A 144,179-nucleotide genomic window follows, 5' to 3' on the forward strand; every position below is an offset into this window, starting at 1 on the left:
ATATGAAAATATTTAGAAAAATAATTTTAAATATATAAAAATTGTTTATCAAATATAAAAGTTATTTGCTATTTATAAATTTGTTTTGTTATTTTTATTACATTTTTTTTGTTTTTAAAATTCATTTATTGTTTGTAATTTTTAAATTATTTTTATGAGTAATATAAAATTTTTAAGTAACAATTTGATATTTTTGTTTGAATATACTTATCTCTGAGAATTTAATGATCCTAAGAAAATACAAAATAATTTTTATATGAAAAAAACTAATGGCCTCTAATAATGGTTGTGTGTGTGTGAAATGATCAAATAACTCTAAATCTTTTAGCAAAGTATGAGCTGAATCTTCTTATTCTTTGTTAGCATATGTGTTGTCATCATATCTTTATTTTTCTTATCCACACTCTTATTGTGGATGGTGCTTGCATTGTTTTTGCTATAGTTCCTTTCTTAGTTTCTTTTTCCCCTTTATATAAAAATTTCATTGATCTTCAAGAATGGTAATTGGTAAATGATGAACTTCCGTTTGCGACATTATGAATATTATTTGAGAAACTATAAAAAAATTATTATATAATAACTAAGTAGATAGCTACTTACTAGTCGTTCAATAATGTACATATTAGGCTAAATAATAGTAGTCATTAATTATTATTGTTAAAAATTTTGTTGATGAGCTATATTTTGTTGGCCAACCGTAAAAAGCTCTCGACTACCGAAGAGATTTCGGAGAGGAATCAAGTAAGAGAACATAAGATGAGAAAACACCACATCCAACTCAAAACTTTAAGGTGTCAAGTTAATAGGTCTCTCATCTTATAAACTCCCCACTCTTCCTTACTTTCTTTAATGTAGGACTAACTTTAACACTCCTCACACTTACAACACTAATATATCTGTCCTTCTAATATTATATTGATCTTAGACGGTTATAAGATATATATATATATATATATATATATATATATATATATATATATATATATAGTATTAGAACTATTATAATTATTAATAGGTTTAGTATTATTTAATTAAAGATGAATAAGTAGTTTTTACACAAAACGCATATTGATATGAAATTATTCTTATGTCTTTATTTAATAATTGAAAAGTTTAGAATAGATGTGACCTTTCAATTAATTAAATTACTTTTTCTATTAAAATTCAGAATACAAATAATAAATTTATCTATAAATAAACAAAATTAATTTTGTATTTATAAAAAAATAATGAAATTAGTATTTCCACCAATAATATACTTTGTAATGTTATCAAATAATCTACTTATAAATAAAATTAATATTTGGATATTATTTTCTTACACAAAAATCATCTATCATGAATACATGCAAAACTATTCTTATTCGTTTTTCTCATATATATTTGTCAATACTTTAAATTTGTATAGGTAACAATGATAATTTATTCTAATCACATGATTATTATATAATTCATATATATATAGTTCAATAATAACTAATTACAGTTGAGAGATGTTATTACCATGAAAGCACATGCAAATGCAACCATTGAAGATTGAATTAGCACAGAGGAGGAGTCAGGGTAGTTGTTCCCCTAGGCATGGCCAACTACTTAAATATTTGTGTTTAAAAACATTATTATACCACAGTGAGACACGGCTTAACATAAGCTAGCTAATTCTATTTTTAAACATAATTATATTAATAATGATGCATGCTATATATATTATTGTTCATTGTCTTATAGTGTCTATATATATTTTTTATTTCTTTATTACATGTGGTACATTGTTTGCAAACTATCAGTTTTAGAAAATTTTATAGAACTACAAGACCTTAATAAAATGGTAGAGACTTTTTCATTTAAAAGGTAGACCATTATATTATTGTATGTGAATTACCTTTATAAAGAAAAGAGAAAATTAAAAACCTTAAATAGTTCTCACAATTATTTTAAAAAATAATGAGTTATGTGATAAATTTTTTTTTTATTTTTTATTTTTATTTTTGTGAGACTAATTAGCACTTCTATTAATATTTTTTGTGTGTATATATTAGTGGAATTAATTTATATAACATGTTAAATTATTGATTTATCCGTTAAGAGTTAATTAGGATTTACAATTTTTTGTTGTAAAGAGTCTTGTCTTTCAAGAATAATTGTCAAGGTCATTTAGTTATTTATTTTTATCTTTTGTTATTTTTTTAAATACATTGACTAATTTTATTATATAAAATTAAGAAATATTAGTGATTTTTAAATTATTTTTACTTATAAAAATTAAATAGAGAATATATTAATAATTAATGTGTCACGTAAGTATATACTGAAAAAAGATCATTGATAAAAAAGACTAACTAGTCTCACGAAATTAAATATTAAAGACTGAAATGAGTATTTTTTTTATTAGAAACCTTGTAATTCTTTGAAAAATTATTAAAGGTCGGAATGAGTATTTACTTTAAAGAACAACAATAATTATACTATATGCACATTGAAAATTAACTATTTATATAAAAAATGCATGTTAAAATATAAAATATATATTAAAAATATGTAAAATTACATACAAACATACATACACAAATATATTAAAACTAATTTTTAGTATACGCATTTTAAAAAAATTGAATAAAAAAAAGCAGTTAATCAATTTTGATGCCCTTTTAATATATAATTAAATATTTTAAATTATATCATCCAATTAAAAAGGTATTATCTTGGTATGAATTTATTATTGTAAATTATAAGTGTTAAATATTTTATTATATGTGCAAGGAGATTGATTGAATATGCATGTGATTATGTGAACTTTTTTATGATATTTATTATATTAAAACTAAATTCTTCTTTTAATGAATAACAATAATCTCACATATGTATATATTAGGCAATCAAACAAGAAACTGACTAACTGAAAGGGAAGGGCATAATTGAAAAAAAAAAATTGCTTCAAGAAAGAAGGCTGACTTAATTACCAAGCCATATCACTACAACAAAAATTATTTTTAACGATAAATTTTTAACTACAATAACATAATAATTAATATATATCTTGTTTAATTTATATTTTTGTGACAGTTATATATTTATTGTTATTACTACGTGTTATAATGATAATTATATCATATTTTTGGTTATTAATTTTTTTTTACTAAAAATTATATAATTGCTGCTAAAACATTTTAACGACAAAATATAAAACAACTAATATCCAATTATTAGTAAATATATTAACGACTATTTTTATTATTAACTAAAAACAAAATATCCAATTACTAGTAGTGTGCATAACCATATAACCACAAATAGTATCCTTTACAAAAAGTGATTTTGCTTGAGTAATGAGAATATCCATATTATGTGATAGGGTAAAATTCCTTAGTAAGATTTTTTTTTTAAAAAAAACATATGAAAAGTTTAATTGAAAGAGAAAATTAAAAGAGTAAGTACCACTCAAACTAATTACTTGAAAGAAACAGCATGTATTAGTTAGAGTACGTTAAGACATGAAAATAAAATAAAATATTGGAAAAATAGAAAATATAAGCCCTTAGAAGGGAGACATGCTTTCTTAAACTTTTTCTTTGTTCAGTTGTTTTTACACACTTTTTGCCACAACCATGCTTCAAGACACCTACTCTTACAGCCTTATTTGACGTGTTCTCTTATCCAACTTGCTCTCTCTATGCTATATATTGCCATAATCATTTTCACTACAATCCCCATTTGGGAGCTCTAAGGGATTTTGTCACAAACTGCAAACTGCCAAAACCAAAACACCAAACACAGTCAATGTCCATCACTTTCCCACCCTCCACCAAAAAAAAAAAAATGTACTTCCCCTATGAAATAATTGAACATAATGAACATGTTGTTTTATGATGATGGGTGCAACAATAATGGAAATTGGAAGAGAAAAAAAAAAGTAAAAAACCATATATATATGATGATGATTACAGTGGCCATACAAATTTAGTAATACTTTTATAGTAGCTATATACAATTTCAACAATACTTAAAAAGTAGGTTTAATTACTATGTTGGTATTTATAGTTTCGTAAAATTTTTAATTAGGTTTCTATATTTTTTTTTAATTGAGTTCTTGTACTAATTTTTTTTAAATTGAGTCCTTACACTTTTTTTTCCTTTTATTTGAGTTCATGCACCAATTTTTTTTTTAGTTTGGTCCCTATACAAGTAAGCCAATTACTACCAAGAGAAACCTAATTGAAAAAAATTTGGTGCAGAGACCCAATTAAGAAAAAAGTATAGGGACTTAATTGAAAATTTTGCAAAACTATAACGACTAACAGAATAATTAAACCTAAAAAGTATTTTTAAATTAAAGTAATAATTTTTTAATGTTTAAAAAGTTTTTAATTTAAAAATAAAAATAAAAATATTATAAAATTATAAAAAAATTGATTTAATTTTAATAATATTTTTAAAATATTGTAAAAAATTATGTAACTATTATAATTATTGTAATAATAGCTACTATAAATTCCAGTTATATATGTGGTTATGATGACATTAACATTAGAAAGAGATAAAAAGAAAAAATAATGAGTGCTTTAATTTATTTTGTCTAAGTCTAAGGCATGCCTTAGACTTAGACAAAATTAAAATGCTTAATTAGATATATGAATATGGCATGAAAGAAGGGGGACATGCTTAGGTTTGCTACTAATTCTTTATGGAAACTATGATTTGGACATGTCAGAGACAAGGCTTAATTTATTTTCCTTCTCCCATGTGAAAACCTAACAACAACTCTTCTTCTTCAAATCCTAGTCCCATATGAAGTGTAAAGTTACTACCTAAACTTCAAAACTTTAATTTTGCTTCCTTTTTCTTTGAGTTTTCTAATTCATATTTAATAACCTTCAAATTTCTCTCTCTATCTCTCTATCTCTCATTTTCTTTTTCTTTTTTTCCCTCTTTATTTGTTGGCTAAAGGGTTCATGTTTCTCATGATATGTTCTTTTCTCACTTCCTAAGACACCTCATACCTCAAGCAACACATATAAAAGCCTACTCTAGACCCCCCATTATAATAGTAAATTATTTAAACCCTTAAATATAATAATTTTTTCCCTTTTTTCTTTTGCATGAAATGATATTATTATATAATATATATAATAATAACAATAATCTTCTCCCTTGTTGTTGAAGTGCAACATGCAAGTTAACGATATATTATTATTACAAAATCAATCTCTACCTTCCACAGCCGACCTCATTAAAATTTAATATAAGTATATATTTTTTTATACAAAGATATATAGCCCTTTCAAGATAATTAGTGCCTATCTCTATACATATATATATATATATATATATATATATATATATATATATATATATATTGATATGTAACGTGTGTTCATAACTTTGAGATTTTTTAATTCTTTTGGTTGGACAACAAAATTATTAATTTCAAATTCTTTTTTGTATTTCTCTTGGATTTTTCTTTTAAAAAAAATATATGGAAAGTATGTGATGATTAAAATACAAAAGAAAACAAGTTCAGTTGCATTGGACCACATGGGAAGGTGAAAGATGGATTTAGATTAGATTGTAATAAAATGGACTAATCGGTGGCTCCGTGACACAGTCATAGCCACTTTTTAGATCACGGGATGATTTGATTTTATTTCTAATAACCACCTCCAAGCAAAGAGAATGAACCAAAATCAACTAATGGAATAGGACCTATAAATTCAATTTTTTGGTTAACGTTTAAGAAAAATTATATTCTCGTTGTTTTTTAATTTGTATATGTTGAACATACAACATGATCTATAGAAATCATGACTTGATGATAAAATTTAATAAGAAAAGGTCTAATTATATATGTGTAAGTCCTTATGGTTTGCTCTAATTTTTATTACTTCTTATCATTTCAAAATGGTTTAATTATTCCGTCGATTCTTATAATTTCATTAAATTTTTAATTAAATTTTTATATTTTTTTTAATTAAATATTTATACCATATTAAATATTATAATTAAATTATTCTTATTGTGACAAAAAAGGTTGGAATTGATAGAATATTATGTTAAAATTCATAAAATATTCTGTTAATTCTTATGTTTTTATCACGATAGAAATTTAATTATAAAATTTGATATGATATTAGGGACTCAATTAAAAAAATATAAAATTTAATTAAAAATTCGATAAAATTATAAAAACAGATAGAATTTTTTAAAAATTCATGTATTATATAATTTTCTGAATAGGTCTCTATAACAATTTGTATTTACAAAACTTTTAGTTAAACGAATAGTTTTGGGTGTTTGGCCATATATAAAATTATACAAGTATTTGTCAAATTGTACAATTTTTTTTAGAAAATAATATTTTTCTTCTATATATAAGATATCTAAATAATATTTTTCTCTTTGCTATTTATATAATTTATAATATTCTCTGATCTCTAATAAGATTAAAATAACATATATTTTAGTCTATTTTGCCAAAATTAAAAATCTTTCAGTAATCATTATATTTATATATAAATTACTGATAATTATTTGGTTGGTTCAATAATAATAGTAGTAATATAAGCTATGTATATTTATTATTTATTGTAATAAATTTTATTTATGTTAATATTATATCACATAATATAAAAATTTAATTGTTAAAAAATATTTAATTTAATTTTGTTTATATATTTTGTGATCAATAATAAAAATTAAAAATAAATAAAATTTATTACGTTATATTAATGTATTTTCTCAATATTTGTTTATTTTGAAAAAAAAAATTATAACATTGAGTTGTTCCAGGGACTTAATTGTAAAACGTTATTCAATATATGAACTTTTTAATTAAAAGTTCTAAAATTTTATAGACCTAATAATTAAATATTGACTCAAACTGTACAAACCTGTAGTATAATTGAATACAATTGTAATAATAAAACAATCCTCATTTGGTATTCGTGTGTCAACATAAATGACTACAATTTTAAGTATTAGTAAACTTGGATAGATATTTTAATATTGGAATTTGTTTATGTTTTGTCTGGTAAATTGTCTTTGACATTATTGCATACCTTTTAATTTTTTAATCGGGTTTCCTTTGGCGTTTTGATAAATTTTTTTATTGGTTTTTCTTATGTTACAATAATATATTATAAGATTAGAACAAAGGTTTCAAGTTCAACGCGCAAACCTACATGCAAGTAATGGCGGGTGGGATGTATATAACTATAATATAGGTTATTGTAAAGAACTAATTAAATACCAAAATAAATTTTCTATTATATGTATGTATAAAATAAAGGGTTATAGAAGACACATAGGTTGATATGGAAGTAAAATAAATTTTGGATAAAAGAATAATTATATAACAAAGAAGATGCATGCATCCCAAAAGTGAATGTTTATATCTTTAGGCACAAGTTGGGCTCATGATAGATTTCAATAATGTGATGAAAAACTAAGCAATTTAAAATATTGTCTTACGTAAACCATACAATGGACCACGAATAAGACGCTAGATTTCTTGTTAAATTAAATTATAATCATAAAAATTATGTTGGATTGGTCTTGAATTAGCTTATTAGTTCGTATAAATAAATATTAAATTCAAATTTCGTTTTGTATAAGTAGTAATTTATTGGCTAACAACAAATTCTTAAATAGAATTTTGATTCATGATGAATTAATTCTTTGCCAACCGAATTAAAAAATACTCCGAAAAAAAATAATAAAAACATGAATTTACTAATAAGTGGAAGTAGTTTGTATCGTTTAAGAGTTATGTTCGGCTTTTACATTTTAGAAGTGATATGTATGTAGTAGGATTTATGGCAAACTAGTTAGAATTAGAAAGTACCTTTTTATCCATGTAAAAGTAAATTTCACTAGAATTAGAAATTGATCGTTGACTCTTGGCCGATGAAATATACGATTGAAAAAGTTTACAATCATAATAGAGTATACTTCTAATTTAATTTTTTTTTTTTGGAAACTTTTTATCGTTGTGTCGGAAATTTTACTTGGTGTTTGTTCGGTGCCACTAAATCAATAAAAAAAGTTTTTTTTAATAAAAAATATTTTTTATTTTTTAGTGTGTTTGGCAAATTTTTAATAATAAAAGTAAAAATGCTAAAAAAATAAAAAATATATTTTTTGAGAAATTGTAATTTATATTTTTTTTAAAAAAATATTTTTTACATAATAAAAAAATAAAAATTACTTTTATTTTATTTTACCCAAATATAATTAATAGATAAAAAAATCTTTTTACATGAGATATCTAAACATAAAATTATTTTTATTTTTATAAATTTTTTTTTAAAAAATGTCATTTTAAATTTTTTTTTAAATACGTTCAAACAAACTCTTAAAACCAAAAGTAAAAGTGAAATCTCTCTCTCCATTTTTACTATAGTGATTAACCTAAATTCTGTTCTTAAAAGGCACATTTGTTTTTCACCAAGTTTTATATGTTGTAGTAGTGATTTATCGAGAGTAAATTAAACTGTTATTTTGATAGCTTAAAGTAATGTGTGTTTTACTTTAATTTTTAAAAGAGTTAAGTATGACTTTAATTCTTAAGATTTAGAGTAAAAATTTTATTGGTTTTAAATTTTTTTTATATTTAAAATTATTCTTAAACTTCAACTTGGTTTTAAAATCATCTTTCAAACCAAAATATCCTTCATCTATATACTTCTTTCTCTTTATCAATACGTTCTTATCCACTCAATTTCTTTCTTCCAATTTCTTCCTTTCTTTCTTATAGTCCACCTTCGTTCTCAGCCTCCCCATCTCCCTCTGCGCCGTCATCGCTTCCACCCGTTTTTGCCGGACCTTCGTCATCTCTTCTTACACGTTCCCTCACCCACTACTACACTCACCACTTTCACCAAAATCTGCTCTTTCTGTCCTTTTTTCTCCGAGATCTTCTTCAACCGTCCCATTGAAGACTCCCCCGCCGTCGTCGAGATTGACGATTGCCCTTGCCTCGCCGTTGAAGGATATCCTCTTCATCGTTGTCACCCTCACCATTGTCACCATATATCTTGTCGGTTGTCGATGACCTTTTCTAGTGACAGCAGTAGTGGAGCAGGTTGGTGATCTTGATGTCTCTATTTCATTATATATTTTGTTTGTCTTTCTTTATAATTGATGAAGTTTTTCATTCTATTTAAAAAAATATGAATACTTTGTTGTTGTTGTTGGATTTGAAAGATTTGATATTGTTGTATTTGAAAGATTTGTTGTCGTTATTAGTGGTGGTGGTGGTGGTGAATATTGAGGCCGAGCATTTTCACTTCTTTCTGTTTTTTGTTTTTTTTTTTATTTTATAATTTTTTATTAAAGTGATTTGGTTCAAAATTTTAAAATTTAGATAAAAAAAATAATTTTAAAATAAGGTGAAAATTTAAGGATAAATTTAAATATAAAAATAGACTGAAAATAAATAAAATTTTCAATCTAAACTTTGAAAACCAAAATCGCACTTAACCCTTCTTAAAACAAAAAGTTATTAATTTAATGTTTTAATATCTTTGTTACATTTTATTAATTACAATTAAATTAAATATAATATATAACACATACATATTTTTAATCAAGCCCTCGATACTATATCACTTTCAGTATCTTAATTAATAATTGTCTACACAGCGTTAGAATTTAGAAATTAAAAATGTTGTTTGTATTTGACGGAAGAATGAACATTAATTCTAATAACTTTTTTTTTAATATTTCTTCTATTTGTTTTTTCATGGTATGTTCAGTCTTACAAATTAATAATTAATCTATCATAAATTTGAGCTCCATCAAAAGTTGTTGGTCAATAAATTAATACACACATAAGATAAAATTTAAATTTTTGCTACTTATTAAATAAATGAGTGAGTTAACTACTCCACCAATTCAAATTAGTTAAATATTTTTTCTATTTAATTTTTATATTTTGTCTTCACCTGTGCTTTTCTAAGTTAGTCAATATCTATATGTTCTTGAGTTGAAGAACTAAAAAAATGTATTGAAAGGGCACCGAGTTCTTAAAATGAAACTAGTCAAATGGAAGATACTAAATGGTATGTTTATTCAAAAAATACTAAATAGTAAAATGATTTTTTTTTATTGTATCTTTTAGCTTGACATACCAAGATTAATTTGCAATAAATTATTTGATTGAACGAATGAGTTGACTATTCAGTCAATTTAAGTTGGTTTAAAATGATTTTTTTTAAAAAAGGTAAATACCAAATCGGTACTTGAAAGATTTTGGTACTAACAAAATAGTACTTGACTTTTGTTATTAACAAAATAGTCCCTGAAAGATTTTAAAATTTGACAAGTGTGCTTCCGAACTCGCTGGAGCGCATCTCCAATAAGCACGATGCTGATGTAGTCACCGTGTTTTGATGACCTGGCAAACCCCCCAACCTTAATCCCTCCCCCTCCCCTCTTCTCTCTTCTCTCTTCTCTCTTCACCATTTTCTGCTGCCAAAATCTCTCTTTAACAATGGACTTTGTCGGCAACAAACACTTCGTTAGTGGCAGAGAACTCTTTTTGTACAGAGAAGACGAACACGAACTCCAACACCACAGAAGATAAGATGAAAAAGATGAACACGAACATCATCACAATTCTCAACCTCTTTCTGGAGATAGTGTTGGCCCTGGTAACCTATTTCTCTCCTCTCTCTTTCTTTTCTAAATGTTCAATTATTCCCTTTTTGTATTCTTGTACACACGAAAGATTCAACTTTGATTAATTCAATTCAGTTTACCTTTTTCTTAAAAAATATTAGGTTTTTTGACAATTCCGTGAAAAAGTTTTTGTCTATAATTTCTTAATCACAAGTTCTTAAGATTCCAAATCATTCTCTATGATGTGCACTTCTATAGGTTAGTGTTCTTTTTGCTGCTCATAGGTTTGCTAGCACCCTAAATTATGAGAGAGAAGGTGAAGAGAACAAGGAAGCCAAGAACAAAAGCTAGAACATATCAGTAACGAGGAGAATTTTATCACGTTGATCATTACCGTAGAGAAGATCTTCTTCGTCAATGAAATTGATGTGCCTGTTCCATGCCTTCTTGTTGTGACTTCAGTGGTGGTGGTAGTGACGGTGGTCTTTGATGGTGCTCTTGCCGTTGAGGTTGCTATTGTTGTGAGTAGTGAAAGTTGTTGTTGTTGTTGATATTGAAGTTGCTATTTGTCGGAGAAGCGACTCACCATCTTCGTCATTAGAAACTCCATCACTATTGCTGGAGAAAACAAGAGAGAGAGAGATTGCAAGAGCAAGAGAGTCCGTTGAGGAGGGGGAGGGGGAGGGGTGAGAGAGAAATTAGGGTTAGGGAGGTTTGCCAGGTCATTAAAACACGGTAGCCACGTCAGTATCGTGCTCGTCGAAGATGTGCTCTAGTGAGTTTGGAAACACGTTTGTCAAATTTTAAAATCTTTCAGGGATCATTTTGTCAATAATAAAAATTAAGTACCATTTTATTAGTGTCAGAATCTTTTAAATACCAATTTAGTATTTACCTCTTAAAAAAATAAATATAAAACACCTTCAATGTTCCTTATTTTTGGTGCAGCCAATTATTTTTTTTAAATTTTGGGTCCTAAGTTGGTGTATTGGGTTTTATTTCATGGTTTATAAACGATTGGGTTTCTTCATTGAAGTAACCAAGCTAGCTTTGGATATTTGGGCTCATGAATATTAACCCAATATAAATTCTAAAAGAGGAAGCCTATCAAAAATATAATACTTATGAATTAGGATCCTTCTACCTCCACAAGTCCACATGTATGTCTAACTGTGTAGTGTGTATGACAAAAAAAAAAAAAAAAAAGAGAGAAGAAGAAAGAAATAGGATAACCTTGTGTGAAATGAAACGTAAATTAAATTTCATATTTATGATTTCAATGGTAGAAGGGATTGTACAAAGAGAAATTCTTTTGGGCAAACAACTTTTAGTAATTATTTGACCAATATAAATATTAAATTATTTTTAATAAATAAATTTTATTAATTTATGTATATAAATTTTTAAATAATTTAGATATAAATTATATTAATTTATATATGTTAAATTTTAATAAATATAAATATAAATTATATATTTTTTATGTGTAAATTTTTTATAAATATAAATATAAATAATTACTGATCAAATACTAATAAAAAATAATATTTACTAACGATATAGCATTATTCATGTACAACACTAAATAAATACCAATCTCATATCAAACTCAGACTATATAGACAATCCATAAACTAAGAAATTTTGTCAAGTGGAATCCATAAAATAAACTAAAGAAAGTACATGACTTTTGTCTATTTCTTAAAATATATATCTTTTTTATATTAATGTATTGCACATGGTGCTAATGTTTTTGGGCAAACAAAGTCCATTAGTATGTGATGAAATAAGTACTGTGCTAACCGGAAATAGGCTTCAATTGATTGGCCACCAAACTTGGACTCAAAACTCTCAAATTAATGGTCACTTTCCCCTTTCCAATTTTAGTTCACTTTTATTTTTCTTTCAATATAATGCTTCCTTGTTGGAACATGAAAACCATTAGAATGCTTTTAGTTTATGTTTCTATGTCTAAAATTTTCTAATGAAAAATATAAATAAAAGATAAAAATAAAAACATAATTTTATTATTTTTTATAATAAAAATATAATTTTAAAAAAATTAGTTGATATTAACTAAAAAAAATTCCTAGTCAACCTCGTATATTTGAGCTAGTAAAATCAATATCACATCAATAAATTAATTAATTTAACAAGTTTAATTTTATATTTAGTTTTTAGTATTAATGTTGTAAACAAAGTAATTAAAATAAACAATAAATGAGTCCTAAATAACATGATGAGAATTGAGATGAAAATAGGGGAGAGAAACGCATGATAATTCTCTACTAATAAACATGCATTACAACATAGGTTTAGTTATTTCATTAGGCATGTGTGATCCTAGTGTAATTGAAGTTTGACGCCTTAAAAAACTACAAAATACAGAATCTAAAACATTTTGTTTTTCTTATAATATCCGAATGAGAGGTAGTTGATGTTGATCCTTGGCAACATTACAACCCACAAAGTGTACACGACTCTAACTATTTGTCGGCCACGGAACAAGAACGTTAGTTGCATGCCATAAATTTTCTCAAAACCAAAACAAAAAAGAAAAAAAAAAGACAAAAATCTAGAGCTTCCTTGAAATATCTTTGAAACTCAAACTGACGTAGTGCTTGCAAATATGTTAAAAAAAAGAAGAAGTAGAAATTCAGGTACAATCGACTTTACGTGAAGTTAATAGATGAGAGTCATTAGATGATTTGACTGATTTGACTAAATTTTCATCTTATGACTCTCGATTATCAATTTCACGTGAACTCGACTGCACATGAGTTTTTAAAAAAAAGTTTTTTTTTTTCTTCTATACATTTTTTAATGTTAGTTTAAGCAATTAAACTAAAAGTTCTATTTGAAAAGCAAAGAATGAGATAGAAAAGATAATAAATATTATTTATGTATTTTTAGTGAATTAAATTATTAATTTAATGATACTAAATACTTGTACAAAAGATAATAAATAAGGTTTAAATGTTTACTTACTCATCGTATGTACATGAGGAATAGCTTAGCTTAAGCTGAAAGTAATTAAAATTAGTGCTACAAAGCAGATATTATGTAAATAAATGGTGATTTTATTGAAAAATGAAAATATAGGAGGTTCACATAGACTATAGCACTTAATCATTATTATTGGGATTCAAATATATGGACTTTACTGAAAATATTGTTTGTCATTTTTCTTTCCTTTTAAGGCATATTTACCCCACAACTACAATAAATATATATATATATATATATATATATATATATATATATATATATATATATATATAAATTTGTTATTTGTAAAAGAAAAATTAAGCTTTTATTTGTCTTGAATAATTTAAATAGGTGTCATTGGTAAGACTCATTCTAAATATATGAATATCCTATATTTTGTATATAGAACTAATGAATTTAGAGCTTTTAAATTAACAAAATAATAAAATAAAAAATTAATCACTATTAAATTATAAATATTTTTTTCTGTTTATTAAGTACCAATAATTTAATTTTTGTCTTATCATAAAATAATAACTCATATTTAAATATTTTTTATTAGATAAAAAGTACTGCATTCCTTTTAAATTTAAAATTTATAATGTTTTATTTTTTATTTTTATTTTTAATAGTAAATTAATTAAAAAAATACAGCACTTCTTATTTTTTCTTAAATATATCAGCATTTCGTTTAAAATAAATTTAGACTTGTTTTTATTATCCAAGGCGTTGTGAAAAAAATAATTGTTGGTAAGAGGAATTTGGATTCTCTAAAGTTTGAATTTTACTTTAGAGAGTAAAGTGTAATCTTCTATTCTTGAATAGTTTCTCTTTCATATTTATTATTGGTCTCACCTATGAAATTAATGGTGAGAGATCATATTTTACTCTCTAAAGTAAAATTTAAATTTTAGAGGATCAAAATTCTGATAAGAGTTCTTCTAAAAATCTAGATAAACAATGATTATTTTGAATAACATGAATAACCATCAATCAAATAAAAATACACTACACTCTAATTTAATGCTATTAATTAAATTTACTATTTTAACTCTACTAATTCACATTATTCACGTATTGTTCAAAAAAATTATTAGTTACCTATACTTTTTCGTTATAAAAATATCTTAGAAAAACTCTTAACATGGAAAATCTGACTTGCTATTTTACACGTTGGAGTTCTTATTAGTATTATTTAATATTAATAAGAATAATATAATTTCTGAGTGGTAATTCCCATTTGCTCAAACATTCAATTTGGGTCAATTTGGCTTTTTTCCTGTGTAGGAAACAACCCACTATCCAAGTATCCATGGCTACAGTTTCAGCACCTTTGGTTTCTTCTCCCAAACCCTCTTCTTCTTCTTCTTCTTCTTCTTCTTCTTCTTCTTACCATGCTTCCATTTCCTTCTCAAAATTCACCACAAAAACAAACTCTTTCAGACCCAAAAGAACCATAACCAGAACCAGAAGCTTAACATGGTTGAATCCACAACAACCACGTGCTGCACTCGTGGAAGCAACACCACCACCACCACCACCGACGTCAGCTGCACCACCACCACGGCCACCACAACCATCAGTGAAGGTTCTTGCACTCCCTGCTGACCGTGCTGATGACCTTCAAGCCGAAGCAAGAGCCATGGCACGTGCTTCCAATGCCACTCTATACACCCCTGAACTCATTGCCTCCAGATACAAATCACGACCCTTCAAGGTTCCAAAGTTTGAATCTTTTTGGCAATATAAATTCTGGGTATGGCTTGATTTTGTGAATTGATTGGCAATTTAACCCCCTTTCTTGGTTGTTGGTGTAGGTGGTGGGAAGGACCTTTCAGATTCTGAGTGCTTTGGGTACTTTTGCGGTGAAGCTTTTCATTGACCAAAGGAATGGGACGCTTGATCAGAATAAGAGGATTCGTGCAATTGAGCTTAGGAACATATTCACTAGATTGGGACCTACTTTTGTGAAATTGGGTCAGGGATTGTCTACTAGACCTGATTTGTGTCCACCTGAGTATTTGGAAGAGCTCTCTGAACTTCAAGTATTGTATTACTATTCTCCTCTTTTGAAATTTCATTCTTTTTTTAAATATATATGTTTCAATTGCAAATCTCTTTGAAACTATTCTGTTATGTAAAGAATGTGTCCTGCTATGCTGCAATAATATGAATGTGAGTACAAAAAGTTAGTCACAAATTTAAGTAGTTGCATTTGATGCAGATATGCATACAATATGCATACATCATAGGTTTCTAGGGATTTATGGAGTTAGCAATGTCATTGATGAGAATTTTGATTTGGTTGAGTGTCTGATGTCAAATATGCTGCATATGTATTATAAAGCTCTTTAGCACATAATTTGGATGAATGTGCTCTTATAAGACATTAAAAATATGCAATGAAATTTCTTCACTAATTTTGATTAGTCTATTACGTTTCTATTATGAAAGGAGGAGTGTGTGAAGTGTGAACTGTGAGTTATGAAATAGTGGTACTTAGGTTGTATCGGTCATTTTTGTTATTGATCAGGATGGTTTGCCGACATTTCCTGATGTGGATGCCTTTGCATGCATTGAGGAAGAATTAGGACTATCCCTCGAATCTATCTACTCGACTATATCTCCATCACCCATAGCAGCAGCCAGTTTAGGCCAAGTTTACAAGGCTCGGCTGAAGTACTCTGGGAAACTTGTTGCCGTAAAGGTGCAACGCCCTGGTATAGAGGAAGCTATTGGATTGGATTTCTACCTTATAAGAGGCCTAGGGTTTCTTATAAATAAATATGTGGATGTAATAACCACCAATGTTGTTGCACTTATTGACGAATTTGCACGGAGGGTATTTCAAGAGCTTAACTATGTGCAGGTTAGTTTTTCTGTGAAATATCTAAATTTGTATTCTAGTTGTAGCTAAGCACACATCTATTATCAATTTAAGCATCTTGGTTTTCCTTTTTCGAAGAAAGGCTAAACAAAAGTAAGTGGTGGACTATTTGCCTAATGCACAAGCAGAAGGTAAGAATGTATGACTGAGCCTTCTTTCTTTGTAAGATCTTAATCTGGTGTGTGCCTCAATCATCGATGGATTAAGAAGACATATTTGTAATCCAAATCTTTTTTGTTTAGGATTGAGTGTTAATTTTGACAGGTTCCTGCAGGAGGGACAAAATGCAAGGAGGTTCAAAAAATTGTATGCTGACAAGCAGGATATTTTCGTCCCCGATGTTTTCTGGGACTACACAAGTGCTAAAGTACTAACAATGGAATGGGTTGATGGAGTCAAACTCAACGAGCAAGAAGCAATTGAGAAACAAGGATTAAAGGTCTTGGATTTGGTGAATGCTGGCATTCAGTGCAGCCTTAGACAACTACTTGAGTATGGATATTTCCATGCAGATCCTCATCCTGGGAATCTCTTGGCAACACCCGAGGGAAAGCTTGCTTTTCTAGATTTCGGGATGATGAGTGAGACACCAGAAGAAGCAAGATTTGCCATAATTGGTCATGTTGTTCACTTGGTTAACCGGGACTATGAGGCTATGGCTCGTGATTATTATGCTCTTGATTTCTTGTCAAGTGATGTTGATGTGTCTCCAATTGTACCGGCACTTCGCGACTTTTTCGATGATGCACTTAATTATACCGTGAGCGAGCTTAACTTCAAAACACTAGTGGATGGTCTGGGAAATGTTTTGTATCAATATCCATTTAATGGTAAGATCATTTATGCCTTTCAAGTTTCAATGTCTTATCATTTTAACTACAAATGTTAGACATGAAAAGGTATAATCATTTATTTGGCAACTTCCATTTTCAATCTTGGAGGAGTGATATAGTTGTGGACTTATATGAAAACCAGCTGTTTGTTCCTGTCTTCTTGCAAGTCTAATCAGTTGCTTTTGTTTAATGTTTTCTTGGTCCCTTCCATTGACAGTGCCGGCATACTATGCATTAATATTGAGGTCTCTCACTGTCTTAGAAGGTTTAGCCCTTTATGCTGATCCGAATTTTAAGGTGCTTGCTGCTTCATACCCATATTTTGCTAAGAGGCTCCTAACAGACCCAAATCCCTATCTAAGAGATGCTCTTATTGAGTTGCTGTTCAAGGATGCAAAATTCAGGTTTGTAGTCTCCACTATTTTGATCTATCGTTGGTTGAATATGGTCATATATCCAATCATGTATTGCCACACTCAACAAAAGTAACTATTATTCAATAATAAGATGTTAGAATAATATAGCCATGTATTTTTCTGTGTTTAATTTCTTTGTCTCCTATATTAGTAGAATATTGTTTTATTACGTATGCTGGAATATTCATTGATCTAGTCTAGTGCAGATGGAATAGACTTGAAAACCTGCTAGCTCAAGGGAAGAAGGACCGGGATTTCTCGGCGAAAGAGGCTCTACAACCTGTTTTGAAGGTATTATTAAGTCCAGATGGTGAAGAGCTAAGGACTCTAGTAATCAAAGAGGCCGTTCGCGTATCCGAAGCTTTTACTATTGGCACTATTTCCTCAACATACCAGGCTCTTCCTGACTTTATGAGGAACCTTGTTTTCAATGCTAATGCCAATGGACCCCTTGCAATGTCAGAAACTGAATTGCAAAGTATGATAGAGCTAAGGGATCAAGTGATCAGGGTATGGGGACTTCTGCGAACCTCTAATGATTTCGAACCAACTCTTTTGCTACCAATACTACAGGTAAGATCTCAAGCTTGCCTCATCATTGTATTTCGGATACTATTTTTCTTTTCGTTCTTTTTTATTTTTGGACTTGTGTCTTTTGGTGTCTTTACCATCTTTTATGTCATTATGATTGTTTACAATAAATTTGAAGGAGCAATCCTTTTTTTCTTTTGGTAGAGAATTCTTATTTCATCGTTCTGCGAGACTCGAAGTAAGTTGGAGGAACATTACGAATATAGTCAATGAAATGGATATATAGAAATAGAAAAAATTTGAAATTTACTTAGTACTTGTTCGAGTGATTTGTTCAATTGGATTTTCAATCAGTTTTTGGCTCTCATAGTAACTTTCTACATTAATATTTTACTATGAACAGGTCCTTCAGCAACCTGAGGCTCGCAGACTTGGGGGGCGTGTCGTGGGTGGTATCACTCAACGCCTTGCAGCACGCTTTCTCCAGCAAGTACTCCGAGTGCAAACATCATCGTCGTCGTAGATTTCGCATCACCGGAAAGTCTAGGTGAACGATTATTCATCCTGCTCTAGGCTATTTAAGAGTTTGTACTGATATGATCTTATTAATTAGTATTGATTTGGCTCTTGTCGAATGCAAGTTGCACTTTAGAGAGTAAAGTTTAGTGTCCGAATTAGTTGATGAGAAAATCAATGGTTTTAGATTTGATTAGAAACTACATTAATAACGTGGAAATTTACATATTGTTGTCTTTATGTGAAGTTGATAGTTGAAAACCGTTAAATGATAGGTTAGCCAAACATATCAAATCTTTTAATAATTCTCAACTATCAACTTTTCATGAAGACAACTGTATGCATATGAGCCAGATTATCTCGTGAACGATTCATATCATGCACTTGGGAGCCAGATTGTGAACCGGTCTATGATATTTTGTTGTAGCTTTTGCTAATATTTTTGTTGTCTCTTTATTTGGTCAGGTTATTGTGGACAGGGAACATAGAAGTTCATTCCTAACACTAAGGGGGAAAAAAAACAAAGAAAAGAAGGGGAAAAAAGAAAGAAGAAAGTAAGAAGTTGATTCTTGTCAAAATTGTTTGATTTTGTTGTTTGTTATTTTTATATCCTGGTCCAAAAAGGTGTATATATTACTCATCATTATTGATGTTGCATCATCTTGATCGGCATCAACAAATAATTATAATAATTATATGATAATAGAAATTCGCAAGAAAATTGCTCTTTGGTCCCTTCTTTTTTTAAAGAAAAAATATGTTGTTTTTAAGTTTTATTTTAACTTGGACCCCTTTGCTGTTATAAGAATAAGAATAACTATGATTTAATGCTGCCATTATGTATTCAAATTTCAAAGTATGGAGGCTTTAGCAGTACTGGCACAGTGGCACTTAACTTGGATTCAAATAATTTATGTAATTGTGACCATTTGAAATATCTATTAAATCTAAGATTAGAGATAGAAAGATCAAAATTGTGTGAACACAATTTAATGTCAAAAAAATTATACAACAATTTGCACAGGTAACATATTTTTAGTCAAGTAGCAATAATTTCATTTTCACCCTTTTTTATGTTGGTTATTTGTTGGTTAAAATTGCTGTCATATAGCATGACTCAATTATGCAATAGAACAAGTATTTAAATGAATATGTATTTTTAAGACTAAAAATGTAAGTACTAATATTGTGTTTGGAATGGAGATTAAAACTGAAAGATTGAGACTAAATTAAGTCTTTGTATTGTGTTTGGTGTAAAATATACTAAAATGAGTTATGTTTCAGTATTATGTTAATTTAAGATAAATATGGAGGTTTTTAGGGTAAATTTAGAATTTGAAAAGTTAAATGAAGGTATTTTTGAAAAGAAATGTTATTAAAATTTCAATTCTTTGCGTCTCCAAAAAATCTCAAAGAAATGTTATTAAACACAATACTGAGTCTTAGTTTCTGTTTCAGTTGAGTTTTTAAAAACAAACACTACCTAAGTGTGCAAACTTGAAGCAATGAAGTATGGCTATGTCATTTTCACTAGAGATTATGATGATCACACTCCAATCTTCTATTTCCACTATCCAAATCAATAGATGCATGACAGTAGTATCTAATTGGAGAAAACTTAGATTGTACATAGTTTAATCTTAAAAACTTAAAAAGCATAGTAAAAGTATGTGGGAGAGTTGAGAAGTATCTTTCAATATGATTGTACAAGAACTTCAACAACTACACTACAAGGCACTACAAGGAAGAAGGAGACAATGGATGAATCTCTCTCATATCATAATACATATAAAGAGAAGGTTCTTCCATGGGAAATTGCCAAAACATGTGTCTTCACCCTTCATTATTCTGCATTTCAGCAAGGCAGCAACACATGTATGAGTAGTGCCTTATGACGTATATTTGCATAGTCCTTGTTGTACAACATTGTGACAACTCAAAATGTTGTGTGCTTTATGACTGGGCAATGAGTGAGTTGAAAAAAAAATGTTAGAAACTATCAAAATTTATTATTTTTAGCCACCACTTAGTTATTAATTTAATTTTTTTAAATCTAATAATCTAACAATATATTTTATCTCATATTTTTATACGACTATATTACATGTATACCAAAATCAATTACTAAATTAAACCACATATATATTTGTACATAAATATATTAGTGACTGATTTTAATGGCTGATTTTAGTATACGAATAACATTTTTAATTTTTAATATTGATGGCTAAATAATGACAAAAAATAATAAATTTTAATAATTTTTTAACATTCCTCAAAAAAAAAGGCATCAAATCCACTAAAAAATTCAAAAAAAAAAAACTACTTTCACATGAAAATTCAACTATAAAATTATTCATTATGTATTTATGTATAAATACATTTGTTGTTTAATTTATTTTTAATATATAATTTATTTTTTCAACATGTATTCTATGTAAATAACTAATTTAATAACTAATTTTTTATATATAAATTTAACATAGTTAAAATTTAGATAAAGATCTAAATTTGATGTAACACCTCAAAATGTGGTATGTGAGAGTATGAATTTTAGAAAGCATTATTTATTTATGTATTTTGCAATTTGCGAGAAACTTCTTTTTTTTTTTTTTGACAGTCTGGAAAAAATATTTTTGCTGTTTATAAAAAGCAGATCAACTTAGACATATGAATGATAGCATTAGGCTTTCTCACACCATGCAAGAAGAAGGATCCTGTGTCAGCATAAATCACTCCCTAATATCATTTTAATACATTACACTTTAATCAGTCCCATTTTAAAATTAATTTCTGCATTCAATCACCGAGTCTAGTACTCTAGTTCTCCAACTTCTGTTTTATTTTTATTTTTATTTTTTTAAAAATAAATTAGACAACCTCCAATTTTAAGCATTACATCACAAATTTACTCATATTACACACTCACATAACCAACATTTAACGGTTTCTATCCACTACTTAGCCTTTGCATAATTTCAAATTCAAATACAATATTAAGAGACACAATTTATTACTTGAACTAAAGTCTCAGCTGCCTCTATTTATTTTATTTTTATTGAACGCCTCTAATGGGTTGTACTATTCCCGTTAAAAAACGTAGATCGGGCTTTTCTTCACTGAAACATTGTTTGAGGTCTAGGTCTATGACCAAAAGAAAAAATAATTTTTTGACAAAAAAAAAAACGGAACGATGAAAAAGAGGTCCATAAGATTATGTTTGATTACCGCTTTAAAATAATAAAGACCAATACCAAAAACAAGTAATAAAGATTTATGACCCCAAAAAAAAAAAATAATAATAATAAAGACATAAATATAAAATAGCAAAAAAAAAAAAACTATAAATATAAAGACATACATAATTACATATACATAAATGCAGTCACATAGATACACATAATAATGTAGTCTGTTTGGTTGTTAAAATTATTTAAAAAGAGATGAACGCATTTGTTATTAAAACCAATTTTGTCCTTAATAAAGAAAAAGTTGTTGGTATTGAAGCCAATGAGAGAATTTTAATCATTTTTAAGGGACAAAATTATAATAAAAAATTACGCCTCAGGTCTAATATTTGTATCTCAACTTTTGGATATATATATATATATATATATACTAAAATTAACTATCAAAAATAGTTATTATATATTTATATATAAATATATATTATTTAATTTATTTTTAATATATATTTTATATTTTATATATTTTATATTAATAATTAATTTTAATAACTAATTTTAATATACATATAACATGTTCGTGTATATATATTGTATCGTGTGTTAGTTCATGTCTCACTAACCACATAATAAACATGTGTTATCATATTTATATCTTTGATAAACATGAATAAAAGCCAAACACAACCTAAGTAACCTTGATGAACTATTTACAATACCGATATTACAATTTTGATAGAATTTTAGGGTACGTTAGTAAGCAAGATAATTTTTTTTTTTGAGAAAATATAACAAATCAATTCTTTATTACTTATTAGTCAACTTCAATCAATTTTCTCCTTCTTTTCTAAATTTCTTAAATCCTTGTTTTAGATAAAAGATTCCAAAAGCATTGCTCATTCCATAAGGGAAATACTTCTTTAATTTGGACCATAGCCATCGACGAAGAAACCATAGATAATATTTTTACATTATATAATTGGAATTATAAATTCTAAAACATTGATGGTCGGTGGATCATTTTAACAATGTCATATTCACAAATCATAATCTAACTACTAATATGAAATTCATCTTAGTGTTTATATCTAACTTCTTTTTGTTAGGAAATTTTATGTCGTCTAATCTGTTTTGGGGACTATATACATGTATATAAATTAAGTATAATCATAATAGCTATTTTATATTTTGATTTATATAAGTTGATCTCATCGTTAGTTTAAGTAATAAAAAGAATAAACTAAAATTATTTGTTGATTTGAATCTAATAAAAATAAAATTAATATTTATTTTATTTAAACTTTTAAAATTTGATGAGAACTAATAGTTAAATATAAATAGAATTTTAGCATTTAGTATACCAAAATTATTTTGTAATTTTTATCCTATTAAAGAGTTATTGTTCAGCCTAAAATAAAGAATTATAAGATAGAATCAAATTCTTTTAATTATGTTTATAAATTTAGATACATTTCTATTTTCATATATTTTTTTATCGATTTAATATGGGTGGTTATAGAATTGTAAAGTCTAAAAATTTTAATATTTTTTTATTTAATTATTTTTTTCATCATTAAAATTTAAGATTTATAATCTAATTGCTTATATCTAATAAATAGAATAATTTACCAAAATAAATAATTTGACTTCCAATTTTACTAGAATACATATTTTACAAAATGAATACCAAAATGCATTTTTTATAAATTATATAAATTGACTCATGATTTACGAATGAACGTAAACCGTTTTTCGCAGATTACGTTGAAAGCCAAATTGCACCTTATCTATTTATTCTAAATCGAATTATTCAAACATGAAAATTCTCAATCCAAATATATGCAATCCAAAGATTCAGAAAGAGCACCCCCAAGATTTTGACCAACTACTAATTTGAAGAAGGAATGAACACAAAAGAAGGAATGATGAAGTGAATGTAGCAAAGTATAAGCATCATCACCACGCACCTTCAAATCTTCAGATTCATCTTCAGCATAGGATAGTAGAAGATTTGGCGGCTACACATGTTCCCATGGGGAATGTGCCACGTGTCCTCTGTGGCCGGTAATGACGGTTGGGTCACTCGGTTATGCTCCTTAATTAAGGAACACGGAGGCCATGCTCCATGTATCTTTGTCTCCTGTCCCTAACTTAAATTCTTCGTGGGTCCCATTGCCTCCCTTCAATATCATGCATGTGCCTCTTCCTCCATTCTCATTTAATTTTCCTCTTCTCTTATACATATCATTATCATTTATTCACACACGAAAAAATTAGTAGTTTTGCACCAAAAAATAAACAAAAATAGTACTAAAAATTAGTTATCAAATTAATTATTATATATTATTTAATTTATTTTATATATATTTTATATGTTGGGCCAATCGTGGGGAGCTCTCGACAATCGGAGAGATTTCGGGGAGGAATCAAGTGAGAGAACATAAGATGAGAAGACACCACATCCAACTCAAAACCTTAAGGTGTCAAGTTAATGGGTCTCTCATCTTATAAACTCCTCACTCTTCCATGCTTTCTTTGATGTGGGACTAACTTCAACACTCCTCACACTTGCAATACTAACATTATATAGATAATTAATTTAATAATTAAATTAATTTTTTATATATATTTAATATGATTGAAAATAAAATAAAAGTTGAGTTGCACATTTAATAAAGTTAATCAATAGGTTAATTAATTAATTTATTGCCCTTGAATTCACCACTTATATATCTCATTTTCAACTCTTCTATAAAGGCTTTGACCCACTTTAACTGCTCTGCAAGTTAAATTCCTATTTTAACCTTGCAATTAACATTTTATACCATGCTCTTTATTTATTATATAATGATGTAAAAATAAATTTATAATATTATAACCATATCATTTTTTTCTTACCTTCTCATTTTTTCTTGTGTTAGTCATCCACTTCCACAATTTGTTTCTCATTTTTACGAATAGTTATATATCTTTAATATATTTTTTTGTTGAGTTATTATAAATTTTATATAATTTTTTTATTTGTTTTATATTAATAATTTTGAATAATAAAAATTAAATTTTAGAGTTTTTACTTTATCAGTAACAGAAATTCTAATATTATATCATGAAATTATTTAGTTCAAAAATTTAAACAAATGAAAATAAGTCTATACATAATTATATTTCTAAAAAACATTAATAAAATAAAAGATGACCGCGCCTGGATTACCTAGGTTTCTTTGAAATAAAAGTTTTATAAAATATATTTTGGAAACTAAAAAAAAAGTATATATATATATATATATATATATATATATATATATATATATATATATATATATATATATATATATATATATATATATATATATATATATATATATATAGGCCGGATATAGAAATCTACTTAAGCCTTAGCTTATTAGAGAAACACTTGTATGAAAAATTGGGAAGTATCTAACTGATTACTAATGTTTGTTTCTCTTGGCGGTAATTTGTTTTAGTATTATTCATCTTTGCCAAGATGATTTAAAATTGTTATAGTTGTTAGGCATTTAGTGTACGCGCATGTATCGTCAAAGTCAAATAATAACTCTAATGAAGAAAAAGACAAAGACTACTATACTTATAATAATGAACACTGATTTTGTTAGCTATAAAAGATATTGCTAGTTGTTCTCCTCGAAAATCCTTTCCTTAATTACTTGGAATATGTTTTGCTTGCCAAATTGCATGTGTGTCCCCTTTTCTACTTTTTCGGTAAAATAATGAAAGTTTGAGATATCAAAACATTGTCTCGTTTTAAATTAACTTATGTTGAACAAGTAGTACGTTAATTATTACTTCACTTGTCAAATTGTTATTATTCTCTATCGATTTTTGTGAAAACTCAAGTACAATCAATTTCACGTAAAGTTAATATCTGAGAGTCATTAAATAATTTGACTGATTTAACTAAATTTTTATCTAACGACTTTCAAGTATCAATTTCACGTGCAGTCGACCGCACTTGAGTTTTTACCACCAATTTTTTAGGACATACATATTTTTGTCAATACAAAAATTTTTATTGATAGCCTAAAAAGAATAATGGCAAACAACTCAAATGTTCAAATTTTGTTTGATATATATACAATAATTTATTGATTAATAATAAATTTTTAAATAAAACTTAATCGAATAAATAAATAAATAAATAAATAAAATGTCTCATTCTAAAATCAAATCTGAAATTGATGAACTTTTACTATAATTTTCTTTTTTCTTTGCCCCTAGATATATGCCACAAATGTTATTGACTGCCTAACTAGACGCAATTTATTACAACCAAACGTTCTGGATGATTTGTCTTTGTCAATCTATTTAGTAATAGTTTTAACTTTTCATCCCAATTCCAAAAAACATATATTTAGTGTTGTTTACGTACCATCTGAGGAATATATGGCATTTGTGATATTTGAGAATAAAAATATTATTCATATATTAAAATTAGTTATTAAAATCAGTTACCAATATATTTATATATAAATATATATAATTTAATTTATTTTTAATATATATTTATATTTAAATATATATTTTAACTAATAATTAATTTTAGTGACTAATTTTAGTATACACATAATATTTTAAAAATAGTTATTATACACTACAATAATTTCGACAGATAGCGGCAGAAATTTTGCGACGATTTTATAAAATTGTTGCAAAACGGCAACTTGTGGCACATATAGCGGCGGTTATTGGTTGGAACTTCAATCAATACTACATTTAACGGCAATTTTTCTCGAATCGCCGCTATATTTCAATCAGACTTGTATTTAGCAGCGTCTTTTCGAAAACCACCGCTATATGTACCGTTTGGTGAGTTATTGTTTTATATTTTGCGACGATTTTGTTTAAACCGCTGCAAAATGCGTATTACCACATATTGCAATGTTTTCTTTAATAATAACCATCTGGATATAATCTAGTTAAGTAAATACTACTATCTTAAACTACATATGTTTAAATCATTGTTACTTAAACTCGTAACACTTTTGCTACATTCGTTTTACCTAAAAAAAATTCACAAGTTAAATAAACTATATATGTTAACTCATGTGAACAAATTTACCAATAAGATTTTCTTGTTTACTTTATTGACATTTAAATTTGCATTCAAATATGGATATAAAAGAAGAAAATAAAATCATACTCTAAACTAATTAAAAATCAAACATTTTCTAAAAATAATAATTATAAATATTTTTTGTAAAATATTAAAAATAATAAATAAAAATATTTTATACAAGTCATTAAAAATTCAAAACTTTATAATTTTACCAAAATTATAATTTTAAATTTTAATTTTTTATTTTAATGATTTGTTGAGCATTTATTAAAATAAAAAAATTTAATTTTTTTTAAATAACAATCTTAACTTATATTCTTAGATATAAGAATTCATAATAACTATATTCAAAATTAATTAATGTTTTATCAAAATTAAATACTAAATAGAATAAAAATATTTTTATATGAAAATCAATCAATCATCTGCATATTATCGTGGTTAATAGATTCAATAATGCTAATTGACTAATAAAATATAATGTTTTTGGCAAATATTTCACTAATTTTAAATATTAAAGACTAAATTCTAAATTTTAATAAATATTTTTAAAAAATATTTTATTTTTAATAATTTATAAAAAATATTTATAATTATTTTTTTATTTATGATTAAATGTACTCTTTATTGTACTCTTTATATACGCTTGGATCAAATATAAATAGATGTAAATTAATTCGATCTACTTTGGTAAAAAATTAATTCGAAGCTGACCCATTTAAATTACTAGGGACGTCCTAGCGTGCGTAATTCGAATTACCCTGATTCGAACTACCCTAAGACTACATGCAAGCATAATTCAAATTGGACAAATTTGAATGACAAGCATTACTACTAATTCGAATAGGACTATATTGAATTAGTGTTGGTTTGTCTAATTTGAATGAGACTGATCAAATTACATAAGAATGTGTTTTTGGGAGATCCTGGTAATGTTTTTCAATTTGGTATAATTGTGTAATTTGGTCATCTATTTAATTTAATTGTGCATTTTACCCAATATATAAGGTGTCTATAATAGCTATGATTATATATAAAGTATATAACAAAAAATTGTATGGCAATCAAATGTGTTCATATGATATATATAATTATTAGCATTATATATATCGAAGAGATATTTGGCTTGGTAGTAACATGACATTATTAAAACTTTTTCTTCTTTCGTTTATTTGTTATTAACCGCCACAAAATTTATAGATGTTTAGCGGCGGTTATTCAGCAGTTAGCTAAAATCGCCGCTAATCGTTTACCCGCGACCTATCTTTCAGCCTTTGGTTTAACCGCCGCAATATATTTGGCGGCAGTTAAAATCCACCGCAATATGGCCCCATAACCGCCGCTATTTGCCGAAATTATTGTAGTGATATTATATATAGATCATAGATACTAGATCTTTGAAGAAGGTTAGCATATGGTGTGTATAATAATAGTTAGTTAGCTATTTGTTAGTCTGAGAGTGTGTGTTATGTAGAGAGTCTGTTAGAAGTGTTAGTCACATTAGTGGGTATATAAATCACACACATCATTGTAAACTACACATACAGTTTCTAATTCAGATCATTCTTTCTCTAACGCTCTCTCTCTTCTTCTCCGTCTTTCTCTCTCTATTGAGTTCTGGCCTGATACCTTCATGGTATCAGAGCTTCAGATCCATGTGACCATGACTTCCGCATCACTCACTATTGCACAAATTACTCAAGCTTTCTCAAGTCCGATTGCAATGAAATTGGATGAAGAAAACTTTCTGCCATGGAAAGATCAAGTAGAATCTATTATAAAAGGTTACGAAATGTTGAATCATATCACAGGCGAGTCAATTCCAAAGAAGCATCTTTCAATCGAAGATGAAGCTTCAGGCACGGTGAATCCAGAATATGCAATGTGGAAGAAACATGATGCACTACTCAAGACTTGGCTTCTTGCATCAATGAACAAGAGATTCAATACACGCATGGTTGGATGTATGATTTCTCACCAGATCTGAAAAAGATTGGAGAGTTTCTTTGCATCACAGATCACTGCGAAGATTAGGCAACTCAAGAACAAACTAGTAAACACGAAGAAAGAAGGTTCGATTTGCGATTACTTGCTAGAGATAAAGAAGGTAGTAGATCCTTTAATTTGTGTTGGAGCGACGATAAATGACGCTAATCATGTAGACGCTATTTTAAATGGACTACCAGAGGAGTACACCTCATTCATCACCACTATAATTGTTAGGTCTCCTCCAGTGTCAATTGGAGAGTTAGAAGCTTTGTTAATGGCGCACGAAGAGTTGTTAGACAAGTATAAGAGACCTAAAAATTTGTACAAGCACATGTCGCACACGTTCAAAACCCTAATCACAATTTTAGAGGAGGTTTTCGTGGAGGAAGGTTTCCATTTTGTGGATGAGGCGGTTCAAGATTTGGCAGAGGAAGAAGACACATGCAATTCTAGCATCAAGGATATGGAAGATCAAATTCTATGCATCCTCAGGCTCAAGGATATGGAAGAACAAATTTCAGAATAATACAGTGTCAAGTGTGCAACAAACTTGGACATTCTGCTCTCACTTGCTGGTACAGATACGATTCTAACTCTGGAGGAGGTTCACGCACAGAAAACTCCTTAGTTTCTCAAAGTCCTGGTGCCAATCTTTCTTACTCCAGTGCCTTAATGCAAAATGAAGCTGATTATGCTACACCTTCAACTCTTCAAGACCTAAATTGGTATCCAGACTCTGGCGCCACGCATCATATGACTGCAGATGCAATGAACTTCATTGAAAAGTCTGAATACGCTGGATCAGAACGTGTCACTATTGGAAATGGTACAGGTTTGTCAATTAGCCATGTTAGAAATTCTATTTTTATTTCAGATCTGAATAAGAAACAGTTTTTGCTCACAAAAACTTCTTTTAGTGCCTCAAATTTCGAAAAATATCCTGAGTGTATATCAATTTACTAAAGACAATAAAGTCTTCTTTGAGTTTCATGATGATCATTGTGCTGTTAAATGCAAGGTCTCCAAGGAGGTCATACTCCAAGGAACAGTTGAGAAAGGCCTATATAGATTTACTAACTTTCGAGCAAAAGATAAAGGCAAGTCAGTTGCTGCCTTCCTTGCTTCAGTTCCACGAAACACCAATTTCCTTCTTTGGCATGCTCGCCTTGGGCATCCCTCAACTACTGTAGTAAGTAAAGTTTTGCAATCTTGTAATATTTCACTCAAATCTGAACATTTTGTGTGTCCTTCTTGCTGCTTGGGAAGGTTCACCAGCTCCCATTTTCTTCTTCAAACTCTATGTATAGCAAACCCTTAGAACTCGTGTATACAGACATATGGGGCCATGCCCCTGTGACTTTAATAAATTGTTCAAAGTACTATGTTCATTTTATTAATGCTTTTTCTCATTTCACATGGATTTATCTCATTTCTTCAAAGGCTCAACTCAGATCTGTATTTCTTGATTTCCAAGCTATGGTTGAATTGTAACTTGATACTAAAATTAAGATGATGCAAAGTGATAATGCAAAGGAATATGTGAGTTTGGCCAAGTTCTTGTAGGGAACAGGTTTAGCATGGAGGTTCTCATGTCCGTACGTCCACCAACACAATGGAACTGCTGAACGAAAACACCGGCATATCGTTGAAACAGGTCTCACATTACTAGCTGAAGCTTCAATGCCCAAACGATTTTGGGGTGATGCCTTTATCACTGCAGTGCAACTTATCAATATGCTGCGTAGTCCAGTTCTGGACAATATTTCACCTTATGAGAAGCTGTTCAATGTCAACCCAAACTACCTATCCTTGAAAACTTTTGGTTGCTTATGCTTTCCTTATACTAGGCCATTCAATAACTACAAGATTGATGATCGGTCCCAACCCTGTGTGTTAATTGGTTATGGCATTCAGCACAAAGGCTACAGATGCTTGAATGCTTCAGGGAAAACCATTCTGAGTAGGCATGTTATCTTCGATGAAACCAACTTTCCCTTTAAGTCTGGCTTTCCACAATTCCTAAAGGACACCCTTTTTGATGATCCCCCATAATCACCATCCTCATTATCTCAACCCACGCCATCTCTTACCATTTTGTCACACCAGCCCGTCCCTGCCACATAAAACCCCTCTCTTAGCCTCAACCCTTCCAGTAGTTCCCAGTCCATCAATTCAAACTCCCCAAGCCATTCACATAATGAAACTCCCTCTTCTTCTCCTAGTCTTGCTAACCAATCTGCCCCACAACCTCAAACTCAACCTTCCCAACATGTCCACTCATTTCATCCAATGATAACTCGGTCGAAGAATGGCATTTTCAAACCAAAAATGCTTCAAGCCTCTGTCACAATCAATTCTGAACCTAAGAATTATAAGGAGGCACTGTCAATTTCACATTGGAAGATGGCGATGGATGAAGTATATAGTGCTCTCATGCATACTCACACTTGGGATCTAGTTCCCTTGCCTCCAAATCGAACTCCTATAGGATGCAGGTGAATTTTTCGAGTGAAACACAACTCGAATGGCTCCTTACAGAAGTATAAAGCTAGGCTAGTCGCTCAGGGGTTTAGCCAACGACCTGGAATTGATTTTCAAGAAACCTTCAGTCTGGTTGTGAGGCCTACTTCAATCAGATTAGTGTTGTCTTTGGCTGTCTCAAACAAATAGAGCATTAGACAACTTGATGTCAATAATGCGTTTCTAAATGGTGAGTTAAGTGAAGAGGTGTTTATGATTCAGCCGCCTGGTTACGAGACTGGTTCGCCTAATGAAGTATGTAGATTAACAAAGTCATTATACGGTTTAAAACAAGCTCCCCGTGCGTGGTACATGAAGGTTTCGGGTGTTTTGCACAAGCTTGGTTTTGCTACAACAAGGGCTGATACGTCTCTTTTTACCAGGGTTTGTGATGTTGCTATTACCTATCTTCTCATTTATGTCGATGACATTATAGTTACTGGTAGTTTAGATGCACAAATTAAGCAAGTCATTGTTGATCTCAACTCTCATTTTGCTTTGAAGGATATTGGCAGCCTTTACTACTTTCTAGGCTTAGAAGTGGTTCCTACCAATGATGGTGGCCTTCTCTTGAGCCAAACTAAGTATGTTCATGACATACTAAAGAAAGCCAACATGCTGGGTTGTAATTCCTGTGCTACTCCAATTCCTTCCTCTCTTAAATTATCCAAGACTGGCAGTCCTGTGTTTTCGGATCCAGCTTTCTATCGCTCAATAGTTGGGAGCCTTCAATATCTCACCATCACTAGGCCAGAATTCGCCTATTGCATCAACCGCATTTGTCAATTTATGTAGAACCCTCTCGAGTCACATTGGAAGGTTGTTAAGCGCATTCTTCGCTACATTAGTGGAACGGCTGATCTTGGGCTTCAAATTCAGCCAGTCGTGGAGCACAATCTCACTATCTACACTGACTCTGATTGGGGGTCGGACCCTGATGATCGCAAATCGACTAATGGTTATTGTGTTTTCTTGGGGCCAAATCTGATTTCTTAGGCCTCGCGTAAGCAGCATGCTGTCTCTTGCTCTAGTACTGAAGCCAAGTACAGAGGCATTGCTGATGCTGTGGCTGAAGCTATGTCCATTCGTAACCTCCTCTCAGCTATTCATATGCCAATTATATCACCCCCTGTCGTGCACTTTGACAATCTCAGTGCTGTTATATTGGCCGCCAACCCAGTTCTTCATTCCAAATCTAAACATGTTGAATTGGACATCCATTTTACTCGTGACTTGGTACTGAAGGGATTTGTTAGAGTTGTTCACATTCCTGCTCTTTATCAATTCGCAGACATCTTCACGAAACCCATCTCTTCCACTCTCTTTGTTGATTTCCGGTTCAAACTGAGACTTGCTTCCAAGCCACGCCTCAGTTTAAGGGGGATGAAGGAGGTTAGCATATGGTGTGTATAATAATAGTTAGTTAGCTATTTGTTAGGCTGAGAGTGTGTGTTATGTAGAGAGTCTGTTAGAAGTGTTAGTCACATTAGTGGGTATATAAATCACACACACATCATTGTAAACTACACATACAGTTTCTAATTCAGATCATTCTTTTTCTAATGCTCTCTTCTTCTCTGTCTCTCTCTCTATTGAGTTCTAGCCTGATACCTTCAATTTTAATATTATGCGCATTTACGTTTTATTGTACTCTTAAAAATTAGTCATCTACTTACCGTGTTAAATTTTCTTCTCATTTTCTCAAAACATTATAAATTCCATGTATAACAAGATCATAGACAAATTTTATGAAAAAATCTATTTTCATATGATATAAAATGACTTCTTTAAAAATTATATAAATAGTTATATTTTTAATAACGCTCTCTTTTAAATAAGAGCATATTTTGGGATTATTTAATTTTTGCATAGACATTTTTTTATTTATTTTATGCTATTTTTTTCCTCTTTTAAATTCACCAAAAATGAAACTTTAGATAAAAAATTTTCAAACATAAAATTTTAATACTATATCATGAAATACTTCCTCTAAAAATTTAATAAACTAATAGAAGAAGACAACATAAATTATTATATCTTTAATACCATATATCGTTTTATTTACCGTCTCTTCATCTTCTTCCCCCTCCCCTCCCCTTAGTGCACAAGGTAATAAAAGATAAAAGTGTGATACTAATTTAATTAGAGAACTTGACGTAAAATAAACATTGTTGATATCGGTTTTGTTAAATAGATAACAAAAAATCTAAACAATATGAACAATAGGTTGAAAATTTAGCCTAATAAAATTAAAAAAATACTTGTAACACCCTAACTACCAAAGCTCACGCTTCCGACTGCGCTACTCTGATAGATCGGATATCACGATGACTCTTATATTATTTAATACAAAAATATGAGCCTGTTTAAAACTTTAAACCGCAATATCGCTCCAAAAATACTTTCGTTATGTAACGTACACCCATACATACAATACACATTACAAAATCTCACAAGGAGATACAATGCTTTTCTTAAGAAACAAGACTAAATCACAATTTCCTCTTTAATAATTCATTTCAAAAGCATGAATCATCCTTTTCTTGATAATTCAAATAAAATAGTAGAAGTCTTTAACTCATAATTTTTTCAGACAACATTTCAATAAAGTCCCGGATTCTACCGGAATTTTGGCAGCACCTCCCCTAAAATTTGGACTTTGCCACCTGGTTCGGGCCCCAACTAAACCGTTTCACAGTCCTTTTCAACAGTCCAGATCCAAAAAGTAGTTCCAAAAGCAAGCTAAATCTAATAGTCACCTCATTTTTATATTTCAAGGAAACCGTTTCAAAATTAATTCATTATCAGCCGATAAAACTCATTTTCAAAGCTTTAAAGAAATGGTTCAGCAACAATTTATTTATCAAAACCAAGTTAATTAAAGTAAACCAGGTTGACTCCAAAAGTGTATTCTATTTTTCACATTATCAAGAAAATTAACTCAACTCAAATTAATTCTCAACGGATTAAACTCGATCTCAAATCTTTAAAAGAATCAACTTGAAAACATTCCGTTTTACAAAGCCGCACAACAATCTAACCAAACAAACATTCATAATCATTCGAGACAATCAAACAATACATAAGGCTGATACAATCACCAAATACACATTGTCTCACATCAGTATCCATATGTAATAATTCCAATATATAAAATATAATTTTCAGAAAGCGCCCCTACCTCAAAACGCAAAACTATAACCCAAACGCCTCACAGAGTCCTTTCCGTCTCAACCCGAATTGACGGCAACCAACAACTCGGCTCCACTTGCTTTCTCCACAATCTCAACGACTCTAATTGCAACATACAACAACCGAAACTCAATCTTATAGCAATTAACGTTGCAAAACCTCAGCGTATGACAACAGAACAGTAACTAAAGGTCTTTCAAATCGAAAACGCTTACCGAAATAATAAAATAAAGCAGCTGCAAATTCCGAACCGACCCGGCAACAGCTTCGGTAGCGGCCAGAAGCTCCGGTGGATCAACTATAATAACCACGCACATCAAAACCTTCTTGAAATCCGAAAAGACAGAAACCTCAATTTAAAACCCCTTACCAGCAGAGTTTTTCCGCGACGGCAGAAACAGCCAGAAGTTTCAGCGGTGGTCGGAGTCATGGAGACGCAGCTCCCTTCTCCGGTAGTAACACCTACGGTGGCCTAAACCCTTTTCTAACGGCAGCAGTTCCGACGGAGGCAGCGCCAGCAACGCGAACGGCAGCTCAGTGCGGTGGTCGGACTCCTAGCTCCGCCTCAGATCTCTCTCGTCTGCTCAGCTCCCGAACTCTCTCTCTCTCTGGCTTTGCCATACATGACAGCGGTTGACCCTGTGGCAAGGATGACGGTGGCGTAGTGAGGACGACGGCGGCTTCCAAACACGGTGCCCTCTCCCATCTAGCCATGGCTTGCATATCCTCCCTCTCTGGATCGCGATTCGAACGGCGGCGACAAGGAGGATTCAATGGCGAAACTCTGGCGAAGTCGGCGGCGCTGTGTTTCCCCCCCACTCGCAAGCTCGACGGTGGCTCCAAGGTGGACCAGTAGCGGCACGGGCAGCAGCGCGGCTCATCCCTTCCTTCCCCTGATTGCAGCTCCGTTCTATCTCCCTCAGATCTCCCTTCTCCTCTGTTAGCAACGGCGGCGACGGTGGCAGTGACACCCACCGCGCCGCCTTTCCTCCTCCTCCCTCACTTTACTTCCGTGGAACCCCTCTCCTCTATCCCTTCTTTCTGCGTTTCTTCCATGGGAAAAAGGGAAAAAATCATGTTTGTGTGCTGCGGCTGCTGCTGGGTTTTGGGAGCTGAGTATGGGTGAAAGAGAACCGGATCGGGTAACGGGTCACTGGGTTAGGGTTTCATTATTTTGAAAATTAGGGTTAGGGGTAATTTGATAATTTCAAATAAAATTGAAAATAATATAATAATTGAAACCCAGATTAAATCCAACACTAATTATATATAGAAAAATACTATATGCTCATCAATTTTATAAATTATTTTCAATAAAATGTTCAAATCAAATAATTAGAAATAATATAATTAAATCCTTTATTTTCCCAAAACAGTAGTATCAATATTTTAAAATATTAATTATTTAGTCCAAATCATATAAAAAATCCTTATTATTTCACAACTACCAATTTTATAAATTTGAATATAGAAAATAATTCAATAATTGTAAAATTGGATAATAATCATAACTTATTTCAAATTCAATAAATCAAAACTTACTTTAATTATCTTTAATAAAATAATTTCTGAAATTAAGACTCAAATAATTATATGATTTGAGACTTGCATTGACTATAAATAAGACTTTTCAAAAATTTTGGGTATTACAATACTTCACCCGAATTACCCAACTAAAAAATTTTATTTAATAATTTAAAAATTTTAACAATTAATTATATTCTAATTTACCAAAACACCAGCTTGATCGCCAACTAGCTCCCATCATTGTCGTTGGAATCCTCTTCACCATAGCTGGTTCGTCAACAAAAATCCTCATGAGCACTTAAGAATAACTATCCACTACTCAAGGCTCAAAATAATCATTCACCTAACATATTTTAATTGTGTCTAACAAAACTAATTCCAATCAAATAATCATTTATATAAGAATTTAATTAACTATTCGTGTACCTATTAAAACGACTATTGATTTCTTTTAAAGAAAGAATAAAGGATTGAAATTTTACATGTGAGATCCAAGAGGCATGCGACCCATGAGATCTTGGTATAAGCTACTGGCAGATTATGATGCTCAAGAATAAGCTCCACATTTGGTTCACCCTTAAGCGCCATCAACCCCATCTAATTAAGAGTACGTTGTTGTTGCGTTGACAAAAATGGATGAATCAACATCACAGAAAGTTTTGCTTGCCCAGGGCTAAATCCAGGCATCAGAAGAGGTTGATCAGCAGAGCTGCGAGTCGTGAGGGGAGAGGTGGTACGGTGGTTGGGCGGCGAGAGCTTTTAGGCGACGACAATGACTGTTGCGGGAGAGATCGATCGACACCGGTAAGAGAGTGCAAAACGACGTCACTATCTGAATTAGAAGAGAACTTGCTGCGGTGATAAGGGCAGCAGCGATATCAAGACTTTTGTGACGACGATGATGGCAGTTGTAAGAGAGACCAACGCCATTGGGAAGATGATAAGATACAAAATATATAATATGTGTAACCGTATGTAATGATTTAGATGCTAATTCTAATGGTTTTAAATTTTAAAATTTAATAATAATTATTTAATTAATTAAAAATTTGATTTTTAATTTTAAATTTATCTTTTTTTAAACCATTGTACACTGTATACATTATTCTCCTATACCTTTTTTCCCCTATTGATACCATATATAATACGTTATAACCTATCACTTTTAAATTTCCTAATTTGTGAATGTGAGGTATCAGAAATACAGGGTGAGTTTGAAGAAAAGATCATTAATGTCAATTGTACATTGATACTTTGATTACTTATATTATGATACAAAATATAGATGGGCGTAGATAGAGTATATATAAGAACTATATAACATAAATAGCTAATAATGACAACAACTGGTAGCTTTTTGACTAATTAAGTTATCTCTTCTTCTAATGTGGTGCTATTCCTAACCATGAATCTTAGAAGAGTCAAATATTATATATATATATATATATATATATATATATATATATATATATATATATATATATATATATTTTAAAAGGGAGTCACTCAGATAAAGACGCTGAAAACGTCTTTTTATAAAGATGTTTTTTAATAATTAAAATTTAACATATATAATCGATTAAATTATGTTATTTTTGTCAAAATTAGGTTAGACAAATTGATTTGACCCAAAAATGATGAATCAAATCTTGAATTGGTTTAAATTAATATTATTTTTTATAAAAAATGACTAAAATACTTCTATATATATATATATATATTAATTTTAAAAATCCTAAATTTTAGTCTTTTATTATTTTATCATAGGGTTAAAATTTAGAATTTTTAAAATTAATATATATATATATATAAAATAAGAATATTTTAATTATTCTTTATAATAAAGGTATTGTAGTCATTTTTTATAAAAAATAATATTAATTTAGACTAGTTTAATATTTGATTCACCATTTTTTCAGTTAAATTAATTTGTTTAGCCTAATTTTGATAAAAATAATATGATTTAATCGATTATATATATTAAATTTTAATTACTAAAAAATATTTTAATAAAAAGACGTTTTAGACATCTTTATCTGAGTGGCCATTTTAGCAAATCCCGTCCACATGCATCTTAGCAAATCAATTATTGCATGCACATTTACATGAGAGACCTTGGAAGTATTGTTACTATGTATTGTTACTATGTACCAAATATATAAAGAGTATATAAAGGCCTATTAGCTCAGTTGGTTAGAGCGTCGTGCTAATAACGCGAAGGTCGCAGGTTCGAGACCTGCATGGGCCAAATATGGATATATTTTATTCTTGCTTTTCTATGTGTATACTGGACAGTTTAAACCAAACTTTATAGTCATCTATTCAAACAGCATTTAACTCATTATTCCTACTAACTAAACCAACTTTTAAATTAATTATTACTCAATCAAGAGAAAAGTAAAGGATGTAAAGGATGCTATTGCGTAGTTCAATTTATTATATTATATATGGATATTATACCATTAATTTAGAGATGGTTTAGCCGACTTTAGCTATCCTTCTCAAATAAATTAAAAAAAATTAAACCAAACATTAATTAATCTGTTTAATTTTCCAAATTCTTGTCCTTGCTCACAATTAATTGTGTATACAAATTATTTTGTACAATATTGACTTCCATTAATTAGAAACAAAATGTTTTACCGACTTTTAAGAAGTCAATGTGGAACCGTTTCAACTTCTTATTAAGAGATGACTAATGATCCAAAAAGCTTTCCAACTTTTAAACTGTAAGAATAATATATAGTTATTTTTTTTATTTCCCAAGGAGGAAAAAACGGTAGGCAAAGGCAAGAAACAAGGGGGCACTAGCCATTCAGATATTGATCAAGAACCCTAAAGTGAAAGACAGTGAATGAGAAAATGTTCCTCGGTTGAACCAATTCAGGGGGCAATGTCATTCTTGATTTTTGGTTCATGTTTCACTTTATATATACCTCTCCAATGAATCTAATACCAATTTCCATTTTTTTTAATTTAAATAAATAAAAGCAAAATCTCTATCAACCATGTTAGATCCGTATAAAAAATTAGCCACAGAAAAAAAATTAATTATTTTTATAAAATATATATTAAAAATAATAATATATATTTATATTTAAATATATGATAAATAATTTAATTTATTTTGCATATTTTCTATATATGTCTTTTTTGGCCTTGATTTTGTATATATGTATGAAGAAGGAATTGTGTTGCTTTCCCTTTTATGAGATTATTCAAGTGTTTTTTGAATTGAACAAAAAAAATTAAGTGTGTTTTATATACATGCATGCCTCACAAAAGCTTCATTATAATGCAGAATAATAGTGGTGATGATGAGAAAAAAGTATTAGGTTCCAATCCAAAGCAAGTTAATGAAGAAGGTGGTAATGACAACAAGAGGGTGAAGACTAATCGGTTGGTTTCTTCTGATTCTGATGAGAACCCTAATAATAGAAACCGAAGAAGAAGCACTAAAAACCAAAGGGTGCTCAAAGCAAAGGGAAAAGGTGCCATTAAAACTACTAATTCTCTTGTATCATCATCATCAATTTCATGGCGTGTTCCTCACAAGAAACCTAGTGAGAAAAATAATCCAGGGTTTAACTTGGACTATTCACCACCCAAGACACATCCTCCTTCTCACAACTAATTATTATATATATAATTAATGTTATATATATGAAGTAATTATGTATCATCATCTATCATGCATCCCTTATGTGAAGTCCTAATGAATATTATTGTAAAGAAAAGAAAATCAAAGAAGATCATCATAGGGATCATTCTCATCATTCTGGGGTGCATGATATATATAATATATATGTGTTTAGTTTTTATATATATATATGACTACACAAACTTTAGCTTATGTAGCTAATTAATATATGACTTAATTGATGAGAATTTTTGTTTTTGTTTAAATTATTAGTGTACAACAGCCACGTTTTCTAGCAAGAGTTTGTTTGTTATGTATATTTTCCTTTGTCATTCTAGGTATGTAGTTCTTTCTATATTATTGTGAAATAAATTAAATATTCTATTGTGAAATAAAAGAACTTCTCTTGTCACAATAATGCTTGAATGAATGGATTCTCTTTCTCTTTCATATTTAATTTCTGTGTAAGATATATGCAAATATGGTATGTGGTATCTCTCTCTCTCTCTCTCTCTCTCTCTATATATATATATATATATATATATATATATATATATATATATATATATTAATTTCCTTTTCCTTTGATGATTGGTTATTCATGTTGAATGATTTTTTTTTTTTTGGGAGAAAAAGACTTTATGTGATGATATGGAAATGGAGATAAGGGATGCATGGTGCTATTTGTAGTGCTCTGGATTTTTACGTTGTTTAATTTCTTTGTTAAGAATCTTTGTAATTTGGTATCTTTTCATATATATCTTTAAAATTAAGTCAGGTATATATATTAATCAACCACAATAATAAGAAAATATGGTACTATATTTTGTGGTTTATGAGAAGTTTACCACCAATAAGGCATATTATATGACAAATCATATATTAAAATTAAAATTGAAATATAAATTTATCGATTTCAAATGGATACTTATCATTATAATTATACTCTGGTATGCAGTCTGGCATATATTGCTTTTTTGTATAAAAGATGAAGATAAGGTTGCGTTTATATATATTATTTAACTCATTTTTAATATATATTTTATATTTTAATATATATTTTTATAGTAATAACTGAATTTGATGTATACATAATATATAATAGTATTGCCTAAGTATGTGTATATCACAAGATGGTGAGATAGAAACGTGTTAAACTGTTAATTCACTATGCTATGGAAATAAGAAATTGGAACCTCCGATTTTTTGTTGACTAACGATAATGTGAAAAAAATGTATCCAACGATTTATATTGTTTAATTTAAGTTTTTGAGAATTAAAAAAATTTTAACTTTAAAATTAAACTTTTCTATTTGAATTTTCAAAAATTAAAAAAAATTATTTTCACTAATCGGAGGGTGTATTTTCTAGTTTTACAAATTTTAAAAATCTAACTATAAAATCGGTTGGTCCAAATTGTGAAGAGCTATTTGTGTATAACACAAAATGCAGGAAACATTGGCAATACACTAAATGAACTGCAATATAAAAAAAATAGTTTATTTTTGTAGAGTAAAAGAAAGAAACAAGAAAACAAAGAGAACAGAGAAGAAAACAAAGAGGCAAATTGAAATGGCTTAATCTATTTTAAGAATTTAATTTATGTATCATTATTATTATTTTTCACCGTAGAAAAATCTTTGTAATTACCAAAACCTAGCTAGTAACTAGTAATTAAGTGCGTGTATATATATATATATGCCTAAGTCTAGGTTTAGGTTATTAATGATGGATGAAGTGGTTCTTGAACTGTATAACTTCACGTCAACGCTTTTCTTTGAATGACTTTATAGAAATTGCAGTTGTGGACACAATAGTGGTTGTTGTAATTATAGGTATTGTATGTCTGTTCTGATGAGCATCGTGTTCATTATAATGTGACTCTCAGTTTTTACTTTTTAATTTTTGTTAAGAAGCATAGAAAAAAAGTTAATATTAATTAATTTTTTTTTAAGAATTGGTGTCTCGAATTATAATTTTAAATTTAAAAAGTGTGACTGATGTTACTAAAAATAATTAACTCCCTAATTAATTATTTCATTGAAAAATAAATTATTTTATAATTAAATTTAACTAAGAATTTTTTTTTCTTCTTCTACTTATATGTCTTCTCTTTTTTTATTAATTTTTATTTTACCAATAAGTTATTAGACTAATATAATTAAATTTTATCATTTAAATAACCTGATCATATAGCATCTTTTTTTCCCCTGATTTACAATTTAGTTGGAGCTTATATGCGCTCTATCCAATCTATTACAGCCTTAATATGTGACTGACAATTTTGATGTGGTTTAGATATTGGTCACGTTATATGATTTAATTATAATCACAGTAATTTCTTTTATGAATTTGAGTAAAATTGCTTTAATAAAACATTATAATTGAGAAATGAAAATATGATTTATATAGAGAGATTTGAATGTATATATATGATTAAATTTGTTTTTTCATCATATCGAATATGAGTGAGTCTAATTTTACCGATCAATAAAACTGCTTCACGGATCACATTCTCATTCTTCAATCATATTACTTTGTAAAAGACACGTGTTTGCTCTACTTCATTAAAGCATCTAATCATCATTAACATTGTTATTTAATACAATAATAATCCGCTTCACTTTATTAGAATGTCTATACAAATTAAAATCTTAATTTAACTCTTAAAATATTTTGATATTATAATTTTAAATTAATTAACTTATTCTAAATAATTTTTATTAAAATCAAACAACTTTATAATATAAATCTTGTTACGATTTCTTACTTTTTACGTACTTAATTTATTCTTTTAATTTTTGGTAAAATCTCAATTTTGTATATCTTTATGTTAACATTGCTATTTTGCAATGCAACAATACCATAATATTGTAATAATCACATCAACAATTAACATTGCAATCTTTACATATATATTATTTGTTCATCATGATGTATAGTATATGATTATTAATGCTTTCTCAATACATTTCCAACAAGTTCTTGAATGTTGTAGGAGTAAAATTTTTTCTTTGCTCATAGTTGTAGGAAGAAGCAAAAATTGTGGTACATACATAATTGCATGATTTCATGCATGCATGTGCGTGATAGCAAAGAAAATGACATAGTAAATACATTGCAAGTTGATTTTTTGTGACGGTGGTGGTTGGTTCTTAATAAATGAGAGAAAATGATAGCAATCTATTTAGGTCCCAACATTGATTTTCCATGCTTCATGATCATAATAAAATCTCTCGTTTCGCACATGGTTTTGGTATTATTATTTTTTCTGCTGGTTCATGTAAATACTAGTCATGATTCACCATCCATTGATCCAATGCTATCATAGCTAATAACTCATCAGCCATTCTTTTTTTGGTACCTTAGCTTGGAAAATTAAACGCTACTACTTCCCTGAGGAGGATTCATTTGATTGGTCCACCACAATTTTCATGTAGAGTTTAGAAATAATATAATTTCATGCATGTGAAGTAGACTCGCATTCCATATTTTGTTCATCAATGCCTAGCCAAATTAAAATTCATATGCAACAAAAAAACTACTTTATAGTTTGATTGAACATTAAAATCATTAATTATAAAATTGCTTGCAAATCGGTGAATCGACTGCCCGAATCGAATTAGAATCTGATCGATTCTCATGAAACGATATAATTTAGTGCTTTCTTAAAAAAAAGCTAATTTTTCCTTCCCCATCTTCTCATTTATATCCCCCACCTCCAAAAAACAACCCTATCCTTATAGGAATGGAAAAAGATCAGATAGCTTGTTTGTTTAGTCTGATCTAGCCTGACCAGGCACATAGTCAAACTCTTATAAAAGCCTTATTATATTAATAAGTCAGGTCAAGACTCACTAACTAGTCTTATTGGCGTGTGCTTAGACCTGTTAATACATAATTATTATATAAATAATTTTTTATTATTAGTAAAATTATGAGATATTTTAAATTTATTATATTTAATTATAAATAATTTTGTATATTTTAAATATTTTAAATTTTTTATAAATATTAAATATGACATATTACATATAAATATGTTTATTAAAAAATAATTTTTTAAAAATAATATTTTTTATTTCTGTAAAAAAAATATCAGATCTTCTAACAGGTTTCAGCCAAATCAAGCTGAATAATAGACCAAACTTAATACTTTAAAAAAATCCTGTAGCAAGCTGCAAGACAGATTTAGGCTAATTGACTACATGACAAATCAGGCTTGTTAAGAGCAAAGTCTGACCTGACCTATTTCCACTGGTAATTCCCTATTTCCACTCGTAATTCCCTATCTCCGCAAAGTTCTCACTCAGCTCCGTGCTCCGTTGCGCTCAGAGACTGTCTTCGTCCAGGTCATCCGCGGTTCCACGCTTCTTCCTCATCCAACAATTGATGCGTCTTCTTTGAGTTCGTCGTCAGCGCTGGTCTTTGTCTGCTTACCTGCTCTTCTGCCACCGCCATCGCACTCAGACACAACTGACTTGTCGGTCGTCTTCATCTGCTCAACGGCGCTTCCGCCGCTCTTCTTCCTCGTTTGATGCTCGTGTTTCAAGTCTCCAATCCCTCTTCTCATTCACCAATCGTGTGGTCATCTCTGGTCGTTCTTCTGGTCATTGTGCTGCTATTTTGTGCTTTGTGCTTTTTTTGTGTAATGTTGCGCTGCTAGAATGTTTTTGAATTTTCTATTCTTATTCTTTATTTGTTCTTCACTTTAAGATTTTGCCAGTGTTAGTACTACTCAAATTGGATTGTTGAATGATTATTCTTTGAAAAAGTTTGTTAATCTTTGTTAATAGGGTGATCAGTCTGTAATCTATTGAAAATATTGCTAATTTTTGTTAAAATTATGTGAAAGCATGAGTTTTTATTTGTTCAATATAATCAACCTTTTATCGGAGATAGGACTGGCAATGGATAGGCGCTACTAGAAAATTAGTTATTACAGACGGATATTTTTTACGGATTTTATCTCACGGAAATACAGACAAAATTTCAGAGGGATTTTTTTGTCGAAAAACAAAAAAATGAATTAGCATAAATTACAGACGAAAAACAAAATCCGTCGATAATTCTGTCGGTAAAATTAATTTTTTTTGTGGGAAATAGTTACAGATGGAAAATCCGTTTGTAATTCAATAGACAAAATAGTGCATTTTATTAAATTATTACAGATAAAAAATCCGTCTGTAATTTAAAATTTTTTGTCGGAAATATTGAGTTAACCCTAGTTTTATCCCTACCCTCTCGATCCATTCACACTCCACACAAATCAAATGAGTCTCTCCGTCACCGAGTTGCTTCTTCTCTCCGTCGCACCAGCTTCTTCCGTAGCTGTCGCCGCCGCTCGCGTCGCAGGATCTATCTTTGTCATCCCTTGCGTCGCACGGGCTCCCTCCACCGCCGCTCTTGTCGCGTCTGCAGTGATTCGTGAAACTCATCTCAACTCGGTGGAAACTCGGTGGTTATTGTTGAATGGCGAAGCTTGAAGTGAAGCTCGGAATGATAGTTGACTCCGTTGGTAACTTCTTCTCCGGCAAAGACCAGCTTCTCTACTAACCGAATCAAATCGAATCAAACACTTTATATATCAGGTTGCATAGATCTTCAATCTTTTGATCTATTCGCACTCCACTAACCGGGTTAGCCCTAACTCCATCCCTTGTTTCTCTCGCTAATTTTTCATTCCAAACGCGTTATTGTGCAGTGTCTTGCTCTGGTCTCAAAATTCTGTTTGAAACAGTGCCAATTAGTGGTTAATTGCTATCAATTTTGTATAGTTGAACATATCTCGAGAAAAACCATCTAATTTGCTAAATATGAGAAGTTAAAGAGAGCCAAATATAATTGGAATGCTTAGAAAAAGTAGTTCTTGTTTTTTTAAGACTCTCAGGGTTTTCTGAATTCAGCATTGTGAAATGGTGATCCTTTGATTCTGCCATTACTGTTATGCTGGGCGAGCTAGTTAATTCATATATAAATTCGATTCACAATATTTATATATTTTGATTAGCTTCTGGAAACGAAAGCCTATATAAGGAACCAGCTCCAAATTGCTATAGCATGTTTGTATTCATTCTAGTTTAGCAGTAGTATAGTAGTAACGTGAACTTCTGCTAGTGAAACTGTAAACACTGAATGAAGAATGATTGGACTCTTTAGATTGAACTTATTATATTTAGATGCAATGAATTTGAATTATTATATTCTTTGGTTTGTTTAGAAGGGTTTCCTAACAATTTGAAGAGCCCTAATCCTACTTTCTAGTTGTAATGATGCTTTCTTTCACGCATATTTAAAGAGCTCAAATTTTTTAAAAGATATTTATCCAATTAGTGGGTAGAAGAGAAGACTGGTGGTCGAATACCTACATCCACTATTGCTTCTGTTTCCATTGAACTCTTTGTTCCTTTATTGATACAGAATTTCCCAATTATGCTTCAAATTCGAGTGATCAATTAATCGATCCTTTGTTTTTGTTTTTTTTTTTCACCCTCCAGGTTGAAATTGAAATGCAGAGAAAAGCAGTATTGCCGTTGAGGGATACAAAAAGCGGCAATGCGAACCAGATGAAGGCTCTATGCGGCAAGGGTCTTTGGTGAAGCTTTACATAAGGTATTCCGTGTACAAGTTTATCTGTTCTTAGATGCATCTATATGGAATTCATTAGGTTTTTACAGCATGAGTAAGTTGTTATTATGATCTGAACCCTTAGGGGGTTGTTGATCAGTCTCTAAATATCATATAAGCTGAGGTGTTCCTTTGTGAGTGAAGTATGGACTTTTTTGTTAGTTTAGGAGACCTAGTCTAGACATGGATTTGATAACCAAGCTTAATATAGGTTAAATTGGGTCCTGGCCACAATGGCATTTGTGGTGCTGAAGTTCTTCCTCTTTTGTTTGCTTGCAGGAACTAGATACAAAAATTTCCTTGCTTAGCCTTAGCTAAGTCCTCTTTCACAGTGTTAATAATGTTAACATGCTTTAGCCTATGTAATGCGTTATTTACTAAATCTTTTGTGTTGATTTCTTGGTTATTTAACAAGATATGACATTTGGTCCTCGTAATTGCAAAAGGCTATTAGGTGCTAAGTCACCTTTTTCTCAACAAAACTTACAAAGGGATGTCCTTGATCGTGATGAGGAGACAGCTAGAATTCAGTGTAAGTATTGTCATTGTCATTACTCAAAATTTTTGAAATGGTTACTAATTACTCATTATCCAAGCTATCTTTGTGACTACTTTGTGATTTCAATGTATTGTTTAAATATATCTTTGTGACTACTTTGTGTCAATTTCATGCAGATCAGGAACTCTTTACTTCTACATTTAGTGGTAGTCATTTTTTTATTTGAATATTCAGTAGTTGTTTGCTTGTGACTTGCTGAACCTCATTTTGAACAAATTTATCTTCCTTGCTTCTTCTGGTTGTGTCTTCTTTCAGAATTTTGGTTCTTATAATTTGCAGATTTGACAGAGATTGCTAAGTTTCTGGGTATTACGACTACTGTAGATACAGAAGTCATTTAGGTTAGTCATTTTGATGTTCTGTATTTATATATGTAGCTATAAAAGGCTCAGAACAGTAGCCTGCTACTGGATGCATGCTAATGTGTTGCTTTTAAATTCCTTTATTTTTTTGTTGTTATAAGAAACTTTTGGAGTTTTTGGCAGTATAATGTTCTATTATTTCTATATTTTTTTCCATTGTATTCATTGCTTAAAGATAACTTAATTATTCTGTTCCTTATTTTTTTCTTATCCTTTATTCCTTGTCTCTTCATTTACACATACCTTCTTTTAGTTTTTTTTTTTTGTAGAAAGTTCACTTTTCGATTAGTTTCTGTTATTGTCTTTGTTCTCATCGAATTCTATCTAGTGTTTATGGGATACCTATTGAAGTATTGACTATTCTTTTCTTTTGATACAGTGTAGTATGAATTTTAATTCCTCTGATTATCCTATGATGTCTTAATTGTATTTCAACTAACATCATATTTCTTGTCTTGGTTTTGGGAGTTATTTTGAGATAAGTGCTGAAGGCAGAAAGAGCCACAAACAATCAAGTGACAAGGTACAAATTCAGTTGATGGGAAACAAAAAAATCATTGTTTCTATCATATTATGTGGCTTAAAGTGCCATCAAAGATAGATAGAGTTGTTATTAGCCATCGACTTAGAGAACTATGAGGGATGGCCAATTCAAGGATTAGGGTAAAATCAGTTGATGAGATAAACATAAAAGTTTTTTGGCAGGTTCTGGCTCATTATGTATCTAACCTATAGAAAAATTTCCAGAAAAGCATATCTAATCTTTGCAGTTTTATATAAAGAGATTATTCTAGCACTAGCATGTTAAGATAGAAATCTCGTTTCCAGTTATTTTTATTATGCTTCCCTTAGAGCTTCTTGTCTGCCCACTTTTAATGATATAATCTAGGATGAAGATTTTCTTTTGTCCAAGTTTTATCTGCTATGCTTTGTTGTAATATTCATGCATGTCATGGTTATCATGTCTTTTCGAAACTGGTAAATGTTAGGCATATTTGTAACAGGGACATGAAAGCTATGAAGATCGTACTGAGATGCTTCATCTTATTGTAGATCTCGTGGAGGCAACTATCTATGCTGATAATTCAGAATAGAGATTGTTACTAGTTAAGTGGTATTTTTTTTCTTTTTTCAGTTATTATTGTTTGCACATATTGAATTGACTTACATTTGCTTTACATTCTGTTTCTGGTGGTGTTGATGAGCAGGTAGCCAAGGATACACAGTTGATAGATTCCATTACTGAAAAACAATCCCAGATATTTTCAAAAAAATGTAAATTATTTCCAGCAGATGTGCAGATTCAGTCCATATATCCATTGTAAAGGATTGCTTCCTTTAGTTTTTCTATAAATTACTTATCTTCATATTCAGTTATTACTAATATAGCAACAAATCTTGATTTCAATCATTTTCTAGTGTGCTTTTTATCTAAGGTCACCACTATAGTAACATTCTGTTTCTTTTAATCAAACTTCATTCAGGCCAGAAGTTTTCGAGCTCGAGGCAAAACTTTCTGAAAAGTCAAAAATTTGTTGAATCTTCAACAAAAGGTGGATGAATTAGCATCCAAGGTACAGAACATTTTAATGCACTTCTTGTCTTTGGATAGGTGTAGAAATTAATCAGCATCTTGAAATCTTCTATCCGTTGTTTCTGCTTCCATGCTTATTAATTCACTTAGTAATGTCTTTTATTTTTCATTTATAACTGAATCAAGCCTATGATAATCATGTTTTATTTCTTGAGAGAGAGAGAGAGAGAGAGAGAGAGAGAGAGAGAGAGAGAGAGAGAGAGAGAGAGAGAGAGAGAGAGAGAGAGAGAGAGAGAGAGAGAGAGAGAGAGAGAGAGAGAGAGAGTTAACAATATATCTCGACATATTTCAACACTAATAATCACCCTCAAACATTACTTAGCATTTCTGATTATTTCTGTCAATACTAGCACTGAGTTTTACTTTGGCTTCTTCCTGAATGTGAATCAGCATTGACAATCTTGAATCGTGATCTTGGAATTCTCTCGGCTTCCATCGCCCGTGAACAGGGAGAGAAGATGAGCATTTGATGAATTAATAGTAGGAGAAATATGATCTTCTTGTGCATACTGCATAGTGTTCATATTGCGTTAAAATCAGAATAACTATCTTATCATACTAGAATTTAAAAATGTAAGTTTCTTCTATTGAAGGTACTAAATGAGATGATAAAAAAAGGATGAGCATAAATAAATTTATTATATACATGATACATGATAGGATACAATAGTAGTAAGTAGTATTGTTTGATCCATTTATATGATAGGGTGTAATAGTATTCATGTTGTTAGTTACTTTTGTTGAAAAATATTTAAATGCAAGTGTTTCAGAATTTGAATTTTTCTTACTAAGGGGGCCACCTTCCTTCCCGCACTAAACCTTAAACCCTGTAAAGTTTCTCGGGCAGGCAGCAACAACTTTTCAAACTTGATTTTATTCAAAAAAGGGTGTTGTCAAGAATTGAACAGTATACCACTTACTCATGGAAGCTTCTTGTAGGGATTGCACTCCCGCTCTTTACTATAATTGGGTTGTTGCTGATTCTATGGTGTTGCAAAGCAAAATGCGGTATTGTTCTTTACTCAAATCCAGAACCAGAGAGTTGCAGTGTATACTTTGGGGTCCCTGTTTTCTCCTATAAGGATCTCCTATAATACAAAATAAAAGATAAAATATGTAAGTGCTTATACTTCATAATATATAATAATAGAATTATGGTTTATTAGCCTATGCTTGCTCACAATACTCCTTTTCTTTTCTTTAAATTTTCAGGTTAGCCCACTCAATGATATTGATAAATAGTAAATACATACCTATTGTTTATTAGATTTTAGAATGCTGATACTCAATAATGTACATCAATTAATCAAATAATACTATTATAAATTGCAGTGTCAAAATAACTATTAATAGGTATAAAAAATCATGTTCAAATTCATCTAGGTGCTGGATCTGCTTCTGAGATTAATGCTCAGGTATATGTATAGAACATATTATTTTATATATATTTCATGATAGCCATAATTATCATTACATTAATTAAATTACAATATATTTTGCAGTATTACCAGCAAGAAGTAGAAAAACTGTGTGCCCAAATTAGTAACCTACAGAATAATAAATTTTGAATGCTATTGGAAGTTTGAGACAGATATTTCAGCATTTCAATAAAAAATAGAAAGATTCAATAAATTTCGGTCTAGATCCATCAAACTTGCTTCCATGAAGCAAAGAAGCAGTGTTAAGGATGATGTTGAATTGAAGAATTAGAATATGTAAATTTCGGTCTAGATTCAGCAAACTTGACTCCTACATGTCTCTTTTTATATTTCTTGATTTGGTTACACAATTATAATGTAAACATTAATATTTTAATTTGTTTATGACTTGCTTGTTTATAGTACTTTTCTTTTAGTTTGATAATACGATAAATTTGTTTATTTTTTGAAATATTATAAATATTTGAATACAAATTAGATAAAAATTTATATTAAATTTATATTTATTTTGTATGAAAACAAGTTTATTTTGTAATTAGAAAAATAAAAAAAATCTATTTTATCTTACTGACGGATTTACAGACAGATTTTCTGTCTGTAATTAGAGTGTGAGATGATTTTTCAAAATTCAAATTACAGATGAAAAATCTGTCAGAAAATCCATCTGTAATTACAGATGAAAAATCCGTCTGAAAATATGTTTGTAATTACATTTTTCGTCTGAAATTTCGTCTGTAATTACAGACAAAAAATTCGTCGAAAAATCCGTCTGTAATTACAGACAAAAAATCCGTCGGAAAGGTCGTCGTGTTTGGGAAATGGATGGAGAATTTACAGAGAAAAATCCGTCAGTAATAGGTAAAAATCTGTCGGTAATTTTTTATGGAAAAAAAATTTGTCGGTAAATAATTTCTGACGGGGCTTTTACAAAGGGACAAAATCTGTCGGTAACAAAAAATTCGTCTGTAATAAAGACTAAATCTGTCTGTAAATCCGTCTGTATTAATTCATTTTCTAGTTGTGAAGGTAGGGTAGAGTTTAAGCTCTATCTTAACTTTATTCACGTGTTTGAAATTTTTTTTTAAAATCTATCTTACCCACACTTTAAGATTCTAAACCCTATCCTACCTGCAGAAAATAAAAAATTTTCAAGTAAATATAAAATTCAATCATTTCAAATTTTATACATACTAATAAAAAAACTGAGTGAACATAATTTAAGAAACGGCGTTAGGAGTTTTGAATTTATTTAGCGTAATATGTGATATCTCAATACGAATTTTATTTTTAATTTTTTTTATTTCAAGTTAACTTTATAAAAAAAAACATAAATGTATTACGTTAGTAAATTATTAAACAGCTAATTTAATGGTTATTACAAGTTTTTATAAGGGCTAGTTTGTGAGTTCAACACTTACTTTCTTGATATGCACTAAACTCGTACTCTACCCTACTATAGACAAATTTGCACTGACAATCTTTAATTTACCCTACTCGCATATCTGCAAGTAGGGTATGTTTTGTCACTCCTAATCAAAGAAGAAATAAGTTCAATAGTAGTATAATAAAAAAACTAAATGTTAAATTGTTAAATTAATGTGTTTATTTATATTTTATTTATTATTTTAATATAAAACAATTTTTTGATTGAACCGGTTGAATTAGTGCAATTTTTCAATTGAACCGATTAAATTAGTGAACCAATAACTAAAACAGTCCATGACTAGTCCGATTTTTAGAACCTCGAAAAAAAACTTAAATTTTTTATTGTTATCTACAGTATTCCTCAAATCTATCAGGCCAAAGATTAATTTATTCCAGACGAATTGCATGCATTAAATAAAATTTAAATCCTACACTTACTTAAAAGAACTAATAAACTAACTATTAAACTAACTCAAATTAATTTAATTTTGCCTAAACTATTAATTTCCAAATTAAAGTTCATTATTTCAATGAAAACTAATTCGGCCCAAATCTTCTTTTAATTTTTTGGAAAACCGTTTTTTCAAAGAAAATATTAAGTATGGTTTTAAAAAAATCGATCGTATTATAATTGAAAATTTGTATGTTTAAAAGAAGAAGAAATTGATGACAAACTTAGCCGATAAGTAATTTTTTCTCCTTATCTTTTTTAGATAGTTTTATTTATATATATTTTTGTAATTTATCTATTTAAAAGTAACTTTTTCATACCATCTATTTTAAAATTATTTTTCAACTAAACTATACAAACATAAATTGATTATCAATTAATTGATTATATAAAACATGATTATGTGACTAATTACCATAATATTTCTCAATATACTTAATAATAGAATGGTAAATATACATAATACTTTTTTGTCTTTTTAGTATTACAGAAATATAAACAAAAGTTCAATAATATATTTATTACTGAATTTTTTTTAGTGTATATGAATAAAAATTTAAATTTTTTAATATTAGTATCTTCTGTATCAGTAATGTTTAAGAAACAATAAAAAATCAACTTAAATAATCTAAAGTTATTTTATTTAGTATTTATTAATTATCATTAGAATAATTATATAATTTTAGATATAATAAATACATAATTACAAATGCTATATATATATATATATATATATATATATATATATATATATATATATATATATATATATATATATATATATATATATATATATATATATATATATATATATATATATATATATATATATATATATATATATATATATATATGAATGTTAGCCTCTATTTTGTCAATTTGCGACGATTTACTGCCGTTATCCTCCATTTTTGGAGTAGTGGTTATATAAAGGATAAGGAGTTACAACATTATAAATATATTATTCAACCTTTGTTCATATTTCCGTAATAATAGAATGACAAAAAATAAAAAATAACTAAAATTTATCTTATTTAATATTTATTAATTGTTGTAACAATTAACAAATACAATAATTAATGAATCTTAAATAAAATAAATGTTAGCTAATTCTTTTTTGTTACCAAATATTTTCGAAAAAAGTTTAACGTTGTTAATCCGAAAGTTAACCATATTGAAATAAAAATTTCATTAATTACCCAGGAAATTATTATCAATACTTTTTCATTTGAATTTATTATGTTATTGAAGTAAATTGTTATAAAGAGTGAGCTTTAATTCATTGAACATAATCTTTAATAATTCTTGTAAAAAGTCTTTATGGACATACACAAATATAGGTAGCTAGCTAGGTCAAAGTACTAATTAGTAATCATATTAGATTTTTTTTATATTGTTAATTAAATAATGTCCTAGAGCAACATGAATTGCAAGAGGAAGCCATGGTGTTCCACACCGAAGGCATAAGATGCAACAGTTTCAAGTTTGTCTCCTATGAAGCCAATATAATATGAATTCAACTCGGAAAGAAACATAAAATCCCAATAAAAAAGACAAATAGGGATTGAGAAAAGTGAAACTAAAACTAGGTTATGGGAACTATCACAACAAAGCATTATCACATACATTCATAGTCCTTTATGAAGGTAACAACAAAAAATGCGGCATTTCCAATATTATTATATGGTATAATAATAATAATAATAAGTTCTTGAATATCTTGATCTCTAAACTAAGTATAGAACTGAGTCATGTCATCATTCCTCAAGTGAAGTGTAATACATTATTATTATTATTCAATAGAAGGGGACTGCATGCTTAATTAGGTTCATGGATTCATGCCAAAAATGCTTCGTAAATATAACAATCTATGATAAGGGAGCTAACTAACCTTAATGCATAAAAATTATTAGAAAAGCTAAATAATAAATAATCATATTATTATTAGTTATATATGTAACAACGAATTTATTAGGACCTCAAATGTGAAATACACCAATTTATAAATGGTGGATCTTCCTCAGGAGGCATATAATTTGATGAATGATGTATATATATTGTGAGAGGAGTCTTTCTAATCATTTAGTTGTTAGAGAATTAATAGACATAATTAAGGAAGATCCAACATGTATCAAAGACCAAACAACAAGACACGGGATCATGAAGGGCACAATTTCCAGAAACTCATTATTATAATAATTAAGGTGTTAGACTTGATTTATGTGGCTAATACTATTCAAGAGATCTATTGTATAGCAACTACGACAAACTTTTGTGTGTATATTGATAATGATAACCATGTAGTAATGTACATTGTTTGTGACAGGTTGGATAGTATTCTTGTCTGCCATTAACTAATCTTATTCTACAAACTTGGGAAATTATTAGAAGTTAGATAGCCATGATTATCCTTTATAGTCTTGTTTTTTTTTTAATTTAGAATATATATTTGCAATTATCTAATTGGCAAGTACAATACTTTATAACCCATTTTTTTATATTTTACTTCGTATCTTTGAGAAATGCAAAACTTATAATAATAATAATAATAATAATAATAATAATAATAATAATAATAATAATAATAATAATAATAATAATAATAATAATAATAATAAAGTGTATGGTATTAATAATAAAATTACATTATTTATCCAACTTTTGTGTTATATATACTAAAGCAAACCCATCCTCTCTTTTTTTTTCTTTTTGACGGAAAGTTTTTTTATATTTCTGAATGAAACTTATGAACTCATATTGAAAATGGTTACATCAAATATTTCTAGTTATACACACCATTAAACCACATCATAATGCTTCTAACATTCCCTGGTGCACTCAATGAGGCAACTTGACAAAAAAAAAAAATTCAAAATAATAAATTTATTTAATTGTATATTATCACGTTAATAAAAATATTTAATATTCAAATATATCACTTAAAAATGATCTAAATATATAAATTTATTTGAATAATCATATAAAAAATTTTATATTTCAAAATTAAACTCATAATAGAATTTTATAAATATTATTCCCATTTCTTTATCACTAACCTACTATTTATAGCGTTTTTTGGGTCAAACTATTATTAAATTAAACATTATAACCATATTAGGTTTATATAAAAAATCAATTATCAATATAAAATAAATATTAAATATAAAATATATATTAAAATAAGTTAAATAATATATATTTATATACAAATATATATATAACTGATTTAGTGACTTTTTTTGGTTTGCTCAAAGTATTTTTGTAAATATTAATAGCGGGTTATATTTGTTTAGAAGAAAATTTTACAGGCCTACAAAATATGCCTCTTAATGTTAAAAGTTGGGCCTTTAGAGGAGGCACTAAACCTCTATGATCAATGAGCTTTCTCTTTTTGTCCAAAGCCCAATATACAAATGCAAAAAAAATAAACAATTTTGGCGCGGAAGCGGTGGCAGAGCATTTTGAAACACTCGTCTTTCTCAATTCTCAAATCGGAAAAAAGGTTCCTTTGGATTATTCGATTCAACAGATGATGATGATGATGGATTCAACCACCGAAGCTTCTGGATCATCGCTTGAATCGTTGATGTCTTCCTTCAACGCTCGCATAACTCATCTTCAGGAGCTCGTCATTGCAAGAAACAGTTACTTACTCAAATTCTTCTTCTTTTCTATAATTCTAGAAGATTCCGTTCCACGCAGCCGTTATTTATTTATTTATTTATTTTATTATTCAATTTAATTATTTTGGTGTAGTGTTTCCGGCGAGCAGCATGGCTGACCTGTCGGCGGTGGACGCGGCGGTGAAGGCCATGGAGCTTCAAGTTCAGGCCATCAAGGATCGCCTCCGCGAAGAGACTCAAGCCATTCCCAAAACCAAGGCATTTATTTTACTTTATTACTTGCACATCACATAGCAGATCGTGAAAATTTTCAAATTTATTGAGTAAATTTTCAAGTTAGTCCTAGCTAGTTGGCAATTGAGGTCAATTTCGTCCTTTAAAGTTTTCGATCTCTACCAAAATGTCCAAAGTTCGCAAAATTTAGTTGAGAGTTTGATAAAATTTCATAGCTAGAGAGTTATGCAGAAACATGTGATCGGAGCATTTATAATATTTTGATAGTTCTTTCCATGTCCTCAAGATATGTCACCAAATGTGACAATTGCTTTGACACATTGATATTTGATTGAGCTATTGAAGCAATATATTTGGGCTCTCTAGCACTGCTCTTTAAAATTCTATCTAGTAATGAATTTGAAGTTGGTTGCTGATACTTACATGAGAGGATATGATCCATTATGTTCACCGTGTTTGTTGTGTTTATTTATTTGCTTTCAAATGAATGCTATGGGCAATTGGGTTTTTATATTTTGCTTTGACTCCCCCCCCCCCCCCCTCTCCTCCTCTAATTTGTGGTGAGGTTTGTTGCTGCTGCTTCTGCTCTGTGGTGTGTGTGTGAGAGTTGCTTCGTTTGAGGCCTCATGGAAATAATGATATAGTTTTATTTGGTTCTCATTTGCTGTTCCAGCTACAAAGGTACAATCATTAATCATTAATTATTTACACTAGAGACTATATGAAAACAAAATTGTGTTGGATTATTTGTATTAACTTCTTATAATGGAAACCCCTTTTCAGCTAAAAATATACAATAATAGCTATTAGTAAAAGAAAAATATTATGTGTATATATATGATGTGTAAGATATGTGGTGCGTAGTACATCACAAAGACTCACATCATTTACCATGAATGACCAAAAAGGGTTCTCTAGCGGTGGATGATGTATGAATTGTTATGGTCCTATAAGGTTGTCTTAACAATATCTGGAAGATGAGAGGAAAAGATGAATGATTTGTTGAGAAAACTGTTTATGTTCAAGTGAATGACCATTGAATTTGGTTTAATTTTCTGGCCTGCTTATAGAAATTGATCAGTGCCTCATTGAAGCAGCAAAAGAAACTACAGAATATGTCCCTTCATGCTCCCTCTCAATTGCCCGATAGGGTGACAGTTTCAGATTCAAATACTAGTAGATGGTAATTACACCTTTTTTTTTAACCTTGCTGTTATGTGCAACAATTTATTGTGAATTCGGATATATTTTATATAATATAAACATTCCTGTTGTGCTGAATTCTAGTCTTGTTCCTCAGTTTGTCACCTGAATTTTCTGTACAAGACCCTGGATTGGAGGCTTTGAATTTGAAGGTTAATGAGGAGCCTCCTCCATTACCTAAGGTAAATGAAATATGTTATTGGTGCAGCTGCAGATTTATTTTCTTCGATCCTCCCAACTCTTCCCTATTTAGTATTTAAAACAGCACAAGTAATTAACAGTTTGATACTATTCCATTTCCTTGCATTTCATGTTTCTCATTTTATTTTCTTCTATTGTTTTGTTTTTGTCTGTTTTACAACTTGACCATCAGTGTAACCTGTTCTCAAAGATGTTACATTATTTTTTTCCTTGACTTGCTATGTTTTCAAATTGATGTGGTCTCACATTTTCTTTTGTTTCATCATTTTAAGGAGAAAAAAGGTCGCAGTTCACCACCAATGTGGCATGTTACTGCAAGTGAACTAGATTCCTTGTCATCGTAAGTAATTTGAGTTCAGCTTAGACTATACAACATCTGTGTAAATTGCTTGTTCAGAGAAAGAAAAATAAAAAAATTCAGTTGTCATTGTTATAATCCCTTGTAGCTTCAATCCTTTCAATTTTTCCATTGCTTCTGGTCTTTAAATGAAAATTTGTTGGAGCAATCCAGCAGTTTTCCAGGCACGTATGTCATTTGAAATGTTTACAATAATTTTTGAATTCCTTTCCCTTCTAATTATTTGATTAATTGATGATACCTTTGTGCTTTGGCTTTTGATAATGAAATTCATATCTAACACTTTGTGACTGATATTAGATACATGAGAGGTAGGCTTACTCTAGAGAAGGTGAATGCAGCAATCAATGACATGGCATCCTATGCTGAATCAAATGCTCAACTTATCATAGCCCCGAAAAAGAAGGTTAACAATCAAATTCTTTTTAGATGTAAATTGCAAAGTACATTCTTTAAATTCTTGACAACTTGTTCTATTTGTGCATGAAGTTGGCAGAAAATCTGTGGGAGAAAGCCCTGGTGAGTGAAGCATCAATTTTCATGTTAATGTGTTATTTCTTGTTTCATTTATGGCAAAAGGGAAGGTTCTCGTTCATGTTGCAAAATGCAGGAAATTAGAGATATTGCAACTATGGAAGGGGTTAAGGGAAAACATTTCTTTCTTGAAGCTGACATAAAAGGACCATCACTGAAGCTTGACAATACTGGAAAGGCAATACTAACTGTGAGTATTCTTGTTTATCCATCTCAAATTTGCTTCAGTTCTTCCCAAAAAAATATGAATCCATGATTGCTGATTGTTTTAACTCTTACATTATAAATGTTCTGTTTTGCTATTCAACAGTTCACTTCTGATAATGATTATGTCAAGGATCTGAAAACAAATCAAGTTCTTCTTGATTGTGGCATTGATTCTACTCTCTTTCCCGAAAAATATTGATGTTAACATATTAGTCCTCAAGTTTTTTATTGGTTTATGTCATCTCTTCAAGGAATTCATTTGCCAATTTTCTTCAATAAGATAACTGTTAATTGTTCCACCCCATTGTGTATGGTGTTTTACACTTTCAACTGTTATTTCTTGGGAAAAATTGATTGTGCTATAATTTGTCTTTGCTGTTTCTGCAGGTTCTTCGTCACCTTGGCCGCATCAATGAGACTCGTGTTGGCCATCATCGCATCATTATTCTGCAGAAGCCTAACTGAACGAGTTTGGTCATTTAGAATTAGAAGATTTTAGTATCATGATAAATCCAATACATTTTTTATGTTCAAACTCATAGCAAGTTATATTTCAAGACCTAAATACTTGTATGAAATCAGTTTATGTATGTTACTTTATGTGTCTCTGTTGTATCTTTTTTCAATGGATGGTGCTAAACTTGATTGCCAGATTAAATATTGCATCTGGTGCCAAATATGTGACTAGTTATAAAGCATACTATTCTTTTTGTTATTCAAATCTAATTTGTCGGTCGTTTACTCTCTAGTGTTTAAAATATTTTTTCTTTCTATGATTAGTTTTCTAATAAAATTGCACTAGAAATAGCAAAGTCTAGCATTCAACCCTGAATTCTCTGGCCACTCATTCAATCTCTGCCTAACTTACTGTTACGATCTCACTAAGGAGGACAAACATTAGCATAGTTATCAAACCTTAATCTTTTCCCTTGGCAGCTAAATGTTGATAAAAGTTTTTTTTATTAGTTAATTCCCTTGGTCTTAAACAGTATGATTTCATACTATAAGTTGTGTTAATTTTTTTTTTTTTTGGGACAGCGTGTGTTATCTCAATTTAAATTAGTCTAAGTTGATAATTAGTATTTTGGTGAGTAACAAGAACTCATGAAAATTTTCATCCATTTTTACCTGCAACAAAAAGTACCCAGTTTTTTTCTTGCTAATTTCCCTGGTATGTTACCGCCTTACAGGTTTTGAATAGCAATAATCCTTCACATTGTAATAATCATTTCACAATTTACTAAGCTTTAAACATTTATATCACATGATCATATCTTCTCTCAACTTAAATAATTTTAATAATTTTTCAATATATATGCTATTTTTTTTTTCAAACTCCTTGTAGATGGATGTTGTATGCAAATACTAGGGAAAATAAATTTAGACACTCATAAAAAATATATTTTTTACTTTTTAAATTTATTAACTTTAATTAATGAAAGAGTCATTTTTTTTCAAAAAAAGACATTAGTAATATTTATATTATACATATTTTATCTCTATTCTCCTTTAACCTCTAGGTTTGTTAAAAAAAATGAATATAGTTAACAAAAATTATGTAATTATATTAATTTTCTAATAAATTTAAAAAATAAGAAACAATATTTTGAGAAAAAAGTACTAATATATATCCTGTTTAACAAAATTCTTCTACTAACGGTCTAATGCTACATAAATTTGTCTTAAATTGTTTTTGATTGCTTTAAAATCTAACCAAATGGCTACCCTTGACATTCTCGTTTTTTCGATTCTTGATAATATATATATAGGACCATAGGAGTGTGTTCAAATGTTCAATGCTCTTGAGTCTTGACTTTCTTGAAACAATAGATTATGTGAATTTAAAATTGTCTAAAACAAACACAAACTCTAAGATTAGACACATTAGTGTGATTACAAAAATATTTTGTGGACGCATAACAATTTGCATTAGCATTGGGGATAGGGACAAAGTGCATTAAATTAAAGGCAGCTGGGTTTGAATTTTGTCACCATGCTAGCAGAGGTGGGGTCCTATAAGGTTTAGACAGAAAAACAGAGAAAAGAGAAAAGACATGACATAGTGAACAGTAGTAGGGTACTAACTGGCTCTATTTTTTGCTGCAGTTGCTCCTTTTCTCATCAATTCTCGAGTCTATTCTTAGGATTATAATAATATTTCTGGGCCCATATAGCCGCACCATCTTAATGATGCTACTTTCATTTCCCATATGCTACAACTTGGATTATTTTCCTATTATCAATGCCAATGTTTTGTTAAAAGTAGATTTTGTTATAATTGTCCTACCTAAAAAAAGTTTTGCTAATTTGTGCAGTAAAAATAAGTATATTATAAAAAATTATATATTTTATAAAAATTAAATTTTTTACGTTTTTAATACATTAAATATATTAAAAATGTTCTATTATTATATTTTAAAAATGTTTTTAGGACAAAAAAATAAAATATTTATATAAAAAAAGTGTCTTCATATAGAAAGATTTAAGTTTAATTAATACAGTTGATATTATAATTATTTTTTAAAAAAATTACATCGACATTAGAATTTTTTTAAAAATTTATATTATCTAAATATTATGTATAAAAAGAATTATTTTAAAATATTTTGAACTAGAATCAATCATGATATTTGTTAGATATGGCCATACTTTAGGTCAAACCACTACAAAATCATTTACTGATGTATGTCTTATAGATATATAGTAGCATTCTTTAGTTCCTTTCAGCAAAATTTTCTACCTACTCTTTACTTTTATATTAATAAGGGCATGTATTCTAAAGAATTATTATTAATAGATATTTTTTATTTTAATAAATATTAAAAATTAAAATTTTCTTTTTTATAAAAAATCTTAATTAATAATTTTAACATATAAAATAAATATTAGCTACACCTTAATATTACTATCATGTTAAGAAGATCAGTTTTGCTGTTATTTCATTAACACTCAATGAAATGGTATTCGTTTTGGACGAAGCCTACTAGTTCATCAAATCTTCTCGATGAATAAAAAATTTGACTAATCAACTTTGATCAATAAATATTCAGAAGGAAGTTTTGTTTTTGTCTTTTCTTTTTCTATATAAAAAAAAGAATTGATTTTTGGTGATACTAAAAAAAGAGAATTATTAAGAGATCTATGACACATTTGTAAGTTTTGGGCCAGTTGTCCATGCACACACACAAAGAAAAAAATTGAAACAAAGAGAAGTTAAAAAGAAAAACTAGTCCAAAAAAAGGAAGAAAAAGGGGCGTATAAGTATTTATTATTTCTCAAACTTGGATTCAAAACACTTAAATTTGAAACCAAAAACTAAACCAGAAAATCAGAAACCAAAAACTAATTTTAGGATCATATAAAAGAAGTACTTTGCTGGTAATGGATAACCCAACAAAAATGTACTTGAATTATTTTTTATCCAAAAAAATATTTTTTAAATTTTATTATCGATAAAAATATTTTTAAATAATTAAAAATTATGACAAAAATGCACATCCATTTTAATTCGGATTCAATTGAGTTTCACACAACTTATCATATATTCGGCTTGGCCATATCAAAGATTTTTTTTACCACATAAAATACTATGATAGTCATTCATGTCACGCTTTTCTATTAACAAGGCAAGTATTTGATTATGATTAGATATTTTTTATATATTTTTTAATTATTTGATGGTATTATTATTAGAGATTATTTTAATAAAGATATTAAAAATATCTTTTTTTTAAAAGGTTTATATATGTTATATTATTATTGAATAATTTTATTAAACTGGTTAATAATTTATTTTTTAATAAATTTAATTGTCTGCATTATAATTATTAGATCCAATTTGATCCGATCGAATTACACAATCTAAATTAAATTTTTTAAACTTTTTTATAAAAAATAAATATATCTCTTATTTTTTATTTTGCAGACATTTGAATACCTAAAAATTTAAAAATATAATTGGATCCCTAAAAAATTGAATTTATTATTATTGTTATGAAAAAAAATCGATTTTATTTTAATTTATTAAGAAATTAAAAAATAACCGGTTCATTAATACGTCCAATAATAATGCGACACGTAAGTGTAAAAGACGTTTTACGCGTCTTTAATTCTTTGTAGAAGCATCCCCTATCATTATTAATAACAAAATTCAAAAATATTTTTATCATCGCCAAAATAATTCGAATGATTTTTGATGGGTTACTCTAACCCTAAAGTCCATTTCTTCCATTCTCCCCTTCATTTTCAAGGATCCCATCTATAACCCCATGTTTTTGAAGAATATAAGTATATAACTAAGAATAAAGACATTTTTGTCGTAGATAGTGGTTACAAGTTACAACAATATTCCCATGATGGAGGGTCAACCAGTTAGCAATGTCAACAAGGTCAAGGTGTTTCATTATCCAACCCAGTCTGAAGATTTCAGTCTAGCCTAAAAATACTTCGAGTTAGACTCGGATTTAGAAAATGATTCGGTGCTGTTTTTTTAATCAAATTGTGGTATTTTGAATTGAATTAGGTTGATTAGAACCATTCAGATAATATTATTCTTAGAACAGTTATTAATAAAGTTTGCAATAAAATTATTTGACATTTTTATATTAGCCCGCTAAATAAGTTCTTAACGTGCTATTATAAAAAGTTAAATATTAATCTCCAAAGATAAACGACGGATACGGTCATTTGGAAACTTTTAATTAGTCAAATTTAGTATTTAAGTTTCTAATTTAAAAATTAAAATTAAAGATTTATGAGTTAAAATTTAGATTTTAAAATAAACAAAATTAAAAAAAAAAAAGTGCCAATTAAACAAAATAACATCCATCCATATATATAAGGTGACAAAATGAGAACCCTAAATTGAAACCTCAGATAGATGTCATAAATAGCTAGTTTAGCAATCATCTTAATTACAAAGTTCAGAATGCATATACTATGACTATGATGATGGATCTTTGTGACCACTATACTCAAAACCCATTAAGATCATATACCCACATTGAGGTTAGTACATAACAATTAACTTCCTTCAAACTAGAGAATATTAAGGGTGGAATACACAAAAATGGGAGGGTTTTTCTTCAATCTAACTTTTGTTTAAATTTTCATTGGCAGAGAATGGAGGAGTAAACGCACAAACTCAATCCTTGAACAAATAACAGGACATATTAATATTTGAAAAGTAAAAAATAAATCCTCTTTTAATTCTGTCAAGTTAATAATATCACCTATAATAGTCAACTTTAAGATCTTAATTATTAGATGTTAGAAACCATTTAATTTTCAAATACCAATGTGCCCAAAATTTAGTCAAAGACAAATTTTGAGGTCTACTTGTCTTGAAAATTCTTATAAAACATACTGAACACAAACATTTATACTTCACAAAAATACCAAAAAATTAGTAAAATTGTTGAGGTAAAATTTGTGTCCTTGATGTCTTTCAATGAAATAAACACTCCATTCCAATTTCTACCATCAAATAAAATTGAAGAAAAATTTTCCCCCACAATCTCCACCCTCAGTGGAAAATAGTATCACTTAATAAAGAGGGGCCCTCTGTGGGGTCCCTTTCCTCCGGTTCGGAAGACCAACCAAAATGTCATGAACCGGTCGACAAACCTGTGCGGTTGGACGACTAGCCGAACCGGAACTTCGCTTTTTTCTCACAATTTCTGTGGTGGCAGTGCAAGCAAGGGTGGTCTTACAATCAACCCCACCAACACATCCACCTGAACCGGATGAGGTCCAAACTGAACCAGCCGGTTCAAGAACCGAGTCAGTTGTCAATTGACCATCATCAAACCCGGTTTCATTGAAGGGCAAGTAGTTGCACTCATATAGGTACCCGGAGAGACTACCCCTACTTCCAATAAGATAGTTGATCTGTGAAAGCAATACAAAATAAACAAGTTAACAAAACTAAATTTAAAAAAGAAAATAAAAAAAATATGTATTCAAATCTAAACAAATTTAATAGTAAAAAAACACTAAATATTTTACTTTTTTTAAAGAGGATTCTCGTTATGTATGGGTACTTGTTATGGAATATAAAAATTAAGAACTATTGATTTAACAAGAACTTTAAAAAAATATATCTTTTAAATGAAAAGTTTCTAACTTTAATTTTCTTAACAAACACAGCACTTGTCAAATATAATCCCATAAAAGATTTAGCCTAGATAGGAAAAAGGAGGAAATTGACATGGTAGCATGGGAACATGGATAAAAAATAAAATAAAAAATGCAACTTTTTATAGAAAAAGAGGCTAGAGAAGCAGATGAATAGTCATAGAGAATGGGAATAATAGTAACATGGAATTGGAATGTGAGTATGTTATGGGGTTGAAAGTTGAAAGCAAGTTATGTTTTCTTCTTTTTAGGCCAAGAGAGAAAAAGAGATGAAGAGAAAGGGTAATTAAGTAAATTAACCTTGCAAGAGAGAGAGCAGAATTGATATGGGTCCTGCAGGGTTCTGTCGCAAGTACTGCACGAATTGCCGGAATTACCCCTAAAGTTCCTTGTCTGTGCCCTTTCTTTTATAAACACCACTTTTGCACTGTTCGTTGTGTATGACTGCAAAATCAAACACACAAAGAAGAAGAGAACAACCAATTATAGTTAATAACCATGTTTTTTATTTGTGCAAAAATAGCAGCATATATCACCATATTTTTGTCAATTAATTCATGAATGAATTTTCATTTTTAAGACTAACATAAACATTAAAAAAAAAACTGAATTGAGAATTAAGAAATTTTCATATTACTGAGCTAAATTAGCAGTTACACTTACATAAAAGTGAAAATTAAAGAAGCTTCAAAATTCTATTTTCTTTAATTAATTAGTTTACTTAAATATTTTTTTCCTTTTTGAGTATGAAATTTAATTATGGACTCACTTGAACAGAAGTGCAGTCAATTAACTTTGCAGCATCATCCAACCTTATAACATCGTGGTACACATACCTTCTAATCTGCAATTTAAAAAATAATAATAATAAATTCAGTAATTGAAAAATAATATGGCAAAAAAAAGAAAGAAAGAAGAATTGAAGGTAGGAACCTGCAAGAGTCTGTGAGAGCGATGTGGGGCTAAACAGTGAGGGCAGAGAGTGATGCAACAATCCAAGCAATAAACGTTCTTCTCATTCTTCTTTGCTTCTTCATGAACTATGCAAGCGTTGTAGAACTTCTCTGTTAGAAGCACTTGCAGCCACCGAGGAAGACCACCACCATTGTCATGATGTTGTTTAGAAGAAGAAGGAAGAGCAGGTATCAACTGTGAATAATTGAATTGAATTGAGTTAATAACTAGTCATCATAAATAAAGTAGAGAAAGAACAAAGAGTAATAATTATAATGATACCAACCATGATGATGATGATGATGATGATGGTGAATGTGTTTTATTTAGTAGTGCGTTAAGTACTGAGCTTGCTTGAAGAGAAGTGAGAAAAAAAAGAAGAGACGTATAATTATAGAGTGGGGGTGCGTGTGTGTGATCACACAGTAAATAATAATAATTTATTTATTTATTTATTTATTATTATTATTGGATTTTTGAAAAAGGTGGAGAGAGGGAGAGAGGGAGAGAAGGGAGAAGCGGCGATTGCAGGGTCGGGTTGATAGGAAAAGTTACTGTTACCGATGAGATGAGATGAAAGACAAAGTGAGAGGGAAATAATAATAATAATAATAATAATAATAATAATAATAATAATAATACAAGCTTAAAGTAAGGAAGGATATTGTGTGATTGTGTCGTACACAAATCTTAATTGCTTTTGATTTGGTTTGGTTTCATTCATAAAAATCCATTTTACCTTCTTAAGAAATAATAAATTCTTAAATGGTTAGTTTTTAAGAATATTAAATCGAATATTATAATTTTCAACAACTAAATTTTAATTTTTTCATTAACATTTGAACATATTATTTTATTTTATTCTATTAATTCACTCATTAAATTTTTTTTAAATATTTTTATTTCTATTGTTATTTTTTATTTTTCTCTTATTACTATGTTACTTTTACTCGCAAATCATCGTAATAATTATTTTGACTTCAACAATTATAATTTTTGTCTCTACCTAAAAGATAATCATAATGAAAAAAAAAATTTTGACCAGACAACTGAAATAAAATAAAATAAAATATTTAGAATAAAAACAAGATATTTTAAATATTGGCTGATTTTTTTATATAAAAAAATATAATATTTAATGTTTAAATGGATGTATGTAAAGTAATTACATTGATATAATGTCAAAATTAAAACGCAGGTGACATTTAGTTTTTGTATAATTTTTATAAATGACAACCTACAAAACGCAAATTGTGTTTGACATTTGCATTTTATTATTTTTTTGAGGTAATGACCAAATCAGCACTCAAAAGATTTAGATGTTAATATTTTGGTACTTCACTATTGTTATTGATAAAATGGTCTTTAAAATATTTAAAATTTGACAAGTGTACCCCTAAGTTCGTCGAAATAAATTTCTAGCAAGCACAATACTGATGTGGCCACCATATTTTAGTAGCTTGGCAAATCACCCCCAAAGTTTTCTCCCCACACTCCCTCCTCTTCCATCTCCCTCCCTGTTGCAGCCCCATCTCCAACGCACACTTCTCCCCCATCGCAATTCCCGTCGCATTACAACCCCCTCCTCAACATACACTTTTCCTTCCTCCCTCAACACCACCGTTCACAGCAACATCAACAACAATCTCCACCACTCTCCCTCTCCAACGCATACTACCCTTCCCTCTTTCAACTCCACCACTCGCAGTAACAATAGCCTTAATATCAACAGCAATAATAATCTCCACCACTCTCCTTTCCCCAACGCACACTCCCTTCTCCCTCCCTCAACACCACTATTCACAGCAACAACAATCTCAACATCAACATAGTTGTCCCAAATCATGAATTGTCCCAAATTTTTAGGTTAAATTATCATTCAAAAAGATTAATAACAATAAAACTCAGATAAAACAAAAAAATTCATATACAATAATCAAAATAAAATAAAATAAAATAAAATTTAATACAGACACCACCAAAGCAAGAATAGAAGAAGAACACCAGACATAGAGGGAGCACGACACGATGGAGCCAAGATGAAACCCATACAGAGGAGGCATGACAGTGACTGAGGGCTAGCAGCAAGCAGATACAAGCAGTGAAGGCGACAACAGTGAAGACGCACAGACAACGCAATGCCACGAAGGAGACAGACGACACTGGCGGACGCAGAAGACCCAACGACAAGATGGCGACAGTACGGTGTCGATGACATCGGCTCTGTAAGATTGAAAAGGTTGAGCTCCACTGCTGTTTTGAGGGAGAGTGAGTTGAGAGTGTGAGATACTATATTGGAAAGGAAATTAGAATTCAAAGGGACAAGGGAAGGAGATTAGGATTCAGAAAGGAAAATTTTGGATTGAGGAGGGAGGAAGTGCATTGGGATGGGGGATTAGGATTAGGGAGGGGGAGAGTGCAATCAGAAAGGGGGAAGGGGAGAGTGCGTTGGGGAGGGGGAAGGAGAAGGAGAAGTGCGTTGGAAGGGAAGAAATAAAGAATTAGGGCGGGGGAGGGTTTTTGCCATGTCATCAAAACGTAGTGGTAATATCACCACTGTGCTTGCCGAAGATTTGCTCCGGCGAACTCGGGGGCACGCTTGTCAAATTTTAAAATTTTTTAAGGACCATTTTGTCAATAACAATAGTGAGGTACCAAAATGTCAGCGTTTGAATCTTTTGGATACTGATTTAGTCATTACCTCTATTTTTTTTTTGGAAAAACGAAATGCAGAATACACTTTGTATTTGTTAATTTTTTTATTCAAAAGTTGCAAAACACAACTTGCGTTTTGTATAAGAAAAAAATATTTTAAACGAGAGTATTGTCTATAAATACCATTATCAATTCATCCGTGTTTATCAGTTTCATTCCGCTTTCTTTCATACTTGTGAGTTTTTTGACAATTTTGTAGTGCCAAAAAAATTGGATTAAGTGAAGTTGAGACTGTGAAAAGTATTGTAAATTTGTGAGTGTATTATAACGGTGAGATTATACCAAACACACATGAAGGAGTGACTTTTGTTTGTGAATGCCCTTTTTCTTTGCCATTCCATGCACCATGAGTTTTGCAAAGTTAGAAAATGGTCTTTCTGAAAACATATAAAGTCACATTTTCAAGAGAGTGAACAACATTTTATACAGAAATCTTGTACAAATATTTGGTGGGTTGATACAGTTTCAAGTAATTCCCATCACTGACAACGTATATATGCAGTAGATGTTCTATATTTATCAACAAACCTGATTTCACGTGCCAATGATAGAGTTGTACGTTGAGTTTAAACAACATACGGGACTAGACGCGGTTGGCGAGGAAGTGAATGTTAATGAGCTTAGAGATATAGATTGGGAAGAAGATAACAACGACAGTAAAGAGGAGTTCGAAGCCAATTATGAAGTCGATGATGAAAATGATGACGGAGACGAAGCAGGCAATCGGAAGATAGAAAATGCAGCAGATGCACTTATAATCCAGAACCTTTTTGGCGTTCCGTTTTTCATGTAAATTTTGGATCTCGCAGCAATGCATGCCTCAAAATTTTCTGAGTATGCGAATATGGATATGTTAATTAAAGTTACCACTACCATTTCTTTTGTTTGCCTAAATCGATTAACGGTGATTTGTATGTCGTAGATGAAGGTAATGTTAGCGAAAGATGATAAGTTTAATGTCGGAATAAAATTTGTTTCTAGAGAATCGATAATATCTGCCATCAAAGACTACACTATCTTTAGAGGAGTTGATTACACTGTATATAAATTTGAGTCGCAGACATTTTATACAAAATGATAATAATATATTAATTATATATTATTAATAATATACTAATAATAACAATTAATAATATATAAAAAACAGTAATAATAATAATTTACGATTATGAATATAGTAATAATATATTATTTAAAATAATAATATATTATTAATAATAACAATTAACAGTAACAATAATAACAATAACAATAATCATTATTAGTAGTAATAAAAAAATACAACAACAACAGTTAATTTATATATATAAAATCTACTAATAAAACACAAATAAATAAATTTATTTATGACTAAAATATAAAAAAAATACTTATTTATTAAGAATAATTCAGATATTTAATAATATGTTTTTTGAGGTAATGTAAAATTACGAACTTTTTTTTTCAATGATTTTACTCCTCACTCATTCAAACTATTTTTTTCAATATTTTACACCTTTTTTAAAAATTATTTTTACCAGATAAAATTATTTTTTTGTTATTTTATAAAATTAATTTATTTTATAACAATATTTTTAAAACTTAATTATTTTATAATAAAATTTATAAATATTTTATTATTATATAATACATTATAAATTTGATTAAAAATGATAGAATGATTAATTTGTCTATCAAAAATAATTTTTGAGTACTTTTAAAAAATATGAAAACCAAAGTGTCCAACTCAAAAATGCTTAGAATTAATTTGAGCACTTATTCTAAAAATTTAGGTTATATATAATATCACATTTATTTTTAGTTATTCACAAACAAATATAGAATATATTTGGTTAATTATTTTTTATTTTTCATTATATTAATTATATTTTTATTACAAAAAATTAATTTATATAATAACTCTTTATTTTATTTATTTGCATTTATTTTATTTGTTTGATTAACTATTTTTAAATTGTGACTTTAAATTGTACACTCGTATTTCTAAATAAAAGATACAATTTATTATAAATCTCATATTATATTATCAATTAAAATTATTAGACATGAAAATCATTTTATCATAATATATATATATATATATATATATATATTTTACATATCATTTGCATAAAAGTAATTAATAATAAATAACCATATGTTACTGGCATATGAATTTTTTTAAATAATTATAAATTTTAATTACTTTTATTAATATAATAATATATAAATTATGGATAACTGGTTAATGATCATTTAAATAATTTTAATAGCTACAGAAATTTTTTTTTCTTGGTATTCTATAGTAAAATTCTAAGGGTTATAACAAACTTTATATAAACATAACAATATTATCGACAACAATAAGATTCAAAGTTCAACCTTATAAATTTATTTAACTTTCTACAAATTGAGTGAATAGATTGAGTAGTAAAACATTATATTATTGATTTAAACAAGTTCAATTCTACAATATATTATCAAATAGTTAAATTATTTTACAAAAATGAATCTAATTACGACATAAGAGTGTGAATTTATATTTATTTTAAAAATAATATTTGACATACTAGCTTCATTGAATAGTTGAATAGTCTTTCATAAATCTCTTTATATAATTATGTCTAACATATACTATTATAATTAACAAATTATTTGTAATTTAGACTTTTTCCCCACAAACGTAAGTATTATAAAAATAATAAGATAAAACTATAGTAATCAAATTCGATCCGACCCGGTTAGTCAAACCGAAAATCTAATAACTTCGGTTAGATTATCATTTGAATTGATCAAGTAATTAATCCGACCAAATTTAATCAAATTCGATAAAAATGGGCTAAAACCAACCTAGACAAATTTAATAAAATCTCGTTAAATTATAAAAAAATTATTTTCTACACATGATATTTTTTATTAAATATATTACATAAATAAAATTAATTTATATTTACAAATTAAAAATATATTTTTTAATTACAATATATTTTTATTTTTATAATTTTTTTATAAATAGTTAAAGAATATAATAAATATAAATTTTATAAATATTTAAAGAGTATAATAAATATAAATTAATTGATAAATTATTAAAATTTTAAAAATAATAATTAATTTAATATAAATAAAACTAAAAAAAATATTTTTATCACGAAAATATAAAAACAAAATTAAATTTTATATAATTATTTAATTATAACCAAATCAATTGATTTAATTTATCACTCAATAATTCAGTAATTTAGTTGATTAATTATCAATTTAATTTTAATAACTATGATAAAAATAGATAATAATAATAATATCTTAAACCTATATTTCCCTTTAGTTTTTGCTTTTGTATTAGCAATAAGAGTCCATGTTCCAAAAACCCTAGAAGAACCCTAACCATATGGTTAACTTTGAATGGCCCTACTTGCTTGCGTCCTATCCCTACTTGCCAAATGCTAAATGACAAGACAAGAAACAGTGCTTTTTCTCAGTTATCCATAATAATAATAAAAATAAATTAAATGATTGAAAAAATGTCTAGTGGCAATAGGGTAAGTTACTAAAACCATATCATATTATCATGGCAAGATTCAGAAGGTGTGGAGATATAAAAAGAATTTGAAGTGTACAAATATATTAATATTTTAATATTTTTAATTATTAATTTTAATTATAAAATCGTCCCTTAAAATTAATAAATACGGATATTTTAGGTATATTTAGAAACTTTCAATAAGGTTCTTGATTAACACAACCCAACAAAAAAGAAATCAAGCAATGCCTGTCTAGTCTACTCGACTACTCCCTCTTCTTTAGCATTTATATTTCGCAGTGTTTATGTTTCGTTTTAAAATAATAAAAAGTAGATATATAAATATATTTATATTAGCCACGTAAATTACCCTATATGTATGTCTTGTTAGTATTTTTATCATTTACTCTATAAGCGTATATAATTAATATATTTTTTAAATAAAATAAATTTTTAGAAGTTAAATAATTTCATAATTTAATATCAAAATTTTTATAATAAAAGTTTAAAATTTAATTTTTGTTATCAAAATAAAATTTAAAATAAATAAAACATAAAAATAAAAATTTATATAAAATTTATGTAGAATAATATGTGATATTTATATACATAATAAATCATAAATTAGTATTTACTTACTGTTAAAATATATATGAACCAATTAAATTAGCTATAAATTCTATTTAAATCACTTTATGTAAATCTATTCGATCTAAAAAAAATCGACAAATGTCTTATCCATTCTAACAAAATATTATGATGATTGGTTAAAATAATTTTAGGACTCATTTTAGATGTAATTATTTAATATTATGGAATTATTATTATTATATTATATAATTTCTTTTAGAGTATATTTTAAATCTTAGTACTAATTTGAGTAAGTTATTGTATTGTCGCGGTTTTGGACACATTTTAAAGTTATTGTGTCGGTACTCAAACTTACTCAACTTCTTGAGTTAAGATCAAGTCGGCCTAAGTCTAACTCTTAGTATTTAACAAGAAAGCTAAAAATACAAGAGAAAGAAAGCTTTAGTAGAAAGAACACTTTATTATTCAAATGTTTATTACAAGTGACTCGTATATAACTCACACTAACTCTCACCTCCTATTTATAATCATCCACCTCCTTAATGGATGGTTAGGATTAAATCTAATCAACGGTACAGATTAATTATCTAGAACCTTTATTACAAATATCTATCCTACTACAACTTTCTAAATACTTCTATATTATTCCTTACTACTCTTTATACTCCTCTATATATCTACATTATTCTAGAATACTCTATGATCTTCCAGAGTTTTCTAGAACCTTCTAGAATATTCTGGGACCTTTTAGGATATTTTAGAATGTTCCAAAATCATCTAGAACATTCTCAAATACTCCAAAAAATTATACAAACACTATTAAATCTAACCATCTAAAATTTATCGTAACAGATATTATCTGAAGAGTGAAAAATTTTATGAGATATATTATAATTTCTCTGGCTTTATAATTAAAACTTAAAAGACAACTCTAAATATGTACAAATTTTTTGAATTTATATATTTATTATTTGTCTTAGAATAATTTTTTAATTAACAAAAATCTAATTTTATATTTTTTGTCATAAAATTTTTAATATTACATTATAAAATGACTCGTTAAAAGATAAAAAACTAATAAGAGGACAAAAAAAAAAGTAGAGACAAAAAGAGTGTAAAGAATAAAGGGAAGTAAGAGAGCCACGGAGAACATGAACGGTGTCTTCATTGATCAGCATTTGCAGGTGGCAGTGGCAGCCTTCTTTCTTTGTGGCCTAATATCAACCCACTCTCGCTCTCCCCATTATTTACTACACACTCCCATCAAGTTGGATCCTTTCAATTGAAGATTTTAATTATTCTGTTTATTTTTATAATTTTATTAAAATTTTAATTATTTTTTATATTTTTAATTGAATTTTTATATTATTTTTATTTTATAATTATTTAATATAAGAGTGTTAGAATTAATTAAATATTTTTTGTAAATTAAATGTATTTATAATTAAAATTTAAATAGATTTTTTATCGTATATATTTTGAAAGAAATATTTTATTAATTGTAATGTTTTGACATAAAAAAATCTAATTATAAAATTAAAAGTAATATAGAAATCCAGTTAGAAAAATAAAAAATATAAGAATCTAATTTAAAATTAAAAAATTCTAAACGGTTTTTGACAATTATTTCAAAAGACAACGATACCCTAAAAAAAAATATTTTCAACCCTTTATCTTTACTTATATAAAACTGATTAGTCTTTTTATCAATATTTTTTTTATATTAACGGAATAAATTAAATTTATGTGATATATTACACTGTTGATTTATCTGTTAATAGCAGACTAGAATTGATAGAGGTTTTTTTGTTAGAAGTCTCATTGTATTTTTTCGGTAATTGTTAGGGACATTTAGTTTTTTTAATATTTTTGTTATTTTTTTAAATATATTAGTTAAATTTAATGTGTAAAATTGAGAAATATTAAGGTTTTTAAAATTATTTTTACTTATAAAAATTAAATATAAGATATATTAGTAATTAACATATCACATAAACATATTCTGTAAAAAGATCATTAAGTAAAAGCTAATTAGTCTCACAATGTTAAAAAGCAAGAATCAAAATAGGTATTTTTTTGTGTTAGAACCTCATAGTTCTTCGAAAAAATTATTAGGGTCGAGATGAGTATTCATCCTTAAAATTTAGTAAAACAATAAAGACTAATAGAATAATTAAACTTTAATTAAAAAAATAAAATATGAGTAATTTTTTATAAAAATGATTATTATAATAAATAATTATTAATTGTCACTTATAATCAAAATAGTAGTTAAGTATTTTTTTTTAATGTTAGTAATTATAAGAGAATACGTTCAACAATTATTAATTTATTTATTGAGTATAAAAAGTAATTTATAAATTTTTTTTAAAATAAAAATATACTCATTTTCGTCTAGTACTTGCGATGTGTTTTGCCTCTAAGATAATTATTTATGTTAAGTTTATCTAACAATTTATATTCCCTGAATAATTAGGTCAATAATTGCTCTAGGCTTGAATTTTTGAATCAAAATTATATTCATATTCTTCCAACTTTTATTCGAAGCAAAAAATTTGAACGTCACTACTGGCTAGTCGTGGCATAAACCTTCCAGTTTTAGCTCCTCAACCTGAGAACTCAAGAGCATGAGTGGAAATTATGACACCATATGACATTTTTAAAATAGATTTAAGTAAAAATATTAGAGCTGCGAAACTTATTTATTTTATTCTTTAGAATTGTACAATATAAAATACTAAGTTCTTGAATATTAATAAGTCATATTACCTTCTATTATTTGTTTATTTCTTAATAATTTTCTAAATTTCTTTTTGTCAATTATATATCATTGTTTTTTTTTCCCCTGGGGATAGAGTTTTAACATAACATATGAGATTTTATATATGATCAATTTCCTATATCGTACTTATATTTATTAAAAAAAAAAAGTCTTACCCTTTTTATTAACATCCAAGTTCCTTTAAAAAAACATCAAAGTCCAATCTAATAATTAAATCGCTATTAAATACTCCCTAAATCTAGGACGTTGGTCCTTACTCCTTACCCTAATTTGATGGGACAGCTAGCGCCAAATTTATTAGTTACATCAAGTTTTCTTCAAAAAATAAGTGAACACTGGAATTTTAATTTTAATTCTTCGGTCATCAATTTTAAAATTTTAATTTTAATAAATATATAATAGATACATTACAATTTTATATTTATATTTTAATTTTTTTATAAAATAATTGAATCTTGTTATTTTAATTTAATAAGAAATTTGTAATAAATATATTTTATATTGAAGTAATATTATTATCCAATTTTACTTTAAAAAAAAAATCCAAATTGGAGATAAAACATTACCAATTTGAGAATGTTAATAGTCATTTTCTAGGGAAAAAAAAAGAGAAAAAATCCTGACAAAGATATTGTAAGAGCATTGAAAAGGGGCACATGACACAATCCCGGGGTTGTGCCCTACGGCGGCCTTAATCCTGACTCTAACACCACCATAGGGTACGCCCAGCATCCCTAACAAAAATTTAAAAAAAAAAAGAAAAAGAAAGAAAGAAATAAAGAAGGAGAATACGGAGTTAGGTTCTGTTCTTGACTTTTTGTTCAATTATTCTCTTTGATGGTTTAAAATAAAAATTTAATTTTGATGTATTGTTATTATAAACTAATTTTATTTAAAGGAATTGTATATGTATATTTAGTTATGCAGTATCATATTACTAAAAATAATTATTTTTTATATTAATTGTATAAATAATTATTAAAAAAATATAATTAAATAATTGTAAATAATATTTTGTATTATTAATACATTAAAATTAAAATTACAATGTTAAATAATGGAAACAACGTTCATACTTCATAATAAAAGTGATCCAAATAATTAATAAAAATAGTGAAATAGATTTAACGCATCTTAAAAATTTAAAGGGAAAGCAATAAATAATAACCAATAATAATAGACATGTCTTAGGCAGTTGTGTCATAAAATCTAAAATGATAAGAATATATGTATAACACGTTTGTCTTTCAAGGAAAATTTTTTTTATTTACTTAAATTTTTACATATATTTTTTAATTTTTGTTTTATACTAAAAAATTTTTCTGTTAAAATTTAACAAGAATAAAATTCTAAATGTTTCGGCCATAAAGATGAAGGTTTTGAATATGGATCAAGAATAATCTTCTTGATTCTCTAATAATATAAGATTTATGATGAATAATAGAAGTTGTAACAGAAAGAGAAAATGGAAAGAAAACTGAAAGAACACTTCTGAATCGTAATTTTGTATTGATGATACACAATTATATATATATATATATATATATAGGTAAATGCTACCCTACCCTCTCTAAAGTAACTTGTAAGTTACCCTCTCTGATATGTCATATTTTAATTGGGTGTTTATTTTAACCTGAGTTACTTTAATCTCATGAGAGTTAATAATAGACGGTAACGGCTAATAAGACGGTGATACTTAGGAGACACAACGACGACGACAAAGGAATGGGGAGGAGTAAACGCAATTAGAGAGAGTTGGAATACTTTTCTGGAAGAATGATTTGGGAAGAGAAAACAAGACACCCAATGAGACGGTGATTCTTGGGAGGCGTAATGAGGACGACAAATGTACCTTTTCTAGAAGAATGATTTGGGAAGAGAAAACGGAACATCAATGAGACGGTGATGCTTGGGAGGAGCAACAACGACGAAAGAGTAGAGAAGGTAACTCAGGTTAAAATAAACACCCAATTAAAATGTGACACATCAGAGAAGGTAACTTACATGTTACTTTAGAGAGGATACGGTAACATTCATCATATATATATATATATACTAGTCTAAGATAGCTTAGAGATATGCAAACACAACTTGATTAGTTCATAGCATATACATTCAAGGCCAATTTTCTGGTATCAGTAATTTGGTGCTGAATTTTCGCCCATTTTATTTTTTTATAATAATTTTTTAAACATAATAGCAAATACCTAGAACAATGAATGCACATACACACGCTTCATGTGGAACCATGTATGTTGTTGACTTAAAATTCATGTATGTTTTGTTTCTAAGAAACGCCAAGAATATAAATAATAGAAGATCGTTATCCACATAATTTGATCAATTTGATCGATGATAATATTGTAGTAAGAGAGACAGAAAAAAAGACAAGGTCAATGTTAGAAAACAATTGCAAATTCTCAGAGATTAAAACATACGTTGGCATGACATGCAAATGTTAACATCGTTATTATTGATCCCAAGGTACAAAATTTTATTTGATTGTCACTACACATACACATTTAGGAATTACATTACCTTATTATTACTTATGAATATATAACAAACTCCATAGTGTAAATTAAATGTAGCCAGAATTTGTGTATCACGGATCCATGTATAATTAAATGTTATCATTCTTTTTATCAATTATTTAAGCCATAATTTTAAATCATGACCATAATTTGTTCTATAATCACTCTATAATTATGGTTTAAAACTATGAATAATGCTCAATGGATCAATGCTTTTTTTCTCCAGCCAACTATTTTTATTATGATAAATAAATTAGACAAATGATATTAAAATTTAGAGTTTAATACATTTCAGTCTTTGTAATATTCTGATTTCTTTTTCTTTGCCTTGATTCATATTTTTGTTGTAGTCTATAAAAAATGAGAAAATATTTTATTTTAGTTCATATTATTAGCTTGTTCATATTAAATACTAACGTGTCAAGTAGAATTCCAACTGAAGCATAGATTCTCATGACAGCCATATATCACTTCAGGAAATGAAATAAAAATTTGTAAATTTTACCGAAATTTAATAACCCCGCAAAATTAACAGTAATACTAAAAATTTAATAACTAAAATAATCTTATTTAACATAAGTACATAACCTTCATAATTTTACGTATATGATATTTATAGATATATATTTATTATATCAAAAAGAAAAAAAGACAAATAATTTTTTGATTTTTTAACTTGAATACAAATAAATTTTTAACTAATTAAAAATACAAAATATTTTTCACATTTTAAAATGTCGAATTTCTCCATTCAAAATATATGAGAATAAATAAACTTTTAAAAAGATTTAAATGTTTTACATTTTAAAATGTGATAAATATTTTTATATTTTTAATTAATCAATGTCCTCAAATTAAAAGTTCAAAAATTTATTTATTATTTTCTCATAAAAGTTATGTAATTATTTTAATAATAATTAATAAATACTAAATAAAAACTTGACCTTTGGATTGATTTTCTTTTGTCTCTTTTCAAAATTAACTTACGATGATTACTATTATTAGTAATTGAATCACTCAAATATTTGATCCACTCATCATATATATATATATATATATATATATATATATATTGTATAAATCTTGGTTTAATGTTAAGATTGAAGTGAAACATTAGCTTCTTACTGTTACGTATTTTGTCTTGACATTCTCCAGTGACTCAAATTAAAAAGTTGAAACATCAACATCATGCAAATCTTCTTTCTATGATTCACTGATTTGTGAAGAGATGATGAACATGATACTGCACCAGAAAATAAACCCTAATAAATATATAGAATCTGTAAGGATATATATGCATATACATTATTATTCTGAATGGCACCTTCTAATCTTGTTTTTGTGTCTCTCATGACACTACATGGTGCAGTGCAACCAAATATGTGTAAGTGTTATTGCTCTGGAAAAGACACCCTCAAGACCCAACATTCAAACGCAGGTTAAGCGTAACAATGGAAGTTTGACCACCAAATTCAAAAACTATGCATTCTTATTCTTATTATTAATTATTATATAATAAAACAAAAAAGAATAATAGATTAAAAAATCGTACCATACTGTCTCCTTCGGCAGCTGCAAATGCGCTGGTTAGCTGTTCTGCCTCTAGTACTTTGGATTGTTTAAATATTATGTGGGGAATTAATTTTTTTAATTGTTTTTTTCAGTGTAATTTTTTATTATATATTTTTTAAGTGTGAAAAAAAAATGTGGGAGAAGATGTTAAATGGTAAAAGATTATATTTGACAAAATAATTGAAAAAAAATGAAAAAGTTTATTTTTGAATTATGTATATATAACGGAGTTTATGACTACTCTTTTATTCTCAAAATTAATTGTTAGTTTTGATCGACGAATATTAAAAAATTAAGATTTATTTATCTAATGAAAGGAGTTTTGTTGCCCGAGATACTTTAATTTGTTTTTATTTTTAATTATTATTATTTGATTATGATTGAGGATTTCTTTTTTTAAAAAAATTGATAAGCAATTTTTTTTTTTCTGGAATAATATTCTGAACTCTTTTTTGGGGGTCCTGAAACTCTTTTGTGGAATATTTGGGAATTTGGGTCTGGCCTTGGTGGGCTCAAAATTTTCACCCAAAAATATCAATTCGGTACCGTAGTGACCTTGAAACTATCGGGTTGACCCAATATTTATTGTGAAAATCAGAAAAAGATTTGGGTTTACCTAAAATGTTAGTTACTGGGTTAACTATTTTGGACTTAATTTGTGAAAAGCATATAAACTTGTAAATAGGACATTGGAAACATTCTGTGATCCAAGTTTGTGATTGACACCATTACGTTGGGATATTGTCAGAGATGACTAAATTCCCTAAGGTATTTTTTCGTATCGGAGTCGTGTACTAAAATAGCTTTTAAGATTTTAATTATATTAATTATATTTTTGAGATTAACAAAAATACATTATGTTAGTCTCTCACCTATTTTTTGTTAATTATATATTGACATAGTTTGATGATGTGCATCGTTAATGTCACGTGTCACATTATTGTTTAATTACGTGTAATAGTGTGATGATGGGTTGATTAATAAGATCCGATATGCTGACATGAATGGCTGAATTACATGTCACAATAATATTTGACCATGTGTCATTTATATCACATATTATAATATTATTTGTCCATGTATCATTCGTTATGTCATCATTGTAGATATCCTAAGTTAGTCTTTAATTTTGCTCTAAATAACTCATTTTAATCCTTAAAATTAAATATCATACACCAAATTAGTCTTTTCACTAATTTTTTTAAATTTTTTTATAAATTTAAATTTTTCAATATTTTTAAAGGAGCTATTTTTTATAAATTAAATGTCATTAAGTTGCGTCAGTGCGTCGTTAACATAAACTGAGTTAAAAATTAATATAATACATTTTTATCAATCTTAAGAATATAATTGGTATAAAAAATTTTAAAAATTATTTTAATGTACGATATTAATCTCAAAAATCACTTTAGAAATTTACTTTGAAAGATACTTTCTGAGAGTTGAGACCGAAAATCCGTCTCTTGCTTTCTATTTGATTTTTGTATTTTTGTTTCAAAAATAAAATTCAAATGCAACTTATTAAATATCCTGAAAGATACATTTTTAGTATATTAGTAAAGTAAGTGATTATCAGTAGCTCTTATAGTCTTTAAAAGAGGAATTGAAAACCCTAGAAAACTCCTCTGCAGTGAACCCAAAACAGAAAGAAATTGAGAAGAAGAGAATTCTAGAATAGAAAAGGTTTCTTAAGAAAAATGAAACAATGAATTCTATTGAAAATGTAAAATGAAAAGCACTCTCATCAGAACCCCAAATCTACATTCCTTACACCTATTTATAACTCTTTTACTATCTCCTAAGCAGTTCTCTCAATACTCCCCCTCAAACTGAGGCACGATTTGTCTCGAAGTCGCAGTTTGAACCTGTATTTCTGAAACAAACTTAGGGACAATGGTTTAGTTAAAGAATCGGCCACCTGATCTTGAGAAGGTATATTAACAACATAGAGAGATTTTTGATTTACTAAATCCCTTAAAAAATGCAAATCCAGCTCAAGATGTTTACATCTACTATGCAAAACTGGATTTGCAGCCAATAAACATGCACTCTGATTGTCACAAAAGATGGTTGGTGACATAGGTTGTGGGATTCGAAGCTCTCCCAAAAGTTGCTGTATGGACATTACCTCAGTTTGTGCAGCACACATTGCCCTATATTCTGCTTCAGTACTGCTCCTGCTCACCTTTGTCTGCTTGTTACTCTTCCATGAGATCAGATTGCATCCAAGATAAACACAAAATCCAGTGATTGATTTTCTATCATCTAGATCTCCACCCCAATCAGCATCTGAAAAAGCCAACAACCTAAAATCAGTAGATTTAGAAAATAATAATCCATGATCTACTGTACCTTTCACATATCTCAGAATTCTTTTTACACTCTTCCAATGCAGCAATGTTGGTTGATGCATAAACTGAGATACTCTGTTAACAGCAAAGGCAATATCTGGTCTTGTCATTGTGAGATATTGAAGTGCACCAACTATTGATCTGTACAGTTTGGGATCATGAAAAGGTTCCGAGTAATGAGCTGAAAGCTTTGTGTTGGACATTATTGGGGTAGGCATCGAATTCGCAGTCTCCATTCCAGCTCTCTTAAGTAATTCAGATGCATATTTGGTTTGTGAAATATGAACACTACCTGTAGACAAATATGAAGCTTCCAAGCCTAAAAAATAACTAAACTTCCCCATATCCTTTAACGGAAAAATATTGTTCAATTGGTAAATTAATTTATCTAATTCTGCAGCATTATTACCGGTAACAATTATATCATCTACATAAACTAACAAGTAAATCACATTAGAATCAAAAAATCTAACAAACAAAGACACATCAGATCTGGTTTCTTTAAATCCAAATTGTTGAAGAGTAGTAGATAATGTTTTATACCAGGCTCTCGGTGCTTGTTTTAGACCATAAATGGCCTTGTTTAGCTTGCACACTAGTTGTTCACCCTTTGTAGAGTATCCCGGAGGTTGCATCATGTATACAGTCTCATTTAAGGTGCCATTAAGAAAGGCATTATCAAAATCAAACTGTCTCAATGGCCAATTTAATGAAACAGCAATAGTTAAGATAACTCTAATGGTGGAAGGCCTTACCACTGGACTATAAATTTGATCATAGTCTATACCTTCCACTTGATGAAAACCCTGTCCAATAAGTCTTGCCTTATACCTCAGAATATCACCTTTAGCATTTTTCTTGATAGCAAACACCCACTTACTTCCAATAATTGTGGTATTAGCTGGTGGTTCTGTTAATTCCCATGTTTTGCACTTCTGAAGAGCAGCAAACTCTTTATCCATTGCCTCTCTCCAGTGAGAACATTGTAACGCTTCAGCCACAGTCCTTGGAGTATTGTATAGTAGATCGGTTTGTTGAACAGTCAAGGCTTTTGGTTTGAACACTCCAGATTTTGATCTTGTTGTCATGGAATGAGCATTTGTTGTGGAAGGAAGGCTAGTTTCAATATCACTAATAGGAATCATGTCCGGAGAAGAATTGGTAGGAGATGCTGAAGGTGGGTGACATTTTAAAATTCTGCTCTCCTCGTTCTCATGACTAGAAGTAGTGTCATGAGTGTCCAAGCCTGAGTGAGAAGGAGAAGATGTATCGTGCAATGGTTCACTTGTAATTTGTAATCCAGTATCTGAATGTATACTCAAAGACTTCGTAGCTTGATTAGATGAGGACATTGATGGTGGAGTTGAATCAATGATGGTAAATGCAGGGGCCTTAAGCTGGCTACCACCCTCTGGATTATTCTTGGAAGAATCATCTCTGCCCAAGGTGTTAGAAAACAATTTTTGATATGAAAAAGTATACTCATGAAACAACACATGTCGAGCCATATAAATTTTACCATTTTTTGCCATACACTTATAGCCTTTAAAATTTGAATCATATCCTAAAAATAAACATGGTTCAGATTTGTAATTAAATTTAGTTTTACTATAAGGCCTTAAGAAAGGAAAACACATACATCCAAAAATTTTAAAGAAAGTATAATCTGGTTGATGCTTAAAAAGAACCTCAAAAGGACTGTTGTTATCAAGCACTGGGGTAGGGAGTCGATTAATAATATAAACAGAACTCAAAAAGGCATCTTCCCAAAATTGCATAGGCAAAGAAGCTGTAGCTAAGAGGGAGAGACCCACTTCTGTAATATGCCTATGCTTCCTCTCAACACTTCCTTGTTGATGATGAGTATAGGGGCATGATTTTCTATGATGTATACCTTCATTTGCAAGAAAATCAGTGAAAGCATGTGACATAAATTCCATTCCCAAATCCGTTTGTAAAGCCTTTATTTTCTGTCCAATTTGATTTTCTATAAATGCTTTATAATTCTGAAAAGCTACTAAAGACTGAGACTTATTTGTGAGTAAGAAAATGTATGTATATTTAGAATGTGCATCAACAAAAGAAATATAATATCTAAATCCACTTCTTGATATTACAGGAGCAGGCCCCCAGATATCCACAAAAACAAGTTCTAAAGGTGTCATATACACAGTATCATTTAAAGAAAAATGTAACCTATGCATCTTAGCTAAAGGACAGATTTCACATACATGATTAGCAGCAGAATGAGAACTAAAATGCAAAGAAATTTTATTCATAACATCCATTACAGTTTTAAGAGAACTATGGCCCAATCGTTTATGCCATAAATCCACAGTGTTATTCTGATTACATTTGGAAACAAGATATGCACTAGAATCTAAAGACTGATTAGCTAGCTGTGTACTAGTAGTATAAGCACTAGAATACTGAGATCTAGAACTAGACAGGTTATCAGGGATCTGTACTGAGGTATTAGACAAATTTTTTGGTATTCGAAAGTTATCAAAAGAGTAAGTGCCATTTCTAGACATGCCTTGTAGGAGAAGTTCTCTGGTATCCTGATCATGAATAGCACAATAATCAGGCCAAAATTCAAAGTAGACATGGTTATCAGCTGCGAATTTAGAAACACTCAATAGATTTTGAGTAATTTGTGGTACAAGAAGTAAGTTCTTTAAACGAAAAGCAATATTTGAGGAGGAATCAAAAAGAATTGAAGAACCAGAATGAGTAATTGGAATACCTGACCCATTACCTACAAAGAGCTGATCATTATCTGAAGGATTTGGTGATGATGTGAGGAGATTTCCTGGATCTGAAGTGACATGATGACTCGCTCCTGTGTCTGGTAGCCAAGAAGCTTCACTTACTGAAGAGGAATGGGTAAGATATGCCCTAGGTTGATGGAAATTGGAGGATGGAGGGGGTGGTTGTGTATTACTATATGGAATTTGCATTGGGGTAGAGTTGATTGTGGAATTAGGTTGAAAAGCAGTATCAAAACGATGGAAGCAGTTCCACACAACATGTCCTTGCCTTCCACATAATTGGCATTGAGGATGATTTTGGGTGTATCCAAAACGTCCTCCACGATTACTGCGGCCACCACGGCCTCTTCGAAAGCCTCCACCTCTTTGATATTCAAATGATGAGGAGGATTGAGCATAATGAGCTACAGGCATAACTACATCAGGTTTCTTGAACCTGTCCAGCATATCATCAAACGCAAGCAGATAAGATTCAGCCTCTGCAACCTTGAAGGTTCCAAGCCTTGACATTACCGAACCAATGTATACAGTGTAATCTTCATTAAGACCATCGATTATCGCTTGTATGTGATCTGAGTCAGGTACCTCATAGCCGAGAGCAAAAAGGGCGTCGACCACATTCCGAATCTTGTTCAGAAAATCAGAAACAGTTCCATTTTTCTTACATGATTTGAGTTGGGATTTCAAACTCTGAATTCGTGAAGCGGAAGCATCTTCAAAGTATTTTTCAATTCTTTCCCAAACTTCATAAAATTGTGAAAGATGAATTACCTTGTTCTTGATGCTGGTAGTCATCGACTCTACAAGCCAAGTAGTGAGAGTTAAATCTTGTAATTTCCATGTCTTGTACTTCACCGATTCAGAAGTTGTTTTGGTCGCTTCATCAGTCACGAACTACGGCGGAATCTTGGAGCTGTATAGATGATCTTCCATGAAGAGGCTCTGAATTATTAACATAGCCGTGTGTCTCCATGTGCTATAATTTTCTTGAGTGAGTTTGTCTGAGATAGGTGAGAAGGTTTTCTTGGAAGAGTCAGAGAGGATAATCTCCATGACAAAGATGAACAAGATTATAGGCTCTGGATACCATAAAAGAGGAATTGAAAACCCTAGAAAACTCCTCTGCAGTGAACCCAAAACAGAAAGAAATTGAGAAGAAGAGAATTCTAGAATAGAAAAGGTTTCTTAAGAAAAATGAAACAATGAATTCTATTGAAAATGTAAAATGAAAAGCACTCTCATCAGAACCCCAAATCTACATTCCTTACACCTATTTATAACTCTTTTACTATCTCCTAAGCAGTTCTCTCAATAGTCTTATTGCAAAGGTTCCGTTCAATGTTATGATTTTTAAATGAGAAAAAAGAGAGAAAAAAAGAGTCACAAAGTTAGCTGAATGTAAAAATAGAAGGCTAAATTACTTAAATTATTTCAATATTATAGTAGGCTGAAATTTAACTAAAGACGTTCCTACCAAATTACATTTATTTTATGCCCCAGCAATTATATATAGCTACCATCCATCATTCATTCATTAATTACTCCCATATGATAATAATTCTTGGCCCTAAGATAAAGAGGATTCTTTTTGCTATGAACAATCCCTGGTTTGACTTCATTATTATCCAAGTCTTCCATCCCAATTGGAATCTCCCAATCAAACCAAAAAAGAAGATTAGCAACAATAATCTCCACCGTTGCAACTCCCATATTCAATCCAGGGCAAATTCTCCTTCCAGAACCAAATGGAATCAGCTCAAAATCTTGGCCCTTAAAATCAATTGAACTTTTCAAGAATCTCTCAGGATAAAACTCTTCTGGGTCTTTCCAAATTTCAGGATCCCTTTGAATTGCCCATGCATTAACATACACTAATGTCTTGGCTTCAATTTCATATTCTCCTATTTTGCATGCTTCATTTGTTTCTCTTGTTAATAATAGTGGTAATGGTGGCACTAATCTAAGTGTCTCTTTTATCACTGCCTTAAGATAAGGTAAAACATTATTATTATTTCTTATTTCATCTTCATCAACAAAGCCTTTGCTGCCAAAGAAGTTTCTAACTTCTTCTTGAACTTTCATCATTGCTTTAGGGTTCTTCATTAGATTTGCCATGGCCCAAGTTGATGTGGCAGCACTTGAATATGTCCCTCCAATAAGTATGTCCTTCAAAAAAAATAATTGGTCGATAATAAATAATTAAATATAAAAAAATGATATTTTCTTGTCGTTTACTTCATTATTGATAATATACATAAATTATGATATATTCAATTATTGAACCTAAGTGATATAAATGTGGCGACATACATTAGCCAACCTATAGCTTCTAATTTTGGTCCATTCTTAATTAAATCATGAGATAAACCTATATTAATGTGAAATTGATATTTAAAAATAGTTAGATAATTTAATAAATTTAACTAAATTATTATTTAACAGTTTTTAAAATTAGAAAAAGTTTAGGGCGGGTCAGCACTTTTATTATTAAAATTTTGTCAGTACTTAATCATAAAAAAATGAATAATACCACACCATTAAAAACATTCATAATAGCTAATTAATGGCTACAAATTACAAAATCTGCTTGTCCTCTAACATTCCTCTCTCAGTTATAAATTTCAAATGAAGACAATTATATGTGAGTGTTCGTCAACGTACTTTTATTTGTTTTATGTTACAATGTGACATAGTAATTAAAAAATATTTTATATATTTACTTTTTGTTTCATACACTAAATTAATAAACATATCTTACTAGATGGAATCTAAATTTCACAATATTAATAGATGAATTTTACATGTGTACTTAATAATAAAAAATAATAAAAAATATTGTTTGTCTTTAATATTTTTATAAATTTTAATTAAATCAAATTAAATATTAGAAATAATTTTAAAAAAATAATGAAAAAGAGAAAGAGAATTTTATCCTAAATTAGTATACTAGATAAATTAAATACAATACTCAAATTGAAACAATCTAAGATATGATTATAAGTGATTAGTAGTTTTATTGCTTTATAAATAATCTCACGGAAAATTTGATACCAAATAATATTTTCATAGATTTTCAAATCAAATTTCAGGTTTGTTTGGGTGAGTTTTTAAGAAATTTTTTTTTGAATTATCTTTTTTTAAAAGATCTTATGAAAAAGTAAAAGTAATTTTATGTTTGGGTACGTATCTCATCCAAAAAGATCTTTTTATCTCTCAATTATATTTGGGTATAATAACATAAAAGTATTTTTTTGTTTATTTATTACATGAAAAACATCTTTTCTTTAAGAAAAAAGATCTTTTAAAAAAAGATGTAAATTACAGCTTCTAAAAAAAGATATTTTTTTAATTTTTGTAGTGCTTTTACTTTTACTATTAGAAATTTACCAAATACATTAAAAAATAAAAAATATTTTTTTTATTTAAAAATGATATTTTTTTATTAAAATAATGACGTCCAAATAAACACCGAAAAGATAGAGTAAGTAAATAAAAAAAAAAGTGTAAAATAACATTACATACCATTAGCACAGCTTTGATGTGATCATAAGTGAGATCAGATGGAAATGACTGCTCCTTATCATTCTTCAGCTTCAATAAGACATCAATGACATTATCTTCTTCTTCTTCATCATCAGATTTTTGTCTCTTTGGATCAAGGTGTTGGTTGACAATTTCTTGCAAGAATTCATCAAATTTCTGATAACTTCTTTCAAGAAGAGAATGCATACCTCTAAGTTTATCAATCCACCCCATGAATGGAACATAATCAGAAACAAAGAATGCTCCTAACAAAGCTTGAGATTCATTAAGCAAACCAAGTAACCTCTTAGCAACAATAATTCCTTTATCATCTTTATAGCTTCTTCCAAAAGCAATTCTAGAAATTATAGTGTTGGTAAGTGACAAAATTGCATCATTCAAATTTGTCACACTTTTAGAAGAAGCTTGAATTGATATCTCCTTGATCATTTGATTCACTTCAAATTGGCGTATAGAGGAGAATTTGGAGACACTACTTGAATTAAGGAAATGGGTAATACAAATTTTCTTGATTGCTTTCCAAGAATCATTGTATGCTGAAAATGCAATTTCAATCCTATTGTAGGAAATTTTGTTTTGGGCAAGAAAAGAAGGCCTTCCACAAAATTCAATGTCGTGAGTTTTCAACACTTTTTGGGCCATTTTGGAATTGGATACAACAAGACATGGCCTTAAACCTAGTTTGATTGAGAACAAAGGACCATATAATTTTGAGAGCTTCCATAGTTGAATATGAAGGGTAGGAAAATGCAATTGGTGAAGGTTTCCAATTATTGGAAGGGCTTTAGGACCTGGTGGAAAGGCTTTGTTCTTTTGTTTTTGAAAGAAGAAGAAAAACAATGAGAAAGGAAGAGTTAGGAATAGAATTAAGAGAAGTGGGGACACCATTTTGGCTCGTGACTAATAATGATTATGAAAAGTTATTATTGATGCTTTAATTTCTTGCTCGAGTGTTTAGAAATTTATAGACAGCATTAGGACCACATATGTGACCTCAAACATCTTAGAGGAAGCGACAATCCAAATCATAGAAGACGCTATACAATGTGATTGAAAAGACAAGTACAATTATTATTTCATATAATTTTTTTTTTGGCAAGTTTCTCGACCAGAAAGGGAGAGGTGGCATCACTGTAGATACCAAACTATATAAAACAACCTCAACTAAAGTATATGAAGGATCAAATATAATACAACACTTAAAATAAAACACCAACCATCATATTCATACTCATAAAAATTATTGTGAGATAGATGAATGTGTACTTTAAATATTCGTAATATAAAAAATTTAAATATTATTTAAAAATTATTAATTTATAAAATAACATTGAAATTTCAAATTTTAAATGAAAAAAATTTGAAAACCAAACTTAGAAAACCAAAAATAGCCAAAATCTTCTATTTTTTTTATTTAATAAGATGAGCGATGTTTATTTATTATCTTTTCACTCGTCTTTTTTTATTATAATATTTATTGTATATAAAAGTATTAATTGTATATATTAAATAGCATATTATAATTATATACATTTATCAATTTATATTTTTATTAAATAAATACACATAATTTATATTTATGTCATTTAATTTATATTATAATAATAAAAGCATATTCCTTATTTAGTATTTAACATCCGTAAATTCATATATATAACTTTTATAATTAAAAGATATTTATAATTAATATTATTTAATTTTAAATTATATATTATTGTATATTTTAAATTATTTTAATATTCTTTAAAGACATTATATATTTAAATCATCATATAATTTTTTAAATTGCCGTCCTCGATAATTTAAAAATTTGTTTCATGTTTTCAAAGTGGAATGATTTATTCTAGTTTTTAATCACATATGTTTTCAAATTTTACCATAATTGAATTTGAAAAAAGAATACCAAATATTTAAATTAATTTATTCAATTGACAAATTTATTCATAAAATTTATAAATTCATATATATAACATCTATAATTTTATATTAATAACATCCATAATTTTGTACACATAATATTCATAATTTCATACATATAATATAATGTTCATATGATAAACAAATTTTTACAATTAATATTTTCAAATTTTAAACTGTGTGTCTTATTTATATTTCAAATTATCTCATATATTCACTAATGAACTAATGGTGATGATTTTAATTATTTTAATATTTTTTTATTTAATATTCATATGTATGCTTATATATTAATTTTAAAATGATGAGTTAATAATTATTTTAAAAAAATTATTTTTTATTTTTTTATATTTTATATTTTATTTTATAATAGTCTATATGTAAAATATGAGTTGTATAGTAGAAATTATTAAATTTTTTTAATTTAACGTTATCCATAATTTTATACATATAACATCTATAATTTTAAACACATAATATCTATAATCAATGATTGATGCTAATTTATCATTTATTATTTTATTTTGCAGGTCACAAACTAATAATTTTGGTGGTTTTTATTTTTAATAAATAGTGACCAATTAAATTTAAGATGTTTTTATTTTTTATAAAATATGTTGAGGTGATTTGAATTTTTTTTAGGGTTAAAAATATAAGAAATTAAAATTTTTATTTGAGTGAAATTATAAAATTATGAATGTAATATAATAATGAAAGAGAATTTTTTGGAATTTGATTTACATTAAATTTGGAATGGATTTTTGGTATAACTAAATGAGAGAAGATAGTTATAAAGAGAAATTAATTGTGTCAATTAAGTTAGAAGAGTAATTTATATTCTCTTAGTGCTTGTTTGGGTGCCGTTAAGTTGATTAAAAAATCTCTTTTTTTAATAAAAAATATTATTATTTATTTTTAGCGTATTTGACAAATATCTAATAGTAAAAATAAAAAATATTTTTTTGATAAACTATATTTTACATTTTTTTAAAAAGATATTTTTCTTTAAAAAATATTTTTTACATAATAAATAAAGAAAAATTATTTTTATATTATTTTATTCAAATATAATTAATAAATAAAATTTTTTCGCATAAAATATTCAAATATAAAATTATTTTTATTTTTTTAAAAATTTTTTAAAAAAATAACTCAATTTTTTTAAAAAAATTTATCTAAATAAATTCTTATAAGTGTAAGTATTATTAATTATATATTTTTATTTATTGTCTATCATGTTTTTTGTTGCACATAATTATTTAATTTTAAAATATTATTAGAGTGTGTGACCTCAAACATAAAGGAAGCGACAATCCAAATCATGGAGAACGCTCTACAATGTAATTGAAAAGAAAGGTACAATTATTATCTCATATTGTTCGAACAACCTAAATAATAGGTTAAAAAAATTAATTTTAATTTTAAAAATAAAAATTTTAAGTAATTAAGTTTAATTATAATTATAATTTTTTTATTTTTATCGCAATTATTTTTTTTGCAATCTTGTGTTATTGTCGTTGGTGTGTCGCGATTTTGGTGTCTCTTGCTCTTGTTATTTATTTTTTTATGAATTAAGTCTAATATTCATTTTACTATATATATGTATGTAAATAGTTCTTTTCATTTTAAAATAGATATTTATTTGGATATACAATTGGTATTTTATTTGATTTGTTTGATTCTATATACACATGTTTCACAAAATATTTATTTTATTATGTATACGAATAGTTCTTTTCACTAATATGTGGATGTTTATTTCGGTCATACCATTTGAGTAAACGAAGCAAAGCGACACGCAATGGAAGTGGCAAAGACACGGTCCAACGGTGTAGAAACAAGGACAGAGATGCAATGTTAGAGCAATGATAGAATAAGACCTCTGATTCGGTGTGACGTCACGTAAAGGAGAAGAAGGACGGCAATGGAAGAAGAAGGTGCAGCGATAGCGTCGATTGCAGAGAGTATAGGGACATCGCGACAGATAAGAGAAGAAGGTATAACGACGGATGTGACGTGTTGCTTCTTCCGATAATGATGGCGATAGTGAGATGCGTTGACGACAACGCGATAAAGAAGGAAGGAGTGAAATAATTGCGGTAAAAAAAGAGAAAGATGGAAGACGAAAAGCTAAAATTAACTTAAAAAAATGAGATGGAATATTTTTTATTTTAATAGGTCTAAAATACAATTCATTATTTACGTTATTTGCACCTATATTATTTACTTAGCAGAATTCTATAATAAAAATAAAAGTAGTTGAGAGAAAAATTATTTGAGAACTCTATTTCTAAAATATACAACTACTTTATAATGATCAGAAATGATTTTGAGTATAGGCATAATGAAAAAGATGTGCCAGTGAAAAAAATTATAGGTGAATCAAGTGGTGCTAAATAAATTTGATGACAAAGTCACAGATTCAACTTATACAGGAAGTTAATCAATTATACTGTGAGAACATATACAATATAATATGGAATAATATTACATAATTAATAAATATTATTATTTTTAAGTTCGTATTTAGTAAGTATTAATTTATATTTATATTATCAGAGTTTTATATATATAAATTAATAAAATTTATATTTATATTTTTTAAAATTTATACACATAAATTAATAAAAATTATATATTAAAAATAATTTAATATTTATACTGACTAAATAATAATAAAAAAATTAAAAATTATTGGCCTCCAAAAATTACTCTAGAATATATTCATTAGGTGATTATTCATGTGTAATATAATATAAGGATACAAATAATATTAGATATAGCGACAATATATGATACATTTTTGGTGTCATAAATTACCGTAATGTTTCCACTAATTAAGTCAAGATGTAACATAGATTAAAAAAAAAATGGCACTGTGAAAGGAGACGGTCCTAATAATTTAATAGAAAATGCTATTTATTTGACTTACGAATTTGATAGTAATTTTCCACTTTATAAAATAGAGACTTTTATAGCTATTGTCTAATAAGATAATTATTTTATAGTTATATTATAGATACATAAAAATTAATTTTATAAATTAATTATTATATAAAATATATATTAAAATACATAATATGTATTAAAAATAAATTAAATAATATATATTTTTATATATAAATATATAGTAGCTAATTATTGGAGAAGGTTTTCAATTATTGGAAGGCCTTTAGGATCTTGCGTGGAGTTTTTGTTGTGTTCTTAGTAGCTTTGTGTTTGTTGAAAAACAAAGAGAATAGCAACAATAATGTTGAAAGGGTTAGATATGGAATTAGAAGAAGTGAATCCATTATTGTGTGACCTAGGTGAGATATTACGAGCTTATATTATTCACATACACCATATTTATAACTCTAATATATATGGACATTAATCGTCCAACGCCGAAGCAGAAGAGATAAGGTTATATATATGTGAACGAATAACGAGATATGCATGCTAAATTGTATGTGACACTTCAGCCAAAAGGTATATATCAAATGAATTTGTTAGGAATATAACTAATTATATTTTTTTATTAATTTAATTTTTTGAGAAAAAATAAAAATTTAGAATTAAATTTTAGTTATTTTCTAAAAAAAACACAATACAAATAAAAAGAGAAAAAAAAATTTATAAAAAAATCACTCAAATTCAAAAAAAAAATTTACGTGATAAATTATGTTAGAGATATAATAATTTATATATTTTTTATTATTATTTTAAATTAAAAAAAGTAATTTCTGTCTGAATTATTTTATTTATATTCGATAATATAATATCATTTGAATATAAAAAAATTATAAATACTAAAAATTTAGCTACCAAATAATTTTTGTTTAACATGATTTTGTTTTACAGAATTTTATTTGAGTTTAATATTTGTTGTTCTAAATTTATTAGAACCAGAATAGAATAAGTGAATCATGATGTATGTATGTGACCCACAAATGAGTTAATGTTCTATTACCTAATTTATATATCTCCATCATATGGAGAGCTCATGTGCCATATGTCACAGAAGTAAGGTTCATATATCCGAATACAGATCGCTTCTCTAACAGAATTTTAATTTTTGAAAAGCGTTTTTTTTTCCGAATTTTTTACTTTTTCTTTTTTCTTTTTTATTTACGTATTTTTTGTTTTTTTCTTCGTTATTATCGATTTCCATTATTTTTTGACATCAAACTCTAAAATCATTTTTAAAGTGTTTCATCTTCATCGTCGTGTTTTTCTTTGTTCTTCTTTTAATTTTGCAACATTACGTATTTTTTCTTCTTTGTTTGATTTTTTTCCCCCAAAAAGAATTATGAGAATATGAAATAAGAAAATAAAGAAGAAGAAGCAGCAAAAGATGAGGGGGAGAAAGATAAAGAGTTCTAAATTATGCATAAGGTGTACTTCAACGAATTTTGGGTGTATTTCTTAAATCCTTTGGGTGTATTTTTGTAATCCTTTGGGTGTATTTCTATAATCTTTTGGGTGTATTTTTATAATCGTTTGGGTGAATTTCTGTAACTGTTTGGGTGTATTTTTGTAATCGTTTGGGTGTATTTCTGAAGTTCTATTATTTTCAAAACGATTTCAAAGCTTGATTTCAGAAACCATGAAAATCGAAAAAAACGAAACAAGAATACCAGTGATAAACACAGGTAAAACAACGAATGAAAAGGCGAAGAGAGAACGCACGAAGGAGATCGAACAAATTTGGCAAGAAACTCGTTTTCATGGAAGAAGAAGAAGAAGAAGAAGAGTCGTTCATAATGCATAGTGAGTAACGTGCTTTGAAAACAGCAAGTGGTTGAATAACTTGCATATATTTATTCTTGAATGTGAGAGTAATGTGCGTACGTTTTGTTGGACTTGTACTAACTTGTAAAACTTATAAGTCAAAAAGACTTGTATGTATAGCGGGCTTCTATTAAATTTTATAGAAAAACATAAAATCAAACCTAAAATGAAAAAATTTAGTTAAACTTCAAATTGATTGTCAACTTTCTTTTTCATTCAAAATATTATTTTATTATTGGATAAATTTGGGTGGTATTCAATTCTTTATTTAAAAAATGAATTTATAATATAACGCAATTATATATATATAATTACTGTATATAAAAATATATATTTAATATCTTATAAAAAATATTATATAACACTAAATAAATTTAATTATTTGTTAATTGTAAATTTGATTATTCTATTATAATAAAGTTGATTATTCTGATAATTGATTATTTAATTAAAAATAGTTAATTAATATATAAAATATATACAATCATATAAATCTGAATCCGAATCAAATTAACTTGAAAGTATAATCTAAACCAAGAAGATATAGAAAATTTTGATGAAAATAGGAAATTAATTTGGATGGAAAAACGAATCAGTGATAGGAGAGAGGCCATGATAGCTCAAATTGCGCACGGTGGAGGAAGGAGTAAGGGTTTCACGCACGGTGGAGGAGAAGGAAACGATCGACGATGGTGAGAGGAGGATGTCTAGACAGCCACATGACTTAAAGACGGCGCAGATGCGCATGGTGAAACAGAGAACAGGGCGGGTTTCGCACATTATAAAAGAGGGATTAGGGGTTTCACACATTGCAGAGTAGAGGAGAACGGTCGACGACGGTGAAAGGAGGATGAGTCGGCAACCACGCGACTCCATGGTAACATAGCGGCACATGGTGGAGCAGAGAACAAGGGTCCGCGCACTTTTCAGTCTCCTTTCGTAGGTTCTTGTTTTTCTTGATTTTGGGTAATCTGATATGATTTAGGTATCACAACCACCAAATATATGATAAAGGGTTGGGATTAGCGGTGGTGCTTCATAGAATCGACACTAATTTGATCCATTTGATTCTGCGTTACATTGAAGAGCTCGAATGGCAATCGCTGCTACTTGGCAAATTGTAGCAGGAGCAAAGGCAGGCAATTTGCCGACGCTAGTATCCGTGTGTCTTGTAATGTTTTATTCAACTTTTTTACGTAATAAGAAAGAGATTTACTCAACTTAATTTGTCTACACCATATAATTTATGACAAATTGAAATTGAATCAAAGAGAATTACTTTACATTCTATCCAATTTCATGATGCAACAATAGGAGGACTCACTCAACTTCATTTGTCTATATATGATTTTGTCACAAAACCAAAAAGTGAGTTTTCAGACTTCTAATCTCTCTATCATGGCTACAATAATTTAGGAGATATTTATATACCTCATCATATTAGGTTAAAATAAAGAAAATTCTAAGACTGCGTCTTGAAGGGAGATTGAGATTGAAAGCCAGAGACCGAGAAATAAAAACTGAGACTAAATTAAGTCTTTGTATTATGTTTGGTGTAAAATGTATAGAACTGAATTATGTCTTAGTATCTTATTTGATTTTAGATAAATATAGAGATGAAATAAAAATATTTACTAAAATACTCTTAGTTATTAAAGAAAATGCTATTAAAGTTTCAGTTTTCGTCTCCAGATATTTCAGTCTCTTATTTGTGTCTCCACTTTTTAGAAGTATGAAAAGACTAAAATTTTGCATTTTGGGAGTGAAATTTTAATTCCGATCTTTATCCACCAAATATAATACTGAATTTTAGTCTTTCAATTTTAATTTTAATCTTTGAAAATAAATACTACCTAAATCCACTAACATAAAACCTAAATTACCAACTAAATAAATAAAATTAAAATATATAAAATTAAATATTTTAATACTTAAAAATATAAAATAATAACTAATAAATAATACTTTATGTCACGAATATTTAAAATAAGTATCCATTATAATTTGATTCTTTAATTAAGAGGTTGGGAAATATACTTTTTTTTTGGATTGATTTTTTTCTATTTTCCTGTGTTTGTTTAAATATTTTTTGAAGACTACTATTTCTATTTTCTAATTATTTAGATCACTTTAACATATTATTTATTTAGTATAATAAAACTGAGATATGCAATGTTATTACCATGAAATTTAGAAGGGGATAGGTAGTGAAGTACGTGAATAAAGTTATGTTACTTAAGTAATTAAAGGCCATTAGTTATTAGTTTTATGTGTCTCGTAGCATTGTAGGTCACACTAATTTTAGTTGCCAAATGTATGAATTAGCTCTACTTGCATTGTTCTAAGAAATTGGTATATTTTTGGAGCATATGGTAATACTATCTTTTTATTGCTGAGTCAAAAAAATAAATTAGCAAATAATCTTCAATCTGATACTAAAATATTCAAATTTCAACGATAAATCCAAATTAGTTTAAAGCTTCAATCATACCAAAATCATAATTAGCAAAATCATGTTAATTTTTATAGATAGAAAAAAGAAATAAGAAAAATCAGTTAAAGAAGTGAGAGAGAACCGCAACAATAATAATAGTGAATTTTTTTTTAGAGAATCACACTTCAGAGAGAAAAAGAAAGAGAGAGAGAGATTGGGTTAAGAAATAGGTAATTTTGTAGTTCTTTTGCCACCAAAAACTCATTTTTACGGTTCTATTTTTTATGCAATTTCTTTTTGCGTATCTAGTTGTTAGTTGGAGTTGATAAGTTTTATGTTGCTTAGCATAAAGTAATTTAAATAAAAGAGTATTCTATTCTACTATTCTTAGAGTCTTAATTCTACAATCATTATATATATTTCAACATACACCTTCAACGTTTTGGAGGCATTGCATGCTTTTTTATTTTTGCTTTTGAAAATACATTATTGTTCGATAGGTTGGGTATCGAACGGTTCGAAGGTATTTTCGGGTGGATAGGTGAGGTGTGGCCTAGGACCGAGTCGCGAGGGTGGAACTGGAGTAGCCGACATCCCGAGCTCCTTATGTAGAGAAGAGGGGGTGTCACCTGTAAGGACATTCCGACGCTCTAGTCAGTCTCGTGTGCAAGCGAAAAGTGAGAGAGTGGTATGTGACGTACCTTGGGAGAGGGGTAGGGCCTTCTCCATAAATACCGTGTCAAAAGTGGGCCCCGCAAGGACAGACACACCTTCCTCGAAGCTTCCTCACACAGCTGTAGTGGAGAGCTGTCAAGGACGCGTATCCTGGTCGCTGGTTGAGCTGCTCGTACCCAACCGTTCGGATCGGGTAATCAGTGGGTCGGGTCGGCCCACAAACGGTCTGGGCCGGGCCGTAACAGTGCCCCCAACGCGCTAGCAACGGACGTGAGGGCTATTGGTGGCATGTTATGCCCTCTCTCGAGCGTTGTCGCTAAATCGGCCGCTCGTGGAGAGGACGTGTCTTTCGCGCGCGTGCCTGTTCGTTGCTGGGGATAACCGTTCGTCGCCTCGTTCTTCGCGCCGGGCATTTAATGCTCATAATGGGTCGTTTCAAATCCTGTGAGTAAAGACTTTTTTACCCCTACCTTTCGCGCTTCGAGTCCGTTACTTAATCCCTCAGTCAGTTTCACGCCTCACTTTTATTCCATTTCCTTGCTCATTTTCATTCCATCCTCTTGAATTTCCTACTGTGATCTCCATGTTTCTGAGCATTCACCCCTTCTTGCTTTCCTCTCAGCCAACACAATTAATCAGGTAAGCACTCATCTCCTCTTTTTCTGCTTTGTGTTCACTTTACCTTCATCATCAGTTCCTCTGTATACATGCTGTTTGTTTGACATGTATGCTAAATGACCTTAGTGTTAAGTAGGTGCGTTAGGGGGTTACCATTCCAGGGTATTAGCTTTTTAGGCTTTTGCTTGGTTTCTGCTTCAGCCATGCTTAATTCTAGTTACTGAATAGGTTAACTGTAGTTTCTGTGCTTTTTCTGAGCTCCCAACCTCGTAGACTAACCGAGTGGTACCCCACTGTAGGTATGCCTCGCATCGTCTCACGAGCCTCCTCCTCCAATGTAGGATACGACTCGTACGCTTGGGTGACTTTCGACGTGAAAGATTCCTCGAACCAAATGGGCGAGGAGGAACTTACCGAGTTCCGCCAAGCCGAGTACTTGTCCGGTGGAACTGACGAGGAAGCCAACTATGACGTTTTCGTTTCTGCCCCCAACGAACGGATATACGAGCTCAACTTTCACTCCCCCAGGGTTGCCGACTGGATTTGGTTCTATAAGTCCATGTTCACCCAAGTGGGGGTTCGTATTCCTTTTTCTGCTTTTCAAATGGCGCTGCTTAACCGGGTCTCTGTGGCGCCGTCGCAGCTGCATCCGAACAGTTGGGCTTCCATCCGCTGTTTCGAGATGGTGTGTGAATACCTAGAGCTGCCGGTGTCTGTCGATGTTTTCCTTTATTTCTTCAACCTCACTAATCCTTCCAAGGAAGGGAAAGCGAGGAAAGGGTTCCTGTTCTTCCGATCTTCCCAGGGTCGGAGGATTTTTGGCTTGTTCGAGGACTCTTACCATGGGTTTAAGGACAAGTATTTTAAAGTGCGTCCAGTCAAAGGCCGCCATCCCTTCTGGTTGTCGTTAGAGGGGGAACGCCTCATCCCAACGTATTGGTGTTTCAGGACGAGGTCTAACACCTTTATTAAGGTGACTTACAAGGGGATGTCTGCCGTGGACAAAAAAATTGCCGACGTGTTGTTGGCCGTTTTTGGGAGAAACCATGTGAATCCCCACCTTCTTTTGGGTAACCGGGAGGTCGCTCGGAATTATATTTGTGAGTAGCTCTGACTTGTTTCTTGCATTACCATTGCTTTGGTTAGTTATGCCGATTACACGACTAACTTGTTTATTTATTTGTTGTAGTGGGAATGTCTGTCGAGGTGACAGGCCTTGAGAGTTTGTACAAGACTTTTTTGGAGGAGAGTGATGAAGAGAAGGCCGATGGGAAGCCGGAGACCCCTCCTGGGAACAAAGAGGATCAGGCGGTGCCTTCACCCCGTGATGTCGATATGTCGGACAAGAATTCTGACGGGGCGCGCATCTCTCCTGTTCATGAGGAGGCGGCTGGTACCGGGCATTCGTCTTCTGCTCAACAAGCTGAGGAAGAGGACTTGAGGGTCATCCCCACCCCCAAGAGGCAGAGGTCATTCTCCAGCCCTGAAGGAGCCCTCACCGTGATGGAGAGGAACTTCGACGCTGGGACCTTCATAGACTCCCAGTTGCTTCCTGGCACAGAGGAACACTTCCATGGCTCCGACCTTACAGGGCAGGCGAGGTGGATGTATCGTACCCTCCTTCGTGGTGCTGCTATAGCTCGGAAGGCCAAGTTCGAGTTGTCGGGGATGCAGTTGCTGCATAGGAAGCTCGAATCTGCTGCTACAGCCAATAATCAATTTAAAACTCAAGTTGAAACGCTTCGGGAGCAGCTGTCTGAGGCGAAGGAGAATCTTAAGACTGCCGAGGAGAAGGCCGCGTCTGCCGAGGAAAAATTGAAGACCTCTGATGCTATCGTTTCCCGTTTGACCAAGCGGGAGATGACTTTGGAAAGCTAGCTCAATTCCGCGCAAGGTCGGGTGGTCGCTTTGGAGAAAGAATGTGATATAGCCGTCTCATCGGCTAAGGCCACTCAAGCTGAAGTTGAAGAGTTTAAGAAGAAGCATAAAGAGACCATGAAGCAGGAAAAAAGTGCGATCCTGATGACTGAAGAGACTCTTAAAGCCCAGGTGAAGATCGTGGCCCCTGACTTCGACATGTCGGCGATCGGGGTCTTTAAAACAATCAAGGATGGCAAGATTGTCGATATGCCCAAGAAATGATCTCTTGTATTTTTGCATGGGGTTTGTGATTTTGTTGTGGAACTTGTGGAACTTTCTTTTTGATATACTTTAGTAGTCGCTTGGTCGGCTTGTAATTATTATCTTTCTCTGCTTACCTGGTAGCGTTTTCATTTGGTTTTGTTGCCATTTTCTTGGTATTGGCTTGTTGCTCGTGTTTGTTTACCGTTATGTTGGTAATTTAGCGAAGCCAAGTCGTGGCTTTGCTGTAGCCGTTTGTTATAGCATTAACTTAGTTGGCTCCCGGGGTGATCAGTCCTGAGACACCGTATCGTTGTCCCGTTTAACATGTATTCTAAAGAACTTGTTGTCGTGGGATGCGTAAATGGAGAAAAGTAAATGGGAAGGTAATTTTGAGAAGTAAACATTAATCGGTAGTTAAACAAGTCTATTGTCATAATAAGTACTTAACAAAAGTAAACCCTTGAGCACGTCGGATCGCCTAATCGGCGTGTTTGAGCTAGGAATAAAATCTTCTCAAGTTACCTGCATTCCAAGTTCTCGGGACTTCCTTGCCATCGAGCTTCTCCAATTTGTAGGAGCCATTGCCAATCACCTCTCTGACTCTGTAGGGGCCTTCCCAGTTTGTCGCCAGTTTACCTTGCCCTTGAGTCGGTAGCCCAATATCGTTACGCCGCAGGACGAGGTCATTTTGTTCAAATTCTTTCTTGAGAACTTTGGTGTTGTAGCGTAGGGCCATTCTTTGCTTTAGTGCTATTTCTGACAAATGGGCTATCTCCCTAGCCTCATCTGCTAGGTCCTTTTCCACAGCTTCCTCTACCCCCTTCAGAAGTAATCGTGGGCTCGGCTCGCCGATCTCAACGGGTATCATTGCATCCACCCCGTACGTCAGGCAGAAAGGGGTTTCTCCTGTGGACAACTGCTCCGTTGTTCGGTAAGACCAGAGAACCGAGGCGAGTTCGTCGGCCCATACACCTTTTTTGTTGGCCAGCCGCTTCTTGAGGCCCAGCAAGACGACCTTGTTTGCGGCCTCAACTTGACTGTTCGTCTGGGGGTGCTCTATAGAGGAGAATTTATGCTTTATATCCAGATCGGTGAGGAACTCTGCGAACTTCTTGTCAGTGAACTGTATCCCGTTATCAGAGACAACGACTTCCGGGATGCCGAATCGAGTTATCACCTGCCTCCATATAAACTTTCGACAATTGGATGAGGATATACTGGCCAGTGGTTCAGCCTATATCCATTTGGTGTAGTAGTCGATGGCAACTATGAGGTATTTGACTTGTCCCGGGCCAACTGGAAAAGGTCCCAGTAGGTCGACTCCCCACTGTGCGAAAGGTCGGGAGGAAGTCAATAGACTTAGTTCGATTGCTGGGGCTTTGTGGAGGTTGGGGTTCTCTTGGCACTTGATGCATTTCCTTACGAATTCTTTGGAGTCCATCATCATCGATGGCCAGTAATATCCAGCTCGAATGAGTTTTCTTGCCAGGGCTTTGCCCCCGATGTGGTGGCCACAGCACCCCTCGTGGACTTCTCTAAGTATGTAGTCCGTTTGGTCAGGATGCAGGCACTTCAGTAAGGGCTGGCTAAGTCCCTTTTTAAATAGTTGGCCTTGTATGATCGCATATTTGGCTGCCTCCCTTCTCAATGCTTTAACTTCCTTCTCGTCGTCAGGGAGTTTACCGTTTTCTAGGAAATTAATGATGGGGTCCATCCAAGAAGGGCCTATCTTTGTCAGGTGGAGGGCAACTGCTGGTTCTTTTATCATGCCTTGAATGAGGGACCGGTTGCCGACTCCCGGTTTCGTGCTTGCTAGTTTGGATAGGAGGTCTGCCCGTGTGTTCTTTTTCCTCGGAACGTGTTGGACCATGACCTCCTCAAATTGTTTGCTCAGCTCTTTGCCCTTCTCCAGGTACTTCTGCAACAGCGAGTCTCTGGCTTGGTAGCTTCCATTTACTTGTGAGGTGACGACCTGTGAGTCATGCACACTTTTAGCCTCGTAGCTCCGACTTCCTGAGCTAGGATCAAGCTACCCAGGAGGGTCTCGTACTCCGTTTAGTTGTTCGATACAGGAAATTCAAACTTGATTGATTGTTCGTATATGACCCCAGCAGGGCTTTCCAAGATGATCCCGGCACTTTCGGACGTTTGGTTGGAGGCCCCGTCCACATGGAGCCTCCACCGTATGCCCGCCTCCTCGGTCGGGTCCCCCGTTACCTCTACCAAGAAGTCTGCCATTGCTTGTGCCTTAATCGCATGTCGGGGCTCATATCGTAAATCGTACTGAGATAGCTCGATGGCCCAAGTCATCATTCTTCCCGCTAAGTCGGGTTTTTGGAGCACTTGGTGGATTCCCTGGTCCGTTCTCACGACCACTCGGTGACCCTGGAAGTATTGCCGTAGTCTGCGGGAAGAGGTTAGTAGTGCCAAAGCCAACTTTTCTAATTTGCTGTATCTCAGTTCTGCTCCTTGTAGTTCTCTACTCACAAAGTAAATTGGTTGTTGAACCTTCCCTTCTTCCCGTACCAAAACTGTCGCTAGCGCTTCCTCCGTTATGGCCAGGTATAGGTAGAGCGGTTCTCCGACCTTGGGCTTCCCGAGCACAGGTGGTGTCGCAAGGATCTCTTTGAAATGCTTAAATGCTTCCTCATACACCGGGGTCCATTCAAACACTATCCCCTTTTTCATAAGGTTAAAAAATGGTAGCGCCCTAGTAGCCGACGCACTGAGGAAACGGGATAGGGCGGTGAGTCTGTCCGACAACCTTTGCAAATCCTTGAGACAGCCCGAACTCTTCATCTGGAGTATTGCCTGGCACTTTTCTAGGTTGGCCTCGACCCCCCTCTGGGTTATCATGAACCATAGGAATTTTTCTGCTTCCATGGCGAAGGCGCATTTGAGTGGGTTGAGTCTCATGGCGTGTTGTCGGAGGGAGGCGAACACATTTCCCAGGTCGCTTAATAGGTCTTCATGTCGGGTGGTCTTTGCAAGGATATTTTCCACATATACTTCCACCGTTTTGCCTATGAGGTCGTTGAATATCTTGTTCATTAACCTTTGGTACGTGGCCCCAGCATTCTTCAGGCCAAACGACATTACCTTGTAGCAGTATATTCCTCCCGGCGTTATGAATGTTGTCTTCTCTTTGTCTGGACGGTGCATTGAAATTTGATTATAGCCAGAATAACCATCCATAAAGCTCAGATACCGATATCCCGCTGCCGTGTCGACGAGTGCATCAATATTGGGTAGGGGGTAGCAGTCCTTAGGGCATGCTTTGTTGAGGTCGGACTAATCCACGCACATCCTCTATTTTCCATTGTGCTTTTTTACCAGAACTACATTCGACAGCCAAGTCGAGTAGTCGAGTTCTCGAATAAATCCTGCTTCGAGGAGGCTAGTCGTCTACCTGGTCACCTCCTCTGCTCGCTCCTGCGACATTTTCCTTCTCCTTTGAGCTACCGGTCGGGCCTCCGCCATCACGGCCAAGTGATGTGACATGAGTTGGGGGTCTATTCCTGGCATGTCGGCTGGCGTCCATGCAAATAGGTCGCCGTTAGCCCTGATCATTTCCATTAGAGGTTCATTCAGGCCGTGCGGGAGGTTTCTGTTCACGAAGGTGAACTTCTCCTCGGTGTCGCTGACTCTGAATATCTCTAAATTCCCTTTCGGGTCGGGTATCGGCTTGTCGCTGACTCTAGCATCCAAGTCGGCGAGGAACACCCTCGATGCATCTTTAGATTTCTTCCTTAAGGAGAGGCTGGCATTGTCGCAAGCGACTGCCGTTTCCAAATCTCCTTTTATGGATCCCATAGATCCGTCATCAGCGATGAACTTCATTATCAACATCTTTATGCTGATTACTGCTCCGAGGTCGTTGATGGTCTTCCTCCCTAGGATGACGTTGTAGGCCGTGGAGTCTCGTAGAACCACGAACTCGGCCATTACCGACCTTCGCCCCTGTCCTGACCCTACAGATATTGGTAGGGAGATTATCCCATCTGGCTTGATGAAGTGGTCACCCAAACCCACAACATCGTGTTGGTGCGTCTTTAAATCGGCATCCTGTAGGCCCAAGGCATCGAACACGTTGCGGAACATGATATTCGAGTCAGCCCCGGTGTCCATAAGGATCCGCTTGATGAGGCCGGTTCTCACTCTGGCCGTGATGACCATGGGAGAGTTTTCTGCGGCCTCATCAAACCATTGGTCCTCTAGACCGAATGAGATGGGTGGAAGCCTCTTGGAGCTTCGCAAAGAGGATGAGGAAACCGCTAGGACCTTGGCGTCTTTCTTGTGTGCCGACCTCGTCCTTGGGGGTGCGTCTCTTGCCGTTACCACGTTCACTATGGTAACGCCGTGCTCGTTGTCCTCCGGCTCATGACGTCGCTTCACCGTGCGGGGCTTGTCCTCTCCCTCGCGATCGCGATCCGCCTCCTTGGCTCCCTGATGAGATTGGAGAATTCGGCTAGCTTTCCGTCTCGGATCGCTTGTTCTAGCGCGTCCTTCAGGTCGAAGCAATCTTGTGTCTTGTGTCCATAGCCTTTGTGATAATCACAGTAGAGGCTCTTGTTTCCCCCGATTCGGTCCTTCAGAGGTCGGGGTTTCGACAAAATTTCCTTCTCGGCTATCTGCTGATAAACCTCTATGATGGGGACGGTAAGGGGGTGTAATTTGTGAATTTCCCGACTCGAGGAAAACGACCTACTGATAAACCTCAATGGGTGTCTTGCTCGGACCGCCGTCTCTGGCGTGTTCCTTCTGTCTTTCTCCGCTACCATGCTGCTGGGTTTGACTGTAGGAGGGTTGCCGCTTGTTGGCAGCCACGACCTGGTTGACTTTTTCATTGTTAATGTATTCTCTGGCTACACTTTGGATCTCCTGCATTGTCCACACCGGATTCGTGGTGAGGTGCTTTCTGAAGTCCTCGTTTAGAAGTCCGTTCGTTAAGCACAGGCTAGCAACCGAATCCATCAGCCCGTCGATCTCCAAGCACTCGTCGTTAAACCGGTCTAGATATTTCCTGGTCGGCTTGCCGGACCTCTGAGTTACTCCGAGCAAATTGATCGGATGCTTTGCCTTTGCAACTATGGTTATAAATTGGGCTAGGAAAGCGCGGCTAATGTCCGAAAACCTAGCCACCTAGCCCTGCAGGAGGTTATTAAACCACCGTATTACAGGTCCCGCCAGAGTGACCGAAGAGGCGCGGCACCTGACCTCGTCGCCTACCCCTTCCAAATTCATTCTGGCCTCGAATGTCGTCAGATGTTCCTGTGGGTCTTGAGTTCCATCATACCTCATGTCTGTCGGCTTATCAAAGTGCTTTGGTAGCCGGACCTCGAGGATGGAATGGTGGAAAGGGGTTGCCCCCATGATCATAGGTCGTCACGCTCTCGTCGTTCTTTCTCCGTCATCTTCCCGATCTCGCCTCGCGGCGCGAGTTCCTCTAGGTCGGGCGTAGATGAAGGGGTCATGTTGTCTTCTCGGGTGTTTCTGGTCCTCCCGGCTACTTTCCAATTCCGATCTTGAGGTGGGAGTGCGCTGGGAGTGGCTTCTGTGAGAGGTTCTTCCCTGGCTCTCGGGAGACGGGGAGTAGTTGGGATCGAAAGTTTGTTGACGGTGCTCCTGATCTGCCAGCTGGCGCTCCAGGTTCTGCACCCTATGGCGGTTCTTGCATTACCATGGCGCTATCACCGCCAATTCCCCCAAAGGGGCGTCTTTCTTGGGCTCGTGAATGTGGCTCAGTACGTCGCGGGGGGGACCTCGGCCGCTCCCGAGGAGAAGCGACGGAGGCTGCCCCCTCGAGGCCCGCTCCGCGGCCATGGTCTCCTGGACCCTGTACGATGTCCATTTAGGCGACTCCCCATAGACGGTGCCAATGTTCGGTAGGTCGGGTACCGGACGGTTCGGAGGGATCCTCGGGTGGATAGGTGGGGTGTGGCCTGGGACCGAGTCGCGAGGGTGGAGCTGGAGTAGCCGACGTCCCGAGCTCCTGATGTGGAGAAGAGGGGGGTGTCACCTGCAAGGACAATCCGACACTCTAGTCAGTCTTGTGTGCAGGCGAAAAGTGAGAGAGTGGTATGTAACGTACCTTGGGAGAGGGTTAGAGCCCTCTCCATATATACCATGTCAGAAGTGGGCCCCGCAAGGACAGACCTATCTTTCTCGAAGCTTTCTCACACAGCTGTAGTGGAGAGCTGTCAAGGACGCATGTCTGGGTCGCTGGTTGAGCTGCTCGTACCCGACCGTTCGAGTCGGGTAATTAATAGGTCGGGTCGGCCCGCAAAACGGTCTGGACTGGACCGTAACAATTATCTATACATTTCTACTAAAATCATTAATAATAAAATTGATAAAATATTTACTACTATGATTGTTTAAAATTTTAATTGAAGAAAGATATGAGTACATAATTACAAGTAATCTTTTGATTTTCCATGACTTGTCAGTAAGAATATGAACTTTTGACAAACCAGGAAAAAAAATCTCCAAATTACAAATGCCATACTATCCTTTATCTGAATTCTGAAGTCATTTTTACCTTATTAACTTATCTGTTTTTGTTTTGATTTAGTTTGAATACAGTGAAGATTTATTTATTTATACAATTTCTCCTAATTAGCATTGAAAAATATTATGGACAAATAATAGGTAAATTATGATAGGAGATATTTTAGAGCACCCGACACGTGAAAATGATGATATGACATCTTACTAAATGTTAACCTCTCTCATTCAATGACAGAGCCACAGAGGGCCAGAGGCCATTTTCAAATAATATTTTCAACTTTATAAAATTTTTAGAAAATAAAATAAAAAACATGTATTTTACAAAGACAAAAAAAATCAAAAAATTTATTGTGAACTTTTTCTTTTTTATTCAAAATATCAATTTATTATTGGATAATTAAATTTGGGTGTCCAACGTTATTTTTTTAACAAAGAAATAATTTAATAATATAACATTTTTTTATTCATATAACAAAGCATTTAGAACTTAGAATATCAATAAATATCTAGAATTTGGATTATCTAAAGTTTGAATTTTACTTTAGAGAGTAAAGTGTGATTTTTCATCGTTGATTTTATAGATGGGACCAAGAATAAATATGAAAGAAAAACTATTCAAGGATAGAAGATCACACTTTACTCTCTAAATTGAAATTCAAACTTTAAAGGATTCAAATCCAAATATCTAAACACTACTGAGCAAGAAAGTATCAATTTATAATGGTACTTCCGATTTATAACTGTGTTTAGTTTAGTTTTTTTAAATTGGAGTTGAGTTTAACTTAATTTTATTAAAATTTTTTTATTAAGATTAAATTTGTTAATTTATGTTTGAATATTTAATTTAAAAATAATTATAATTAATAAAATATTATTTAAATAATAATAACTAAAATTATTTTAAATATAAAATTCTCAAAAGAATAAAAATTAAATTAAACTTTTAATATTATTATTTTAATAATTTTTATATTAAAAAATTAAAAAATATATTAAAAATATCATAATTTATTATTTTTGGTCATTATTTAACTATTAACTCAATTCTTTTAGTTTAATTCAATTTTTTTATTCTAATGACCTTTTAATATTTTTTAATTTTAAATTATAATAATTAATATTATATAAAATATTACCTTAAATATTATATATCATAATAAATTACACACAATATTAGATATATAAACACATCATTGATAAGATTTAATAATTATAAACTATAATAATAAAAGGCAAACAAATTTATAAAATGAAACAAAAGTAACAATAAAATGCATAAAATATAAAAGTGCACTGCAACACATGAATATTATTCTACTTACAAGAATAAAAAAAATAAACTCATTACACTGCAATCAGTTAAATATATAAGTATACGTTCATTATACTTATAAAAGATTAGGAAGGCCAATTAAACTAAATTAAATTAAAAATAGTATAATATATTGAACTATTTTAGAGATTAAAATAGGACACCACATAATGAAATTTTAATGCTCTGGATATTCTATTATGTGTATGTGTGCTACTATTATTTCTTTTCAAAGTATGTATGATATAGTGGATAAATTGATCATATTCCTAACAAAAAGAAATGACATTATTGTTAAACTTGTGAAGACATTTCAATACATGTCAAAATTTATAAATTGGCATGTTAAATCTACTTATCAATACTTAGCAAAAAGGTTCAAGCAATGGGTTAAGACAAGCCTTTAGAATAATCCGAAATATATGATATATCAACAAATTTTATTTGAGTTCAAATACATATTTTTAATGAAGTTTATCATAATATTTCATCTAAACTCAAATACATATTTTTTTAATGAGTGATACACAATAAAACCTTTTTTAATTTCTACTTTGGAAGGAACTAGTATTTGACTAATTTTAAAATAGAAATTGATGGCTAATTTTTTTTGTATGGAAAAAATATTGGTGTTTTTGTTGAAAATAGGAGTATTTGATGTAGTTAGAGATGGGTAGATTTTTTTTGTGGGAAGTCAACACGTGGGGACGTGGTGAACACGTGGTAGCATTCTGGCCAACACGTGGGGGCGTGTTGAACACGTGGCAGCATCTTAGCCAACACGTGGGGACGTGTTGAATAATTTCCATAATACTATAATACATTTCAAATGTCAATATTCAACCAAAACACCAATTCTCTTTCCATATTAAAAATAATTTCTGAAAACTCATCTTTTATTAACAAAAATAATTTAATAAGCAAAATTATGATAGAAGAAAGAGTTTTACCTTGATTATTGAATACGAGAAAAATGAGTGCGTGGACATAACTCATTAATAGTAATTATTTAAATAAGTCTCCAAAACTTTTAAAAATAGATATTTTAATTCTTAAACAAATTAATATATAGAATATTTTTTTTGTCAAATATAATAATCTTTCAATTATTTTCCGTCATAACTCATTAAATTTTTTAAATATTTATTAGTAAATATTATAATAATCAAATTAATTTTTAAGATTAAGTTAAACCTATTTAATTTTTAATATGATATTTTTTTAAAAAAAATAATATTAAACCATTCTCACTACATAATTCTAAATCCAACAAAAAGAGATGTACTAAATTTTATAATTTATATTCTCTTAAATTAAAAATATATTATTGTAATTTGTTTAGTTTTATGTCTTATTATTTATACGTTTCATTTTGTTATGTTGAATATTTTCTAACTCTAAGCCATATATATGTCTTCTGATCATTAAAAAGTAGTCTAAACATTAATTATATACATGTGTATGCATTATATAAAATTCAAAGTAGATATACTTATACAATCATCATCACTAAATGTGCATTGAGTGACATTTATTAGTATTAATTATACCACAAATAAAATAAAATAAAATAAAATAAAAATATTATTAATTACACAATAATATTATACCATAATTTTTTACATGTTTTTAGATAAAAGTAATAAATTTAACAGCAGCAATAATAATAATAATAATATTATTTAATAAAATTATTAGAGATTATTTTACAAAAAATTCAATGTTAAAATTATTTGATATTTTTGTATTTAATATAATTTAATTTGGAGTGATAGCTAGAAATTAAGTATACTCAAATTAAGTTATTCTCCTATTTTTTACTTATTGAATCTCAAATTGATCACTAAAAGATCAATTAACTCAAAAAGTTAAGTGAATTTCTACTTCATATATAATTAGACTAACTTAACATATACATCCATGTAGTATATATATATATTTTTTATTTATAATATGTGCAAAAATCATGTTTAAAAAAGTATGTTAAATTTGCATTCTCTGTTAGTGAGTTATATTGAAAAATAGACGAAAAATTATTACGTCTGATAAAAAAAAGTTGAAAATTGATCTGATCTGTGTAAAAAAATTTTAGAGACTAAAATGTCTGTTTTTAAAATTGTTGATGAGTGATTTAGATAATTACTCCACTAAACAATAAATTAGAGACTGATTTGTCTATCAAAATAAAATTTTTAAAATATTTTTGTGCATTAATTTTTTTTAAAAACTAAAATATTTATTTTTAAAATTTTTAGAAACTAATTTAAGTAATTACTCTTTAATTTAATTTAACAAAATTTTTTAAATGAGATAGTATATCTTGGTCATTATTGCTTTTCCTTTTATTTTTGTTTTTAGATTAGACCTGAAACTTTTAGACAAGTGGTGTTTATCACTCTAACCAACCATACGGCAGTATATTGCTAAAAAAAAATCGAGAATTGATTCAAATACCAAATAAATATAAAAAAATATTAATCACCTGACATTCTCTATTTTTATCCACAATATTCATCTTCTTAGATGGATTTATATTTTCAAAGAAGTATAGATAGATAAATAAAAAACATTTTCATAAAATTTCAAATTAAGATGGACAACTTGATGATACTTGTTTTGGCTCCACTCTTTCGACTTAGTAGGGTCCGTTGATAGGTTTATAATTGATTTTTTTTTTAATTTTTAATCTATAAAAAGTTACAGCATTAATAATATTTAGTATATTTTTTTAAATTAATTTATAATATTTTAAAAAGTTATTAAAAATATTTTTTAAAAAATTAAAAAATAATTTTTATTATAATTTTTTATCAATTTTTTAAAATAAATATTTTTTATAACTAAAATATTAAATAAAAAAATATATTTTTTTAAAATAACTTAGTTAAATTATTTATCCAAACTGATTCTTAATATTCTTTAGCTTTTTACAAACTATTTTTGCGTTTGCAACTATTGAGGCCACGGTCCATGAATTCAGTTATATATAATTTATTACCAAAGATTTTTTTTTTACTTAAATATGCTATTTTTTTTCATTTTTTTTTATAGGACATACTTATAGCAGCAACAGATACAACTACAAATACAACAATTTGGACTATGACCGTGCTCATAAAAAATCTAAGGGTGTGTGATTTAAAAATTAAATTTTATTACTAAAAATATTATTCTTAAGAATATAATGTTTAGAAATAAAATTATATGAAATATAAAATTTTTATATTTGCTTATAAAATTTGATGTATTAGAATATTATGTAATAATTTTAGAAATGATTAAATTTTTGTTTGATTGAATTTAAATATTTTAGTCATATTATATAATATGTCAAAATTATCCTTAATAATTTAAATTAAAATATTAATAACTAAAAATTAAATATAAACCTAATTAAATATTATATTTTTACATTAATTTTTTTTAATTTACAAAATATTTCTAATAATAAATTTATTAAAATATCTCTAATAATAAATATTTAGTTAAAATTATTATTGACTCGAAATTTTTTTAAATTTACTAAAATACCCTCTAATAACAAATATTTTTAATTAAAATTATTATTGATTCTAATTTTTTAAATTTACTAAAATATTCTTAATATCAAATATCTTTAGTTAAATTATTATTGACTCTAAATTTTTTTAAATTTACTAAAATATCCTTAATAACTCTAATAACAAATATCTTTAGTTAAAATTATTATTGATTCAAAAATTTTTTGAATTTATTAAAATATCCCTAATAACAAATATCTTTAATTAAATTATTATTGATTCTAGTTTTTTTTTCAATTTACTAAAATACCCCTAGTTAAATTATTATTGATTCTAATTTTTTTAAATTTACTAAAATATCCTTAATAACAAAATCTTTAATTAAAATTATTATTGGCTCTAACTTTTTTAAATTTACTAAAATATCCCTAATATCAAATATGTTTAATTAAAATTGACACAGAATACGTATCTAAATTTTCAAAAATTTCATAATTCATAATTCGTCTCATAATCAATAATTGAACTTATAAAACAAATCTCAACGATTCTAACCACATATGTATTAAAAAGTTTTACTCTTATCCAAATTAAAGTTACAAAGAAGTCTCAAAAGTTAAAATTTACATGCACAACTTTTGTACAAAAATACAAACACATCAATAAAATGAAATCAATGTTACAATAGACAACCTCATACATAAAAAAATTAAACAGACAATAATTTTTATCTTCTGTTTGGGATCCATTCTGTCAAAAAAAAACAAAATATTAAAATATTTAGTTAAAAGACATTCAAATTTTGTAAATCAATCCAAATATGCAATACATATTATTAATCAAAACCAAATTAGTAGATATAAACAATCAACCATATAAAATAACATAGTATTTAACGATATTTATCAAAAGAAACAGAATATCTAACACACCTAAAACTTGAGATTCACCTTAATAATAACATTTATTATATACATAGAAAATAGAATTGACAGAAAAGAAGCCGTGGATAAGAAATGGGCACATCAATTTTTCCCTACAATCCATGCTATGAAGCTCGTCAAGGATTTATTTGGATTTTTACTTCTATATTATAATTCTTTAAATTTAATAGTAATAAAAAGTTAATCTAAAATAGTAGTCAGATGCAGCAGCCAAAATAAAAAATTAACAGCTTATTGATTCCAGCTTCTTGAAATGAATGCAACTCATCATCATCAATGAACTTCCTTTCCTTTCATTTTAAAATGAAAATAACTCAATTTTTTCAGTATCCTGTTTGCTTTTAAAAAAAGTTCACGAACTTAGCCATTTAGCAAATAATAGAGAAGTAATTATCATGTATCTAAAACTAAAGATAATAATAAAAGAAGGTAGAGAAATAGAACAAAAATTAGCATATTTTTAAAAAAATTGATTTCAGGCATAAATAAAAATGAAGTAACAATTAAGAACTTTACTACTATTGCTACTATTATGCAAATACACAACATAAAAAAAAGAAAAAAAATCAGGACACAAATATACATGAGCAACATATGCTATATCAGGAAGAATCAGGAATGGTCTTTATATCTAGCTCACAAAGTCTTAAATACCTCAAGAGGCATAAAACTTGGAAGATTTTGTGCATAAAACTCAAAGAGAATTATTTGACGGATTAAAAGCAGAATATTTGAAAGACCACTTGCCCTTCTGCTTTCATATATGAATTTTCACTTGCCTTGCAAATTAAATTCCAAGTTAATTGGCCTTGGCCACAAAAATAGCAGTGCAGTGCAACAAGAACATTATATCGGTGCTAATATCATAAATTCCTAAGCTACAACTACTTCATTTCAACCAACATAAAATCAAATAAGATCCTTAATATGCAACAAGATAAGAAATGAAATTAAATGCTTTGCAAGTTATATAAGAAGCTTCTAAATGAAAAAAGAGGTGAACTCAATCCTCCATTGACATCAAAAGTAATAAATACAAAATTCAAAACTTCAATACTTATATAACATAAAAGGTAACAGATCAAGTTATATTATACACAAGAAAACAGATTAATATTTGTTATAGTTATAAAGAAAAACGAACCAGGAAAAATGAAGCCTTAAACAGAAGAGGCAGTAGAGCAGCAAACCCAGTGGAGATGAGGAAGATTGAGCAGACTTTTCAAACCAAATTAATCATGTAAAAATATATTTTGGTCAAATTCAAACCAAATTAAGCATGTAAAAATATGTCACAAGCTAAACTCTTTATTGAGGCAAATCATCAAACACGTTTGTATGCAATATAGTCACAGAGAGTATATAAGAAATGAAGCAAAATAAAAAATAACTAATCAAATTAGTAGTCTATTTAAAAAAAATAGTGTAATATAATGTAGAAAGCATTAAAAAAACCCAAAAGAAGTATTAGGCCTAATCAACATGTCTTTTGCACTAGTCAATCACAAAAGAAGAAAGAATATAATCAATAAGGTCAGAGCTCTTGTTATGTGTTTATTATTTAGGAGACTTCACTTCAACTATATGGTTGGCAATTCAGTTAAGTTCATACAAACTCAGAAAAAAAAAACAATGATCACCATTTCATCTCAAAGACTATTATTGCATGATATCAATTTCTGATTTAGTTACTCTCTCATGCAAATAAGTCTGATTTCTACTTATCAGTAACTAATCATAGGACAACTAGAAAGTCATACAGTGCTAACAGTTTAAAATCCTTACTTGAAGAAGAAGATTCTGTGCTTGAAAAAGATGAACAAGGTTGCACAACTCGAACAGACGCGAGGAGGGAGACGACACAAATAGAAAGCACAACTCGAACAGACACGGAGGCAGAGACGTGCGAGCAACGGATCTCAGCGGAGGAGAGAGGCCAGACGTGACCACACAACGCGAAGGATTCGAACAGAGTTGCGACGATGGCGGCAAAAATGCAGTAGCGGTGAACCGATGTGAGCTGTGATGATGACACGAACGCAAATGATTTCCTTCTAGAATAAGGAGCGCGGTGGTCGTGCAAATCGAAATCGGCGGCGAGGTGACGCCGACGCTGGTGGAGCCTCCGTGAATTTGAAGAAAAGCCTCGCTAGGGAGTAGTTTTCATGGAGGAGCGGTTTCTGCTAGGGTTTTATTTTGTTTAAAATGAATTGGGAAAAATTTGAAAAGAATGGTTGGAGTGAAATTAACAAGGGTATTTTGGTCTTTTTACCTTATTATACACATTCTATTCCCGTTGGAATTAAAGACAACTAGGAGGGAGATGAGAATGAAATGGGTGGGATTTTGATTTCAGGAAATAAAACATATTCAGGAATAATTTTTTAAATCTTGAACCAAATATGGGAATAAGTTATTCTTATCTCAAAATTTCTAGGAAAATAAGTGTATTCCCTCTAACCACACTCAGAGTAATGAAGAAAGTGCACGAAGAAGTTAGAAATTTGGAGGTCAAAAAGATTTCTTAAAAGAAGAAGATATTCAAAAGTGTAACTATTTTAAATCTAGGATAAAAGAAACATTAAGATTATACCTACCAGCACCATTACTTGTGCCAAAAGAAACTAACAAATGAAAAGTGCACTATATATGGCTACGAAATTCCAGCTAAGACTATAGTTTATATAAATGCATGGGCTATTATTCATAGAGACTCAGAGACTTTTTTCTAAGTGAAATACTAACAATTAAATGGATGGGAACAATAATTTTTTGTTAATAACATATAAATAATTGATGTACTAGACACATGATACATTAGTAAATATGAAATATTCGATGATATATTAAACAAAATTTTTAAATTTTATTATAGGCAATAATACATTAGCAAAATATTAAAGAATTCGCGTTTCCTTATTTAGGTTATATTGCATTCATTTTCATTTTTTAAAAAATAAACACAACGCAAACTTCATTATTTTGTCTCAAAGTTGCATACAAAAATTCCAGGATAGAAAATCAAATTGGATTATAGACTTTTGTAGGAATAGAAATAAAGGCAGCTTTTGATTTACCAGCGGTTTAAGGTGTAACAGCTGCAAAACATCATCAATTAGCGGCCATTTGATTAAAATTACAACTAAATATGACTGATTTAGCTGCATATATATGAACCGTACTAAATCTCTATTTTTGCAGCGGTTAGATCCAAACCACCGCTAAATGTCGTCAATATCACAACTCTCCCTATTTTGGCACACAACTTCCAATACATTTTTTTAGATGCGGTCTCAAAAAGCCGCTGCTATTTGTCGGCATTTTTTTCGTAGTAATAAATAAGAGTAAAAATGAGTCAAGCTGAGTTTTAGTTTTGACGAACTTAGCTTATGTTATAAATAAATAATCCAAGCATAGATCTGTTCTCTTTTGTAGACTTTTTTTTCTGACTCGAGTCTAAGTTGTTTAAAGTCTAATAAGTCCATTAGCTTATTTGAAAAATTTGTTTCATAAATTATAACTCAAAACAATAAATTTAAAAAATATTCTAAATAAATATTAAATACATTTTAAAAATTATAATTTATAATTTATAAAATATAATTTATTTTTTTTATTAATCGTTAGTCACATATCATACTATATTTATAATTTATAATTTTTTTTAAACAAAAAAGTTACAATTTATAAATTTTATTTTGTATTTAATATAAATAAACAATTGAAAGTTTAAACTGAGAATAATTTATTTTTAGCTAATTTATATCTATGGAGATGTCTAGTGTCATGTGTTCGGAGATGTAACGTTCATGTAAGTGAATAACTGATAGAATTATAATTGAAAAGCATTGCGTACAAATAGTTGAAATTATGAAATACTTAGAGGATGGACCATGTGGAAATGACAAGGCAATTTTAAATGCTAACAAATTGTCATATGGTTTTAACTCAAATGACAGAGATCAATACCAAATATTTTAAATCTTGTAGAAAAACGTAAAAATCAAACCTAAAATATGTAGTGGTTTATTAGGATGAAAATATTTAGTCAAACTTAAAATTTATTGTGAATTTTCTTTTCTAAAGAAAATATTATTTTATTATTGGATAAATTTGGGTATTCAATTATTTTATTTCTTAAAAAAAGATTTTAATATTTTATAATATATATAATTCAATTATGTGTGTATAACAAAAATCACCCATAAATCAATTCTTGGTCTTATCTATTATATATATAATATGGAGAATTTTAGTATATAGAGCAAAAGTGGTACAGATTTAAAGATTTGTCTACACCACACTTTCTAAAGCCACACTTTAAACCGTAACTCTAAAAAAAAAAAAAGCGTCACCTAATGGAAAAAAGTAAATTAGAAGATCTAAGAGAAGAAATAATCAAGTTATCAAAATTAATAGACCAAAAATTAATGATTTTAACTAATGTTAACTGTAATGACACCGAATTCTTAAAATCAATACAAAATGATTTTTCTTAAAATCTTTATTTTACTATAAGTTTTATTGAAGGACTTCAAAAACCTGAAAAAACTTATTTTTCACACGGAATTGCTAAGAAATGTTACCATGGAAATGATTCCCCACATCTTTATCATACTTTTAACCCACAATTAAATTCTATAGTAGATATGCTTGAAGAAATATTAGTATCCATAAAATTTCAAAGAAATAAAGAAAAAGAGAATCCCAAAGAAGAAAAATTTCAAAATATAATCAACATAACAGATCTAAAAGTAAAACCACTACTAAAATTATGAATATTGAAGAAAAATTAGAAGAAGTTACAATGCTTTTTAAACAATTAAAAATGGCTCAAGAAAATAATATTATGGAACAAGGATTTCAAATAGAAGAAGAATTAGTAAATTCTGAAAATATAGAAAATGAAGAACACATCCTAGATTATTCAAGTGACGAAGAACCAGCAATTCCAATACAAGTAAAAAATGAAGCTGGAACATCTAAAGATAACCAATCTCAATATAAATGGGAAACAGGTTTTGATAATTATGCTTTTAAAAAAGGGTTTATAAATAAATATTCAAAATATACAAAAATACCATCAAAGTACGTTCCTAAAATCCAGGAAATGGAAGGAGAAAGAATGCTTGATTTAGACTGTAAAAAGAATGAAAAAGAAATTTTCGAAAATTGGTTGAATTCCTTTTTATTAGAAGCTTTTACTAATCCAAAGCTTAGTGAATTGTCTGGAAGAGATATTTGGAATTACATAGGATTTCATACTAAAGGAACTATAAGAGATTATATGACATCAATAGAAAACCAAATAATAGAAGATTTAGCAACAAAAATAATAGCTTATGATAAGATATTATATATAATGATGATTCTATATAAAGAATTTTTTGGTAAAAATATTATAGATCATAAACAAGAAGTCTATAATAAAAAATATCAAGAAGCAAAAAACCATTTAGCTAATATCCAGATATATGATCTATGTAATGTGGAATCTTATATATGTGAATATAGAATACATTATTACAAATTAAAAGAAGAAGATAAAAATCATTATCTTAGTATGTATATAACAAAACTTCCATATCCTGCTAATGAATTTATAATGGGAAGATTTATAAGAGAAATAAATAGAGGGACAATTGAAAATAATTTTGGTGGAGCAACCGCTGCAATAAGAGAGGAAATAAAAGAGCGTTGTATGCAAGAAGCAACTCAAAAAAGATTTGCAAATATAATTAGAATCTGCTGTCAGGATAATGAAGAGATACCCCAAAAATATGGGCTTAATAAAAATTTTCAGAAAAAGAGAAAATATCAATTTAGAAAAAGAAAATACTATCCAAACTGGAGAAAAAAGAGGTATTTTAGAACAAGAAATAACAATAAAAACAAAAGGCAAAAAAGTGACTATTGCCCAAATAAAAAAGAAAACTGTAAGTGCTGGTATTGCCAAGAAGAAGGACATTATGCAAATGAATGTCCGAAAAAGAAGGATAAAAAAGATCTTACTAAACAAATAGAAATTGCTAAGTCTTGTTTTATGGAACCTTTAGAGGAATCTGATGATAACCTAGACTATATTTTTGAATATGTCTCAGAAACAGACTCAGAGACTGAGTAATAATGCCACATTTATTACTATAAAAATAACAGAAAAATTTATAAATGCTTTTATAGATTCTGGAGCAACACAATGCTTTGCTAGTTCAAACATAAAACTTGATTGGAAAAAATTAAAGAAACCATTAAGAGTTAGAATAGCTGACAAATCAATACATAAAATTGACCAAAAAACAGAGATGACTGAAATTTTTATTCAAAATTATAGGTTCATTGTTCCATCTATATATATGTTAGATTCTGGAATGGATTTTATCATAGGAAATAACTTTTTAAAACTATATCATCCATTCATTCAAGAATTAACATATATAGTTTTAAAAGCTCCACATGATTCTTCAATAAATAAAAAATCAAAACGTATAAAAATACCAACTACTACTATAGATAAGATCTTAAAATTTAAAATATTTTCTATATTAGAAACATGTTATTTAAATTTATACTTTCAGATAAACATTCCAAAAAATAATCTTGAAATAAAGATAGAGGAACTTTTGGATGAAATTTGTGCTGAGAATCCTTTAGATATTAAAAATACAAATAACGAATTAATAAGCATTAAATTAAAAGATCCTATAAAAGAGATAAATGTTCCAAATAAAATTTCTTATTCTGCAAGAGATAGAGAAGAGTTCTCTTTAGAATGTAGAGATCTTTTGGAAAAAGGAATTATAAGATTAAGTAAAAGTCCTCATGCAGCTCCAGCCTTTTATGTCGAAAACAATAATGAAATTAAAAGGGGAAAACGAAGAATGGTTATTAACTATAAGAAGATGAATGAAGCAACTATTGGTGATGCTCATAAACTTCCAAGAAAAGATTCTATTTTAGAAAAAATAAAAGGAGCGACTTGGTTTTCATCTCTTGATGCAAAATCAGGATATTGGCAACTTCGTTTAGACGAAGAAACAAAGAAATTAACTGCTTTTACTTGCCCAACAAAAGAATCAACAAGTGTGTAACTCTATGAATGGAATGTATTACCATTCGGATTAAAACAAGCTCCAGGTATTTATCAAAGATTTATGGAAGAAAATCTAAAAGAGTTAAATGAATTTGTTTTAGTGTACATTGATGATATACTAATTTTTACAAAACAGGATAAAGAAGATCATCTTCAAAAATTATTAATAGTTTTAGAAAGATGTAAAGAAAAAGGACTAGTTCTTAGCAAAAAGAAAGCAAGAATAGCAAAACAAGAAATAGAGTTTCTTGGATTAATTCTATCCACTCAAGGAAAGCTAAAACTTCAGCCAAATGTCCTAGAAAAGGTAAATTTATTTCCTAATAAAATAGAAGATAGAAAATAATTACAAAGATTTTTAGGATGTATAAATTATATTTCTGACCAAGGATTTTTAAAGAATATAACAGAATACACTAAAAGCTTATTTCCAAAAATAAGTACTAAAAAAGAATGGAAATGGGATGAAAAAGACAGTATGCAAATTCAAAAGATTAAACAATTATGTGAAAAACTTTCAGAACTTTATATTCCAGAAGAAAATGACTACTTAATAGTAGAAACAGATGCTTCAGACATAACCTGGTCAGGATGTCTAAAAGCTAAGAAAGCTATAAAAAGTTTGGAACAAGAAAAAGAATCACTAGATTCTAAATATTCCCCAAAGGAATTACTTTGCAGGTATATTTCAGGGACTTTTACTCCAACAGAACGGAGATATACCACTCATGAAAAGGAAACTCTAGCAGCAATTAAATCTCTTAAGAAATGAAAAATTGATTTACTACCTAGAGAATTTACATTAAGGACAGATTCAAGTTATCTAACAGGTTTCATACGATATAATTTAAAAGTTGATTATAATCATGGACGATTGATAAGATGGCAATTATTTTTGTTACAATATCCAATAAAAATTGAATATATTAAGGGTGACAAAAATGTTATTGCAGATACATTAACAAGAGAATGGAGTTCGTCTACAACGCATTAGATCAAGAAATTCAGAAATACGAACAAGAACTTGAAAAATGCAAGCATTGTCAGCAAATAAGGATACAGATCCAATCCCTCAAAAAGGCCATCGAAGCAATGAAATCAACACAACAACCAAAACCATCAGAGTTCAGCCAGCTAAGCGTGGTGGACAAATCAAGTGAATAAAAAATTCCAGAAAATAAAACAATTGTTGAAATTATCAAAAAATCCACCCAAGATAAAAAATATTATGTAATTTATAATGGCCCCATGAAAGGAGTATATGATGCCTGGGAAAAAGCAGCGCCATTTACACATCAATCAAGGATAATTCATAAAGGAGGATTTTTAACACTGGAAGAAGCAAAAGAATCTTTCAGGGAATATGAAGCTCTTCATCCAGAGCAAACCCTAAAAAGAGCAGATAAAGCTCCAATTCAAACCCAGAGAACAGGAATAATAAAAAACATTCCTACAAGGGCCGAAATCAAGGAAAAGAAAAGGGTCTGTAGATCAAATCTCAGAGAAACCCTTAACATAGTCCTAAATTGGACTGAAGAAAAAAGGGCAATCTTGGGATATTATTCTATTGCCAAAGAACAGCTAACAAAGCTAGTTATATTTCCAGAGGCTTCCCCATCTGACACCTATCAGTTTTTCCAGTATGGATTAATTGATACAATTTTAATTTTTAATGATTTGAAAATTATTAGTGAGTTTCCTGCAGGATTTATTGATGCAGTAAAGAGATTTAAAAATATGATTGACAACGTAAATCCAAGGGATATATCCCTAAAATTTACGAATAGTCAACCTATTTTTAATGAAAAAGAAGAATGCTTGGTTCCAGCACATCAAGTAATCTTCATGTTCGTCTTCCCAGGAAATTTTCAACCAATTGATCAAGTTCAAGATTTAACAATCTACAGTCATGAAGGAAGACTAGCCAGTACACTAGCAAGGGTCTTCGAAAAAATTCAAAAGATAACAAGGAAATCTCACACAAGAATCAATTATAAAAGCAGAAATACTTTGCTTGTGTCCAGTAAAAGGAATGAAATTGAAGAAAGAGAGATGAGACTCTTAGTGGAATTTGAATCAGCATTCTACAACTTATCTGGACTCTTAGAAAAGCTCCCCGAAGGGATAAAGAGGAATCTCTGCTATTTGATAAAAGACAGAGAAGACCACAAGTGCCAGCTATGTGTCTCAGAGTTATCTGAAGAAAGCAATAATAAAACGGAATCAACCCACATGATAAAGGAAGAAGACAACGCATCTGAAGGTCACATGATGAAAGAGGAGGACAGCACATCTAAAGCATCTCTCAACATTATTGCATAGTGACGTAAGCGCTTAGGTCATAGAGCACCAACAATGTAGCTGGTGCAAGACAATAAACAATGACGTAAGCAATGACGTCATAAGAAGGGTAAGGATGGGAATTGTCCATCAGACCCAACCATTATAAATAGGTTGCTTAGGCAATTGTAGAAGGCATCAAACAATAGAAAGCAGAAGGCTAAGAGTACTCATATGCTAGGAGAGCAAGGAGGAAGCGGCCTAGGCGATTCTATAGTTTGAAGAAGAATTCCCTTAGGAAAAACCAATTCTAAACTCCCCTCTGGAGTTAGTATCTACAATCTCCCCTCTAGAGATAAAAACATCTTATGTAAAATATTCTAAATAAAGGAAGTTTTTCTCCAGAAAGGTACGCCTTTATCTTAATCTCATAGTTATGAATTATTTAGAAAGTTTAGAATTAACGGAAGAATCTGATTATTATAGATTATCTGCCTTATTAGATAATGAAAAACAGGCTGTTCTAAAAACAGAATTAAATCTCAAATCAAATGAAAATTTTAATAAACAAAATCTTTTAAAAGAAGTTTTTAATAGAAAAAATATAATATACTATGGAAAAATTCAACTTGAAGCCCCTATAAAGATAAAATCTGCTAATGGAGAACTTGAAATAGCTTTGATAAATGATGAAGAATTGAGTAAACAGATTGAGAAAATTAAGGATCAACAAAAAAGATCTAAAATTGGATGGATTCATATTAGTACTATACAAGTCTTAATCAAATCTACATATATGAAAGGAATTAATTCACCAATAAGCTTAGCAATCTGTGACAAAAGAATTACTGATGACCCAATAGATCAAATAATTGGAATTGTTCATGGAAACTTGGCAAACGTAAATGTTAAATTCAATGCCCATCTTGGATATGCTATACCTTTATCAACTGAAAATCTTGGAAGATCTATAAGTTTGGCTTATAAATTTCATAGAAAGAATCTAATGGAACAAGACGATGAACCATTTTCAATTACATATGCAATAAATTATGCCTTAACAAATAGCCATCATAGTATAATATTTAAAAACAGAGAAAGAATTTATGTCGATGAATTATTTCAGAAAATTGTAAAAACAGAAATACCAAAATATAAAGCTATTGAAAACCCAGTTCTTTTACTAAAAGAACCATCAGAAAAATTAGTTTCATCGAATTTTCAAATAAGAGAATCCAAAATTAATAGCCCTTTAAGTTTATCTAAGTTAAAGATTAAAGAAGAAAATTCTGAAATAAAAGAATTAACAAAAAAGGTCGAAAAATTAAATGAAACCCTAAACACTAAGTTATGACAATAAATAAAGAGAAAATATATGTAACCTATCAAGACAAGAAACAAGAGCTCTTTGCAAGAGAAAATCGGTTGAATTATTTACAGTTTTCTGAAATAAATCAAAGAGCATTTGAAGCTCTAAAAATAATCTATGACAAATTGAAAGGAGAAGTTGAAGAGTTAGAAAAATTAATAGAATCTCTAGAAAATAGTGATGAATCGATGATAGAATTTGCATAAATTCTAAGATAAATAATGAAGATTGAAAGACCAGAAAATAAAATAAAAAGAAAAAGGGTGAAAAAATTAAAAAGTAAAATAAAGGAGTATAAAAGGGAATTAAATAATCTTCAGTTCGAAATTAATGACCTTATAATAAAAAGGATAGAAATAAGAACAAATATAAACAAGTTGGAGCTAAACTTAAAAAATTTATAAATGCCTGGAATACCATATTATGACTTAAAAGAATTAAAGCTGTTGAAAGGAAAAATGGAGAATGAAGTTGAAAAATTAAAAAGATATTTAGAAACAACAGAAAGTGTAGAAATAAAAGAAGTCTTAGAGGATTTGAAAAATTATATTAAAGAAAAAGACAAACAGATAAAAGATTTTATATACAATAATCAATGCAAAAAAGAATATTATAAACTAAAACAAGATTGAAAAACTATAAAAATGAAATTAGAATTAGTAATAGTAGAAATACTCATAATTTATTGCATATGAAATTACAAATTGGTATCAGAGCCAAGTTAACGATTAAAGGTAACACTTTCTCTTTAAGTAACACTTTTAGTAACACATTTTTAAATCAATAAAAGACAAAAATCTGTAAATCTGTACAAAAGTACATCTGTACAGTAGATGGACCCATATAATATTATCGCTCTCTCTTTTATTAACACTTATCATATATTCATCATAAGTCATTTAAATTTGAGGTCCAAATAAATAATAATATTGTCGGTCAATAAATATCTAAACACTAAGCAAGAAAGTATTAGCACATATTTTTATGGTACTCATTTATCTTTTCTAAAAAAAATCACACACGCACCAAATTGGTCGGCCCCTCTATCCTACCAAAACTCATAAATTTGGTAGTATAATTTTAAAATTTTTTATGATTTAATAGAGTTAAAATTTCAACTAAACCTATTTTTTATGATGAATTTGACGAATCAATTCGATAAATTTGACCTATTTTCTACGACAGTAATATTAAAAAGATAAAAAAAGTTAAAATTTATTTTATTTAATATTTATTAATTATTATTAAAATTAATAAATATTAAATAAGATAAATTTTAGTTACTTTTTAACTAATTTTTTTTATTATTGAACATTTCAGTTTTTCACTATCCTTGGTAAAATTCAAATAATAGTACTTCCAAGTTCCAACCTATAAATATCTAAACACTCGGACAAGAAAAGAAAGCATCAATATATAAGTCAAAAACTTTTCATGACCATGTAATTAGTCACGGACCAAAATGGTGTCACCACTTATCTTACTTCTATTCCTAACTCTTCCTTTGCTCTTGTTTTTCTTCTTTTTTCAAAAACAGAAAACACTTAACAAGAAAAAAAACTTCCCACCAGGTCCTAGAGGGCTTCCAATAATTGGAAATCTTCACCAATTAGATACTACTTCCCTTTATCTTCAACTATTTGAACTTTCAAAGAAATATGGCCCTATATTCTCCCTTCAATTAGGTTTAAGAAAAGCAATTGTTATTTCATCACCTAAGTTGGCCAAAGAAGCATTGAAAATTCATGACCGTGAATTTGCTGGAAGACCAATCTTAATTAGTCAGCAAAAATTGTCCTACAATGGATTGGAGATATTCTTTTCCCAATATAATGATTATTGGAGAGAGATTAGAAAAACATGTGTTTCTCATCTCCTTAGTGCTAAGCGTGTCTCAAGCTTTTCCTCAATAAGAGAATTTGAGGTGAAGCAATTGATCAAGAAAATATCAAGCCATGCTTCATCAAAAACAGTGACAAATTTGAGTGAGGCATTGATGACTCTATCAAGCACTCTTATATGTAGGATTGCCTTTGGGAGAAGGTATGAAGATGAAGGAGTTGAAAGGAGTAAGTTCCATAGTTTGTTCAATGATTTCCAAGCCATGATGATTACTCTCTTTGTTTCGGATTATATACCTTTCTTGGGTTGGATTGATAGACTCAAAGGACTTCATGTCCGTCTTGATAGAATTTTCAAGGAGTTGGATGAGTTCTACCAAGAAGTTATTGATGAACACATAGATCCTAATAAAGACACTTCAGAGGAAGAGGATATTGTTGATGTCTTGCTTCAATTGAAGAAACAACGTTCGTTTTCCTTTGATCTCACTTATGATCACATCAAAGCAATATTAATGGTTGGTACTCTTTTTCTTTACATTATTTTTTTATTTATATAGATTATTGCATAGATATTTCTAAAAGAAAAAATATATTCTTCTTCAATGGTTATTCGAGCATCGTATGATGACTTGCATTAATTTAATTTTATTATATTCAACAAATTTTTTTAATAGTATATCTTGGTAAGTTTTTAGGGGTGAGCACGGGTAGCGGATACCTGATTATCCGTTCGAACCGAACCAAACCAATTAAATTAGTTTTGAAATCAACGGGTAATCGGGTCCAATCCGAACTAAACCGATGACTTTTGTTAGTGATTGGTTCGGGTATCGATTTTAGGAGTGCAGAACCTGAACCAACCCGCGAATCCGATCATATATTAATTAAATAAAAAAATAAAAAAAATATATATAACTTTTTCATTAGACAATGATTATTCGTTATTAATATGTTTAGATTTTAATGAGTTTAGTTTTTAATGTATTTGGTGTTTAACATGTTTGGATTATTTCTGTTCGGTTATGCGGTTACCGGACGGTTCGGGTGGATATGTGGAACTGGGAACGCTCCGATCGCGATCGTGCTTGGATCCGGTCTACCGGGTAGCCGAGCTCTCGTTGTGGAAGGAGGGGGTGTCACCTGCAAAAACACTCCGACGCCCTAGTCAGTGAGTGTGTAGGTGAGGAATGGGTTAGGTGGAATGTGTGACGTACCTTGGGGGAGGGTAGGACCCTTCCCTTATATACCATGTCAGGTGTGGGTCTCAGGAGGGCAGAACCCACCTTCTTCGAAGCTTCCTTGTACAGCTGTGGTGGCCAGCTGTCCCGGAAGGATGCGCGGGTCGGATATGTTCGGGTCACCTGACCGTTGAGGTCGGGTGGTGATCAGGTCGGGTAGGCCCAAGTTCTTTCTTGGGCCAGGCCGTAACAATTTCTATTGATGTTACATGTTTATTGTACTTGTTAAATTTTTAAGATAAAAATTTGTTTTTTTTTATGAATTTCAAAGTCATTGGGTACTCAATTATCCAAACCGAAACAATCCGTTTTTAATTGGTTTGGTTTGGTTCGAGTACATGTACAAAACAACATAAATCTAAACCAAACCGAACCAATTATATTTTGATCGGTTCAGTTCTAATTTTACTATAAATCCGAACCAAATCGACCCGTGCTCACTCCTATAATTTTTTTTTTCATTTTTGTTGTTAGATTAGACCTAAAACTTTTAGATGAGTTGTTTTTGTATTATCACTCTAACCAACCATACAATAGTATATTGGGAAAAGAAAAACAGAGAATCGACTCAAATACAAGATAAATGTAAAAAAAAATTATTGAGGCCATGCTCCATGGATTCATTTATTAACAAAATAAAAATTGACTTAAAAATGATTTTCTTTATTATGTTTTCTATATAGGACATACTTGTAGCAGCAACTGATACTACTGCAGCTACAGCAGTTTGGGCTATGACTGCACTAATAAAAAATCCAAGAGTAATGAAGAAAGTTCAAGATGAAGTTAGAAACTTTGGAGGTCAAAAAGATTTCTTAGAAGAAGAAGATATTCAAAAGTGTATCTATTTTAAGGCAGTAATGAAAGAAACATTAAGATTATACCTACCAGGACCATTACTTATGCCAAAAGAAACAAATGAAAAGTGCATTATAGATGGCTACGAAATTCCAGCTAAGACTATAGTTTATATAAATGCATGGACTATTCATAGAGACTCTGAAGCATGGGAAAATCCAGAAGAGTTTTATCCTGAGAGATTCTTGGGAAGTTCAATTGATTTTAAGGGTCAAGATTTTGAGCTAATTCCATTTGGTGCAGGTCGTAGAATTTGCCCAGGTATGCATATGGCACTTGCATCACTTGACCTTATCCTTGCTAATCTTCTTTATTCCTTTGATTGGGAACTTCGTGAAGGGGTTAAAAATGAAGATATTGATGTTGAAACTTTGCCTGGGTTGGCTCAACATAAGAAGAATCCTCTTTACCTTATTGCCAAAACTAAGAAGGACTAATGATATCTCACTACAAAGCAAGAGATAGTGGCAATTTCATACGGGTTTTGTGGCAGTTTTTAACTGTCACTAAATTGTTTAGTGGTGCTGGTGGAGCTCTATCATCCTTTGAGATGTGTCAAAGCATGTCTTTTTATGGTTTCTAGCAACCGTTTGTATAACTATCGTTTAGAGTTGAATTTGTTTGCACCAGTAAATTTATTTGAATAGTGAAATTATTACACATGCTATATATTTTCTTTTTTATTTTTATTGAAAGGAGTTTTGTATAACCTCTTTTTATCTCAAAAAATAGGATAATTCACTTAAATAAAATGTTTAGAAAAATATTTTACCAGATTGCAACTTTGTAAAACAGAAGACGCAATTACAATATTTACCTACTCTATAGAAACTACTACTGGTAGTAACAAATTAGAGGAATATATAAACTGCTACTAACAACCACGGTATACGTGTAACAGCGTGCAAACAGAAATCGCTATAGGCAGCAGCAGTTTCTGAACGAATACATTTTGTAATAAACCGTTATAGGTAGTAGCAGTTTATGTGTGCTGTATGCATATCGCTCTTGTCTATATATACCCCTATAAGGTAATGAGGTAGTAGTGGAGTGCTATTTTTCACAAATGTATGGTGAGCAGAGTTTCCTAACTCTAATGCATTGCTCTGAAAAAAATTCAGAAAAGCAAAAGGCATGGTGTTAAATTTACGGATCGAAAATCGCTTAGCCTTTTTATTCGGCCGTCGAGTACGTTGGCCAATATAAAAAACATCATATTACAGAAGTTGGGGGTGTGCGGGACAAAATGGGTAAAAAAGTTATTCTACAAGATTCCTATTATTGTTGTATCAACCGATGTGAAGTACGAAACATTTGTGATAGGATCTGATGAAGATATGCAGGTCTTGTTTCACTGTAGGCGAAAATTTTCAAAAGTTAGAATATCCGAGTTGTTTGTCAAGAGATAATGGCAATTTCATAGGAATTTTGTGGTAGTTTTTAACTGCCACTAAATTGTTAAGTGGTGCTGGTGCAGCTCTATCATCCTTTGAGATGTGTCAAAGCATGTTTTTTATGGTTTCTAGCATCCGTTTGTATAACTGCCGTTTAGAATTTAATTTGTTTGCACCAGTAAATTTATTTGAATAGTGAGATTATTACACATGCTATTTTCTTTTTCATTTTTATTGAAAGGAGTTCTGTATGAGATCTTTTTGTCTCAAAGAATATATATGTAATAATTTCTTAAATAAAATAAAAAATATTTAAGGAAGATGTTGCTACTAAATAAAAATAATAGTTATTTTAATGTAATATGTAACATCTTCACTATCAGAATGTCACACTTTCGGCTGCGCTACTCTGATAGCAAGAAGTATTATGACGACTTCATATACTTAATAATAAATTAGGACCCTGACTCGAAATCGTATCACCGTTCTTTTTGAAAACCGAAAAGAGAATACTTTTTAAATAAAACAAAACAAGCATATACATGTACAAAACTTCTTACTCAAATAATTTATACATATTATATATACATACAAATCATACAACTCCTATCCCTCTTACAAAAAATTGCTAGAGATAAAGGCGAGAAAAAAATAAAAACTGAGGTAATACAAATTAATGTTGAATAGACGAAAATGAATATAACTCTTCTGAAGCTTTGTCGCCCGTATCCTGAAAAGGTAAAGCTGTAGGGGGTGAGAACCTAACTACATGGTCTCACCACAGAGTTTCAGAATTGTCATAATAAGATATTTAAAGAGAAATCTATTTTTAAACTCAGTGATTATTGTTCGTCCTTTGAATCTTTTTAAAACCAATAACTTGTCATCCAAAAACCATTTTTGAAAATCAATATTTAAATATCCAGAAATCCAAAACCTTTCTTTTCTTATAAGAAAATCTTAATCAGAAACTAACCACACAATCAACACAATCATCAATTTAGCACCAAAACTCATTCTCTAAAGTAGCACACCAGGACAAACACAGGCAAAACAGACAAGGAAAGCACAGGTTTAGGTAACAGTTACAACAAATAGCTCAGGTAGCAGCTAATAACAGTTTAACAATTAGGCAAACCAAAACAAATGCAAAACCTAAGCAAAGCATACAAATGCATATGATGTATGTCTGTCCTATGGCTAATGAGCTCATCTGTCAGTTATACAGCTAACCCGACAAGTCCGGTTTGCTAAACCATTGGATTGTCCCCCGACGCGTATTCCCATGAGTCTATGCATAGCATTTTCTCATATATATATCTAATCGCTCAATGAGGGTATCATTCTCGGGAATTTATAAGTGCCCGGTCACCCTTACGTCGTAGGGTCAACAGAGTATTGAGTCTCAACCTAGAACAAGTGGTGGCAAGCCACTGCGTCTACCCAGGGAAACTCGTGTCTCAGATAATTTAAATTCACAAGCCATATGAATAATTCATTCAACATTCATCAATATCTAAGTCATTCGCAATATCATCATCATTCGTCAATCTATATCTCATTTCTAAATTCATTTCAAGAAATCATATTTCAAAATCAATCCTCATCATCCTTCTTTCCATTCCGTTCATCAACAATCCCAATTCAAAACATAATTCTTTATTTTCTAAATAAATCAATCTTAAAACATATAATGTTTAAAACCAAATCTTTTTAAATAATTACCTTAAACGAAACTTCTAATTTTATAAAATTTTGGCAGCATCTCCTCTAAAACTCGGACTTTGCCACCTTTTTCGGGTCCCATCCAAATATTTCTCAAACCCTTTCTCAACCATTTTCCAAAATTTGACCAGTTCTAATAACAAATTATTTTCAAATAGAACCAAGTCGAATAATAAATCTTTTTCAAAGTCAAACCAGCTCCAATATTAAATCATTTATAAAACCAAACTAACTCAAAATCAAACCGCTTTCAAAATCAATTCATTTTTCATATCTCAAATCATTTCCAGAGCCGATTCATTCACATTATTAAATTATCTCCAAAACCATGAAAAAAAACTACTTTTTCATACTATTCAACTAAATACTCTACAAACCAATTTCTCATCAATAATTGCACACCACTCAAACAATCAGTAATTCAGTCCAACAAACAACCACATCCATAAGGCAAATAAAATCACTGAAATATGTTTTTCACTTCATTATCTATTTATAACAATTCTGTAATATAAGATAAGTTTTAAGAAAATCCTACTTTGCTTTAGTCAAAGCTCAGTAGTTAAACGCATCAATTCCTCTTTTGTTTATTCTCAATTTTACAGCAGCAGCAGCAACCTTGTTTATTTTCAGGAAATATCAACAGTGGCACAAAGAATTGCAGCAACAACACTTTTCTCATATAAATTGGAATTTAACGCGAAATTGATATTGAGCAGAATTTGAACAAAATTAGTAATGGAATATTATGGTAAATTGAAATAAAACCAAATAATCTCACCACGAGAAAGAAAGCAGCAGTGACCCTCTGAACCGATCATGCGGCAGCTCCGACAATTACTTCTAGTGATGGCGGCTACCAGAAGCTCCGGTGGTTCAACAACAACCTTAATTTTGACGCGCAAATACCGGAACTCAAACCTACGGTACCAGCATCTGAGAATCTCTAACAGATTATAACAAAACACTGATTTTAACGGGTTTCGAAAACAAAATGCTTACCAAGAAGACAGGGGTTCCAGCGGCAGTTTTTGACAACCACACCCACAGCAGTGCAGCTTCCAACAGAACCAAATAGAGCAGTAGTAACCTTCGAGCAACTCCGGTGAGGTTCATCAGTGGTGACTGTATAACCTGACGCAGACAACTCTAGTAACAACTTACGGTAGAACCAACTTAACAGAAAAGAAGATCTGAGGCAAGATTATAGCTTACCAAGCAGACCTAGGCTTTAGTGGCGGTTTCTGGTGGCAGCGGCGGCGGCGTGGAGCTCCAGTGATGTAGCAGCAAGCATAAACGGCGGCGGGCAAATCGGCGAGGGCAGCCATCCTTCCAACAGCAGCGGCAGAATGCGAACAGCCTTCCTCTCCCCGCGGACTCTCTCTCCTCGGCTCCACCATGGATAACGGTGACTCTGGCTTACGGTGAGGACGACGACGGTGATCTCAGCAGTGGCAGCGGTGGCTTCTCCCCTACACGCGCTTTGCTCCTCCCTTGTATGGCTCTGGTTCGTGCTCCTCTTCCTCTAACGGCAACAAATAACGGCGTGGACGCATCTGTGGTGGCGACGGCTTCAGCTGTGACAAGGAGCGGTGGAACAGCCCACCAGCTTCGGCGCGTCTTCCCCCTTTCATCGACGCTCTTCCCTCTCTTTCTCTCTGCTTTCTCGGATCTCACCCTCTCTCCCCTCCTTCCCGTGTTTCCATTTCCCTTCTCTTTTTCTTTCTTTTAGTTTATTCTGAAGCTATGTTTCTTTTGGGGAAAGGGGGTGTGGTGGTGGTGGCTAGGGGCTAATAGATTTAATTTGGGAATTTATTTTTTTTGGGTAGTTTAGGTATATTTAATAAAATTAGGGGTATAGAGTATTGATGGTTATCAGTGGCTAAGAGAAGGGGCGTTGAATCTTAGCCCTCTTTTTCTGAATGTTACTTTCTTCCTTTTAAAATAGCTTCAGGAGATATTTCTTCTTTTTGTCTCATAACTAGTTAAGAGACATTTTCTTTTTGTCTCGTAACCGATTAGGAGATATTTTTCAATTTTGTCTCCCACAAAAAGAAACAGAAAAGGAGTAGAAGAGAAAGAGAGAATCACATCCAAAAGTATCCTTGTTTAACTACTACGTGCAATGCAGCCTATATCTAGTCTCCATTACAACAGTGACAGAATTTCACTATAATCACACTGATTACAGACACCAATTCTTCCCTAGGAACTACCCTTTCCTATCCGGGACAAGTCCATAATCTATCCCCAATATTGAACTTGACTTGGTCACCTACCAAGTTTTCAATTGCAAAGTGCTAACCCAACTTGCAAGGGGATTCCCACAGAATCATGATATGCAACATATAGATGTACAAAGGACCTCTAAGACATCTATGCCTTTTTCTTTAATTTTGCACTATCTGCCTTTTTTCTCTCACTGGCTTTTTCTTACAAACCTCACACTGTTTGTCTTTTTCACCATGAGACTCAGACAGACAAAACTAAAAAAAAGAAAACAAAATGAAACACATTAAAGGAGAAGAACTTCTGTTAGCTTAGGGTAGCTATGAGCACTCTGTGCTTTCTCTCCTTTTTTTCAACCTTTGGCCGTTCACCCCTATTATAGAAGGGGAAGCTTCCAAGGCTGAAACCGGTTCAACCAAGCCACTTTCTTCTTCTTCAACACCAAGGCCGGTTTAGACAGAGAGAAGTGAGAGGGAAAACTGAAAGCAAATCAACATGCATTTACCTCTCTCTCATCTCTTCTCATCAAGCTTCATCAATCTGAGCCTTCCATCTTGACTTTGTCCCCAAGAAAGATTTCTGACCCTTGATGAACTCTTGATCCTTGACAGCTCCTTCTATTCCATTTTTGCTTCTTCCTCCATGTAGCCTCTGTAGCTACCTTCTGTGATGGATGAACAAAAGTGGAAATGAGCTTTAACTCAGAGATCTTCTTCTTTGACCGAAACGGATTGCTTCTAATTTAGGCATGGAGATCTTGAAGCTCCTTCTCCACATCTTGCCTTTAGTGGAAAAAATCTCAGCCACACCATGCCTTGGATCTTCTTTTTGCAAGGGCCCTCATCACCTTAGCCGCTTGCTTCTTCCTATCTTCTCTGTGATTTTCTCTGATAGCTTCTAGCATATTCTTTCCCTGATAGAAGTAACAATCGAAAACAAGAGAGATAAGAGAAAAGGAAACTTTGGAAGCAATGAATGAATTAAACCAAATTAAATCCCACTTCCATTCTCCTATGAATAGTAATGTGTGAGGCATTAAAAATAATAAAATCAATTTGAATTTTCTCTTTTCTGTTACCTATGCATTCATTTAATTTAATTAAGCTTTGAAATCCACCAAAAGAAAGAGTAGATAACCGAACCACTCTTCTTTCCTTTTTCTTTCTTTTCAAAAACGGATCATGATGATGTTGGTCTCTCAATAAAAAGGTTTTGGGCTTCTCATTAGTTTTCCTGGCCAATTAATCAAAGAATAATTCAGCCACAAAGCTTGAAATATTTTTGTACCAAAGGTTGAATATTTTCTCAATATATTGGGCTTTATGTTGCTTATGCCCAATGATCAAAATTCTGCGTACAAAACAGAAATTATTAAACAAATAATTTGAAGCCAAAATCAAATTAATAATTTCTAATTAATATTTTTAACAATGTTTGATCATCATAATAATTTAAAGTTTTTTAAACTCAACAAGTATTAATTAAAAATCTAATTTAATCCTTTAAGATTATTTTTAAAATATTATTTAATTATCAATCTGTTAATTGGCTTCCAATCAAGTACTTTAATTTAAAATTAGAGATAATATAATTAATTTTCTTTGTCTATAAAAATGAAAGTATTAAATTTCAAAATCTCAATTATTTAAACCAAATCATATAAAATTCTAATTATTTTATAATTACTAAACTTTATAATTTAAATATAGAAAATACTTCAATAATTATAAAATTGAATCAGAATCTTAATTTATTTCAAACTCAATTAATTAAAACTTACTTTAATTAACTTTAATAAAAAATTTCTGAAATTAAAGCTATAAATAAATAATTAAACTTAAAATTAATTTATAATAAAATTTTCAAAAATTCTGAAATTTACATAATAATTTTCACAAACTGAGATGGATCATAAATTTTATAGTAATTGAATTTGATTAATTTCCTGTCTTTTTTGTTTATTGAGTTCAATTAATTTTTTTATCCTTTTTGTTTATTGAAAATTACACAGAGATTGACTCTAAATGACATAGTCTCTTCATACTCACTTTGAAGGTTGTGGATTCGAGTCTCCCTATTTTTAATAAAAAAAAAACTAACAATTAAATGGGGACAATGTTTATTTTATTAATAGCATATAATATAAATAATTGATATACCAGACACATGATATATTAGTAAATATGAAATATTGAAGACAAATTAAACAAAATTTCTAATTTTACTATAGGCAATATTAAATTAGCACCATATTAAAGAATTTACGTATGAACTTATTCCGGTTATATTGCATTCATCCTGATTTCTTAAAAAAATAAACACACAATGCGAATTTTATTATTGTGTCTCAAAAGTTGTGTAAAAAATCGCGAGATAGAAAAATCAGATTGGATTATTGATTTTTACAGGAGCGGAGATAAAAGGCAGCTTTTAATTTAGTGGCGGTTTAAAGTGTAACTGTCCCAAAATGTCCCTAATTAGCGACAGTTTGGTTAAAACCATAGCTAAATATGGTTGAATTGGTTGCACATGGATCTCCTGCCAACTAAACCGCCGCTAAACCTCCATTTGTGCAGTGTTTGGGCCCAAATCACCGTTAAATCATAAATGCTGTCAATATCGCAGCATTTCCATATTTTGCCGCGCCAACCGCTAATATGTTTCTTTTAGATGTGGTTTTAAAAAACCGCAGCTATCTACATTTTTTTTTTTTGTAATGATAAGTGAATCATGATGCATGTATGTGACCCACGAGATATATGTGTTCATGTATGTGAACAATTGATGATAGAATTACAATTGAAAAGCATTGCATACAAATAGTTGAAATCATGAAATATTTAGAGTATGGACCACGGGAAAATTTTTCATACCCAATTTTAAATGCTAATTAATTTTTGCATCGTTTTAACTCAATGACAGAGATCACTACCAAATATTTTAAATTTTGTAGGAAAACGTAAAAATCAAACCTAAAATATGTAGTTTATTGGGATGAAAATATTCATTTTTTATTTTTGATATGGAGAAGAGAATGTAGTAATACAACACTGTGGAGAAGAGAGATGTTTTTCATATATATGGTGTCAGCAGAAAATGGACCCTCCGTTTTGAGTTTGAAAAAAAATAAAAAAAGTTACAAATTCTAATCGGACGGTCCGATTTATAATTTCGAAAATAAAAAAAATTTAATGTTAAAATCGGACCATCCGATTTTCATTTTAACAAATTAAAAAAAATAAAAAATACAAATCGGACCCTTCGATTTGGTGTTTATTTTCTTCTTCAAGCAAATTGGACCCTCCGATTTGTAGTTTATTTTTTCTTCAAACAAATCGGACCGTCCGATTTGATATCAATGTATTACACATGTATTTAACCAATATAAAAAAAATTAGCTGAAAATATTTAGTCACACTTAAAATTTATCGTGAAGTTTTTTTCCTATACAAAATATTATTTTATTATTCGATAAAGTGGAATATTTTTTCTCTTAATTTTTTTATAATATAATACAACTATATATGTACACCAAAAATTAACTATGAATCAACCATTGCATATAAAAATACAACTTAACATCTTATTAAAAAAAGTTATTATACTAAAATAAACTACTTTGGTTATTTGTCCATTAGAAATTTAATTATTCTATTAAAATAAGTTTGTGGTTGATTATTTAGTTATAAAAATTATGTGTAAATTAATGTTTATAAATATATTCAAATATATGGCTAGCTTTTAGGGTATATAGTGTAACATAGCCCAACTCACCCGTTTGAGAATATTATATGCTTTGACATTTTGAGTCTCAAGATTTTGTTACTAGTGGTAGGAATTATGGCAAAGCCGCCGCACATACCAATCAAAATTTAGAAGATTCAAATTCGATTTTAATATTATCTATAACAAACCAACACATCTACTTAGGAATATTATTTGCTTTAGCATTCAGAACTTCACGATTTTGTTATTGAAAGTATCAAATATCAAAACTCCTCTAAAAAACTAATAAATATCAATATATATTTTTTTGTAGTAGTTATTTTTCCTTTGTGAAAAGAAAAAAAAATTGGCCTCAAATGGCCGGCCGCCTCGTCCCAAACTCTGTGGATTTGATGGTATGAATTTGATATTTTTGTTTCACAAATTCAAAATTTCACCTGGAATAGTTTTTAATTTATAGTAGGCTTGGTGGATCGACTCGACAAATTTGGCCCATTTTACAATTCTAATAAAAGTATAAAACTCAAATAATAGCATTTCTAACTTATAAGAGTTTCGTTAAGGAGACAATGAGGTATCTCTACAATACATACAATGGACTATTTGTTTTGCCCAACATAAATTAAACATGAAAACCAATCCACATTTTTAACCTAATTTCAAAATTCTATCTAATCCCTAATTTAATTTTCCCTTTACCCTTGTGTTGTTTTCTGACGGCAGTCTTTTTGCATCCAACCCTCCTGGTCCCTGACCATCCCACTACCACATCTCCATAAGGCCCGACTAGACCTCTGCGACAGGTCCTCCGACAGCGCTGACCAGCCACCGGCATCACACCCTCCCTCAGCCCATGTTCCGGGAATCCAACGCGCACCCTCCCTTAGCGACGTACCGGAAACCAGCCACGCACCTTCCGATAGCGCCGAGAAGAACAACGCGGCTCTACCTCCATCTGCGCCGGTCCGAAACACCGCGGCCAACCGTTCATCAGTGCCGTACCAGACCTCCGGGGCTCACACTCCAGCAACGTCGTACTAGACCCCGCGGCTCACCCTTTGGCGCGCTCCGCTTCCGCCTTTAGCAGAGCTTAGTGTCATTGGCCCATGTTTTTTGTTGCAGGTGTCATAGCTACGGCCCCCAGACGCCTAACATCGTCAACAAACAACCGGAGGTTAGTGGGTTGTTTTTTTATTATGCGCTTATAACTGTTTCTGTTGCTAATAGTTTCACATGCAATGAATTTTGTTGAGGTGTTTGATTGTTGATGGTGAAAAAATCAGTTGTTGTAATTTCATTGTACCGGATCGTGTATAAGGAGTTGTTGTTGTAGATATTTGATAGTTTTAGTTTCAATGTGTAGTTGCATCTAATTAGATGGTTACTTTAGCATATTTTCGGATGGTTGGTTTTTAATATACAGACTGATTTTCAGTTTTATAAAGGTTCTAGCTTGCTTGACTGAGGTGGAATTTGACGTGTCAATTTATGGTTGGTTTCTAGTTAGTCTACTATGCCCGAAATCTGAGTCACATTCATGATTCCGTCAATTACATCAAATGTATATATGCTGATCAAGGCGAACTAGGTATTGCATCAATGAATCAATTATAAGTAAGTTTTCTTTTTTACTTTTAAGGGTAATTCGATATATCGTTGTTGCATTGGTATTAGATGTATGTTTTTTTTTGTGTTTGATACTAACTCCATGTACACATGATGAGATCAATTACATGTCGGATGGTTAGTTTTCCAGGCAATTGGATGGTCATTTTTCATAATGGGGATTGCTATTTTGATTTGATTGTAGTGACAGCACCTTTTTAAAAGGTAATGCTAAAAGAGTCTATGTTTTCTACGTAAACTAGTGTATATATGATGCTGAAAGAGGGTTCTAGTCTTAGATATTCAATCCTGATATTTACTGAAACAGATGGTTACTTTAACTCATTTTGTGGTGGTTATTTTTTGCTGTAGCCATTGTTGTTTGGTGATAACAAGTTGTTGTGCTGTGTGATTCTTATTTACCTTGCTGATTGTTGTGTTTATAATTGGTTGATTTGGTCTTTAAATCTAGTTAAATTCTTGCTGAAGATTTCTTTTCTCTACATGGGGCTGCTATTTTTTTATTAGCAGCTGGAACGAATACAATTTTTATATCTCACGTTGTTTTAATTTTTCTTACTTGATTATAAATTGAAAAGAAGATTCACTTGGATTGCAGAAAACCTATTGAGTGAGTATTTATTCATGGCGATCCAATCATACATTCTCCTACAGTCCAAGCTATAAATCAGATGGGTAAAAAGGAAGTGAGATCACCATTCACGGCTCCGAGCACAAGGACGTTGAAATAACGTACAGAAGGATTGCCAAAAGGGAGAAAGTTCAAAGGAAGAAAAAATTAGCATACTTAAGATAACGTACTTGATAAGATTTGAATATTTACCTTATTTACTAGTTAGAGTCTTGGGAATTTATTTATGACACATTGGGATGACATTTTTGTGGTGGATCCCTTTTTTTGTGAACTTATGTGAATCTGTTGCTGTAAAGGAATTCAAGCATGACACTGACGAGTGAGTAAAAAATGACCATCTATTTTTCTTATGAAAGTAACCACCTAGATACATGGTGAACCGAACATCCAGTATAGTATTTCTTAGTACAGGGATATCTCTTTAGTATTTCAAGCTGACATTACTTGAATCTGATAAGTGTTGACTTCATTATCACTGTTCTTGAACCAATATACTATAATTTGTTTTGAGTACCTGCTACAGTTTACAAGGGTTGAATACCCGAAAATAACTATCTACGTATACAGTTACAGAAAACATCTAATTTCATACATAAATGAACATCCAACACATCTAAGTAAAGATAAACATGTAACTACTATCTAATGCAACTAGCTGCACACCGAATGAAATTAATCAAGCTCCTTATACAACAAAGCATCATAACTTATCTAGATTAAATTGGTTCATTGAAATTAATGAAGTTTAGTTTCTTGAAACAATTGTGAACACACCGGATACCTATATCTTTAGAGAATAAAGCCACCCGCTGCTAACAACAAAAGCATCACACTTGACATTTGCGTCTTTGAAAAATATCATCTTCATCTACAATTGCTGACAAATGAATAACTATTGAAATCCTATATCCATGGAGAAAAATATTAAAGGTACTCGAAACTATTTCCAACAGATTCTAACTGATGTCGAATGAGCTTAACAAAGACATGTAGCTACTAGCTTGTTGGCGCTCATGCCGGCAAACAAGAGCACCAAAATTCCATATTTTGAGAGGCCTCCAGAGGAACCACCTGCTAAACAACACAAAAAGATGACAACAATTAACTACTTGCATAGTAATGTACTAAATAATCGTGCAAGGTCGGATTAATTTAATCATGTACCGGAGCGACATTTAATTTTGTTCTCTATCTAGTTTATTCATCATATAAATATAGTTAATATAAATATGCAGGATAAATATTTATTCAACCATGAATTCATATCTCCTGAATATTTAACAATTATTTTTATAAAGAGTCTAAATAACCACATCTCCATTAGCTAGATTTTATATTATATACTTCACTAATACGGTTCCAGTGGAGCTTTGGAATTATTATCACACGTAAATTCTGCACATATCAAATACACATGACATTGAATTATCACATGCGAATTCTTCATCCATATAATCATAAAAAGAATTTAATAAAACCATAGAAGTGGTTGCATGTGGAGTGCTTCTGTTGCATCTACTGAAGCATTTAACATAAAAAAGAGCCCCCTACTTTCACTAAATGGAATGAATAAAAATCATAAACAAATAACCATCCGCTATGCATGCCTCTACGTAAATTACTTACCTTGTTGGATTCCTCACCCTCTTCTACGCAATGGTTGGGATCATTGTTATGTGAATTTGATGAATTTCCGTTACTGACGGCCAATGGAACACCACATAATGGTTGAATGAAATTCAACTCCATTTATGCTCTTCCGAGGCGTGATGGACGTCTCAAGCCTGACTCCACTTGTAATCCCTCTAACTTGCGAATATCGACGTCGCAAGGAAGACGCAAGCCGGCTGCGATGGAATGCCTAAAGATGACTAAATTTAAGACAAATGCTGGACAAACATAGGAATTAAATAAAAAGTTTTACTCAGGCATTTCATCGAGGATATGGTGTGCACAATATGTAAACATGGATTTTACACTCAATTTAAGCAGCAATCAATCCAAAAAAATCAGCCATCAAACATTTTAGAATCCAAAAAGTATCAATCTATTAATCTAAGCCTAATCTAAACACTAAAAGTAGAATTAAAAATTAGTTAAAATAAATAAACGAAAGAACACGAAAAGGAGGAAGCATGGAACCTGCGTTGGTGAAAGGGGAAGAATGAAAAGAGAGGGGTAGTAGAGGCGGTGTTGCAGCGGCACAGAGCTCAGCCGCTACTGGGTTGCACTGGGGTTTCTCGTCGGGGTTGGACTTTGCACAGAGACCAGGGGTAGCGTACAGGGGATTGAGAAGAAATGGAGAAAGAGGGAAGAAAGAGAAGAGAGGGAAGAGAGAAGGGGTAGGCGATGGTAGTCGCCGGTGGTGATGGCGGTGGTGTCGGACGGAGGGCTGAAGCGGCGAGATTCTCGGATTAATCGAGAGAATGAAGGTCACACCGTCTTGAGGGAGGGAGTTCGTTGTTCTGATTTTATAACTGACGGTAATCCTAATTTGTTTCAAATTTCAAATTAGAAAAAAATCAAAATGAATTAATTACCCATAATTTAATTTTAATTTCAATTAAACCGCATTGTATGTATTGTACAATAAGGATATTGTCTCCTCATACTTTCCCAACTTATAAATATCTAAACACTCAATCAAGAAAGCAACAATAATAATGTACAAGTAAAAAACTTTTCATAACCATAATTAGTCACGGCCAAAATGGTGCCACCACTTATCTTACTTCTATTCCTTACTCTTCCTCTCTTCTTATTTTTCTTCTTCTTTCAAAAACAAAGAACACTTGTTAACAAGAACAAAACCTTTCCACCAGGTCCTAGAGGGCTTCCAATAATTGGAAATCTTTACCAATTAGATAATTCTTCCCTTTATCTTCAACTATTTGAACTCTCAAAGAAATATGGCCCTATATTCTCCCTTCAATTAGGTCTAAGGAAAGCAATTGTTATTTCATCTCCTGAGTTAGCCAAGGAAACATTGAAAACCCATGATCGTGAATTTGCTGGAAGACCAAACATGATTGCTCAACAAAAACTCTCCTATAATGGATTAGAGATGTTCTTTTCCCAAAACAATGATTATTGGAGAGAGATTAGAAAAATATGTGTTTCTCATCTCCTAAGTGCTAAGCGTGTCTCAAGCTTTTCCTCGATAAGAGAGTTTGAGGTGAAGCAATTGATCAAGAAAATATCATGCCATGCTTCATCAGAAAAGGTGACAAATTTGAATGAGGTGTTAATGGCTCTAACAAGCACTATTATATGTAGGATTGCCTTTGGGAGAAGATATGAAGATGAAGGTGTTGAAAGGAGTAAGTTCCATAGTTTGTTCAATGAGTTCCAAGCCATGTTGATTACTCTCTTTGTTTCGGATTATATACCTTTCTTGGGTTGGATTGATAGAGTCAAAGGACTTCATGTCCGTCTTGATAGAATTTTTAAGGAGTTGGATGAGTTCTGCCAAGAAGTTATTGATGAACACATGAATCCTAATAAAGACATTTCAGAGGGAGAAGACATTGTTGATGTCTTGCTTCAATTGAAGAAACAACATTCATTTTCCTTTGATCTCACTTATGATCACATCAAAGCAATATTATCGGTTTGTACCTTTTTCCTTTACATTAATTTCTTATTTATGGAGATTATGTAATTTGCACTAATTTAATTAATTTGACTACAAAAAAATTAATTACAAAAATCCCTTTTATTTAAATATATCTTTGTTTTATTTTTTTTATAGGATATAATTGTAGCAGCAACTGATACAACTGCAGCCACAGCAGTTTGGGCTATGACAGCACTAATAAAAAATCCAAGAGTAATGAAGAAGGTTCAAGAAGAAATTAGAAACTTTGGAGGTCAAAAAGATTTCTTAAAAGAAGAAGATATTCAAAAGTGTAGCTATTTCAAAGCTGTGATGAAAGAAACACTAAGATTATACCTACCAGGACCATTACTTATGCCAAAAGAAACAAATGAAAAGTGCATTATAGATGGCTACAAAATTCCAGCTAAGACTATAGTTTATATAAATGCATGGACTATTCATAGAGACTCTGAAGCATGGGAAAATCCAGAAGAGTTTTATCCTGAAAGATTCTTGGGAAGTTCAATTGATTTTAAGGGTCAAGATTTTGAGCTAATTCCATTTGGTGCAGGTCGTAGAATTTGTCCAGGTATGCATATGGCACTTGCAGCACTTGACATTATCGTTGCTAATCTTCTTTATTCCTTTGATTGGGAACTTCCTGAAGGGGTCAAGAATGAAGATGTTGATGTTGAAGCTTTGCTAGGGTTGGCTCAACATAAGAAGAATCCTCTTTACCTTATTGCCAAAACTAAGAAGGAATAATGGTATCTCACTACACCACCAGTTCAATTTTGGAGGCTTTTGCGGCCGTTTCTAACCGTCATTAAATTATTTAGTGGCGCTTTGGTGTAACACTGCCATTTGAAATGCAGCAAAACGGGTTTGAGGCAATTTCCAGCAATAACCGCCATTTAGAGTTTAATTTGTTTGCACTAGTAACCTTATTCGATTAAAGAGATTATTACACTTATGTCATTTTCTTTTTCTTTTTCATTTTTATTTGAAAGGAGTTTTATATGTAAGATCTTTTTTCACAAGTAAGGATATCTATGTAATAATTTTCTGAATAAATTAAAATATTATTTTAGTTTTTAATGTTTGATTTATTTTTTAATTAATTTTATCTCTAATATTTGAAACGCCTTATTTTTATCATAAATATTTTATTTTATCCTATTTCGATCCTTTAGTCAAAATTAACATTTTTCTTCTAAAGAATATTTTTTTTTCATATATAAATTTTTTGTAGGTAGCGGCAAAAATTGTACTTGTAGTAGTTATAGTGGTCATTACAATGATTTAAAAGTATAAGTGTTAGAATAATAAGAGAAATAAAAAAATAATAGAGAAAAAAATTTTGAAAAAGAAACTTAATTTTGATAAGAGGATTAAAATAAAATAAAATAAAATATTTAGGGAATAAAACGTTTCAAACATTAAAGATGAGATTAGAATTTACTTCAAATATTAGGATTAAATTAGTATTTTAATTTCTTAAATAAAATATATAAAAAGTATTTAAAGAATGAAGATGTTGTCAATAAATAAAAATAGTCGC

At 30.3% G+C, this 144,179-nt stretch overlaps 6 protein-coding genes, 1 long non-coding RNA gene and 1 other non-coding gene across 20 annotated transcripts; 6 read left to right on the top strand and 2 right to left on the bottom strand.

Annotated features, from left to right (window-relative positions):
• Positions 1 to 14,716: 14,716 nt before the first annotated feature.
• On the top strand, positions 14,717 to 19,506 carry LOC112752003 (protein ACTIVITY OF BC1 COMPLEX KINASE 3, chloroplastic). Its single transcript, XM_025801368.3, has 8 exons — positions 14,717 to 15,319; positions 15,420 to 15,647; positions 16,136 to 16,471; positions 16,764 to 17,319; positions 17,540 to 17,726; positions 17,945 to 18,311; positions 18,673 to 18,816; positions 19,251 to 19,506. Exons 1-7 carry the CDS (start codon positions 14,915 to 14,917, stop codon positions 18,790 to 18,792), a joined length of 2,199 nt encoding a protein of 732 aa, XP_025657153.1. The 5' UTR covers positions 14,717 to 14,914; the 3' UTR covers positions 18,793 to 18,816; positions 19,251 to 19,506.
• An 18,961-nt stretch (positions 19,507 to 38,467) lies between these two features.
• Positions 38,468 to 38,541, top strand: TRNAI-AAU (transfer RNA isoleucine (anticodon AAU)). Its single transcript has one exon. It is a non-coding gene; the product is annotated as a tRNA-Ile (tRNA).
• A 6,633-nt stretch (positions 38,542 to 45,174) lies between these two features.
• On the top strand, positions 45,175 to 50,915 carry LOC112752012 (uncharacterized). 13 transcript variants are annotated; one of them, XR_011874276.1, is made up of 14 exons: positions 45,175 to 45,572; positions 46,431 to 46,545; positions 46,840 to 46,922; positions 47,007 to 47,092; positions 47,236 to 47,265; positions 47,375 to 47,460; positions 47,950 to 48,004; positions 48,486 to 48,587; positions 48,690 to 48,802; positions 48,966 to 49,055; positions 49,466 to 49,648; positions 50,015 to 50,191; positions 50,288 to 50,490; positions 50,578 to 50,915. It is a non-coding gene; the product is annotated as an uncharacterized lncRNA (long non-coding RNA). The 13 variants fall into 13 exon arrangements; XR_011874274.1 differs by having other exon boundaries at positions 47,399 to 47,460; XR_011874277.1 differs by lacking the exon at positions 49,466 to 49,648 and having other exon boundaries at positions 47,399 to 47,460.
• Positions 50,916 to 55,841: 4,926 nt separating this feature from the next.
• Positions 55,842 to 59,471, top strand: LOC112752039 (SKA complex subunit 1 homolog). Its single transcript, XM_025801415.3, has 9 exons — positions 55,842 to 56,034; positions 56,147 to 56,271; positions 57,318 to 57,430; positions 57,548 to 57,632; positions 57,924 to 57,991; positions 58,310 to 58,415; positions 58,499 to 58,528; positions 58,620 to 58,733; positions 59,138 to 59,471. Exons 1-9 carry the CDS (start codon positions 55,920 to 55,922, stop codon positions 59,213 to 59,215), a joined length of 834 nt encoding a protein of 277 aa, XP_025657200.1. The 5' UTR covers positions 55,842 to 55,919; the 3' UTR covers positions 59,216 to 59,471.
• Positions 59,472 to 63,603: 4,132 nt separating this feature from the next.
• LOC112752050 (protein RGF1 INDUCIBLE TRANSCRIPTION FACTOR 1) lies at positions 63,604 to 66,418 on the bottom strand. Its single transcript, XM_025801427.3, has 5 exons — positions 66,126 to 66,418; positions 65,819 to 66,034; positions 65,655 to 65,729; positions 65,186 to 65,329; positions 63,604 to 64,639 (listed from the first exon to the last, which is right to left on the bottom strand). The coding sequence occupies exons 1-5, from the start codon at positions 66,126 to 66,128 to the stop codon at positions 64,295 to 64,297; spliced, it is 783 nt and encodes a 260-aa protein (XP_025657212.1). The 5' UTR covers positions 66,129 to 66,418; the 3' UTR covers positions 63,604 to 64,294.
• Positions 66,419 to 86,074: 19,656 nt separating this feature from the next.
• On the bottom strand, positions 86,075 to 89,135 carry LOC112752057 (6,7,8-trihydroxycoumarin synthase). Its single transcript, XM_025801440.3, has 2 exons — positions 88,180 to 89,135; positions 86,075 to 86,823 (listed from the first exon to the last, which is right to left on the bottom strand). The coding sequence occupies exons 1-2, from the start codon at positions 89,086 to 89,088 to the stop codon at positions 86,185 to 86,187; spliced, it is 1,548 nt and encodes a 515-aa protein (XP_025657225.1). The 5' UTR covers positions 89,089 to 89,135; the 3' UTR covers positions 86,075 to 86,184.
• A 36,013-nt stretch (positions 89,136 to 125,148) lies between these two features.
• Positions 125,149 to 128,353, top strand: LOC112752066 (cytochrome P450 83B1). Its single transcript, XM_025801450.2, has 2 exons — positions 125,149 to 126,105; positions 127,512 to 128,353. Exons 1-2 carry the CDS (start codon positions 125,209 to 125,211, stop codon positions 128,121 to 128,123), a joined length of 1,509 nt encoding a protein of 502 aa, XP_025657235.1. The 5' UTR covers positions 125,149 to 125,208; the 3' UTR covers positions 128,124 to 128,353.
• Positions 128,354 to 141,730: 13,377 nt separating this feature from the next.
• On the top strand, positions 141,731 to 143,840 carry LOC112720143 (cytochrome P450 83B1-like). Its single transcript, XM_025770982.2, has 2 exons — positions 141,731 to 142,630; positions 142,772 to 143,840. The coding sequence occupies exons 1-2, from the start codon at positions 141,731 to 141,733 to the stop codon at positions 143,381 to 143,383; spliced, it is 1,512 nt and encodes a 503-aa protein (XP_025626767.1). The 3' UTR covers positions 143,384 to 143,840.
• The last annotated feature ends 339 nt before the right edge of the window (positions 143,841 to 144,179 follow it).

Source organism: Arachis hypogaea, chromosome 2 (genome assembly GCF_003086295.3).
Source record: "Arachis hypogaea cultivar Tifrunner chromosome 2, arahy.Tifrunner.gnm2.J5K5, whole genome shotgun sequence".
In the NCBI taxonomy this organism is placed as follows: domain Eukaryota; kingdom Viridiplantae; phylum Streptophyta; class Magnoliopsida; order Fabales; family Fabaceae; genus Arachis; species Arachis hypogaea.

What these genes read in the sequence shown, in the direction of transcription:
- LOC112752003 (XM_025801368.3), top strand. Translation starts at nt 14,915, where the DNA reads ATGGCTACAGTTTCAGCACCTTTGGTTTCTTCTCCCAAACCCTCTTCT. An exon ending in AAGAGCTTAACTATGTGCAG is followed by an intron (nt 16,472 to 16,763) that starts GTTAGTTTTTCT and finishes AGGTTCCTGCAG; the next exon opens with GAGGGACAAAATGCAAGGAG. An exon ending in GTATCAATATCCATTTAATG is followed by an intron (nt 17,320 to 17,539) that starts GTAAGATCATTT and finishes TTCCATTGACAG; the next exon opens with TGCCGGCATACTATGCATTA.
- LOC112752039 (XM_025801415.3), top strand. Translation starts at nt 55,920, where the DNA reads ATGATGATGATGATGGATTCAACCACCGAAGCTTCTGGATCATCGCTT. An exon ending in AAGCCATTCCCAAAACCAAG is followed by an intron (nt 56,272 to 57,317) that starts GCATTTATTTTA and finishes GCCTGCTTATAG; the next exon opens with AAATTGATCAGTGCCTCATT. An exon ending in ATCTGTGGGAGAAAGCCCTG is followed by an intron (nt 58,529 to 58,619) that starts GTGAGTGAAGCA and finishes TGCAAAATGCAG; the next exon opens with GAAATTAGAGATATTGCAAC.
- LOC112752050 (XM_025801427.3), bottom strand. An exon ending in GCTCTCACAGACTCTTGCAG is followed by an intron (nt 65,730 to 65,818) that starts GTTCCTACCTTC and finishes TTTAAATTGCAG; the next exon opens with ATTAGAAGGTATGTGTACCA. An exon ending in TTGACTGCACTTCTGTTCAA is followed by an intron (nt 65,330 to 65,654) that starts GTGAGTCCATAA and finishes TTGATTTTGCAG; the next exon opens with TCATACACAACGAACAGTGC.
- LOC112752057 (XM_025801440.3), bottom strand. Translation starts at nt 89,088, where the DNA reads ATGGTGTCCCCACTTCTCTTAATTCTATTCCTAACTCTTCCTTTCTCA. An exon ending in ACATCAAAGCTGTGCTAATG is followed by an intron (nt 86,824 to 88,179) that starts GTATGTAATGTT and finishes TTTTTTTTGAAG; the next exon opens with GACATACTTATTGGAGGGAC.
- LOC112752066 (XM_025801450.2), top strand. Translation starts at nt 125,209, where the DNA reads ATGGTGTCACCACTTATCTTACTTCTATTCCTAACTCTTCCTTTGCTC. An exon ending in ACATCAAAGCAATATTAATG is followed by an intron (nt 126,106 to 127,511) that starts GTTGGTACTCTT and finishes TTTTCTATATAG; the next exon opens with GACATACTTGTAGCAGCAAC.
- LOC112720143 (XM_025770982.2), top strand. Translation starts at nt 141,731, where the DNA reads ATGGTGCCACCACTTATCTTACTTCTATTCCTTACTCTTCCTCTCTTC. An exon ending in ACATCAAAGCAATATTATCG is followed by an intron (nt 142,631 to 142,771) that starts GTTTGTACCTTT and finishes TTTTTTTTATAG; the next exon opens with GATATAATTGTAGCAGCAAC.